This window comes from Sceloporus occidentalis, unplaced genomic scaffold, assembly GCF_023333645.1.
Source record: "Sceloporus occidentalis isolate IW3139 unplaced genomic scaffold, rSceOcc1.0.p SCAF_23, whole genome shotgun sequence".
Taxonomy (NCBI): domain Eukaryota; kingdom Metazoa; phylum Chordata; class Lepidosauria; order Squamata; family Phrynosomatidae; genus Sceloporus; species Sceloporus occidentalis.
In genome coordinates, this window is record NW_028317003.1 from 11,487,862 (window position 1) to 11,615,849 (window position 127,988).

The 127,988-nt window shown below is 39.8% G+C and overlaps 1 protein-coding gene across 8 annotated transcripts; it reads right to left on the reverse strand.

Annotated features, from left to right (window-relative positions):
- Positions 1-3,985: 3,985 nt before the first annotated feature.
- LOC149300801 (beta-chimaerin) lies at positions 3,986-68,544 on the reverse strand. 8 transcript variants are annotated; one of them, XM_089484726.1, is made up of 8 exons: positions 68,407-68,544; positions 32,507-32,584; positions 20,741-20,825; positions 14,607-14,780; positions 11,588-11,665; positions 7,645-7,782; positions 6,381-6,486; positions 3,986-4,157 (listed from the first exon to the last, which is right to left on the reverse strand). In XM_089484726.1, the coding sequence occupies exons 1-8, from the start codon at positions 68,542-68,544 to the stop codon at positions 3,986-3,988; spliced, it is 969 nt and encodes a 322-aa protein (XP_089340852.1). The 8 variants fall into 8 exon arrangements, with proteins under 8 accessions (XP_089340852.1, XP_089340853.1, XP_089340851.1 ...); XM_089484727.1 differs by lacking the exons at positions 32,507-32,584; positions 68,407-68,544 and adding an exon at positions 32,642-32,752; XM_089484725.1 differs by lacking the exon at positions 68,407-68,544 and having other exon boundaries at positions 32,507-32,752.
- Positions 68,545-127,988: the final 59,444 nt, after the last annotated feature.

The following is a 127,988-nucleotide window of genomic DNA, read 5'->3' on the forward strand; positions in this document are numbered from 1 at the left end:
GTTCCAGTGCTCAGCATTAATCACTTAGCTCATCTGGGGATTTTAAGCCACCATGCACCCTAAAACATTGTGGTCACGATCATACCTGGGAACTCTCCGGGTGAAGCACCGCTTCTCCGGGTCAAGACCCGAATCCTCCTGGTCGTGGGAGCGGGGTCTTGACACACCCCACTCCCCGCCCATTTTCCCTTTGAATGTGGGAACGCCCCTGACGTCAGTGGGAACGCCCCCCACAAGGGAAGGCTCTGGGTAGCCGGAGCGAAGAAGTTCCCTGGTATTGTCATGATGCAGAGTTCTTCCTTGGTTACAAGGACTTAGATTATGTGGTTATATTTCCACATATAATCACCTACCTGCTTCTACTGACAAATACGGTATTTTGCAAACTCTTCTCAGCCTTTGAATTATGTTCCACCAAGTAACTCACAAGTTTTATATGGAAACAAATATTTTCAAGTAGTTTATGGGTAGAATTTCTAATTTGCTAATTAAACCACACATGAGTAAAATGAAACACTTTAAATATCATCATATTTATTGTTTCATTCCTGATTGGACATTTTCATAAATTACAAGAATTTCAATTTATTTCACAAAAATGCTATTGAAACACACTGAAAAAAAGAATACGACAAACAATGCGATAACAAAACAGAATGTTTGGCAGCGAAAAAGATTTTGATAAATTCGGAGCAATCAAATTCTGCTATTCAAAAACATGGAGGTGTTTAGTAAAAAATCTACAATAATTTAGCAAGAGCTGCTAGTTTAGGGTCTTGTTCATTTATTAAATATCTGGGCAGGTTCCATATATGTGACTCACTGTGGGAGAGAGATCTTGGGGTGCCTTTATTGTACTCCTCTCAGGTGATTGCTGACTGACTCCTGTTTAATTTGCAGTTAAAGAAACCCCTCAATATTCTGGTAGAATGGCTGAAGTAGCCATGATCTGAATAATTACTTCCGCTAACTTTAACTTACCAGGCCAAGCAGAAGGTTTTTAGTTATGTATTTATTTATTTATTTTTTTACAAAGGATCATAGAGTAAAATAAATAAATGACAATGATGTTCATGGATCCTCTGTGGCTGATAAGGGAAATCATATATGTCTGGTACATTATATACATGTTCTGTGCTTTTTTCGTTATGATGGGGTGATGATCGACAGCAGGATTGGGTTTGCGCTGGGGAATTAAAATAGCACTTGTTGGGTAAATTGTAAAGTTTCATAACACATGTAGGCACCACAGTTACTTTAAATAAACAAGGAAGCTAGATTGAACCATCTGGATAAACTGGGACTCTTAAACAGTTAATAGTTTTGGGACATGGTGTACTGGAAATGCTGTAAAATGTACCCATAATAATCAGTTTGTCTCAATTCCATAACAATATCGGGGAGCATCAGTAAATGTGAGATAAAATCTAAATGCCAATTGGTTGCATACTGTGATTACATCAGCCAATCACAGTTAAATTAAATCGGTTGGCCGACTATTTTATTACAAAGTATAACAATTTGTTTAAAATTACCCACAAAATTCTACAGGCTCAAGGTGAAACATTCAACCATTTGTTAAATCATAAATACTAATTATTAATTCATTATTAAGGAAAAAAATAGCAAAAATCTCTCTACATGAGACAAATTGTGTGCAATAATCTATATTACATGCTATTTAAGTGATTGTGCCATTGCTGTATTGATAGGGTTAAATAATATTATTGTAGGAGCACTACAATATAAATTTTTATAGGCAACCTCATAAAAGGGTCTATACATTGGAAAAGGAGTCGCTTTAAATGGCTTAAACATCGTAGCAGGCGAGTTACAAATTGAAGAGGCCCACTTAACAAATCACAAAACCTCATCCCACTTTACAAGATCTGTAACCAGAACACAACACATTTCCAATTATACTGTTTAACACTCTAACAAAATAAACAAATATAAAAACACTGTATAGAGAAAAGTGCTGATATCATTGCTTAACATCTTCCACGTCGCATGGAATAGATCACCCTTTGCCGTGGCCAGCACAGCAAGATATGCGGCTCCCAATCCACACCACTAATTGGCTGCAGGAAGCCGCTGCCATTGAAATCAACGGATGCGCTTTCTATGCATTCACATGGGAGATCTCACTTGACCACCTGCACGGAAAACATCTAGGATGTGGGCAAATGCATATGGGGGGATTCTGCAGAATCCACACCTGCATTTGCAAGATGGGCACCATGGAAATTTAAAGGGACCTCTCAGCTACTGTATGCTCTAAAATGCATATGATGGCTGGCATGTCCCTTTAAGTCTGTGAGAGCATAATATCCTGAGAGTTGAGTTACACTTTTCTTTTAAATTGTGGTGAATGAGTAATATTACATAAAGATACCAAAAAAAACTCAACAAACAATGCAGCTCTGCTATGCCTGACTTGAGAGAGATCAGTTTAAGAATGATATAATGACAAGCTCTACTAACACAATATGTGCTATTTAAAAACACTGGCGCTGGCAAAACAACTAAGTTCTCATGGATCGAGCAAAGCTACTGGCAGAATGACATCAACGGGCAGATGACGAGACGTGACCGCAAACTGGTGGGTGCGAAAGTGTCTTAAAACCGCACAAAAGCAGTGACATCTTTAAATACCTAGAGTCTGATTCAGTTTACTGCCGTGAAAATATCACTTCTTCCATCTAAAGATAAAACAAAGATCTAATCATAGGACATTGAAATTATCTCCACAACAAAGGTAAAAGGTGGTATTGATATTGAGGAGTAGCGGTAAAATCTGCATAATACTTTTAATGCTGACTATTTACATGCCTGGGGCCCCAAAACATAGCTGTTACTGGAGCCTGGTCAATAAAAAACTGAATATGATTGGTGGGCAGGAAGTAAAAAAACCATGAGTGGAAGATGGGCAAAAAAGAGGTTAAAGGTTAGAAGGTGAAGCCCAGGCCCTGGCTGGCCATCTAACACACCGAGCAAATGGCCGATAGCACCCCATCCTTACTCTTACTGCTACTCCAGCGCTCTGAAAGAGTATAAAAACATGAAGCACAGCTGCACTTATCCAGACAGCACGTATGTTATTTAGTGGATGCTGGCCAGAGCGTGCCAGAGCTGCTTTCATCCACAGTCTGACCCTAATGAAGCAACACCCACTTACCCTTCAAAGTAATCAGAGAAAAAAGTGCCAGATCAGCATTATACGGCACCGGGCCGTAATATAAAATAGATTTACTAAACATTCCGCCTGCTTTTCTCCATCTAATGTCTACCTCGTGACAACCGTTCCTGTAAAGGAGACTGAGTGTGCCATTGTGCTTTTTTCAGCAGTAGTAAAGAGAATTTGAGCTTCTGGAATCTTTCCACAATGACTAAAACAAGTGGCCATTTATTTTAATATGAGGCCATATGAGATCATTAAATAAACTGATGATGACGATGAATGCTCACCGATTACAAAAGGGCTCCAACAAGAAAATCCTATAAAAATATAATCAACAGCAATTTATTATTTTTGAGTCACTGGATTATGCAAATAAGTTAATGTTGGCATTTTTACTTTGCCCTGTAGGGATATGTGCAATAACCCTTCAAACATCACTTCTAAATAGAAACACAATAATATTTCCATACAGTAATATGTACAGGTAAAATATACAAGGACCACATAGCAGGTAACAGTAAAAAATAGCTATGTATGGACAAAATTACTTAATTTACCCTAGATTTGAATATACTATATATATTCAAAAATAAAGTGGGTTTTTTTTCCATATGATAAGATTTGGCTACGTTTTCTTAGTCTTTCTCCCTTTATATGATGAGACAAATTCATATGTCTATAAGACATATGGTGCTTGAAATCTTTTGGCATTTTCAGCGAGTCCACCGAGCAAACACTATTACTCCCTGCTGCTTTAAACTGGCCATCTAAAGCACTGGCTGCAGTTAGCGATCCTTCACTTGTTTAGAATAAAACATCTTCATTTTGTATTAAAATCTGCACAATTAGCTTCTGATATCTCATATCATTTAGAGACGTGAGTGCGTTTTCTTCAGGCGGCCTCATCAGTGTTGGCCCAAACACAATCCCAAGATTTTCGGCACACATGAGATTGTCCTTCTCATTCTGTGTAACCCTAGAAGAAGAAGAAGAAGAAAAAAATGACAATCAACATTATTAATACTAATAACACACGCATGCCTGAGTAAAGCTGAATTGACCAAGTCCATTATGTCAACATGTGTTACAGCCCATTTTTCCTAGGTTAACAATTTTATTTTTAAATAATATGTATTTACTTTAAATATAGTTTGACTCAAATATTAATTGTCCCTACTATTTTTTTTCTACACACAACCTGGCTACTAAAGAACTGATGACATATCATAAATATCTGCTCTGAAGATAACTGAGCTACTGATGTCCGCAGGCGGACCCAGATGGTTAGGTAATGTAAACCCTCTGCGATATATGTTTGTTTTTTCTTTGATGTAACAATCCCAAACATGTTGTTCTCTGATTCCCTAGCAGTTAAAAAAAAACTATTTTCATGTTTGACCTTTACATATGTTCCAGCCAATTGGTGGGACAGCATGAGCCCAATGGTCTTACTTAATGCAGGGCCTTCATTTTCGTTAGTGACATAATGTGACATAAAAACACACAAAAAAAGGCAATTGCTTATCTCCTTCAACCTTTATGAAAAAAAAAATTATAGTTGTGTAACTGTTCCCAATGACTATTTGGTTTGGTTATTTACATAGCACAGAGATGGAGCACAATTTTTGGTGTGTAATATTACAGTTGTCACGACTGCTGTGACCCAGGAGCCTACACCAGAGGAGTTCTTTGCCCATTCAAAGGGAAACCCATGCCACAAGATTGATTCTTTCTAGTCATGTCTGTGAGCGGAGCAACAATCTCAGAAAGTTCTTCATACATTTTCTATCATAGGTCACCCAGGAACTGTTGGATGGGTTTAGGAGCCGGGGTAGAAGCCATTTAGAAATGGATGATAATTTCACTGGGTACATTTCAAAGCCAGATGCAGTAATGATGTATACCTTGGAGGACGATACAGGCATGTTTTCAATGTGTATCTAGATCACCAGAATGTATCAAGATATCGTTTAGATACAAAAAGTGGTCATTTATAAATTCCAGGAACACTGCGCGTGCGTTGCACAGAACAAGGGGCTGAGAGTTCAGAAGGTAGTCTTCCACGCATCATTCTTTCTGATACGGATCAAATCATACACTCCCCTAAGATCCAGTTTGGTAAAAATCTTCACCGTGATGTGATTGAGTCCATTATAATAAATGCACGGACAACTGCCCTAATGGTCAGAGCTCTGAATCAAAGTCAGCAAATCCAGTTTTGGTAATAAACAGCAAAATAGATCACAAATCTTACGTTACGAATTCTGAGACAAGCGAGTAACCCCAAGTTATTTGGTAGACTCTGGCAACTCACAGTACCCATTAGGATAGCTGTGGCTACACTAACAGCAGTACAAGTAGATTTTTCTTATCACATTTTGTATCATACATTGTTTACTTTGTTCTGCATGAAAACTTTTTTGTCAGCAAGTATTATTTAACTCCGGCTTGTTCTTCTTTCATGTTACTTCTGAGGAAGCCTTGTGACGAAACGCGTTAGGTCTACTATATACATGTATCTCTACCGGACAGTCAGAACACACCTTTTTATTGTACATTTCACCTGAATATAAGTTATACGTATTACATTTATATTTTGAACATTTATGTCTCCAGCTTTGGGGTCCAACTGTTTTTAGTGCTAATACCAATATTTGTTTTTTGTGGCATTTTTCTCTCTCGAGCGTAGGGAACTGCTCTGTTTCATGTTTTATAACAGCTACCCTATCTCCACTTTTCTTCTTCTTTTCCATTCCAATTCTCTCACTGGCATGGGTTAGCCAGGACTCTCTAATGTTTCAACAGAAAAAAAACTATATCAGGCATGATTTTAGACATATGTTGTAAGACCCTTTAGATTTCTGGGTTTTCTTGTCCTATGTAATGATTTATTTTGCGTGAATGAGCATAGTGTCCAATGTGCACTTACCACAAAAACCCTTCCCCTTAAGTCAACTACGAGCAAACCCCATTTAAGTGTAGCTGACAGGTTTGATCATTTAGTAAGAAAAATGTTCTATTTGCACATCGCTCTTTGGGAGTGTTATATAATTATTAACTAATTGCGGAGGATCAATAAAACTTTCCAGTACAGAGATATAGATAGCTGTAGATGTTTTGCACACGTAAACACATTTCAAGTGCTGTACTTCTACAGACCTTCATTGAATTCTGACAATGAAGCAGAAAATGAACTTACTTTTTAAGATGAATCATTAGAAATCTGAGTGTCTCGTAATGAGCTGGTGGAAGGAGCATGAGGGCTTCATGTATGGCTTCTAACCTCTCATCTGGATTGGATATTTCTAAAACACATACAAACACATGGTTTATTGACAATTTCCATTAGGACAAATCTCTCCGTACACCGGCAATCTCCTATTGTCAGATACTTCAAATCCATTAGGGTAGACCCTAACACCGCAAGCTGTGTTTATTAACTGCAACTCCCCTGTATGATTTATTGAGGAAATGAACAATGACAGGCCTTGTAATGGAGAATGATGTCGCTGTCAGAAAAATAAAGGGAAGCAATGCACTAGAAGGCCAACAAAGGCCCGCTTGTCTATTTAATCCACTGAAGATGAGCAGGAGGTATAGTTTATCTGTGCACGTTGCCAGATCAAAGGAAGGATGGTTTCTCTCCAAAAAGATCTCGTCAAACTAATCTGATAAAGCAATTGACTAAATCATGGAGCCTAATTTGCAAAGTTTGCGGATAATGACAACACGGAGGCAGATCACCGAGTCTGAAATATATGGCACAATAAAAAGTCTCAGACAGCACAGTACTGCTGCGTGTTCATGTTACTCATTTATTTCCCTGTCCTCAAAGACATAATTACATGACAAGGTCACATGTAGTGCCAAGGAACACATATAAATCGTTATAAACCTAGTTTATGAGAAAACGACATGTCACACAGAGGTCCAAACATCTGCCTACACCACAAATGTGCACAGCGTGCTTTTTTAATGACATGCTGTGATTCTGGGCAACAGGCATGCCAATGGGTACACTCATGAAAGTTTACTACCATCCACTTTATGTGTAATCATTGTGCAGCGCAGACTATCAATTAGCTCTTCTTTACAGTCTTTTTCATATTACACTTGCAAACAGCAACTGTAGTTCAAGAGTTTGGTATACCCCAATGAAGGGGACCTGTGCGTCTTTTCCTTGGACATTTTTGTCCATTTTTTTTCAGAGGCAAGTTTATTAAAGTTTACTACACTCTTCAATAGATGTGTAATGTTTCTAGTTTTGAGAAATATCTTTTTAACAAGAAAAAAAACCGTTGACTAAACCTCCTACAAAATGCGTATTGCTGTATTGATAAAATAATACAATGATTGGGTATTTATGCAGGAATGGGGAGAACTGGATATACAGCTAAACCAAACGTACCTGGCTTGGACAATGAGTGGCGCTAGATGTAATTATAGGGATGCACAACACTTACTTGCTGCCTCTATAAACTTGGAATAGGAATCATAAGTTATAACTGGAATGGGCAAGTCCCGGAAATATAGCTTCAGTGCCCCAGCAATGATGTTTATATCTGGGTATGTAGTACTGGAGATGTCGGCTTTGTCACCATCTACAACAGAAACAAAAGGACAAAAATATTATATAGCTAATACTCATGAGTTACTAGGAATCTTGTCCATGTTAAATGTTCCAAAATATAAAAAATTACTAAAAATTAAACATGGTCAATTTAAGACAACAAAGTGTGATGGTAGAGGCGGCGTTCCCCCACATAAGTTTATGAAACACAAGTGAGACAATACGATTTTTCTGCCGACTACACCATATCGCTAATCCAACCTCAGCAAGGGTAGGTAAAGATCCATAAGGAACCCAGCAAGAGGAAAGCGATCAGGGAAACTATCCTAAAGCTCAACTGAGAAGATTGTAAGCATATTGCCTTCGGGCTTTTGGGTGAGTACTCCTGTTAAATATTTTTATGATATGCCTCCCTGCTCCCTGATTAATTTAAGACTTTATTTATAGCGCCATAGCTGTCCTGACTCTGCATACCCTGGTGAATATTATGAGCTTATTTAATTAGTGTTTTGATGGGACTGAGTTTATTTACTTTTCTCTACAGGGTAAGTACGGAGAAAGGGAATACCTGAGATTCTAGGATTAGCACTCATCACTTCACTCTCATGCTACAAGAACTTGCTAAACCCTAGTTTAGGAATGTGGACGATTAAAAAAAAACACCAAAAAAAACTTTCATCAGCTCTTGGTTGTGCTGTGTCCATTCTGCGATCTTCTTAAGAGAACTGTTTAGCACATTATGTGGTTTAGTAGGGAACACACTTATATCTGATATTGGTGGAAAATCTATGTAGAGGTATAGCAGATGCAGAGGGATGCAAGTTTTTTTTTTTTTTGTGGGGAACTAAAATAAGTCATAATTTCAATGTGGAAAGTTTCTTTCCAGTACCTCCTCTTGTCTCTAGGATATATTCAACCTGTGGACTTACTACAGCCTCTATCTTGCTACATCTTCTCTATGAGTGTATATTCTTCACTCCATGGACTCAAAGTAACATGCACTTTTATGTTTACTAGTTCTTGAAATGTTGGCAGCTAAATAAATACTTGCTTTAGCTCATAGCCACCCTCCTTTCCAACACTCCTACTAATCGGCTGTAGGTCTATGGCACAGTGACAGTGCCTCTGTCTCTTCTGAACTTATTAAAATAGTCTGACACTGGTTAAAGTATGAGATTTTGCTTTCAAACTGCTCTTAAGGAAATGTAAACAGTACGGAGAGTAGTTTTATTAACAATGCGTTTATACACCCTCCGCAAAAATAAAATTATTTTGGTAACAAAAACACCAGCTGCACCTATAAAGCCCTTGAACGGGTCTTTGTTTGATGATTTTAACTTCTTGATGAATTGGTTCTGTCAACAAGGGAAAACCTTCTAGATGTGTACCAGTCTGGAGAATGAACTAATACACACTGCACCTGCTTTAAATGTGGAGAAAAACACTGCTAATTCTTCATCATTGTATTGAGTCTATTGAAGCCAGGGGCCAACTCAAAATTGTATTAATCATATGACGAATGATTAGATTAATAAAAGGATTTCTCTATGTATGTTGCTCTATACAGGCATACCGTAAAAACCCAACTATATGTAAAATAATCCCCCTGCTAGACATGAAATACAGGAGAATTACGTGCTGGAATGCATTGGCTATTGAGATTTCTCTAAAATGGTCACAGTAGGCCATTAGAGCGGTGTCAGTCCCTCCAGACACATATCCAAGTAGTATAAAGGTCCAAAAAGAATCCAACATTGGAGGAAATGCTTATTGTAATTGAGGCTACACTCTACTGTAGAACATGGTTGCACAACTCTAGTCCTGGAGGTCCACAAACAGACCAGGAAATCTGCCTGAAAACAAGTAGTCTAATGAATTTTTCATTGAGACGCCTGTGCTTTTGCCGGAATATGTCAAAATTCTGGCCAGTCTGCAGCCCTCCAGGACTGGCGTTGTGCCGCTCTGTATTCCTCTGTGGCCATACGTGTAATTACATGTTAAATGGAGAACTGCTAAGCATATGGTCTAGATTTTCCTCCTTGTATCATAGCCCACGACTGCTGACACTCCATTAACAATTTCTATTAGCTTGTATAGTTTTTTTTTTTTTACATATTGCTTCGCATGACTAATTAGTTCTGTATATGTTTCCTGCCTGGATATCGTGAAGTTATTGTTAACTTTCACAATACTTATATACTTTGTCATACTTTTCTTTTGTACTGGTATTTTCTTGTTCTGCCATTTATGGTTTTTTTATTATTATTTTTGCATGTCTGTGCTGTTTAGGATATCTGCCAGTTTAAGGGATTTACTTCACAAAAGGGCCAGTCTCCTTGCGAAATTCAAAACCATTTTCCAAACAAGCATCCCCATAAATATTTTAATGCTACAACCAGGATTGATTACATTTTCATCAATGGTAATGAATTTGGCTCCAGCTGAGAAGCCTCTGGTGTTCTTAGTTTAAATAAAAAAAAAGATACAGAGCTCGGCATGTTTTTAATTATCAATTTGGTTCTCGTTAAGAGATGGAATCTTTTGCAAATGTATTTCTTGTTATCAGGGCCAGATTCTGCTTAAGAAAATCTAAGCACTTGCTTAATGTCCACCTCTTTCAGGCTCATTATTTTTACATACCTCCCAACATTTGACATTGCGAATGAATGACAATTTTGTTGTAGGGGAATGTGGGTAGGGCTTTACCGAGACTTTTTATGTAACTTCCTGACCTATTGATAGTTGTAATAAAAAAAGGCATATAAAAGAATGTATTTTATCTCCTTGAAACCTTCATGACGTTCCTAACCATCATGAAAAAAGTGGCCCAAAATTCTATCATGACGACATGACAGAGGTCAACTGATGTAAATCAATGCTCGCTCTATTTTATGGAAGGTTATTTGTTATTCTAGAAACTGATTTAAATATTGTAATCTACTATTTATGTCATAATATATATATATATTTATATAAATAATGTTCATCCAAACACATTATGTTAAAAAAAAAGTTTTAACTGTAAGTAGCAGATACTGATCATATTTCTTAGGAAAACCTCCTCTTTTGTCTTTTATAATAACCCCTGCAAAGAAACTTGGCTACAAAGACTGAATTGTAATATCTGATAGCTACCACTGACAAATTGTCGTTAATGGGTTAACCTTTAGAGCAAATCCTATTTAAAAACCATAGATTCACTGTAAAAGTTGAAGAACAAGAATGTCTACCCTGTCAAATGAAGAAGGCAACTGACACAGCACAAAGAAGCATGCCTTGGCTTTAAATATAGTTACTTTTGTTTGAAAAATGAGCATTAGAAGAATTAACGTGACCAAGTATAGATAATTATAGGTTAATATTTAAAGAAAGAAGGCGAGGCATGTCCTGAAGCAGAAATTGTGGAAAGAATAGAAGTAAGAATAACATACATACATATGGGAATTTTATTTTATAGAACTACAGCACTTTTCAATACATAATTTTTATAATTAAGTGTCCCATGATAAGTGTTCAGTTTAACCCTTTATTAGCACACCCCTGCCTGGGAGGAGATCTAAGCAAAAGGTACCATTTACAAATGATGTCGGACATTATCAAAATATGATATGTGACCTGTGAGACTTAATAAAATAAATAATTTAGAGTTTTTAGACTTGTGTGTCTTCAATGTACTAAAGTGTGCAGTATGTTTCTAATGTATGTTAATATGTTCAGTATTTTACATTCTAGACCTCATGTCTCCTGCATAAAACCTATACAAATAACTACGGTAATACAAATCACTTTTTGTTAGTCAATGTTATTTAGAAAGGATCTTTGCACAGGAAACACACCTCGATCAAAGGCCATTTTTACATCTTCAATATGCTCTGTAAATCCTGAGACTCTGTAGAGACCTTCTGATTTCAGACCTGAAAGACCAAGATGAATGCACTGTCATGGAAACATTTGACATTTTAAAGAACATCAAAGCCCCGCGCAAAAAACAATTTAGATACAGTTTGTAGGTATCTATAATACGGATCAATAATTGAATGAATGAATCTATACAATTCTAAATACTAGGGATTAGTACTGCTATGTATCACAAACATTATACTCTTCTTTCAGGCTGGTCCGTACATACTTGAAGAAGAACAGCCAGGGCTATTTCGTACTGTTAATTGCTTAGTGGGAATTCATACAGTATGTGTATACAATTATTATGTATCATTTCTGTTCATAAATTTCTGACTGTCACACTTTAGCGGTAACCCGTCATATAATCATGGTCATTGCTGGGGGAAAGATCTTCCACTTCCCCATATAGATCTAGTCTTCAACTCTATGTGTTTAGCATAGTTAAAACCTAGAGGTAAGCCACAGCAAGTGAGGATGTTTATGGATTTAGAGTTTGTTAGCAATTCTGAGAGTCCACAACGTTTATTAGTTGAGTCCTCATTGGTGTCATTGGGGACTCGACACAATAGTTTGACTTTGAGGAAACCTGTGGTGCTCGAGTTTTCGATGCATTGGGATCAATCAATATCAATAAAGCTCATCAGGATCTGGAACCTTAATAAGTTTCCCCTCAAAATGACCCCATTAAATAGAAGAATGACTACCCTGAGATCTTTTATCTCAACCTGTAGCTAATTTACCACACATATCAAGCGGAAACCATAAAATAGTGTATCTTTGAAATGAGGATAACAACTTGTTGTTTACTTGGTAGAGCACTGCTAGCCAAAGCACATTTTTACTGCAACCTATTTATTTTGGTAAATAATCTTTGTGCAACTTTTTGTTTTTTTATATGTCCAAGATTATCATTATAGTGAATGAGGTTGTTACAAGTACAGTCCAGTGTATTTTTACTAAAGGTTTTTTAAAATTCTAAACCATGTTTTTACTGAAAAAAGTTCATTTTTGTTCTAGATTTTCACTAGAAAATCACGTGATCTGCATTCATCCTTGCCCATTCACAGCTGAGGCAATATATGAAACCCAAACATAATATAAAAGACAATCATGGTCGGCCGAGCCCACCACTCTAGGGGGCCCAGGCAAACCTGGCGACCGTCCCTGTTAGCTGTTAGTGGGTGACCCCTGCAGTTAGTATCTTCCGATCAGATACTCTGCCACACTCTCTTCCTGCACGCTGTCTGATCCAAGGTGCAAGGTGTTTGGGGACAAAGACACCTAAGGCAAGCTGGGGAAAAAGATAGAACAGAGAATCTGTTTAGGGAAAAGGTTGGCACTGACAAACTGGTGGCAAAGCTGGCACTGTGGGACATGCTGCTTGGTGAAGTCGGGGTAGAGGAGGCTTGGCTTCTAGTTACTCCCTTGAGTCTTACTCCACATGTTTTCTGGAATAATACCTCACAACTTCAGCAAGGCCAATGAAGGCCGAATTGTACATCTGGGGTTGTTGTTTCCATCGTGCAGGGGGAATTTGCCTCGCATTTTTATTCTTGACTGCCCCCTGTCACCTTTCGCCGGCGGGTTTGTCCAGGGGGCTCCGCTGCTGCCGTCCGGCCATCTCGCGTCCCGCTCACTCGGGTGAGGGTGTCCTCGATGGTGCCCGGTGTCGGGTCCTCCAGCGATGCTCGCCGCCGGGGATCGCCCTCTTCACCGTTCTCGGCCGTCCTGGCGTCTGTCTCTCCTGCCGGGGGTCTGCGGCGGGGGTCCTGGAGAGGTTCTTCTGCCGTCCTCTGTGTGCTGGAGGTGCGCACACGTGCAAGCCGTCATGGCGGCCAGGAATCCCATACCCAGCAACTGCGTACGTCACGCTAGGGGGCGGGTCCTCCCGCTTTTTATCTGATTGGTGATTATTGGCCGCAGCTGTTTGGCACCAAATTTAAACCTGCTTTGTTCCTGACTACTCTCTGATTGACTAATCTGGATTGATTTTGGATTGCTTTTTGGACTTTGCCTGTTTGCTGCCTGCCTCGACCTTGGACTGTGACCTGTTTATGGTATTGGAACTTTCCTGCTGTTGTCCCACTATTCCTCCTGCTACTACCCGTCCTGATATCCCACCATTCTGCAAACGGGACCCGTCTCTCGTCGGATTGTTACACCTTTGTGGGCAGACATCAGATTCATATGTAATGGCACAAGAGAGATAAAACTTGAGATGCTCCCAAGCAAGGATATGGTAGGACAGGGTATGAAGTGGCCATCCATTCTTGGTTGAGCATCTCAAGTTTGCTTTGCTCTCTAGGTTATACCTTAGATTACGAGATGTTTATATTATTACCCCATAATAAGTATCTAGTTTAACCCTTCATTAGCCCCTCTGTTTTCTGGTGTGCAGCCTTGCTAGTGTCCTTAGATTACTCCTGAAAACACTATAAGATATGATTTTCAGTTGTGATCTATGCTGGATACAGCTGGAAAATATTTTTTAATACAAATCAAACAAATACTCTTTTTTTTGTTGCTGAAAATTGAATGAAAGCGCTCCAGCTTAGGACACTTTCGTTAGCCCTTCCCATATCTTGTTCACAGATGTTTATGAACTGGGGTGGGTGACAAATACAGCTTTCTCGTCTGATACAGAAAAAAAAAAATACGCACTGGGTGTACATGTTCTTATGACTTAAGTACATAAGCTTGGTAGAGGAGAAATCACTTATCTTTTTTCATTCAAAATAGCCTCAAAACTTAAATAAAATTTAATTTTGCTTTTGTCAGCATTTATGGAATAACTGTTTAATTTGTGTTTAGATCAGGGACTGCCCTAGGATGCAGTAACTAACCATGCTATGGCTGTGAATGCCCAACCAAAATATGTTGTGTATCTAAGCGGTTAATAATACAAACATATGTCAACATATAATTATCACAAGAATTTCTTTTCCTCCATACCTCTTCCTTCAATCTCTCGGATGCACATGTCCACCACCATTGGCCGAGGAATATTGTGTGCCTTCACTAAGGTTGTAAGGTCACAGCTGTACACCTTCTTTATACGCTTGAGGTCTGGTTGGCAGTCACTGGGTACGTATTTAGAGCACTGTTTGTGTACGTTAAGCCCACAATCTGCAAAACAACAAATCAACGCAGTTAATAGACAAAGCACACATGGGCTTCCATACAACTGGCAAACATATAATGTTAAAATATATAAAACACATTAAAACCATAATGGGAATATTCTTTATACTGCTGTTCAGGGAAGAATAATAGAAGCTAAGTATATGGAAGACAGAATGCGCTATTTGGTTCCTTAAATTGGGTACCATAACTAAGAAAGCATGGTATATTATGGTGCCGGTACAAATTACAATACATTTTATGTCATTCACAGCTGAAACAATAATGAATAGTGAATGAGGCTGCTTGTCAGACAAGGTTTGGTACCAGGCAGTGATACACATTGGCACCTTCCCTTTACAGAAACTGTATCAAATCTCACAGTTTTGAGTCTATCCAGCTCATGATAAACTAAGACTTTTAATGTATAGGTAAAATCACTACAAAAATGAACCCTCCCCTATATAAGTAGAGTCTATAGCTCCTATTCTATTTCAATATCTGTTTCATCTCCAATGAACAGGTATATAGTCTAGGTAAAATGATTTCCATGTTTGAAGATATGTCTGATTGTTTAAAAGTGTCGCATTTATACAGATGATGGCGTTTTTTGTTTTTTTATATGGCTGCGCCTTTAGAGTCATTCTAACAGAACCTCCTCTATCCTACCCTATCTGGCTCGACTCTTTTAAGCTTGATTGCACATTAGCTTGCTTGACACTACTTGTTTTACAGAATGACAGGACTTGGGCGAGCAAACATTGATGCCGGGTAAAAACAAATCCGTCCCGTTAAAGGGTTTGGGGTTTGTTAAGCTATTGCTTTTCTTTGATTGGTGAATTTCCAGGCAGGTTCACATGAAATCCCTGCTACAATATATTTAAACCAGAATTCCTTCCGTGACTAAATGTTTTTCTATGCTCCATCTATATGACTACCGTGTATGTTGGACGAGGCTGGCTAGTGAGATTATGAGTGGGGTCTTTTAATAAATAAAACTAATTTCCATATTATTCAGGCCCCTCAGTTTCCTTCATAACAGAACAGACATTTGGAGATACACTATATTTATACATGTGAAATCTGGGTATGTTCTGTAGAAATCCCAAAACAAATGTCTTCTAGAATTAAAATGAAAAACATGGATTTAGTAAGTAGCGATGGTAGGGAAGTTACTCTGCCCCATGTTAAACATCTCGTAATATGCTTTGTGCTAACACCCTATTACTGTGGTCAATTTACCATTTGGGCTTCTATAAATGAAGTCCCATTTTATATGTTTCTGATAACTGTTCAGGCTTAAAATGCCCTTAAAAGGCTTCAGCTCCTCCGATGAACAGTAATACATGACAAACACTTATAGTTTTAATAGACATGTCCACTGAGCCGTGCTCCATTTTTGAACCATATAATGAAAAAATTATTTAGTTTCAAAACATATTCCAGTCTGTCTGTTGATTCAGAAAATAGCCGTAGTGTCTGAGTCATTGAGATATTTCTGTACAATTTCTGTTTAGTTATTGCCAGACTTGAACATAAACTGAAGACAAAGGGCCAAATGTGTGACCCCTTAAGCAGTCTATCCGACATGGAATTTCCCATTGACTTTATTAGGAGGTTTCCAGCAGTGTGAGTGGGTTAGACGGCTGCAGCGGATGCTTGTTTTAATAGACAAGATGACATTACAGCTAGAAACGAGTTATCCGAGCTTTAATATTCAGAGGAGTCAAAAGCCCAGATACCTTCAGTTCTTTTCACTAAACAAAACAAGATCTCATATACAGTAACTCAGAAGTATAAGCCTGGGAGCCATTAAATATTAAAGGGACACTCCAGCCGCTCTATACACATTAAGACATATGATAGCGGAATGTCCCCTTTACATGAAAGGATTCACCAGACCCCCATGCACTTGCGCTATTTTCCTGCCCCTCAAGCTCCTTGGCGCCCACATGTCCAGTTTGCCATAAAAATGCACATTATATTTACCCCTGGTCAGCTCCAGCACGAGCCTGTGTTAGAGTTGCAGGGTGTCTAATAAGACCCCAGTGTACATCTGCATAAAGCAGAAGTGTTTTCCTGCCACTAGATCTGGTATGAAACTCAGAATGCAGAAGAGGTGGTGGGTTGCAGCTCTGAAGTGCCAGCTTCTTCTGAAAGGAAAATAGCAGTAGCTTTATTTATTTTTTCCTTTTTACAGGTAAAGAATGCATGTTTGTTGGTGAGGCTGCATCTCCAGAGCTGCAACACACAAACCCTTTGTAATTTATAATAATAAAACAGAAGATAGATATGGTCATCCTGCTCTCCAGTCACATCCGCTCCCCACCCAGGCTCTACCCAATCTCCCAACTTATTTTATATATCTCTACGTCAAGCTACCCCTATGTGTGACTTACCCTGCCTGTTACTCCCAAGGGAGGGAGAGATCCACGGGCTAATGCTGGCTGGCAAGTTCCCATGCTTGATTCTTACAATGAAGTTACAGCTTAAAAACATACATCTCTAATAAATAACAATCATGCACATCAAACACAACTGCTAATGAAACCAACCATCAGTTTCCTCTGTACATAGTAAGTCTGAGAAATGTATACATTGACTTAGATGTCTGGATACTACTGTCTGGGAGAACAAAAGGCTTGGATAATTTTGAAGTAATGAACAAAGCAGCTCTGCCTGACATACATAATAAAGATGATAAAACTATTCTCTCAGGGCACTTTATACAAATAGAAAGATGAGATAATAATCTGTGTGGTTGTCCCGAGTTTCATTTCACTGCTTTATGAGGGGTTGGTAAAGGCTAACGAAACCACATAGTTTGCTGTTACACAGGTAATGACATCTTTTGAGGCAGTAAACACAAAGGATTTTGATTACATTAACCCAGAACTAAAAAAATGAAGGAAAGAATACGAACTATGAAAGTCAGCGCTGTCACAAAGGCGGCAGCTGGAGGTCACAAGCATTGGTTGGCAGTGTCTACAGTCCACATGAAAACATTTTTCGGGTGCATTGTAGATCCCACGTTGTAAACTCACAATGTGGTGAAGCAGAGCACCACAATAACGCGCCGTATTCTAATGTTTGACTTCACTGCCTCACAAGGTGTAATACGGGTGCCCAAGGCTGTGCCCATTGGCCCCGTTTAGACACCTGAAATGTTGGGGGTATCAGAATGCAACTATTCCTTTTAGCAGTATACTGAAACATAATGCATTTAAAATGCAATTATTTGCCCTTTTTTAACTGAAACGCAACACAAGAACATCTATTTTTATAAACTCCACTTGAATGAATCTTTCCCATTTATAGAATCTTCAAGAGTAAATAAATCCTTTAATATTTTCTTTGATACATTGCCCGTAAACAGTCATACAATCATGGTGAAAGTTAATATCACATCCGCTTTGATGTTGTGCTTGTGTAAAAGCATCATCAATTTAACGTTTAAAACGGGAAAGCTGCCACATTTTTTTTAATAGGTACAAATACGTTTTCCTAAACACATTTCCATGCTTGATTATACTTTTTTGGGCAATATAATTACATTTTAAGGTAATGTTAAAAATTTATTACATTGTAGGTTTCAGACATGTTGTAAATGTGATATCAGGCTAAAAAAATGCCAGCTTTATGGTAATTATAGTTTGGTTACAAAGTAATATTAAAAAAACAGAAATAACAAGATTACTTTGATACAAATCATTTGTCCCAGGCCAGTAAGTAGCAATAAATATGGAATATGTGAATATCTGTATTCAGGGGCGTGCTGGGCTGGGGGGCAATTGCCCCCCAGGCTGCCGGAAATCTAATCTAAACGGCTGCTGGGTGCTGATGCCGCCAGCCGGCGCTACTATAATATTTAAAGTATTAAAGTAGCGCCGGCCGGCGGCACCAGCACCCAGCGGCCGTGTGCGATGGCCGCCTGGTGATGGGAGCAGCGTGAGGGGTGAAAGGTGAGTGCGAGGGGGCGGAGCTTTCACCCCTCACGCTGCTCCCATCACTATGCGGCCATCAGATTGCTGGAAAACTGATCTAAACGGTAGATGCGTGCTGATGCCACTGGCCGGAGCTACTATAATCCTTTTTTTTTTTTAATTTAATATGGAAAGCCGATCTGGCTTTGTTTTGTTTTAACATTTCTCTTCATTTGAAATCAACTTTCCCTCTGTACTTTGTTACATCTCTTTAAGTATTTTAATTTTTCTATCACACCCGCTTTCTCTCTACTCTCGTCCAAGGGTAGACCCATAATTGAAACCAGCACCCAAAACCACAGATCACTCATATAGATATTATTTTTAACGTTCCATTTTTATATTCCATGTATATTCTCCATCACGGATATCCACCATCTGGCACTGCCAGTGAATTTCATGAACATTTTTCTTCATTGTGTTAGCATTACATTGGAATCAGCCGATTAGACCAAGAAGGAAGTATTAACATGCTGCCTGTGATCCACTTTCATGGTTTTGGCAAACTGTTTAGGAGCCTCTGACGCTAACATTGGGAAGGCTATGGTTAGTGGCACCAAGGTGCAGTAAATAAAACACACTCAGATACTTATATGAAAACTCATTCCTCACTATAACACATACACACAAATATTGCCTCCTCTCTCTTGCACCACTTACCCTAGGCACACTTCTAACATTTAAACACCTTAACCTGACCCACCCACGCTACCACCCATACATACATGCTGATACCAAATACTAACACATACACTCATGCTAACTCCATACACTAACATACACACAATCTAGAAGCATTTGCACACTTATGCTAACTCCATACATGAACACATCCACTCACTTGCCAACAGCATATACTGACATGCCAACACCATACACTTACATGCACACTACTATCATACAGTAACACACGCTTACATTAATAACATACACTTACACACACTCTCCAACACCATACACTTACACATACACAAGCACGCTCTCTCCCTCTCCCATCATCACACAGCACACACATAAAAACACATTTAAGTGTGTAAGCATTCTATTTATAATCAGCTAAGCTATTTTGTTGAGAGTGGAAAGCAAAGAAACCAATCTAATTAAATGTAATTAATTATATTGTCTCACAGAATAAGGTAACCGTAGGCTACAAAATAATTATGTGACGAAACCCAATTCACATAAGTGATTTACCAAGGACAGCCTGGAGGCACATTTAAATTGGGAACCAAGTAGGTTCAATGCCCTTAATACACTGTCCTGCTACTTAAAAGCATTCATTTATCCGATGTCTGTAAAGCACCTCAAATTTAAGGCAATCATCAGCATAAATTAACAGTAGTTGAAAGCTGGAATGATAATTTCTATTTAGTGGTCAACGATGTAGCTAAGTATACACATGACTACTGATGCTAAAGTGTGCCCTTTAACTCCTTGTCTTTAGTATTATCAGGTAAATACAACTAAATGTACTTTATAAATGTGATGCTTTTCTGTTATCTGCTACAGAATATACAGACTCACATACACAATATATAAAACCTATAAAAAAAGATAAATTTGTAATAAATTCCGGAATGTTAAGCATTGCTCATTTTATCAGGATATGTCCTTTGAATGAACCAAATTCCCTGTCTGCAAAAACAGATTATCTAGTTATTTTCTCTCATATGCAGAGTTCAAATAAGGGTGATCAACTGACAATAGGTAAACCATCCTGGATACATTATCAACAATGGGAAAAGCACTGGGGTTGTGGGTAAGGATCCCTTTCAGGTCACACATCACTAGGGATTCATGACAGTAAATCATTGTCCTGATGAAGGCATAGATCCCCCTACCCCACCAACTGAACAGGTCAAGGGGTGCAGAGAGACCCCCTGACATTTGTGGAATGGATGTAGCTGCATTTGTATAAAGGTCTCTTTACACCATTATATTATTAAGGGTGTTTGACGAGGGGTTGAGATAAATATACTGTACCTGAGCATCTGACTCCCTGTGCAATAAGACCCCACATGAAGTTTGCACAGTACTCACACCAGTGTGGACCCCTGAATGTGTGAACCTAGAAAATAAAAAGTTCAGACATCAGAACACAGATGGTTTAAAAGAAAGCAAGGAATTGAACAAGAAATTTCACTGGGAAACAAAATCATCATTGGTAGTCTTAGGCAATATTTCCAGGACCGCTGAAAGAAGGGACTGGGTGCTAGGAAAAAGGGGGACAAGGCACGTATGGTATGTAAAAAAAGTGGGGGTGATGCACAAAAGTATTGCAAGTGCATGGTATGCCCTAATATCATGCTTGTGGCATAGTGATATCTATAAATGGCATTAGAAGCCTTTAGCAATATGCAGTTGAGGTTAATTTTGTTTGTTTTGTAAAAATTAAGCAATTATTTACACATGAGACGTAGCACTTTAAATGGTCTTCTCAATAACAGACATATGTGTTGGAATTTATTATTATTATAATTATATTGTTTTTTATATAGCGCCAACAACTTACGCAGCGCTTCTTACAATACATAGATTCTATCCATATGACAAGACTATAACTGACAGACTAAGAAAACCAGATATGTTGACTTTTGAAAATATTGACACAAGATCACTTATCCATTGTTACAACCAATCTTTTCTCTTAGTTTTCATCTCTGAAACATCTCTATGAACCATCCTCATTGGGTGACATTTGTCAATTAATGTCAATATCAGATTCAATATCCAGGTATCCTTTATGTTCTGAAACAGCGAGTGATATCTCTATGTCACGGGTGTTTGACCGTTTGCATTTTTTCTTTGTAAGCAAATATTACTTTACATATATTTTTAATAAAAATTAAAATATTAGTAATTCCAATAATAATAATGTGGGATTCTGCCATCTATGGAATCACAGAATGTCCCTAAGTCCCATACTATCTTCAGTTTGCGCCCAAAAGCACATACCAGGTAAAAACACCCTTCAAAAATAATATAGTATGTTACAAATACCTATAGACATTCCATGGCAACCTAATACTGCCAAGCTAAAAAGCAAATCTCGTAAATAATTTATATTCACTGAAAAAGGAATGTGAATAATTAACGTAGACATTATATTAGATTTTACAATTGTGAGATCGCTTTCACTTTGGCAACAAATATCCAAAGTGCTGCTGTTTCAGTTATTCTGCTGAATTTTGATGAATAATTTTTCAACTAAATGCAGTGTTAGAAAGATGATTCCTAGTAGATATTTGAATGGTATTTGCTGGGTATGCACTGAATTCTGTGCTTATTGGTCAATATTATTCTAGCAGGAATCAGTGGGAATCTGAATGTCTTTTATGCTTTTTAGGTTGTCCGCTCCCCTATTCTGTATATTTTTTGTGCACATTTGCAGGTTCTGACCTTAGGGTTGAGCAGCCCGTCCTGCCACACGGATGCCTCATTAATGGTGCCCAGAGAAGGTTTTTAATTGCTTGAGAGTATCTTTTGTGGTAAAATGCAAAGCAGTCCAACTGATTCAGCTCCTTGGAACCAATATAGCCATGAAAGATTAGATAGGACTTGCCAACCTTGGGGTACTTCTAAGTTGTGCCGGCTAAGCAACAAGTGGCTATAAAGAGTGATAGAATCCCCAATTTTTATGCTTTTATTGGCCGTGTATGCGCTGAATTCTTGTTTATGATTCCTAGTAGTGCTGAATGCCCCAACACCTTCCACATGTAACTAGTTAATGAGGTGAGCTTTATCCCTATTTGTAGCTTTTGCATTGAATGGAACAGGATTTTCAGAAGAGGGGCACTTGTGATGACACAATCCCTGATTTTTAACAGCATGCCAGCGATCTGATCTCACAATTTGATTTCACCCCCACAGCATTTCTCAGCATGGTAGTAGGCAGCCGTAGTAGGCAGCCACATTGGGCAACCGTCTCCATGGGCTGTTTAAAGAAGATCCAGATCAGTCTAAGAACAACTTGTGGATTTCTCATCTCTACTAGAGGAAGCCAGCAGGTTAATCAATTAAAATGTAGTTTCATGCATAGTTAAACCCACAAGATGTCTGGTGGGAGCGGGTAAGATTGCCGCGGGTTGATCAGGAGCTGATTTGCAGCCTTCCTGGAGAAGAGGCCCTTCAGTGCCACTTTCATGGCAAGGTCAAACAAGAGACCAACAGCCATAGGGTTCGAGTAAGCTGGTCTAGAACTGGTGTATGTAAATCATATACCGGTGACCTCTCCACCATCAAACACACCTTAGCAAAAGAAACGATTTTTCTTGCACGGAATGTTCTTATGGTAGAATGGAAATCTATCTCCAAACAAGAATTCATGTAATGTTTGACATTTTCTGTATGTTGCACAGAAATGTACATCAGTTGTGGTCACAAGAAAACTGTTACTGCTTATTTTCCACAGAAAATTAAACAAGTAATGCAAGTCACAAGATGCTGAAGGCTAAAAACTGACACACGGAACACACATTTCTTTCATCCACCACTTTTCACTTATGCCCTTTATTTGGGTTTAGTGGAATTACAGCTCTTCCCAGAAAAATATGTATTCATTATATAATGTTTTCCACATTTTTCCAAAATGTTCAGTTCATATAACTGAATACCAGTTTCATTATCAGGATTAATAAAATATTAATTATATATAATATTCCTCCTGATAAATAGCTAGTATAGTGTAATCTTATATAGTTTGCTACTTGCATATATGGGTAAATTATTGTTTGGCAATATCTGAAACAGCCGAGGATGGATAATTTAGTTTAACTCTTTCCAAGACTGCCATACCCTAGTGGCATGTGCAGCTTCTGGGAAGAGATCAATTTGTCTTATTTCTCATTTTTTGGGGAAGCAGCATCTGTTTTTTTTTATTTTTTTGGACAATTAAAATAAAAACGAATATTTTTTTTTTATGCTTTTGGTTACATTTTTTAAAACTTTTTTTTCATTATTAATATCATCTTTTTTTTTTTTACTTTCTAGACTTTCCAGACTAGTTATTCTTTAGGGGTCTTCATGAAGATGTCATTAAAAAAAATATTTGAGGTTTCTTCTTAGGGAGACGCTGCCTTGTTTAACACTGAACTCCCTGGTAGCTGATCTCACACAGAGAGCTGTGCGTCCCTCCGTCACCGATCAGAGTGTATGAGATCGCCCGACAGGGAGGGCCATCTCATACACACACAAAGCAAACATTCTGGGCTCCTATAAAACAAAGACATCAGAGAAGAAAAGAAGGTGCAGGTCCTAAATAGAAACTCTTGGGTAGTATACAGAGGGAAACATATGTACTTGAAATACACACTAACAAACATAAAAACAACATGCATAAATCTCCTACTGCTCATCAAGGGGGTTAAAATTCAAATAAATATTGTATGTGTGGTCCAAATCTAGAAAGCACCTTAACAGACCTTTGTTATTACATTTATTTACAGTCTTTCTCCTTTCAAGTGCTTTAAGAAGGAAAAACTGTTTTCTCTTGGAATGAGAGAGAGCCAACTTACATTCTGCAGAACTGAAAACTGCATATTTTCCCAGGGTCTCAGTCTTGCTAACGCACATACTTTTACAGACTTCCGACCTCTTTTCCCAGAAGAATTACATGAGTCAAAAGATTTTTGTCGATTCTAATTTACCAAGTTTGGCTCAGTACAATAACATCTATTCAGCGTTTAGACAGATGGGTTGTTTTACTGTAATAGAGGGGATGGTAAATAAGAATCAGTATAAAACATAATGTTAAGAGTATTAAGCTATTTAAACTAATTCTTAATATTTATATGTGTCTCATTAATCCACTAAGAAAAAAATATGTTTCTAAGTCGTTTTAACACTAAATGTTAGTTTTGTTGCTTTACGCTTATCTTAATTAGTATGCCCACATGTCTGAGTTTACGTATAGCAAATACTTGTACTTTTGCCAGACCAAGAGAGGCCCATTTGTTTTTAGTATGTCCTTTTGTTTTTAGAGTTTTCACTTGAAAACATTAAACAGTAAAAATATAAAGGTAAAAAATACATGATTATAATGATTCTAATTTTTAGGGCTGACCTGTCTAAATATAGCCATATGATTTTGTAATAAAGAAACATGCACTCACAGTTCGTCCATGCACTATAAAAGCGATGGGTTAAAGTCCGCCAATAGACCAAAACCTTTCTCTTGAGCAAGCCCATACGGCGAAACGTGTCAGAAGGATCACACGGGACACCCCCCCTTTGATCGAGTTTTTTGGCGGACTTTAACCCATCGCTTTTATATGCACTCGACGAACTGTGAGTGCATTCTGAATAGTAACAACTGTTTTATTGAGGATACTGCACCATGTTCAGTTTTATTTTTTAGATTCTGTATGAAGACTTATTAAAGATATTTTTCAACACAATTTGAAGGGCCTGAAGCATCTTATCCGTTTGTGAGTGCAACCACAACTACACTTATTTTTTCAGTACTTATTCTTTTTTACACTATATATTTATTTTCTTCCCTTACATGTACCTGCGCCCCAACTATTTGCTTATCTGTACATTTGCAACCTGAGGAAGAGTGCCTTTTGGGCTGCTGCGGTCATTAGGGAAGTATATCACATTTTTATTCCTTTTCACTTTATCTTTAAATACACTTGTAAACACGGGAATTAGGCATATTGTATTTTGTCTATTTTGTTATATCTTTGTATTGATCTTTCTTTTGCTCTACAGAGGATAAATGCCACGTCCCAATCTCCATTGTCTGCTTCATTGGGTACTGGCAGTTGTCTGCTTTATTGTGTGGGAAGAGAGATATAACACTATGCTAAAAGGCATCTGTAAAAATTGATCCTGAAAAGGAGAACAGCCACCCCAGACCTGATGTTCCCAGCAAGGCTCTCAGGAGGACCGGCGATGATAGTCAGGGGTTCTACACTACAGACCCCTAGTTCCCATTGCATATTGGTAACAAAACCACACAGGTATCTCCTGTACTCCCATGTTTTTACTCATTGGTTTCAATCTAAGTTGCCCCAAGCTGGAATTTGTGGTCCGGGTAAGTTTTACCTACAAGAATCTTCTGGTTGGCATTTAAAACCACTTATGGAATACCTCAAGATCAAAATAGTCTCAGTGTTCTTTTCTGCACAAAACAGTGCCCATGCCTGCAAAGATACCTGGTTTTTAGAACGTAGAACACGCAAGTGCAGACTCATGGGAAAAAAAAGTAAAAATAACTTTTAAAACCAGTGGCTTTCTATCTCTGCCAATGTATCCAGTTAAAGCATTTATTATGAGGTTATAAATGTAGCCCCACAAAACCCACTGGTTGATGTGAATCAGGAATGCTTAATAACATGTTCAATGATGATACTTAGCACAGAACACTGGCATGTAAAATGTTAACAACATGTAAATATGTAACATATCACATGTGTTATATCAAAAAGGAGTTATAAAGTCCAACTGCTACAAAGTATACACTGAAAATATGTATTGCACATACAATACAAGAGCAGCGGGACACATGCACAAATGTCACTATTAATATTTAAACTAAGAAAACCCATTGCAATACATATTTCATGCGTGCATCTCTGCATTTTGCATGACCATAGTGTACACTTGTATGGATAAAGAAACTGTATCATCCGAGTCACAAAGCATTTGCTGTTCACGACCAAATGACAGCTTGTTTCTACACCCTTGTAAGCTCTTCGAATGTGTTGGAACATCACACTATGTCTGTTCTCTCTGCCTTCAGCTATGAGAAACCCCAAGTGACTCTGGAGTCCTATGCAAGGCGCGGGCAGCTTGAAATGAGGTAAGCTGTATATAGTGGAAATGAGCTGCCTTAGATCGCTACTGTCAAGCAGTCAGCATATTACTCATACGAAAAAACCCCAAAAGACTAGAGTAGTGTACAAATTCCCCTTTATTTATTGCCTCCATAACCTCTGATAAACACTGCAGCAAAGTAGTGGAACAGTCATCTTTACTGCTTAAGTGACACGGTAGCCAAAGAAAGATATTGCATTGGTGTATCAGGTGCAAGTTATCTGTGTTCAGAGACATTAACGGGCATAATGCACACCGCATACAATAAAACCTTGGCAGTGTCACTTACAGAGTATGGATTAATTGTTGCATTAATGCTCCACATCCCTTCCATCTCTGATGATCTGGGTCTCACTATTAATGGCAGAAGATTAAAAACAGAGGAACTTATATTGCTGTCTGAATCATACCTGAAACTATAATCAGTTTAGGTTAAAATTCTGTGAACTATAAATGTTTCTTATTGTTTCTAATACATTTTACACATACTCATGAAAAAGTGCACAGTGATCAAAGATGTCTTTGTGTGCCTAATTATAATATTTACACATTATGCAGGAGTAGCTTGATAACATTTCATGAAAAGAGAAAAAACATACATGACCAGTAATTTTCCACTGAAAAAATTACAGGAAATTAAAGAGTAAGAACATTTTCTGCATGTTCCTAAAAATAAAGTCAAGTATTATTTTGTTTAGTGATCTAGAGGCCTCTCACATTTACCTCTGTATGTATAAACCCCATAAAAATTGGTCCATCCACAATGTAACACAGAACCGAAAATCCCAATTAAAGGAATCTAAACAGTGCCTATAATAATGCTATATGAAGCAACATGGGAACATGAAAAAAAACAAAACTAAAAATACAATTAAACTACATATTATATATATATATTTTATATATATATATATATTATCCATTAAATGGAAGTGTACATGAATTCCTACCATGGTGCTATATAACTGCTCAAGTAACCAAGATCAACTTTCGATGAGCTCTACCTTTAAAGCATTATTTCTAAATGTTATTCCCGTGGCCTTGCAAAAGGCTACATTTTAAACCAAGTACAGTTTTAAATCAAATTTTACATTTAATACCCAAAAGAATAGAAAAGGTTTAGTATACATAAATATAAAAAAAAAGGAATTCTGGTAAAATGCCTGGAAAGCGCTATTATTACAATAATAATGAATTGTGCTGTAGTGCAGACAGGACCATTCCATCCAAAAGAGCTACCGACACCAACTCCAGGGGACGGCATATGCCAACTGCAAAATGACAGAGGTTTGTTCAAGATCTGAATCGGATTTCAAACTGAATTTCATTGGACCCAAAGTTTTTTAAAATTGCGAAAAGTCTCCCAAGTTTCCAAAATATTCAAATTGCTAATGCATGTTGTCATATAATTGTATAGAATATGTATTTTGAGATAATGGTCTATTACTGTTTCTTTTCACAACACTACAGAACACGACGCTGCCGGTTTTTGTGATATACTTTTAAGAGCAACTGGCAATAGCAAACCAGCAAAGTTTTTCTATATTAACCACAAATGCCGATTGTCCACTGGGAACGTTTAATGCCATGGAAATACGGAAACTAGGGCAGCCTTGTTTATTCAGCGATATTATGCTGGAAAAAAGACAGCGGCATTGGCTCTGAACATTATCCTTATTATATGAAAGTGAAAACTACTCGCACTCCAGAGGCTCAGGCTTACAACATGGCTGTAGTTGTAACGTTGGATGTGAAATGTTGTCTTTCACAACCTACTTTTGTTTAACTAATAGCCAGTATTCTTTGAAAAATCTGGGAGCAATGTTAATAGGGTTTATTCTCTTCCCCCTCGTCACCATTATTTTTGAGGGGCCAGCGCTTGCACGTTTCTGCAGCAAGAAGGACTGAAATGGCCCTGCATAATGCATAATGCATAAGTTGAGTGGACTTCTCACTGATGTCACTTTGTAATGCACATTGAAGTCAAAAGCTTCTATTCACTAACGGGGGAGTTGTGGTTTCAACTCCCTCACTTCACTATTCATTACGAACAGGGCCGGCCCAAGGCAAAATGCCGCCTGGGGCGAATTTTAAAATGCCGCCCCCCCTTATCTACCCTTCCTCTCCCTCCGTCCCTGCCGCCCCCCCCTTATCTACCCTTCCTCCCCCCCCCCTTCTTGTACTTGCCTTTCAGCAGTCCTGCGGCAAGTCTCCCTGTTCGGTCTCGGTGCCGGCTTGTAATGCTGAGCGCAGGAAATCTTCTGGCACTCAGCATTACAAGCCAGCACCGAGACCGAACAGGGAGACTCGCCGCAGAGGAGAGAGCGAGGGGCGCCGAGCGGGTACTGACAGCGGCGCCCCTTTCTCTCTCTTTCGCTTTAAAAAAAAAAAAGGGGGCTTGGGGCGGCGAAGTGCCGCCCCTTCAAGAATGCCGCCTGGAGCAGTTGCCCCACTCGGCTCCATTGTCGGGCCGGCCCTGATTACGAAGGCCGCAGGAAGAGTTTGGCTGGCTCTGTATAATGCAGTTAAACCAGGAATTCTTTTAAAACTCTCCATTGAATCAGTTATCCAAGGACAGCGCTTGCTGGATAAACCCATCAGTGTTGGCCCTTTACAATGAATAGCGAAGTGAAGGAAGTTGAAACCCACACTCACTTGTAAACTCTCCGGCCACTTCTTCCTTTAGTGAATAAACCCCAAGGAGTTGGAGCCACAACTCTCCTATTAATTCTCTCTTTAGTTAACAGACGCCTATATCAATAAGGATTGTAATGCAGAATAATTTAACTCTTAGTGTGCCACAAAGGTGCATTGGCAAACATCGGCAAATTTCAGGGAAACAAAAGAAAGAAATCAGGTATTTTTATTTATTTTTTTATACCAAAATCATTTCCATTCAGAGGCTAGTACAACAGATGATGTGAATTCCTGAAACATCACTGTGTGGAAGAAAAGGGAAGAATAAGAGAAAATAATAGGGAACGACATATTGTTTTGCAAATACAGCAATTTTTAGGCCTATACGACATGTCTTGGCAGCTGAATAAAAACCAATGTCCTGCTTTGCCAATAAAATGAGCAAAGGCAAGCTCACATTTTTCCTTTGTCATCTCCTTTAGCTGAATGTTCCAGTTTTATTTTCCCTTTACTACAGCACGGTTTGGGGGTTAGACGTTGCTACACGATGCTATTTGGACTTCCTGTCTGTAATCATTCAATTAAACAATAACTGCAAATCCATTCCTTCAGTGGTTAGTTTGCAAAGCTCCTTTAATAATAATAATAATAATAATGATAATAATAATAAATATTATTATTATTAGGTCTTGAGTAAGCCTCCATCAGTTGTACCTGCTGCCATTGTTGAAGCTCCAATCCTGTTGGTGTAGCGTGACGGGGTGGATGTCTTTAAGTCCGTTGGCACAGATATATCCACCAGTAAGTCTTTAAATTCTATGAGCTGTCTAATGCTAGGCTCCAGGATAAATCAGCTTCACAGACCACTAATTCCACAGTGACACTGTTTACCCTTAGGGTCTCCTTGGAGGTTGTTAAGGGGGGCAGAATGGACAACTGCTATGGGCACCCAAGGAGTTGCCCCTTTTGCCATAAATTAAACATCATCCTGTTTTTTTTTCTTTCCATTAAATCCTTTAAATTTATGGGGAAACTCTTTATTATTCTTCATCACCTAGATGTTTTCACATACCAAATCCATCAGGGCATTACTCAATCCATTACAACCACAAGTAAACTATAATTTGCTCATATTATTTTCACTGCATTCCTTACATCTCAGGAATACTTTTCTCTCTAACAATCAATATATCTAAAAAAAATAAACAATAAATGAGCACCCTGTGAATGAAAATACTTGGCTAGCCATTAAGTATGATGACCCAGACCACATACTAGGAAATATAGAAAGATGGAAGACTGCCAAAAGAGCCAATGCTACTTTATGTGGAGTCTTTTATTCATCCGATTTAGCTTGAACTAAGGTCAGAGGCATTACTCAGAGTGTCATAAGCACAATTTTAAAGTAAGCAGATTTCCGCATGCGAATTGCATCATCTCACGGGGTCCTGGGACCAGTAGTGATTCAATGTGATGATGCCATAAACAAATTATATTCTACTCACGCATCACAGATAAGTGTGACCTGCATTTACCCTGTTACTGAAAAACATCCTCTCTACAGCAGATCACCCCTAATGCCAGACAATGACTAGATTCCGGGAATGCAGGCTTTAGAGTATACAGCTGAATTTGTACCGTGACAGAAAATAGAACATAAGCATAAACCTAAAAAAAGACTTCAAGGTAAAAAGCCAGCAGCAGCAATAAGGCAAATAAGCAACTCTGTTTAAGTGTAAGCTTTATGTTAACCACTGTCTTCCAAGAATACTGAAGATACGAAGCAGATGTGCCTTGTGACTCTGGGCTGAGATTATTACATTATAACGTGAATGAAACCAAGCACCGCAGTTCAATGCCAGGGATCTTTGGTCGGAAATGCAATGAATGCGAGGCTGTATATATTACAGAGCAACATTATTAATCCTTTCTGTTTATATTTATGTATTGTATAAAAGACATGGAACACAAAGCTCGACTGAGTAACCGCTTGCTCCAGCTGTTCCATAATTCCCATGATGCTAAGCTAAGAGCTGGCAGGTTATGTTGGGAGCTGTATTCATTCGATTGCTGAGTGGATGCTGTTTTACGGTCATTCTTTTAACTATTTCAGGTGAAAACACACCGGTCACTTAGGTTTTTACATTGCCAACAATGTGTCAAAAGCTTGTGGTGCACCGACAGACCAAAATGTACTAGTTTAACCCTTTGCTCGAGGGGTGATGCACAATCATGCAGCTTTGGTTGCACCTATATCATAGTCTCTTACTTTCTCTCTTACTAGGCAGAGCCAGCTAGCACAGCTTTAGCCGTTAGTGATTTACAATTCTCATAACCCATAGCCATGGGATTTGCAGATCGTCAACAGCTTCAGAGACGCTGTTTGCCTTCCCAGAGTTTAACGCTGCTTACACCGATCAGACAAGATCTAACTGTATCAATCATCGCAGGAGAGATCCTTCCCAACGAGTGATACGTAGGAGGGCAATGAGGGATATACTTCTATTTAATAAAGTCCAAGGGACTTTTTACATTTTGTACAAGCTGGGGATATTGAAGATCGTTATTCTTTCTCTCTTGCTAAAACAGAAATACTTTAGTGAATCGCACTTTGTTAAGTGTAAATCTTTTCTGAATACTGGCACAGGAGGACATCTTAAAAATGAAAGTGGAATTCTTTTTGAAAAAAAATACATTTTGTATCCTGGTCTCTAGCATCGTACATAAAGACTCCATAAATGTATCCGTTAGTGGAAGGTGATACTTCTATTGGATATATAGAAAAACATAGGCTTTGGGACCTGTGGTCTCTTCTTCAGATGCAAACACGTGAAGTGTATGGAGCAGCTACATTACATGCAGTAACTTTAACAAGTGAAGTTACAAGCTCTTGGTAGCTGTCTACAGGTGTGACACATGGCTGGCTCATTTGGCAACAGAGGGCTATCTCTTTGTCGGCCATTGCCTGCGATCCTTTAGTACAAGATGCATTAGCCACAAAGAAAATTGACCACTGGAACCAAACAAAAGCAAGGAGTAAGTAATGCTTAGTTTTAACTATAAAGAAGATAAAGTGTGTTCTTTTCTGTGGAGACGAGAAAAGATGTTCATATGGTACCCGCTTTGGCTTACAAGACATTCTGTGAAATAGTGAAACTAGAATAGAATATAATTCTTAACCCTTTAATGGAGGGGGGCTGGCAACACTACACATTGCCCCTTTGCACTAAAAAGGAAGACATTAAAGCTTTTGATCGACAAGAGAAATAATATGGATTAAAAGTCGACTCTTACCTTGAAGTTGTGTGCTTTCTCATAGTTGCAGTGGTTGTCATTTTGTGACAGGGCTGCTCTTCTAACCAGTGAAGTGATCTGTGAATAGGCAAAAAGTTTCAGAGGCTGCCATAAAATTGCACTTCTTCCTCCCACCTTTACCCCCAACGCCAGTGCCAGGAGCTCCTGCTGCTTCCTGCCCTTTTTGGATTTGTGGACAGCAGCATAGGTTTTCTCATTTTCCAGCCATAACTCCTCGGACAGCATGGTGTCCGAATCCCAGATCTTTTTGGTTTCCTCCTCTGAGCCTTGTAGGCTTACAGTCACTAGGTTGGTCCAGCTGCTTCTGATGCTAGACAGCAGATTGGAAGCAGCTGCAGCCCATTCTGCGGAGACCTCCGGCATGTGACTTGAATGGGCTGTCTTGTGGGATGGAAGGAGCTTCTGCATTTCAATAACTAACGGCTCTGCTTTGTTTTACTTCTTAACACAGGCGTGTGCCTGCAACAACAGCAGCCCTCACGCTTAAAATGAACCAAACCCCCTCCTCAACAACAGCATCCAACCAGAAGTTTGTTAGTGTGCAGGGTAAAGACACATCTACATATCAGTGCCACTACTAATTTGTAAAGGAAGCATCATTTCTGCTCTGCGAGCAATTTAAACCGATGTGGGAAGCCTGACGCAGAGTCCAAAAGACTGGGGTAGATCCTGCCTGACAATCTAAAAAAAAGATGCCCCGTGAGCCGGCACACCAATAGATTAAACGAGGCTAAATCCTGATGATGGTTTAATCTTGCAATCATAAAATCTCTCCCTTTCCATATACTACGCGAGTGCAAATCCAGTAGCTGTTAGAGGATTAGTGGAGGGCTCTCATTTTTTTAATCTATTGCCCGTTGCATTTACCTTAATAGCTTTCTGGGCTTCTTTATAAATCTTTCACCAAACTGTATTAACTCATTCAGACTATTTTGCATTGTAGAACTGCACAACTGAACAATATAAAAGTAGCTATAGAAATGCTGCCTACTGATGAAGTGTTTCCTTTCACAGGCACATACATCCGCAAGAGAATATTAAGAGAAAATGTGAAGGTTTCTGGCAATACTAACCAGAAGAAGTCATTGGGTGACCATGAAGATTAACAGTGTATGGAAAAAAACAACTATTGGCGCTTTCTAAAAGCAAATGCCAAGTGCTACTGGCATTAAAAATAACTTAGAAAAACATTCTTTAAATTCTAGTTCTTTCTGTATTCCGAGTACTTTTTGTATTTCTTCCTCTGTTATCAAAATGATCTTTTTATGATGAATACATTGGAATTCATATTCCCTGTGTACTAAAAGAAGTATGCATGATTAATAGCAGGGGATTTAACAAAGGCCAAGGACATGTGAGATGCAGCTCTTACTAAACATATTCCCTGAAGCTCCTTTTTTGCGAGGCTGGTATCATTCAGAGTACATGTAATCAGATTAATGAGTATGCAGACATGTTGCTAAAGGGAAGATGTATTGCTTTGCGTCAGCCAGTGCCAGTTGTATGAAATTCTAAGTGACATTTTGGGAACAAGTTGGGCTGTAATTCTGACCAAGAGCTACCAAATGGGGTGCATGTATTGGACATTGCATTCTGTACAACACTGAAAAAAGATTCTGCCTTTTTTGCAGAGTTATGACCCCCAATACCCATTATTTCTGATATGCTTGGTAAATACACAGGTTTTAAAATAGGTCGTTCAACATTCAAAACCATCAGTGCCCTAATATAATCTAGTGTCCCATCCAATGAAGAATGCATGTGAAAGTATTACCCTTTGGGAGAAGCTGCAGATTCAGAGCTATAGTGTACTGCCCCTATGTGGTCTAGTTTTCACACTACTTTTGGCAGCTTGAAGCAGGCAATCAGTGGAAGGCATGTACTCCCAATTGAAATCACTGGGGGTGCTTTTTACATGCAAAGTAGGCGTTGATCAGCTAAACACATCTCTTGCAAACCTAGGAGCTGGGGGACAGGAAAATAGGCAACTGCATAGGGAGATTATATAGGATCCATCCATGTATTTGGAAGGGGAGAAACAATAATTAAATGGCTGGAGTGTGCCTTAAATAAGTGGCCTAGTGAGATAGAGGAGCAATGATACATCTGAGAAAGGAAGGAAAATATAGTAACCATTTCGTTGTTTGCCATTGTGCTGATACAAAAGTATCCAGCAAATATTATAGGGTATAAAATGTTTTCTATTTCCATCTGACTTCATAAACAACAGGAGATATGAACAAAGTTCCCAAGGAACAACAACAGTTACTTGGACATTTAGGGGCAGCGAGAACCGTCAACAGTAAAAGGTGGTATTGCTTGGTCTGGTTTATCGGTGAGGAGGAGAGCAAGCTATCAGGGCAAATCTGGCTTGGCTCAGTTGGAGGCAAAAGAACTGTTCTATAGCCCGGCTCCTCAAAAGTAGATATTGGTCTGCTAACCCATTTTAAGCAGCCAAGCACACCTCCAAATGGTAATCTTGACAAGGGACAACCTTTTAAAACTCGAGGAAAAAAGATTTCCAGCACCAGATTTTAAGATCTTAAGGATGGTTAAGATGGTGATTTCTGATTTATTCCTTCTTCCTTTGATGTACTGATACCAAGTATGTCTCCAGTTTTATCCATCTATATGGATCTATTTTGGATCGTATCAAAGTATCATATAACAAATAAAAGCGATGGTGACTATTTCTGCTGCAGCTCCTTCATAAAGAAGAAATAAGCAAACATAGACAAAGTATTACGTGCCTCTTTCACAATCTTGCATTTTACCATCAATTATACTTAATAAAGCATGTTAATGATGTTTACAGATTTAAAACACCTATGCGACCATACATATAACTTACAGGATCATTGCACAGATCATCTCCACTGAGATAAAAGAGTCTCTTATTTTGAAACTAAGAATCCCCAAAATAATTATTCTGATTGCATAATAAAAATAATCATAATAATAATAATGTTATGCTATAAGATGTGCAGATATCAGTTCCTCTTCAAATATTTGATTTCTCTTATACTCTCTCTCTCTCCATGTTTCCACCCTGGATTCTTCCTCATGCAGGGGCTATTTTTGATGTTTAAAAATGATACGTCTGGAATATTTTAAAACTAAAGGATGGAGTATTTATTTTGCAGCATTAGGTCTGGAACTCTGTATCACTTCCTAGGCTTATCGAGTGGTTAGATGGCAGAAAGATACATTGATTTGCAAAAAAAAATTGGTGGATATATAACTACACTGAGAAATGTATAAATGGCCCCTTCTGTCTAATATCTGCAATGCAGTTGATGACTGTGATTGATTATTCATTACAATGCACCCAGCACCTGTGCCTCTCTTAGAATTAATTAAGGCTGTGTTTTTAAGCTGAAATAAGTGGTTTTGTGAGATATTCAGCAGATGACATGATGACTCTGGCATTCCATGTTTCCCGAGGGAGAGAATTGTACAGCATGCCGCTTCTCATGATGTGTTTTGCAACTAACCACACTTCGCCTCTTAAAATGTAGGCCAACTACAAAAATATGTAATATAACCCTTGTGTATTATTTATGTGAAGTAGTCATTTATTCTGGAATGAAAAAAAGCATTTTCTGGAGTGAAGTCCAGAAAAGTAGGAAAGCACTACAGAAACAGTGTCAAGGTTGTCTGGCTGTCTGTACCTTTCAGCATACATATCCATTATCTTGGCCAGCTCGTGTGTTGATAAGGTTATGATGTAATAATACGGTTCCGAGCAGCACACTTCCTGGTGGAGAGAGGTAAGAGAGACTTATGGCAGCCAAGGCTATCAGCTGGCTTTATTGCTTTGTCGCTGTATCTAGGTGCTGTAGTTACCCTCTACTGCTACATACTTAATTCTAATGAAGCTAATCTCTTCAAATGATAGGCGTAATTAGGAACGCAACAGCAGCAAAATATTCAGTTCCTGTTTCAGGAACATGAGTTTTCTGTCCATTTATAGATATACCTTTCAACAGTATGTAGCAGTCTAAATTGAGGTGGGAATCCGATTGGGAGTGAATTGATTGATTCATTGTCCGCCATAATTATATCACCTTGTGACTATTACATACTGCTATGTAGGGCCCTTTAATGGGACATTTTGGGATCTCTGACAACCCCACTTTAGAAGGAGGCATATCAAAGTGCTCTGTGATCACTTCAATATATATGCAGCAGAGAGGCGGTCTCTACCCTGGACTTTGCCAGCCTAGGCCTGGGTCTAGTTGGCCTAGGGCAGTATACTCCACAGATTGCCTTTTCTTTTCAGAAAAGGGTACAGTTACAAGCTCCCGAGAAGGTATCAGATATTTGCTTGTTTTCCCTTCACATATCTTATAATTTTACATGTACATTTGCCAGGGCAAGCAGTGGGTCCAAACCTTCTTGATAGTTTACAGGCCCCCTCATTGGTTCTCGTGGTCTTCTACATGGGACTAGCCTCTCATGGCCTGCTACCCATGTCTAGGTCTTTGTTGAGGCCCAGATGGCCCCTCTCCAGGTGCTGGGGCATAACATCCCCTTCAATGGAGTGGGGTGGTGGCCACTTCAGGGGGATTGGGGCCTTGTTATCCCTTTCCACCGGGGATTGGGTCCTGGTGGCTCCTTTACAAGCTTTAGAGTCTGGTAGCCCCATGGTGGGGAGCACGAGCAGGGATCTGGGAAGAGTTTGTTGTAAGGTTTGTGTGGCGCCCTAGATTTCTGATGGCAGCCCTGGCTACAAGTTTTTTATCTTTGTTTTCATACTTATTTTAAACTTCCCATACAATACGTAGTCTAAATATAAAGAATGTTACGTGGCTTTGCCTGCTACAGTTGTACATTTTACCGAATGTGTGGACTACAAAGAACACACGAAAATGACACCAGAAAAGATGTGTTCCCTCACATGTTGAGTCAAGGCATGTGGAATTCCTATATAACTACACATTATTTCTAAAAAAAATACAAAAAAACCAAAAAACTCAAAACCCTATTTGTAAATACATAGAGACCAAGGTAACATTCCTCACAGATCTAGATAGGATGCTAGATAGGAATCTATGCAGTTTTGCCTGCTTAACATGACATGCCCCATTTGACTTTTGGCTTTGCTAGCATTTGCTCTATCTCTGAAGTGTTTCCATGCATCAATAACCTACTTTGTGACTTCGTTGAAACAGTATTTGTTTATTATATCATCAATAATTATGAAATTGGTATGCAACTCTAATTTTGTGTGCAGCTTTTTTGGGGTCCATGGGTGTGTTATAATATTCATAATAATAATAAAAACAATGATCACATACTTTGATAGTAGATCATCAAGTACTACGTTTGAGAGTACCCTGGACATTTTACATGGTAACCAGTGTGATAGAGGTTAGGAAATTCCAGTTCCAATTGTGTGTTGACTATCGTTACGAAAATTATCAAATCATTGAGTGACTTTCTGTTAGCGGTGGTATGGTCCAAAAAGTGGAAGATCAGGTTCCTCTAGTAGAAAGGAGCTGAGTGGTGGCTCAGCCCACTACTGCATATGTTCTGTCCACTCCACACTCCACTCACTTTGCAGAAGTGAGCCATGTCAAGTCTATGTGGCTCTAAAAAAGACAAGTTCCATTTACACCAGAGTTTTGATCTAAGTCAAAGTGATATTTGTAGTTCACCCCAAGTTTCTGGATATATTTCTCTTTGTAAGGTCAGGCCAAAGTAATCCTCTGTCTCATAGATGGCAACTTAGGTCATAACTTTGTGTAGCTATTTTAGAATTACAGCATGATGGAAGCTGCACTCCTTAGTCTGAAGCTAAAATAATTATAGAAGGAAGCGGCATTAATACCTCTTAATGCTCTGATCAAATGCGAGAAAGCTGTATCGTCTATTAACAGTTTCCAAACATCAGAGACTGCCCTAAAGAGAGAAGAGTGCTCCTCAGCTTTCGATGTATAAATGACTTAACTCAATCCCATTTTCTGAATCTAGGTCAACCATTCTGCTAGAAAGAAGCTTTCTCTGCTCCAGCTGATCTCGACTAATTTAGTGTAGTGTGTTCAGAATAGCTAAAAGGAATATTCATTATCAAAAGGAATTAACCAAAATCAGAGATCTGATGTCCCGGGGAAATTGGTCTTTCTGCTGAAGATTTAATTGTAGTCTTCAAACAGCATCCTGGTCTAAAGCCGTTAGTTGTGGAATATTATAAATATTAGGAAAAGACTATTATGTTCTATATAATCATGGTAAGTCAATTGGTTAAAAAATGGAAACAGTTTTACTTTGAACATAAAAAGGGTGTAAAATAGTTTTATTTATTAAAAAGTGAGTTCATGGTTAGCTTTGATGAGATAAAAAAAAATCACAACATTAACTGTATATTATGAAGTGCCAACCTTTCCTCAATGCAAAAAAGGTTAGACTTCCGAAACATAACGTATAGTTCATCTATTACTTCACTGTAAATTTTGCTATTTAATAATTCTCATGTCTATATGGCTACAAATTAATACCATTTCTTTGTATCTCTTGAATAATTATTGTTTTCCATCTCTGCCCTCAAATAAAATACAAAGGCAGTATTAAATGCATATTTTATGATGTTTCTCTACTTTGACAGTGGATAACTAAAGTTTCATAATCGCGCAAAAAATCTAATGTTTAGAGAGCCCATGTGCTCCAAGGTCTACAGTCAGGGGCGTAACTAGACGCCTCAGGGCCCGGGTGCGAGAATCTGTTAATAATAAATAATAATAAAAACTCACATGTTTAATAAAAGTAGGTAACACACAATTGGACAAAATTAGCTATATGACTTGGCATGATAGGAGTGTGATTGCTAACAGCAATCACATTCCTATCATACCCAGGCAACCAGTAAATGCTGGTACCTAGGCATGATGGGACTGTGCTCGCTGTGATTGCTGTTAGCAATCACACTCCTATCATGCCAAGTCAGCCAGTACATGCTGGTACAGGGTGGCTGTAAGTGATGTGCAGACCCCATACTGCTGGCAGCATCACTACACAAGGGGGGCAGCTAGCTAGGTTTCAGCATGTACTGGCTGACTTGGCATGATAGGAGTGTGATTGCTAACAGTAGTCACAGTCCCATCATGCCTAGGTTCCAGCACTTACACATCCATCCAGTAAATGCTGGAACCTCGGCATGATGGGACTGTGATTGCTGTTAGCAATCACACTCCTATCATGCCAAGTCAGCCAATACACGCTGGTACGGGGTGGCTGTAAGTGATGTGCAGACCCCATACTGCTGGCAGCATCAATACACAAGGGGGGCAGCTAGCCAGGTTTCAGCATGTACTGGCTGACTTGGCATGATAGGAGTGTGATTGCTAACAGTAGTCACAGTCCCATCATGCCTAGGTTCCAGCACTTACACATCCATCCAGTAAATCCTGGAACCTAGGCATTATGGGACTGTGATTTCTGTTAGCAATCACACTCCTATCATGCCAAGTCAGCCAGTACATGCTGGTACAGGGTGGCTGTAAGTGCAGACCCCATACTGCTGGCAGCATCACTACACAAGGGGGGCAGCTGGCCAGGTTTCAGCATGTACTGGCTGACTTGGCATGATAGGAGTGTGATTGCTAACAGCAATCACAGTCCCATCATGCCTAGGTTCCACCACTTACACATCCATGATATCACACACACACACACACACACACACTCATTTATTCATATAATCATTCATTCACAGATTCATTCCCTCAATCACACACACTCATTCAAACACCCTCATTCAAACACCCTCCCCACCCCCTTACCTGCACTGCAGCTCCTCGATGCCGCTCACAAACTTCAGCAGGGGGCGCGGCCTCCCTCTGCTAAAGCACAGAGGAAGTAGGATGTCACGTGAACTCCGCTTCCTCTGTGCAGTCCAGAAGACCCTCCCACAAGTAAGTAGCAGGGCTTGAGGTGCGGCTCGCGTAAGATCGGCCCCTTGGCTTGGGCCCCCCTGCCGCCGGGGCCCGGTCGCAGTCGCGACCCCTGGGACCCCGGTAGTTCCGCCACTGTCTACAGTGGATATAAAAAGTCTATACACCCCTGTTAAAATGCAAGGTTCTTGTGATGTTAAAGAATGAGACAAAGATAAATCATGTAAGAACTTTTTCCACTTTTAATGTGACCTAAAACATGAACAATTCAATTGCAAAACAAGCTGAAATCTTTGAGGGGGGTTAAAAAAAACCTCACAATAACCTGGTTGCATAAGTGTGCATACCCATCATCATCATCAAGTGGAGAAAATATGGCACAAACCGAGACATTACCAAGTACTGGACGTCCCTCCAAAATTGATGAAAAGACAAGAAGGAAACTGGTCATGAAGGCTTACAAGAGGCCTACTGCAACATTAAAAGAACTGCAGGAATTTCTGGCAAGTACTGGCTGTGTGCTACATGTGACAACAATCTCCCGTATTCTTCATAAGAATGGGCTATGGGGTAGGGTGGCAAGACGGAAGCCATTTCTTACAAAGAAAAACATCGAAGCCCAGCTGAAGTTTGCAAAAACAAACATCAAGTCCCCCAAAAGCACGTGGGAAAATGTGTTATGGGCTGATGAAACCAAGGTTGAACTTTTTGGCCATAATTCCAAAAGGTATGTTTGGCACAAAAACAACGCTGCACATCACCCAAAGAACACCATACCCATAATGAAGCATGGTGGTGGCAGCATCATGCTTTGGGGCTGTTTTTCTTCAGCTGGAACCGGGGCCTTAGTCAGGATGGAAGGAATTATGAACAGTTTCAAATACCAGGCAATTTTGGCACAAAACCTTCAGGCGTCCGTTAGGAAGCAGGAGATGTCCACGCAATCTGACAGATATATGGAATGCTTTTGCAAAGAAGAGTGGGCAAATACTGCCACGTCAAGATGTGCCATGCTAATAGACTCCTACCCCAAAAGACTGATCGCTATAATAAAAATCAAAAGGTGCTTCAACAAAGTATTAGTTTAAGGGTGTGCACACTTATGCAACCAGGTTATTGTGAACCCCCCCCCCCCTCAAAGATGATTTATCTTTGTCTCATTCTTTAAAATCACAAGAACCTGAGTGTGTAGACTTGTTATATCCACTATAAGTAAGGTGCTAAAACATCTAAAAATTAGATGTGTGCTAAAGGCGAATGAGTGGCGTCCTGTGTATCACACCAGTTAGTATAAAAAGCTATCTGTGTTTTGAAACACCTATTGTTAACTGAACTTGCAGGTTATTACAATAAATATATATGCTTACGTCATGGGAGAAATGCTTTGGATTTTATGCATGTCAGACAGGGGGTAAATGGCCATTAATCCACAGCTAGGAGCTACGCTCCCTCCTCTTTATGTACTTTGGAATACCATGGAAAGACCAGCAAAACAAGGATATTGGCTGCATTTACACCATAACTGTATCCTTCCTATGCTCCTCTTATAGACTTTCTGTACAGCTCCTATTAGTGAATCTGTGTTGGACTAATCTAAATGTCATAGATCGAACCTTTGCCAAATGACCATTTGCTGTGCTTGCCCCTGGGCTGAAAGTTGCCGGTCCTCCCATTGACTACAGATCAGATATCATGAAGTTTGGGAAATTAAGCTGATGTAAATCTTAACTCCTATCACACACAGCCATGGGAAGCAGCTCGGTTGTCAGTGGGAATTTTTTTGCTATGCTGTGCAGATGAGCTGCAGATGAGTGCTGGTTACCTCCGTAGCTGGGAACTACGCAGGGTAGGCTACCAGGAGATCTCCCTCACCTGGGTGACCATCTTCATACAGGGGCAGTGCTAGTCCTGGAAGCCATTAGTTGGGTAGAATGCCTTGCGTTGGATCCATCTCTAGCCCTATCCACGTCCATGCTCTAACTTCACCACTGAAGGTGTACCTCGTTGAATGCCTAAAAGGTTGGGGGCCATTTCAGTACCGTATTTTTTTTTTATATATATATACAAACATTTGGATTGTGGAAATTAACAAGTCAATTTAAACACTCACAGCAAAAGGAAGTTACATGAAACCAAAACAGTAGCAAAGGTTCCTCCAGGCAATACAGAGAAATGACTCTAAAAGCCTGATTATCTTCTTTCCGAGATTTACGGTTAGTTATGCTTCCAATGTATAGGTGTGGTCAATAAACACAATCAGCACAACAGATAGAATTGTTTTTTTTACCATTTCCGCAGAAGTTAATATCGCTCACGCAACAATCTTGTTAAAAGAGACCGTGGGTCATAAGAACCAGATGACCCACCTAGTATTCCATTTTATGTATGATCTATATTGATGTTATGCACTGTAATATAAGCATTTTTACAAAATGATGTACTAAACATAGAAAAATAATTTTGACCCATTTACAAACGTTTAACAAAGTCCTACTACTTCACTCCCCCCTGCCGTCTACATGGCCAACAAGCCCTGTCTGGGTAGCCTACCCTGTAAAGTGCTCATGCATGGCAATCAACCCTAGTTAACAACACTAAACAAATACCAGCTTTAAATTAAGACACTTATCAAATTAATAATTCAACAATTAATTGGACATTGTTTTAATAACTAGAGTGTATGTAATACGGTAATATGTTTTGTCAGAAAAATACATCTATTGGTGTACGAAGACACAATTATAAGCTTTCCCTATCCATTCAAGAACAATAAATTCCATTGTCGCCACCTCAAGGATGAGTTTAGGTTGCTGTGGCATCTCGGATAAGCACACTGTTTATTGAATAAATCCTTCTGTTCTCTATTACAACAGTGGCCCATGTAATAAACGGAAACTAATTGAATCCTGCTCCCACCACGTCCCCTGTTTGTATGGATATTCTGGACCATCCTCTGCATGACTCTATTAAGCTTCTCTCCCCTGCATTCCATGACTTACTCTTAATTAACAGTTATTGGTTTAAACCATGGGAGGGAATTATTATAGCCTACTGAGACCCAAACTATGTATACAAGGCTGCTAGTGTGAGAAAGAGAGCTATGTATGCATGTTTATGGTGCAATCGGCTTTGTTTAAATAAACAGTTTCCGTAATTTCATGTAAATGTTTCAGCGTGATGACAGGGTGCTGACCGTAATGAAGAATCACCGACAACAGAAAAAAAAATGAATTTGGAAGGGGTGAGATGGTAAGTCTAATAAACTGTAAATGGGGAGAGCGTGCGTTTAGCGCTTCAGCTTTGCGTACAAAACAAGCAGCTGGAGGCCATGTCGCCTTTTGTCATATAAAATGAACTATGAAGACCATGTCAAGAACAATAATGTCTGAGACACTCAGAACACCCTTACATTGTCAAACAGGCTAGCACTTGGCTACCTATCCCAACGCTTGATGCCCATTGTTAACCATATCATCATACAAACAGTAATGGCTTTCCTGAGACAGCCCTGACAAAATTTTTGATGTTGTCATTGGGGTATGTTCTGAATGCTGCTGCCCTTCTAACATGGGTCTAATCCCAATTCTGCCTACATACTGTATGTTTACCGGTAACATCAATACCTGGGAACTTTCTATATGAACTGACTCTGAAAATATTAACCCTTTAATAGTCCAATACGTAGCTTTGATGTAGCAAACAAAAACCCTTGAGAGTTCCTATGTATGGTAACATCACCCACAGCATTGAGAACCAGAATACTAGTAAACAAGTACATGTGATGTGTCCTGTGCTGTTTTAAGTCAGTCCTGTTCAATCGGCAAAGCTGTCCATATGGTGGAGCTTATCTCAATTTAGTATATGTGACCCTTATAGTCTATAATCTCCTTTACTGCCATATGTAGGTATAACCGCATGCAACTATTCTCTTGCAAGGAAAACTCGGCTGATTTTAACACTTTCTAAAGCAGCATTGGTCTTATCCCTATATTATTGCTGTTATGTACTAAATTATAGTTTTACCGTTTAAGTGCAGGCGAAATGAGCCATGTGTTGCTCAGCCCTCTTGCACTCAAAGGGTGAAGGTCTGCGAGACAAAACATACGAAAATTGTTTCTTAAATTATACAATAGGGCCTTGCTCAGGGTAGACTTTACAAGGGAGCAGGTGAGTATCTATACCCTGGTCTGGTAAACTCTTATTTGACTTTTGGGGGGATTTGCATCCCAAGTGTCCCATTTAAAGTGAGATTTATTTCAAGCACCATCCTGCTGAATAACCCTACTCCCCTCCTTTTTAAGGCAGTGGAGACCATGGGCCAGTTGGGAAGATCACACGATCTGTAAAATTGTAAAGATCACAAGACCTGTAAAATTACATTGTAGTTCTCATATTGCCATGTTGCAATGTTTTGAAGCCGAGCGCCGTGATATGAAGCCATATTCATTACATTGCACAGTGACCGGATAAGTAGGGTAAATTGATGGTTCTGCTGCCGGCCCTGCCTCTAACAGGGCTGGATACTTCACATGCCCTTCTGCTTCAGTATCTTTTGGTTAAATATGTTTGGAATAAGGACTGGATAGTAAGCATTGAGCATTTGGACAATTTTTTGTCAGCTCTACCTTGGTTAAACTGTCAAGCAGCAAGTATACTTTCTAACCAAAAGTATTTGGACACCCTCCTACTATTGAGCTTAGGTGTTTCAACTGATTTGATACAATCAAGCACACAGGCAGCCATCTCCATAGACAAACATTGGCCGTAGAATAGGTCATACTAAAGAGCTCAGTGCCTTTAAACGTGGTGCTGTCATCAGATGTCCACCTGATGTCAGTGGATTGCTGTGCTGCGGAACCACATCAAATATCATTTATCCCCGATCTTTTTATCACTCTCAGGCCACCAACATTTGTTTTATGTGTAATTATCGCAAGTATAGCCATCTGGGGCTAGGAGTCATGACTTTTCCCCATGCCTTTATCACACACTATGCTCTGGGGACCAGCTATAACCAAAAACAAATGGAAGGGATTCATGCTATTGCATCAAACTTGTTAACCTCTGTGAGACACGGGTCTAAACTGTACACCAATCCGATAAGAACGCAAGAACAATGCATGATCTTTTATTCCAATGGCTTCTGTTTCACTCTATTAACTGAATAGTTATTCTGAATGCACTACAAAACTCGTTGACCTCTCATATCATTGAATACCTACAAATTTTCTCTTGCACGCAAAACAAGGTCAGAGTTTCTAGAAAAGTTAACCATTTAAGTGTAGTTGTACTTTACTTCACCTTATAAAAAGGCTAGGTAACAGTCATGAAAGAGGATCTGTGTGTTATCCCGCACAATTACTTGTGATCAAAGCACCAGGCAGAAAGCATGGTGACAAAATTGAAATAACAAAATATGCAACTCTCCTGAGCTTAGCAATAAAGCTCACCCGATGAAATACATTGTTGTGAGTGCATTAAATAACTGTTATTATATATGCAAGTTTTGTATATATATCAAAAAGAACATGTGGATGAGGCTGCAGTTACTAATAATTAACACTTTAAACTACAATAACTCATGGTCTTGCATATTCTTATCATTGTATATGGAATTTAAAATGGTATTGGAATAGTTTAGGATGGTGGTCACATATCAGACAAAAAATATAACCCAACTTTGACCAACTTCATATTAAGGTCTATGTATTCAGAATGCAATGTCATAAAAGTCTCTGTTGGTGTAATGGTCAGGTGTCCCAATACTTTTGTCCATATAGTGTAGTTAAAATGGATTGTCTAAAGCGGATAGACTTGGATGCATATTTCACAGAGGTTGCTAGAAATAAAGAAATCAGTGTGTGTGAGCATAGATGTGTATGTGTAAGTTTGTGAGTAAAGATGTGTGTGTGTGTGAGCATAGATGTGTATGTGTAAGCGTTTGTGAATGAGCATAGGTGTGTGAGTGGTGTGAGATGGAGTGTGTGTTAGCATCAGTGGAGTTAGAATGAGTGTGTACGAGTGTACAAGTGTATACGTGAGTATGAGTAGGTGTGTTAGCATGTGTAAGTGTGCTTACATGCACTGATCAGGCATAACATTATGACCACTGACAGATGAAGTTAATAACACTGATACCTGCCAGAGGGTGGCATATATTAGGCAGCAAGTAAACATTTTGTCCTTGATGTGTTAGAACTAGAAAGAATGGACAAGAGTAAAGAACTGAGCGACTTTGACAAGGCCCAAATTGTGATGGCTAGACTACTGGGTCTGAGCATCTCCAAAACTGCAGCTCTTGTGGGGTGTTCCTGGCTGCAGTGGCCAGTATCAAAAGTAATCCAAGAAAGAAAAAGCGGTTAACTGGTGACAAAGTCATGGGCGGCCAGGGCTCATTGATGCACGTGAGGAGGGGGGGTTGAAGGCTGGCCTGTGTGGTCAAATCCAACAGAACAGCTACTGAAGCTCAAATTGTTGAAAATGTTAATGCTGGTTCTGATAGAAAGGTGTTAGAAGACACAGTGCATCGCAGTTTGTTTCATATTGGGCTGCGTACCTGCAGACCAGTCAGGGTACCCTTTCTGAACCCTGTCCACTGCTGAAACTGCCTGCAATGGGCATGTGAGCCTAAGAACTGGACCACAGAGCAATGGAAGAAGGTGGCCTGGTCTGATGAATCACGTTTTCTTTTACATCAAGTGGATGGCCGGATGCACCAGGATGCATCCATGGAGGCCCAACTTGCAACTTACAGGACTTAGGTGCCAGATACCACAGCACACCTTCAGAGGTCTAGTGGAGTCTATGCCTCAACAGGTCAGGGCTGTTTGGTCATAATGATCGGTGTACGTGTGCCAGAGTGTATGTTGGAGGGGAGGTAAGGGGCACAGGAAGCTGGTTGGGGGCAAAGATTGCACCGCTAAGCTGTTTGGGGGAACTGACAAGCTGGAGCAAAGACTGCACAGGCAATCTGTTTGGGGACACTGTAGGATATGTTGCTGGGTGAGGTTGGGGGGCCCTGGACAATTTTCGCACCGGGGCCTGTGATTTCTAGTTGCGCCCCTGACTAGGTTGTTTGATGTTAAAATACTTTTAAAACATACATCCCCAAAATATTTTCATTATATTTATTTTGGCAATACTCACAAGTCTTTTATTACCACTTTCTTTTAAGCACATGTTTGGAATCAACCCAGTGTTTTTTTTTAGAAGGCTCATAAGCAACAATCTGTTTGTTTTAAATTTATTAAAGGTTTTAATTTAGTAAGATTAGCTATAAATCCTAGGGGATTAAGAACGCTGGAATATGAAATATGTTTTCTATTATATTCTCCCAATATGGGTTAATGTAAAAGCATTCTAGCCATATGGTGGTCACAGCGTATCTGTGATTTTGAAATCCTAAAGATCAATCAAGTTCCGCAGATCTTTTTGTAGATAATTTGGGGTCAAATACCATCCTGTGAGTATTTTAATACTTATATGAAAGTAGAGATTGATGAATTATTAATATTCTCCCCCAATGTTCCTGTTAGCAAACAATGTAGTTCTGAATAGGGGATCAACCCGGAGGGTATACCTGGGCCCTATACCTGATTCTTGGCATGAAAGAGCCTGCAACTAAAAAGAGTCAGGTCAGTCAAATTAACCCTTAATTTCCCAAAAGCATGGATATCTGAAAAACAACAATATAAATTAGCATAAATAATATTTCCTCAATGATATAAACATTGCGTATAAGCAGTAGGTAAAAGTGTCATGTTTATAACACTTAACTTGCAATCCTGATTATTTTATGGGCATTCCTTATTTTTAGGTCTAGGAAGTTTTACTTCATTGAGCGCGTGGTAGAATAGCCTTTAGCAGAAGTGGTAGAGGTTAATACAGTACATAGGATAGACATAATAATCCTTAAATGATCCTTAAAATAATGGTTCTTAAAATAAATGTCATAGGACTGCTAGGTAATGCAATGTTTTGTAAGATGTCCTAATTCTATTTTCGAGTGGCTGCAAAACATTTTATCACAATGCTTCAGGCTTCAATTATATGTTTAGCTCTGGACAAAAAGGCAGTGATAATACCATAACAAATGTAAGCTTATTGTATGTTGCCAGTGGAAACAAGCCCAGGGTTGAGTCGACTTAACTCAATGTCATACCAATAAGGTTTAAAGGGGGTGAAGCTATGATAGGTCCTCTGAGGTATTTGAGGCCTTGCCTGCTCTGCAACCCAGATGCCCGGTGTTTCTGCTTTCTGCCAGTGCGCAATACCACCATATCTGGAAACTCTCCAGTTCAACATCCGAATCCGCCAGGTCGCAGGAGTGTGATGCTGACACGCCCCCCTCCCCGCCCATTTCCCAATTAAATGGGGGGTGTCCTGTGACATCAGCAGGAAGGCCCACAATGTCAGCGGACTGCCCACCAACATTACTGACGTCATCAGGTAGTCTTGGCCGCATCCTGCAAGAGTAGGCTATGCGCAGCCCGGCCCAAAAAGTTCCCAGGTATAAATACCACTTAGACTCAGGCACTGTGTTCCTATTTCACTAATGTTATTCAGACACTACCACTATTACACTGATCCCTAGATCCTTTGACCATGTACACCACACACGCAACTGTGATGATTGCAAAAACACAAAAAGGAAGAACAATAGTGAGCAATTTGTCTGGCACTAGGATTCTCAGGACATGAAGCCAACCCGTGCACCACTAATTCCATAAACGGAATACATGGAGTAATAATGTCCTTGATTTTACAAATGGCAGATCATGTGGGCATATGCCAGGTGGTGCTTGGACTGTGTGCAGACTGAAATGAGACCATAGACATTGCAGGTGTTCAAGAGAGATAAAGTGCTGAGCACAGAGATGAGTAATAGGATTAGTATTAATCAGCAGCCTCCCAGCCTATCAATACCGTGACTTACAGGATAGCATAAATAGATGCTTTTAGTTTATGATAATCCCACTAAACCTTTATTTGAAGACTGCAAGCTATGAGCTACCACTTACTGTACCTTGAAGAAAATGTAATTACAACCATATAAAATAACAGGCTATAAGTCCCTGAAGAACAACTAAACTTTACTTGATGCCATCATATTAAAGCGGTAAAAAAGGTCTTCAAGAGCTCATAAAATTCCAAGAATCTGTTAAGAAATTTCACAGATAATAAGTGCAGTGCAATTTAAATTTTTATTCTAAATGGCTTTTATTTGGTTTTCTAAATGAATATAGTTTTAAAGGTACATCAAAAGATCTGAAGGTATACTGGGAAAAGCATTTATATTACCAGAAGCAGAAGAAATGTTCTCCCCAGCATCTATCACCGTATGTAAGGTTTATACAAGTGTGTGGGTGGGGGTGTGGGGGGGGTAGCCAATCCATGCTACAAGTTACATTGAAGTCCATGCAAAATGGACTCCAATATGTATAGCATACAAAACATGAATGTACTAGACAGTGTCTTTAATAATAACTGGTCAAACAAATATGCAGCTGTAACAAAAACAGCATATTTTACAAATCAAATAGGAAACTGTGATTTATTTTTCTTCTTTCTTGGCAAACAATATTGACATGTTTCAACTTAGAATGGCATGGCAGTACAACAGACACAAGTCCCCTGCAATGTACTGCCCATCGACAGCATGCAATTACTGTAATTTGTTTAAAATGGTTCCATATGCTTTTGATGGCTCAGATGGGGCTATGATTATGGTAAAAGTTGCCAGTTTTTAACATGCTTTCATTCTTTCAGTTTAAATACGTCAACACAAAAATGTCGTACGCCATGGTTCCCAAGAAAAATGAAGCCATCTCTGCTAGATTACAAATGCCACAAATACCATCAAATCATCATATGTTTTAAAGGAACAGTCATCCAAAAAAAAAAAAAAGAATAAGAATATGAAGCTACTCTGTGCATTCTGTGTCCTGCAGCTTCCCTGAAGGAAACCATTGAACTAAATATGTAAATAAACAACCATACAAGTAATAGATGTCTTCAATAAAAGATGATAAAGGCTGTGATGATAGCATTTTTCCTTTAAATACGCCCCGGTGTGCTCCTGGCTGTAGGTGACTAAAGCCTTTCTTCTTTATTGTATGGGATAAGGCTTCCGTCCACAGCCTGCTAACTGTGTTGAATTCTATAGGGGTTATGCATTAAGGTAACACAACCGCATGGTGGACATAATACCGAGTGTCGCAACTATGGCAGAATATCGTAGAAAATGAATTAGCAGCTTCTATAGATATTTCTGTTGCTTCTGTTAGGTCTACATTTTGGCATAACTGATGTACAGAGTGTTTTGGCTATTGCTACATACAACTATAAACCACCCCCTATGAAAGCCACTTGGCCAGTGTTCGTCCATGATCCCCCATTCCCCATGTCGTCGGCCTCCATGTCTGCAGTCTATGGTGCAGACATGGAGACATAATTAAAAGAATAGGTGTAATAGATGTTAGAGGAGAGCAAGATGAGAGAGAAATTAAGAAGACTAACATATTATTCAAAGACCAGAAGCAATTGGTTGATGCTAATAACCACCCACTTTAACGAGTTATAGAACCAAGTATATGATGCCAATAGTTACTTCCTGCATCACATAGCATTCCTTAGTCAAGAGAATGAATGGTCTCTTATAACACTACAAAGAATGTGAGTGATGAACGACTCTGGTCTTCCTTCCACATGTGCGTCAAAGAGAAATGTTTTTATTATTTCAAGTCTGTTTGAAATTAGTAAAGCCCCAGCAGCGACGGGGTGTGTGTGTGGGGGGGGGGGGGTTGTGATGCAGATAAAACATGACATTTATAAATAAAGATATCATGTTTGCCATAAAACCTTTCTTGAATAATTCCTTCTTTTGTACGACTGTAGCCCCAGGAATAAAAAACAAAGGAAGGAAAGCTCACAGTTCTGGGCGCCAACTCTGGCCGACCCTGGCTAGGCTTCCAAGAATTCATACTATCCTTTTACCCAAAAGCTCCTTAAAGGGGCTGTTCCACAAAAAGCTACCAACTTAAATATTACCAACTGCATTGGTGTGGTAGATGAAAGTAAAGTGATTTTAATGCAAAAAAAAGAAAAAAAATGCACTTTTTGGAGACTTCCCAAGTTTGTCAGTGACCGTCATCATGTGTTGCACATCTATAAACTGCCGGTCAGTTGTCTCTTTGTGTTTCTGTATTGTGTTATTGGAATGTATTAATTAGGAGCTAGCAGAAGAGTTGACCATTTCAACTCCCCTACTTCACTATGAATTATAGAGGGCCATGCCCAGTGGCTTTCTGCTGGAAGAAAGGCGATGCTGGACCTGCATAATGCATAACTACATTCTTGAGAGGGCCAGCGCAGCTCTTGCCTTTGTCCTATCTCGCACTTGTTTATTTTGCCCTCTTCGTAAGTGTCTCTGTTTAACCCCTTAATGACAATTGCCGGTTCTGGCACGGCAGGAAAAACAAGTCGATTATGACAAATGACGTGCCAGAACCAGCACGCCTTTAAACGGGTGCAGAAAGCGATCTACGTTCGCTTTCTGCACCCAAACGGCGTTGCTGTAATGCCTCGACCTCGAGGCATTCAGCAACGCCATGATCGGCACCAGGGGCCATATCTGGCCCCTCCCCGGGGCGTCAACAACCGCCATACATTGTATGGCGGCGGACGCCCGTTTTAAAAGCATTTAGGAGGCCACACATCTAATTTCCAATTAGAAAAATGCACACGTACCAAATGTGGCCTTTTAGGTCCCCCCAAAAATAACAAACCCATGCATGTGGGGTATCACTGCGCTCAGGAGATGTTGCTGAACACATATTGGGGTGTCATGTGACAGCGGCATAAACCAGGAGCTGTAAATTCATACATAAAGTAGGTGTGTGGGGGAAAAATACACACAAAAAAATACTACTGCAAACTTTGAAAAAATTCTGGTGGTAAAATGTGTGCATGCAAAGAGTTAAAATACCAGCATTTAAAATACCCTGGGGTGTCTAGTTTTCAAAAATATATGGCTTTATTGGCCACACTGAAATGGCCCGGCTCAAAGATGTACCAAATAGGGCATGGGCAGTGGATCCCCAAATGCCAAAGTTCAACATTGAAAAATGCGCATGTCCCAAATCTGGCCCTTTTGCCCCCAAACAGCCAGGCAAAATCATTCATGTGAGGTATCGCTGTACTCAGGAGATGTTGCTGAACACATATTGGGGTGTTTTGTGATAGTGACATATACCAGAACCTTTTAATTCATACCTGAATTAAAATGTGTGTGGAAAAACAAATGCAAAAAAAATACTACCACAAAGTTTGACAAAGGCTGGTGGTAGATATGGTGCATGGAAAGAGTTAAAATACTAGCATTTGAAATACCCTGGGGTGTCTAGTTTTCAAAAATATATGACTTGATGGGGTAAATTGCATTGGCCGGCTTCAAAGATACCCGAAATGGCACATGAGGGGAAGAATTACCAGATTTGGAAAAAATGGCTTTGAAATAGCAAAACGCTACCTGTACTTTTTGCCCCATAATGTGTAGAAAAAAGCAAAAAAACATAAAAACATTGGGTATTTCTAAACTCAGGACAAATAGTAGAATCTATTTAGCAGGTTTTTTCATTACCTTTTATAGATGAGTAAAAGATTTTTCAACTAAAAGTTAGAAACAGTCATTTTTTTCTAAATTTTTCACCATATTTTATACTTTTTTTAATAGTAAATAATATGATACAATCAAAACAATGTCATCTAAAGAAAGCCCTTCTTGTCCTGAAAAAAACAATATATAATGTGTGTGGGTTCAGTAAACGGGAAAGAAGAAAATTACAGCTAAACACGAGCAGCGCAGAAATGTTAAAACGGCCATTGTCACGAAGGGTACAAAAAGTAAAATCAGCCTTTGTCACGAAGGGGTTAATACTTGTCACTGCTCTTGAGACAGAGTGAATGCGTGTTGTCTTTCTGATCACTTTCCAGCACCATGCCAAAGTGTTCCAAATGCCATGTTTCCATTGCTGCTTATCATATAAAGAGCAGCTACATGAAACTTCACCTTTAAAATAAATACCGTACACAGAGGTCATCAATCAATGTTATTTTTTCAACATTCATTGTATTGCTAACTAAAAACTAGCAGGGTATACAAAGTCAAAAACATCTAAATTGTAAATTAATTCCTAAAGCATAATGCATTACAAAGAGATATGGAGATACATATTCTTATTTTTTTCTCGATTTTTTTCCAAAAAAAAAAAAAGCTGCATGAAGAAGAGGAAAGCTCCATCCTGGTGTCATTAAGATAAAGTGCTTAACAACAGACTAAGACCTAACATTCACGCATGGACATACAAATCAATCAGCTCACTCAGTTAATGCAGACAAAAGCCCAACAAAGGCTTATACAGTCTTGCAAGGTCAGGATCAGCATAAAACACAATGCGTTTTAATCTGCACCTGCTTTTTAGTTTTAGATACAAAATCAGAAACATGCTAAATAAGGAAAATTTTAAAAAAGGTATACTGTATTAAAAAACCGTATAAGCGGCATTTGGTTATGAGATTTAAGCAAAATGTAGAAAAGATAGATGGCGTGTGTGCATTTAAACAGTTATTGATCTATAACTCCATTTCTGGTTGTTTGGGTAATATGTGATCATTTGAAAAAAAAAATATTTTCCAGGACATTAAAATAATATATTTATAATATGCTTTCTCTCAAGCCCAAAGGAAATAATTCCCGGCATGACATTTTACAAAAAAATGGTTTTATCTCATGCTTAGCAAAGTACTGATTATTTAAGGTCATGCAAATAGAAATAAGCAGTGCAAACAAAGGAAAAGAAACTCCCGTTTGTTTAAAGAATTCCTTCTTCTCCTTCAGAAATTCACTTGAAAGACCAAACCACTTTTTATATAAGCGTATATATATATATATATATTCATCAGCACAGAAATATAGTACCCATTTAAATCATCAATTACGCCACTTTACACCGCAGTTATACTTTATAAGATCATTGTGTTAGCATTTCACACCTTGACAGGTTTTTTGATGTTTAAATTCCTTTATGTTCTATCTACAAATGTGCCTTTGTTAATATTTACTTTGAACACAAGGACCTCTGGTGGCAAAAGTAAAAATATCCACTTGGGTGTTTTAACTAAAAAACATTCCTTGCAGTATTTAAAGCAGGGGCGTCCAGCCTGCGGCCCTCCAGTTGCTGCAGGACTACATCTCCCATAATGCTCTTTCAGCTAAGGGGCTGGCTGAGGAGGATGGGAGATGTAGTCCTGCACCAGCTGGAGGGCCGCAGGTTAGTCGCCCCTGATTTAAAGGAACACAATCAGACTTTTGTTACTATGTCTATAAAAACTCATAGCTGCTTTAATATAGCGCTTCTAAGCAGAGAATCCCTGTTCATACTTTATTATAATAAAAATAAATATTAAAACACAATGTTTCTGTAATGTTTAAGATTATGTTAGGTGGGGCAAACATATTTGTCTAGGGTATGAACCTTTTCCATGGAAGAAAGCAATGCACTCTACCAAGCTTCTACCAATAGATGTTATATTACATTCTACACACAACCTATCTACCCATCCATGTGAAATTTCTTATTGGAATGTATGATTCTAACAATCTCAATATCCACCCAAAAATATTTCTCCACGACCTACTAAAAGTTCATCTCACCATGATCTCCACTAAACGGGGCTTAAAATCCAACCAGCATTATCGGATCCAAGGTCACCCATACAAGCCTTTAAATGATATTGATGCAATCACATCAACATTGTTGGGTCTTGCAAAGAAATAAGAGCCAATAAGCTACTAAACGTATCTTTCTACACCTCACCTGCTACAAGAAGCAGCTTTTACCATGTACATACTAGACCATTCTCTGATCCAATATGCCATGGACAGGGACCATTTCTTAACCTAGTGATGCTCCTACCTCCATGACCATGTACATAATGTATGTTCCACATTCTGTGTTTGGCTGACTGCACCCTGTACCCACCTCTTTCACAATAAGCCATATGCACAATTGTGAAGTTGTTTTTTCTGTTACATAGACATTGGCAAATAGTGTGCTTAAGATAAAGAACATTTCTAAACTGATATATATGTAAAACGAGGTTAATATCACATGACTTCATTGGGTCATATAACCAGGAAGCCAGGAACACAATACGTTCATTATAAATGGTTATATTTTAAATTGTGATTACTGGATCAATTACCAATAGAATGGTTGACCTAAGCGAGTCTTCATTCAATGTAAAAACATTATTTTTTAATGTTAAGAAAAGAAAAATAAACACTTCCAGTGCAATCAATGGTTGTGCCATTTATATATACAAAAACCTGGGCTGAACTGCTGATTGTTCAAAGAACTGTAGCAAATCAGTTAACTATTTGACCCAGAAACTTAATTTAGAAAGAAGTGCATCAAAAAGTCCACAGTAAAAAAGCAAATCAATAAGCTTCAAATAACATGTACTTTTTCTACAGTGAAAAACCTACTGACCTTAAACATCGAGTCATATTATTAATTGATTTAGTATAGTTGAATGGGAATTTTTAACTACAAAAGTTATTTCTGGTGAAAAGTTTGAAATGCGGCCTTTACATCATAGCAGCCAACATTATGGGCCAACATTACATTGGTTGCTATGGTAACTACATACAGTTAAAACAATTCGCCCCCGTTTTTATATGCAAAAACTGACACTTAACCATAACCGTGGTTCAGCATAAGGTTGCATACTATGAGAGATTTTGGTAAAATAGTGAATATAAACCTTCTAACAATTCTCTGAGTAACCCAAGCAGGAATTAGGGAGCGTGCTTTATGTTTTACTTTAATATTTAATCCAGCCCCTTCCCCTAACATATTTCTTGTATCTCTGTATGGTGTTTTAATCAGAAGAATTATTTGGCAGACCTTTGCTGTCCCACTGAGGAAAGTCTGAATAGTCCTTATGGCCTCTCCTTAAGAGTAGAAATTCTAGACCTGGACCCGTTGTTCACTGTGTGTATTCTTCTTCTAATATACTGTCTATAACACCTGTGGAATGTATATTAAGGGGAACGAAAGAAGTACAGCGTTGCCATTGTGTTGCTTTTAAGGAATGTGTGGCCACGGATCATTTATTGTTATGCAACAGAAAGCACAAAAGGCCAGATACCTTTGCCTTAAATACCAAAATAAATTACTTTACAAGGCTGCTTGGGTGTTTCACCAAGCATACTTCTAATTAAGGATCCCCTATGTGCCTGTTTGAAAAATGTCATATTAGTATCAGGACATTAGGTTTTACATAAAAAAATCCAATTCTGCAATAAGCAGATACTAAAATAAAGTTCCTTCATCATCTACCAATTGTTTGTTCACCATTTGTTCCTGGACACATGTACCTTTCTTATGTTGGTGACCAGTATACGTAAAGCGTTGCTCCTATAGCATGTAGATTGTGTAGCTGAGTAACTGATTCCCTTCCCTTTCACTACGGAGATCCAAAAAGACAAAAACATATGCCTGGGTTTTCCTGCTTTGGCAGATCCATAGCATTTTGCTGATGGGCATACATCACATATTTCTTCTATTTTTACCACTTTTAATCTCTGTACCCCTGCTCAAAGACAAATTAATGAATGAACAAATAAGAAGAAATATCAGGAACATATAAGTATAAATCAACATAAAACTACATGATAGGATGTGAATCTTCTAAGCAATGATTCATTCCATTTGATTTGGGAAATAAATAGCATTAAGTGATCATTATTTTGCGTTAGGACATAGGACTGAAATCTTAAAGGCTTACTTTAAGGAAAATGGAAAGAGTGACTTCAACAAGCAACATGTCCCACAGTGCCAGTTTGCCCCCCAAACAGCTTGTGAGTGCCACCTTAGCAACAATACAGTGCATAAGTGCCCTCTTAGCCCCATAACAGCTTGTTTGTGCCATATTTGCCCCAAACAGCTTGCCTCTGCCATATTTGCCCCCTAAATGCTTGCCTGTGCCATCTTGGTCCCCAAACAGCTTTTCAGTGTCATCTTTGTCCCCAACTGCTTATCACTGCCCTCAAACAGCTTGTCTGTGCCATATTTGCCACAAAAGAGCTTGTCAGTGTCCACAAGCAGCTTGTTTGTGCACTCTTTCACACCAAACAGCCTTTCTGTGCCATCTTTGCCTTTAACAGTTTTTCAGTGCCACAACCAGCCTGCGACCATGAATGTTAGATCTCTGCTTACACTTATATGAATATATATATCTTCCAATACAGCATAAAGATATATAAGGAACATGTCTTCAATGTATACATGTCTTCATGTTTGCTACTTGTGTGCACCTACAGGCAGACTATGCTAAATTTAATAACTTTAAACCTTCTCTGGGTCTTGAATGACTGTGTACCAGAAACACATTTAAATGGTGCTAATAGTGGGCAAAAAGTGATAAACACCTAAAGATGTTAAGGGCATGAGAAAAAACTTGCAGATTTGTAGAAATTAGATTAGAAGTTGTAGAAATTAGATTTTATATTAAGTACATGGTTTTTTACATACTTACACTGTATGACCAAAAGTATGTGGACACCTGACCACCATACCTATATGAGCTTGTTGGCCATTCCAATCCAAGTCCATAGACATTCATACTGAGTGGACTCCCTCTCCCCATCGTGTCTATAGTAGCCTTCATTCATCTGGGAAGGATTTCCACAAGATTTTAGAGTGTTTCTGTGGGGATTTGTGCCCAGGCACTGATGTTGGACTAGAAAGTCTGACTTGAAATCAGCATTCCATTTCATCCCAAAGGTGTTTAATGGGCTTAAGGTCAGGGCTCTGTGCAGGCCATTCAAGTTTCTCCACACAAAAGTATTTATGGACCTTGCTTTGTGCACAGAGGCACAGTGATGCTGGAACGGGACAGGGCCTTCCTTAAACAGGTGCCATGAAGCACCAGAGCACTCTGTCAATGCGCGTGGTCTACTGCTTCGTGGCTGAACTGTTGTTACTCCGAGATGCTTCCACTTACAGTGCACTGGGGCAGATCTAGCAGGGCAGAGATGTCATAAACTGACTAGTGGCAAAGGTGGCATCATATGACATTTAAAGTCACTGAGCTCTTCAGTACAACCCATTCAACTGCCAATGTTTGTCTATGGAGATGATTGTCTATGTGCTTGCTTTTACCTACAAGTTAGCAGTGGGTGTGGTTGAAAGACCTAAACTCAATAATTAGGATTATTTTTTATGGTGTGTATGGGTACGCTTCTTTCTGCTTCCTACAGTACAGAATATTTGCTGCTTTTTGCCCACCATCTGCATTCAGAAGATGTGACATACTGCCATTCAGCAGATTTTTTTTCTTTTTACTAGGTGGGGCCTAAAGATTTGCTCTTGATATCTGTATACTGCAGTGCGTCATTGTCTGTATATTTTATCTTGGAATAAACTTAATCAAGTTGTCAAGAAGACAATAAAGTACACCTGGCTATGTGCAATTCCACCCTGTGCTAAGTTCAAAGATACGTGCAAAATAGCAGGCATGTGTAAACAAGAGTAACATATATTTTATCCCAATTAGCACATTCCTTCTTCGGATATTTAAAGCGCATTTGTAATGCTTGCTGGCTATAATTTTTGTCATTTTTCCATACTGGAAAAAGCGTTGGTTATGCTGAAGTTCTGCGCCTCGTCATGATGTACCTTGATCTGTAAAACGTGTCTTCGAACAGTCAATTACGTTTTCTTAAATGCATCTACATACGATGCAATAGAGCTACTTACAGTATAGGGCATGTGGAAACAAGGTCATAAATACTTCAATGAAAAATAATTCTTTATATTATTGTACATATAAGGGAAAGAAGGTAAGGGAGTGAGAGAGAGGGTATGTATGTAAAAATTAGTGTGTATGAGTAAGTTTGTATGTGTTAGCATGAGTGTGCACGTGTGTTAGAGGAAGTATGTATGTGTAAGTGTGTGTTAGTATGAGTGCACATGTGTTTGTGTGTGTGTTAGTATAAGTTTGTGTGTAGTATGTATGTCTGTTACTGTGTGTCAATATGCGTGCAAGTGCATATGTTAATTACTGTGGGAGCAAGGGACCACTCATCTGGGAAAGCTTCCACAAGATTTTGGAGTGTTCATGTGGGACATTTAGCTCATTCATCCAGTAGAGCATTTGTGAGGTCAGACACTGATGTTGAACAATATGGCCTGGCTTGCAATATCCCTTCCAGTTCATCCCAAAAGTGTTCGATGGGGTTGTGGTCAGGGCTCTGTGCGGGCCATAAAAATGGCCTTCCCCAAACTGTTCCCAGAAAGTTGGAAGCACAGCATTGCCCAAAAAGTCTATATATGCTGAAGGGGACATTCCAATACATTTTAGACACCACATGCACCGAATGCCCCCCCTTAATCTCTGTACCTATCCAAAATCATTTTCTCTCATTCTAGATATAGAAGCTTAACTGCACATCTGTAAGGTGTACAAAATTATACCTGCATGTACATATAATAGCCACTAGAGGTCAGTCGTGATTTCTTTAGAATGTTTGGAAGTGATTGCTCATAATGTAACGAAAAGGGCTGATAATGGTGAGATCCTAACAGGAGGTCTATACAACTGTTCCCATTGATATTAGCATAAAGTTGGTTACTAACAGATATATATTATTACTATTATTAGAAATGCACTGACAAGCAGAATTTAGTATAGTGAACAGCAAAAGTTCAGTATTTGAGGTAAATGTCAAATCCCTTCATTTGCCATTTATTGAGTATGCAAAGTGTGGTCCTGGCACCATGGGCGTAGGAACCGGGGGGGACGGGGGGGATAGATCCCCCCCAGTAACTCATGCGGGGGGGACTGATAATTAAGAAATCCCCCCCAGGGCCAGGGCAACCGATCTTACGCGGTCCGCACCTCGAGCCCTGCTACTTACCTGTGGGAGGGTCTTCTGTACTGCACAGAGGAACCGGAACCCAGCAGAGTTCACGTGACATTACATCACATCCTCTGTGCAGTACCAGAGAACGCAGAGGGAGGCCGCGCCCTCTGCTGAAGACTGTGAGCGGCATCGAGGAGCTGCAGTGCAGGTAAGGGGGTGGGGAGGGTGTTTGAATGAGTATGCGTGATTGAGGGAATGAATCTGTGAATTAATGAGTGTGTGTGTGTGATAGAATGGATGTGTAAGTGCTGGAACCTAGGCATGATTGGACTGTGATTGATGTTAGCAATCACACTCCTATCATGCCATGTCAGCCAGTACATGCTGAAACATAGCTAGCTGCCCCCCTTGTAACATAGTAACATAGTTCATAAGGTTGAAAAAAGACCAAAGTCCATCAAGTTCAACCTATATACATATTGTGTCCCTACTGTGTTGATCCAGAGGAAGGCAAAAAACCCTTATGAAGCAGATGCCAATTGCCCCATACCAGGGGGAAAATTCCTTCCCGACTCCAAATATGGCAATCAGAATAAATCCCTGGATCAACGTTCTGTCCCTATTAATCTAATATCCATAACTTGTAATATTATTGCTTTCAAGAAACACGTCCAGGCTCCTTTTGAACTCTTTTATTGAGTTTACCATCACCACTTCCTCTGGCAGAGAGTTCCATAATCTCACCGCTCTTACTGTAAAGAACCCCCGTCTGTGCTGGTGTAGAAACCTTCTTTCCTCCAGCCGTAGAGGATGTCCCCTTGTTATAGATACAGTCCTGGGTATAAATAGGTCCTGGGAGTGATCTCTGTACTGTCCCCTTATATATTTATACATAGTTATTAAGTCCCCCCTAAGCCGTCTTTTTTCCAAACTAAATAACCCCAATTCTGATAATCTTTCTGGGTACTGTAGTCCTCCCATTCCCCTTATTACTCTGGTTGCCCGTCTTTGAACCCTCTCCAGCTCCACTATATCTTTCTTGTACACTGGTGCCCAGTACTGTACACAGTATTCCATGTGTGGTCTGACTAGTGACTTGTACAGGGGTAGAATTATTTCCTTGTCGTGGGCATCTATGCCCCTTTTGATGCACCCCATGATTTTATTTGCCTTAGCAGCAGCTGCCTGACACTGGTCGCTACAGGTAAATTTACTGTTAACTAAAACTCCTAAGTCCTTTTCCATGTCAGTCGTCCCCAGTGTTTTCCCATTTAATACATATTCCCAGCCTGGATTTTTCTTCCCCATGTGCATAACCTTACATTTATCTGTGTTGAACCTCATCTGCCACATCCCAGCCCAAGCCTCCAACCTATGCAGATCCATTTGTAATCGTGCGCTGTCCTCTATTGTGTTAACCACGTTACAGAGCTTAGTATCGTCTGCAAAGATTGATACTTTACTATACAATCCCTCTACAACAGGGGTGGGCAATTAATTTTCCCATGGGGCCACATGAGAAATTGGAATGGTTTTAGAGGGCCAGACCTCTACAAACTACAAACTCCGAAGCCTTGTCCATTTTGTTAACTTATGTGCTGTTTAATAAAGTTATTCAAGCCTACGTCATTGGTAGAGGTGCTTGAATAAGTAAGGCCTGAATAACTATTAGCACAGCACAGAAGTGAACAAAATGAACAAGGCTTCGGAGTGCATACCGTATTTTTCGCTCTATAAGACGCACCTGCTGATAAGACGCACCTAGATTTTAGAGGAGAAAAAAAAGGAAAAAATATTTTGAGCTAAAAAATGGGCTAAAATATTTATTACAATAACTGAATAAGCTATGAACACAGTAAGACACACGCAGTAAGACACACACAGACACAGTAAGACACACACAGACACAGTGAGACACACACAGACACAGTAAGACACACACAGACACAGTAAGACACACACAGACACAGTAAGACACACACAGACACAGTGAGACACACACAGACACAGTAAGATACACACAGACACAGTGAGACACACACAGACACAGTAAGACACACACAGACACAGTAAGACACAGTGAGACACACACAGACACAGTAAGACACACACAGACACAGTAAGACACACACAGACACAGTAAGACACAGTGAGACACACACAGACACAGTAAGACACACACAGACACAGTAAGACACACACAGACACAGTAAGACACACACAGACACAGTGAGACACACACAGACACAGTAAGACACACACAGACACAGTAAGACACACACAGACACAGTGAGACACACACAGACACAGTAAGATACACACACACACAGTAAGACACACACACACAAACACAGTAAGACACACACACACAGTAAGACCTCCCTCCCTAACCCCCCTTCTCAGTATCTCCCCTCTAACTCCCTAACCCCCCCTTCTCAGTATCTCCCCTCTAACTCCCTAACCCCCCCTTCTCAGGATCTCCCCCCCCGCCCCGGTCACTTACCTTAAACTCCTGTGTTGGAAGCGTGAGGCGTTTGTCTCGGGTGCCGGCGCTTCACTGCTGATCGCCGGCGTCTGACGTCATATGCCGGCGCCCAGCGTAAAGCGCCGGCACCCGAGACAAACGCTTCCAACACAGGAGTTTAAGGTAAGTGACCGGGGCGGGGGGGGGCACAGGACTCATTGGTGAGTCACCAGGACACTCTTTGCGGGCCGGTCCGAGCTATTCAGCGGGCCGGATGTGGCCCGCGGGCCGTGCTTTGCCCAGGTCTGCTCTACAAGGTCATTAATAAATATATTAAAAAGAATAGGACCCAAAACTGACCCCTGTGGTACCCCACTAGCAACAGTCACCCACTCAGAGTATGTACCATTAATAACCACCCTCTGTTTCCTATCACTGAGCCAGTTACTTACCCACATACACACATTCTCCCCCAGCCCAAGCATTCTCATTTTATGTACGAGCCTTTTATGTGGCACCGTATCAAATGCTTTGGAAAAATCAAGATATACGACATCCAGCGATTCACCCCGATCCAGTCTTGAGCTCACCTCCTCATAAAAGCTGATCAGGTTAGTTTGACAGGACCGATCCCTTGTAAACCCATGCTGATATGGAGTCATACACTTATTTTCATTGAGATACTCCAAAATAGCATCTCTTAGGAAACCCTCAAACAGTTTACACACAACAGAAGTTAAACTAACAGGCCTATAATTTCCCGGGTCACTTTTTGTCCCCTTTTTGAATATTGGCACAACATTTGCTATGCGCCAGTCCTGGGGAACAGACCCTGTCACTATAGAGTCCTTGAATATTAGAAATAGGGGTCTGTCTATTACATTACTTAACTCCCTTAGAACGCGGGGGTGAATGCCATCTGGACCTGGTGATTTGTCTATTTTGATTTTTTTTAGGCGGCACTGCACTTCTTCCTGGGTTAGACAGGCGACATGTACTGGGGCATTTATCTCATCCTGCTGTATATTACCTGGCATTTCATTTTCCTCTGTGAATACAGCAGAGAAGAATATATTTAATAGATTAGCTTTTTCCTGATCCCCGTCTATAACTTCTCCCTCATTACTTTTTAAGGGGCCAACGCTTTCATTGTTAACCTTTTTACCATTTATATAGTTAAAGAACATTTTGGGGTTTGTTTTACTCTCTTTGGCAATGAGTCTTTCTGTCTCCAATTTTGCTGCTTTTATCTGATTTTTACATATTTTATTTTTTTCCCGATAGCTTTTTAGTGCTTCCTCACTGCCTTCCTGTTTTAGTAGCTTAAATGCCTTTTTTTGCCATTTATTGCCCCCTTTACATTTTTATTTATCCACATTGGTTTTCTCTTGTTCCTGACTCTTTTATTCCCATACGGTATGTACCTTTCACAGTGAGAATTTAAGATATTCTTAAAAATCTCCCATTGAGCGTCTGTACTCTTGTTTTTGAGGACATTTTCCCAATTTACAGTGTTAAGGGCTTCTCTTAGTTGATCAAACTTTGCCCTCCTAAAGTGCATAGTTCTTGTGGCTCCTCTAAGAGTTCCCTTATTGAAGGACAAGTTATAATGTATCATATTGTGATCACTATTTCCTAGATGTCCCCTGACCTGCACATTAGTTACTCTGTCAGGTCTGTTGGTTAATATTAAGTCCAGTAGGGCGCCCCCTCTGGTCGGGTCCTGTACCATTTGGGACAGATAATTATCCTTACTTATAGTCAGAAACCGGTTTCCTTTATGAGATTCACAGGTCTCGGTTTCCCAGTTTATGTCGGGATAGTTAAAGTCCCCCATAATAACCACCTCATTGTGATTAGCTGCCTTGTTTATTTGCTTTAATAATTGATCTTCTGCTGCTTCCATTATATTTGGTGGCTTATAGCAAACCCCGATCAGTATTTTATTATTTTTCTTTCCATATATTTCTACCCATAATGACTCCACATTATCATTTCCCTCACATATATTCTCCCGCAGTGTGGCCTTTAGGCTGGACTTTACATAAAGGCAAACTCCTCCCCCTTTTCGTTTTTTCCGATCCTTCCTGAATAGACTATAACCCTGTATGTTAACCGCCCAGTCATAGCTATCATCCAACCATGTCTCTGTTATACCCACTATGTCATAATTTTCTTCAGACATTATTAACTCCAGTTCGTCAGTTTTATTGGTCAGACTTCTGGCATTAGTAAGCATACAATTTAGAGGTGTATGGTTTTTTTCCCTATGAAGCCTATCCCTATTGACTATTCTAACCCCTCCCTCTGCTCCACCCCCAGGTACATTTATAAGCCCCAGCTCTCTATCTACACTATCTTCCCCTTCTATATTGTAGTTTCCCTCCCCCCCTTTCCCTAGTTTAAACACTCCTCCACCCTTCTGACCATCTTCTCCCCAAGCACAGCTGCACCCTCCCCATTGAGGTGCAGCCCGTCCCTACCGTAGAGCCTGTATCCGACAGAGAAGTCGGCCCAGTTCTCCATGAACCCAAACCCCTCCTTCCTACACCAGCTTCTGAGCCACTTGTTTAGCTCCCTAATCTCCCGCTGCCTCTCTGGTGTGGCACGTGGTACAGGTAATATTTCAGAAAATACTACCTTGGAGGTCCTTGCCTTAAGCTTGCTACCTAAGTCCCTGAAATCATTTTTAAGGACACTCCGCCTCCCTCTCACTTTGTCATTGGTGCCAATGTGCACCATGACTGCTGGGTCTTCTCCAGCCCCTCCCAGTAATCTGTCAACCCGATCCGCGATGTGCCGAACTCGAGCGCCAGGCAGACAACACACTGTTCGGCGATCCCGGTCTTTGTGACAGATCGCCCTGTCTGTCCCCCTAATAATTGAGTCCCCCACTACCAGCACCTGTCTGGCCTGCCCTGCGCTCCTCCTTCCCTCCTATTGATGCTGCCAGCAGTATGGGGTCTGCACATCACTTACAGCCACCCTTTACCAGCATGTACTGGCTGACTTGGCATGATAGGAGTGTGATTGCTAACAGCAATCACAGTCCCATAATGCCTAGGTTACAGCATTTACTGGTTGGATGTGTAAGTGCTGGAACCTAGGCAAGATGGGACTGTGATTGCTGTTAGCAATCACACTCCTATCATGCCAAGTCAGCCAGTACATGCTGAAACATAGCTAGCTGCACCCCTTGTGTATTGATACTGCCAGCAGTATGGGGTCTGCACATCACTTACAGCCACCCTGTACCAGAATGTACTGGCTTGGCTGTCTGGGTATGATAGGAGTGTGATTGCTGGCTGACTTGGCATGATAGGAGTGTGATTGCTAACAGCAATCACAGTCCCATCATGCCTAGGTTACAGCATTTACTGGTTGGATGTGTAAGTGCTGGAACCTAGGCAAGATGGGACTGTGATTGCTGTTAGCAATCACACTCCTATCATGCCAAGTCAGCCAGTACATGCTGAAACATAGCTAGCTGCACCCCTTGTGTATTGATACTGCCAGCAGTATGGGGTCTGCACATCACTTACAGCCACCCTATACCAGCATGTACTGGCTTGGCTGCCTGGGTATGATAGGAGTGTGATTGCTGTTAGCAATCACACTCCTATCATGCCAAGTCATATTGCTATTTTTTTTTGTCCAATTGTGGTGTGTTACCTACTTTTATTAAAAATGTGAGTTTTTATTATTATTTTTAAAGGTTGGGGGTCATTTTCGGTTTTGGCTAAGTGAACCGTGAATGTTTTGGTCCAGAATTTTCATTTTGGTGCATCCCTAGAATAAATAGAACTATTTCATTTTTAATTATCCTGAGTCCTGAATTTGTAGTCACAAAACTTTCTAGGCCCAGAAATCAGTGAGAGGAAAAGTAAAGGTTTTGTGTCATTTACTTTATTTTAATCTGCATATTTTATTAAAGGCCATATTTTCTCACAGTGAAAAATGAGTGTGGCCCGCGCACGTATACAATTCTGATAAAGTGGCCCACTGCAGAAAAACCTTGGACACCCCTGGGGTAGACAGTGAGAAGGGGGGGGGGGTAGGGAGAGGGTAGCTAGTGAGAAGGGGGGGTAGGGAGAGGGTAGCTAGTGAGAAGGGGGGGTAGGGAGAGGGTAGCTAGTGTGAAGGGGGTGGTAGGGAGAGGGTAGCTAGTGAGAAGGGGGCGATAGGGAGAGGGTAGCTAGTGAGAAGGGAGGGTAGGGAGAGGGTAGCTAGTGAGAAGGGAGGGTAGGCAGATAGTAAGAAAGTGTGAGAGGGGGTAGATAGTGTGTGAGAAAGTGGGGATCTGATGGGGGAAAATGCTGTCCCTCCCAGATTTTTAGGGGTTCCTACGCCCATGCCTGGCACTCAAATGGGTAATATTAAGGAATTAATCTTCATTTACCACATTTGGTTGCCTTTAACATGAAACTATTTTATGGCCATAAAGTATGAAATGCACTGGACTTGGCAGCCAATTGGTTAATAGACACTCTAAGATGTTCTTCACTTTCTATCACTTGTAACTGCTTCAGTCTTTAGTCACTTTGTGCTTGGCTGTGTGTTGCCTACTGAATTGCACTGTTGCTTAGTGAGTAAGGATGCGTCTGTATTAGCTCTTTGTCTTCTTTGGGTCGTCTAGGACGGGGACCCGGTAGTATCACTATTCCATGTGTGCACGCAAAAGTCCCAATCTACTTTATAAATTACAAGCAAGTCACATTCCATCAGGACAGAACACCGCAGGCAATGCCATCATATTTTCACATCCACAGCCTCTGCTCTCATTAGAGCTTCACTGACACACTTACATTAACCTCCCCAAAGGGGGAAAAAAAACTCTGGCATGACTGAGGTGTTCTCTAATTTGTTTGTCAATGAAGGTCAGAAATGTAAAAACTCCATGGACTGCGTTCTTTCCATACATCTAAACTGATCATGAAGTATTTCTAAACTGCAAATAGCAACACAGTGAACTGCAGCAGAGAAATATCTATGGATAAAATTATCCGACATTGGATCACAAATGTCGTTTGTCCAGTTAGGTCGCATGTGACTGTATCTGGAATTCTATCGCTGCATAAAGAGAACCATTTGTGTTATTATTTAATCAAGCTGATGTTCTGTTTTTATGTTAATCCAATTTGTTTTTAGCTCTGTCATCCAACAAACTGCATAATAATTGAATTGCCCTTCATTGCCCATGATCCCTCGGAAAAGACTTTATTTGAACCCCACTGTCAGCCCGAGCAAGAAGTTATAACTTCTGAACCCCTCCAGCCATTTTTTGAAAACATACATTTATCATTAGAATAATTGTTAGAATAACAATATAAAAATATATTACTAAAGAAGTATGTCCGCCATAAATTGGCCATTGGGTATTCACAGGTGAAGCTCCCCAGTTGATAACACTTTGATTCCCGGCTGGCTACTACATGTGGCTTAAGCAATGTTCCACCTAATGCTTTATGACACAACAAAAGATGGGAGCTCCTGAAGGATGGAGGTGTTGCCAGCCTGTGTCTCAGCCCTGGCATGGGTCTCCTCTTTTAAATTCTTAATGCTTCAAGGATGAAATAGCAAATGCACTGTTTACCTTTTCCACGGATGGGTTTCCTTCATGTGACAGGTGTAATCTCTTTGATTCATTTTTCGTCCTGCTTAGTCTCCTTGTGACTTTTCCTTTCAGTTTTGATGAGTACCCAGTTTGTTCATAAATGGGGTTGGTTGTCATTTTTGCAATATACTCAGCAGCTTTTGTCTCTATGTACAAAGTTATAAGGCCATCTGTTACCAAATCATGGATGGATTCAAACCGTTTTTCTCCCACGAAGTGCTTGCCATCATAGAAAAGTCTGTAGTTTAATGTCTGATGACCAAACCTGGACAACAGGTAATATTACATAAATGAGGAAAATGAGATTGCAAAGACACAGAATTGTTAGATACCTAATAGGTGATTAAAAAGCTCATAGTAAATAAACATTATGTTGAAAGGCAGTGGTGTTACATACATTTGTTCGATCTTGTGAAATAACTCACCTGTTTTCTAGGTGGCATGGAATTGTATACAAAGTAAAATAGAAAACATCCTTGCCATAGAGAGGATACACATGAGGACCAAATGTTTGAGTCCGCAAGTTTAGCATCTTATTATCATACCTGGGAACTTCTTGAGGGACGCGGCCAGGACTGCCCTCTGACGTCAGCGGGCAGTCCCATGCTGTTGATGGGAGTTCCCCCTAGCGTCAGTGGGAGGTTCCCCTGACCTTGGGGGCGCTCCTGCTGACAGCAGCGGGAAACACCCCCATTTAAAGGAAAAATGGGCGGGGAGAACCGGAAAAGCGGTGCTTCACCCAGCAATCTCCGGGTTTCATCCGGAGAGTTCCCAGGTATGCTTATTATAAAGTAATACAGTGCTGTGAAAAAGGATTTGCTCCGTCTCGATGTCTTCTATTTTTGCACATTTCTCAAAGTTAAATGTTTCAGATCACCAAACTAATTTTAATATTAGACAAACATAACCCGAGGAAACACAAAATGCAGTTTGATGATCAAGATGATTTCATGTATAGTGGGAAAGAAGCTATCCATCCCTACCTGGAGGTAGAAGGCATGGAGTCTGTGCCTCTCTATAGTTTCCCTTTTTTACCAGCTGTGGTAAAAACGTAAAAGTACATGGGCCAAATGACTCTTTTCAACAAGTGAATGCTTCTATGTGTTTATGAAATCCACTATTATTGAACCCATTTAGAGGAAAACAAAAGATTAAAAGCCAGGGTATGCTTATGAATTGCAGGACTTTTACATGCACTGCAGAAGGAAACCACAAATAAGATATTTTCTATTACCTTTAACCACAGGGTGACTTAAACAATTGTAGCATTCTCTTTCCATGTGACAGCATTTTTCAATACATAGGAAATTAAAGTAATGCAGAAGGGTCACTGCAGACATTTGAAGGATCTATGCCCACTGCCCAGGATTAAGTGACAGAAAGGCAAACAAGCTTGGGGACCATATAATGCAATTCTGTATATTATTATTATTAATGAAATATGCAAATGTCAACCCAGGATAAAGATTATCAGGCTTGACATTTTAGCACATGTGACATATCAAAACAACCAAAGTCTCAGCAAGGCAACACAGACTCTGGTACGTACGCTTAATGCTAGAGATTACATGTAGGTGGCTTGGTTTGGTCTCAGGGATAATCTATAACAAGCACATCAAACTGAACATTGGTTTCCAACTAGAGCAAATATATGAACCCTTCTCATGCTGAATTGGAGGCACTAAGCATTATTTTATAAAGCACTGCTTAACATTTGACACCGGAATGGTTAAAAAAAAAGCAGTCAGCCTTAGTGCTGATATGTATTTTCAGTTTTTTAGCACCTCAAAGGAACTACGCTCAGGGAATACAGACTTGAGCAGGCTTTGTTAATACTCAAGTGATTCTCATTTACAATGTGGCACCACTTTGTTTCGGCTTGCTCCAGATTCTAAAACATCTTGCGTTATAAACACTGTAGTCATAAATGATTCATGGCCATCCATGCAGCGTACATCCTCTGTGTACAATGGTTTAAAAGAATCTGTTGGCGATGTGCATGTTGTGCGTGTTGGAGAACACCACATCATACTGAGGATCAGCCTCACTGTGGGTCCTAAAGTCTGTCTGTGATTGTTGGGAGTTGTAGTTCACAACAGAAGATACCTAGCTATCCTGCAAATATATGAAATTGGTGTAATTAAGACAGTGGTGCCACAAGACTCTACAGTTAGAGGCAAACAAATGATGAATAAACATGACAAAAATAGGAGGAAGCAAATAGTTAATGGAAATGAGAAGCATGTTTTTCTGTTTCTCCTGAGCAGACAATTATAGGAACTCTAACAGAATCAATATGGGAATCAGCTAGAAAACCCAGCTCCAAATAACTACTGAGCTTGCGATGGATTATTTCAAACGCACTTTGTACTTTCCTACCTAAGGGCCAGAGTGTAGCATCCGGATTGCCTTTGACTTTCTCGAATAAGGTATGCTCCTTCCACTCCACCCAGAAGCTCGTCTGCCTGCTCCCGGGAAAGGATGCCATGAAACCTGATAGACAGAAGAAACTATCTTATATGTTGTGCTTTTAGAAGGATAACATGGGTGCTTTTGTGAGTTCTTTGCCATATCCGTGTTTGTCATGTGCCATAATATTCCAGCGCAGGATCACAAACAGCAGAAGTTAGGTACATATGACCAAGGAAGACTAGGAAATATTTAATTGGGAGTTACAGTTTACTGCATACACAACATTTTTTTTTAATTTTTATAATAAATTACAGATTTATGTCAGAGAGCCACGAAGATTAACCAGGGTTTGAGACTACTGTTTATGCTGCTGGATTATCTAAAATGGAGTATAAGAGCGAGATATGTAACAATAAGATATCAAAAAGTTTGAGAATAACTCACCTGAATACCAATGGCTGCTTGACAGCCTGCTCGATAGTATATAACCATGAGGAATAACCCAAGTTTAAACTCACTTATGTCATTACATAATCTTTATCGATTTATCACTTTGATCCTGCCCACGCAGGTAGTCCTGAACTTAAATGCAAGGAAAATCCCCTTCGCACAAGGGAACCAACCACCCCAGACATACATTTGGACCTTCAGTGGGGTGCAGTAGGTACCTGAGCAGGGGTGCACCATAGGGAAGGCTTTTAAGTGGCTCTCAAACTTTTTGGTGTGTAATTTCACCAATTCTTGGAGTCCACCCCAAGTGGAAAGAGGAGTCTAGACCTCCTTGCTCATTTGTGCCTAATGGGTACCTACCCAGAAGGGAGAGAGAGAGAGAAAGCTCAGTCATCTGGCCTTAAGATTGAGTTGACAATATGGAGCCAGAGGGATAACATGGATCCCTCTGTATAAGAGGCTGTTTAATACATGGGTGGCTATGGGGGACACTTTTTTAAACTTGTGAGATAAGATGAGAACGCCATCAGAACCTAGGACCCTTTATTTTGCATCTTTTTAAAATTGTTGCACTTCACTTAAATTGCCCTAGCCTATGGGTGGTGGTGGAGGGGAATTCTTACAATTACCTGTTGTAGGTTGGAGCCTGTAACACACAGAATCACACTTTTCGCAAACCACCTTTTAAGTTGTTTTTGTGCATGAAGGAGTTTTTTTTGCTGATTTTGCCTTGGTTCTGAACTGCCTGTGATGACATTATCAGACTGGAATATCAATGGAGACGTTTCTCTGAAATGGCCATGTGAGCTAAAACTTGAGATGCTCCTTAACAAGAATATAATGTAGGACAAACTATTAAGCAGCTATATGTTCTCAGGGAGGTGTTTTCAAACTTTTTGGTACATTAAAAATAAGCCCCATCTTTTGTTATCCCTGGTTGGCTAGCACAGCTTCTACCAACACTTTCTGTCATTATTGCCAATGTCAGTCTATAGGGATGGATCACAGGAAATCATTATCATCATAAAATATCGTTTATAAAGAAGAACAAATTTACAACTTTTCTAAAAAGCTGGTGACTTTTGCAGTTTTGGTTCCATTAAGTAATACATGAAGTATCCAGGAAGCAGGGTGTGTAAAACCAAAAAGGAACAAAGTGGTGGATGTTTTGCACGTACAATAACTTAAGAACAAATGTTATTCAGCTATTTTTCATAATTAGTGAATGGTGCATATAAATGAAAGGCTTCCTGTGTTGTTAACTTCCTGTTTTTACCTCTGCAATGGGACTTAATATAACAAAACAAATCCACTTTCTTTCTTTCCTCCTTTTCATTCTTTCGCTGTATTTTATTTTATATTTTTTCTTAATTCTCACACTTCTTCCCATTGATTTTTCCTTTCTCTTGCTATTTATTGTTTCATATGCAAAATGTTTCATTCAATGGGCCTTACTGACTAAAGAAGAGATGGCAGAAGAGCTTGCGGGAGAGTTTACTATTCATTATTAATGACCAACACTAGCAAGTTTCTCCAGTAAGAGGGCATGACCTGGTCCTGTATTATATATATAATGTAATGTGTACTTTGAAGAAACCTTATTGATTTAACCATACATAACACAAAGGCCAGCCAAGCTCTTCCTGCAGCAGAAGCACACTGAGGTTTGATCTTCATAATGTATTGTGAAATCAGAAAAACTAAAACCACAACGTTCACGCAAAGTCATGTCAACTCATCCTTTGGTGAATAAACCTCAGTGTCTCTTTCGCTTTGTATCTTTTCCTCTGAAGTTTTTTCTTTTCTCTGTCTCATTCACTCTTTCTTGTCTCTCCTAGTATGCCACGCTTATCATGTAGACAATGCATTCCACAACCACTGTCCTGAGATGTTGTCACAACAAAATTACTGTTTATTAAAATTCCTGATGAATGAATTATTATCCATATGACAATGTCACCTAGGTGTGTAGTTTTGCTGCTGTTGAATACAGAATGTTTACTTTTCTAGATTTTATTTTGAATGTTTCCTTTTTTTCGCTATTATATTAACGGTAACACATGCTCTATATTTATATGGATAAATTCATTAGAAAAGCCATTGCTTCTTAGCCACTGTGTTGCTGTGATAGCTTTATAATTCTCACATTCCTCTACTGCACTAAACAGAATGAATGAGATTACTTATGTAGCTTTATTCATCCAATGTGATGGATACACCAGATTATAATAACCAAAAAAGGCTGCTGAAACCTACATGCATTACAAATTCGGCATAATTACAAGAGAATGTGTATGAGCAATAATGTATGGATAAATCACTTAAACTTATTTAAAAACAAATTAACAAGTAAAATAAGGCATTAGCAATGTCAAACTCACACGCTGCTTTTCAAAAAGGAACAGGTGCTCAGAGCAGCCCTTCAACAAGCATGATTAATGGTCCAACGCTACACTGTTAAGGAAGAAAACTGCTTGGAGCTGCAGTAAGCTCGCAAACCAGACCAGAGAGAATACATCACAGGTATTCGTTAAGAATAGAGATGAGTATTTTTACTTACTCCCTTCCATAATGCTTTGGTCTGTTCTGCACCTGTGTTAAATAAAAAATATGCATTAATACCATCACATTTGACACAATAAACGTTAAGGAAGATGAAAATTAAACCGCATTACATTAGCTTTCAAATAAACTCCTGATTCATACACAGAAGCCATGCAATCCTTGAAATTTATTTGTCATATATTAATAGCAAATATAGTCATATCCAAGATATAAGATGTCACAATTTTTTGGATACAACTGTTTTTTTTTTCCAGAACTGACCTCCAAATGTTCTAATTTGCCAATTTCCTTTCTTTCATTCAAGAGAATGGATATTCTACTTATTGTCAAACGTGTTCAAAAGAAACGCCCTTTACCTTCCTTTTGCCAACGCAAATTAGCAAAAGGCAAAGAAGGCTCACTCTTTCAACTTGCAGAAGCCTTTAGCATTTCTTTTGTCCTGGGATCTCTTGGGATACCTTCAGTTGTCTTTCTTGATATAGTAGTCTACAGGTACTATGGCTTTCATAAAATCTCTGTTAGAGGAAAAGGTTTCTTTTCCATTGTAATGTATATTGAAGCCAAACAGCGCCATCTCTAATTTTCAGCCCAAACCTAATCAATTCCTCACCCAATGGAGTTCCATCTCTGCTAAGTATTGGCAACGTGATGTAGAAGATGCCATTTTTTCCCAGGGATGCATGTTATCAACAATATTAGAAATAGCAGAGGCAATACAACAATAGGGCGATTTCCCTTTTTCCACAGGGCATTAAATATTACAATGACCCCGGGATCCGACATCTCACAGCGACACTGAAATATCCTACTGTGCCACGTAGCGGTTTCAACCTCTGACAATTCTATCCACACTTAATGATGTCATATTTAAGAAACAAACACACTTGGTTTCAGATTAAGATAGATAGTGAAATCGGCTAAAGCCAAACTTTCTGACATTGGATATTTATTTCATATTGGCTACCAGGTGCAGTATGCCTTACTCTGTTTAAATGTGGACATCAAAATAAAATTAAGTTTGTGAATGTGTTATAATGGCTGTGACCTTTATCACATAAATCATATACTCAAAGAGGGAAATTTGGTATACTTGAGTTGTAAGATTACATATATATATATATATATATATATATGTATATATATTCCTACAAAATGTGCATGAAAATTGTGAGAATACCCTTTTTTCTATATATAACAGGGTTTTTCAGAAATACCTGAAATGCTTAAGAATTCTTCAGATAATTACAGCATATAAATCACATCTTTGGATGTTCATGTATACGCATGTTTATGTATTTCGTTAAGAAACCACATTTGATTTCCCCTAACCTCCGGTTTAGATACAGAGCCAGATCAATGTTAACCCTTACCTGAGATTATGGACTGCTTACGAATTATCTCATTTGTTTTCTTCTGGAAAAAGTGTTACATTTTCTTGTGTTACTCTATTGTGAATACCCATAAAACTCCGAGCTGAAGCTATATAACTAACTTTATTAAAGGGGCAGTTGTGCAAATTGTGTTGGCTTTACAAGAAGCCACATTTAGGATTGAACATGAAGGTCTCCCAATGTGTTGTCTCAAGGTAGACAAGGTAACATACAAGATGTGGCTCTGCAACATAGAATCCATATATATATATCCAGAGAATGAAACGTGACACAATTGATCGAATTAAAAATAGTCTAAAGCCAAAAACATTCAAAATGAGTTGATGTGCTTTGAATTGTAAGAAAATGAGGTTTAAAATGAGATCTGATGAAATTCTAAGCAATTTTCATGTCAGATTTCAATTTGCTATGAAAAAGGAAAGTTTGAGAATCACCGCTGCAGAAGACAATATAAAAGGAATATCAAGATGATTCTCAAATTGTTCATTTTTCAGAACACTGATATGGCCACAAACCAGAAAACGAGCGCGGCCGCTGATTCTGATAATTATCTCTATCTACTAATGGGTGCTACTGCTTTGCTACAGTGTTTAAAGGAACAAACCAGGATGGAGGTGATTAAACCTGCATTAAATGGGCATTCGCAGTTGCACAATCCTAAAACTAGTGATGCCTTCTAGCATAAAGGTCATGCAATTCCCTGTGGCCTTCAGTGATTATTGTGCCCTGGCCTCACTTAAACATTGACTTTGGATGTAGGAGGCAGCCGAAAAAAACCCTCTATCTACAGTTCATGTCATACTGGGTGAGGAAAGAAACAGAAACAGGATTTGAATCCAATTTTAGAGTATCTATGGAATGTTTACTACATATAATAGATGCAATGGAGAGAAATATAATAGTTGCTGCAGAATATCTATATAAAATAGTTTAGAAACATAAAATCGCAAGCTTATATGGCCGGGATCCAATTTGTTAGATGTATCTAGCCAGGAAAGATACTTTAAAGACTCTTACTGCAATAGGCCTAATAAACACATGTGCACTGCTATATATATATATATATATATAAAATGTTTAGATATGTGACATTACACCTTTTGGTAGGGTCACAAAGAAAAGTTAAGACGAGAGGTCATGCTGAGACATGGGAACTTAGTTTGTGTGGCAAAGTGTGATGTGTGTGGTATGTGTCATTTTGTTTAGACTATTGCAAAGAAATTTTTTAAAGAAATAATGTAAAGAAAAACAAATATTGCAGAACGTGAATAATTGTGGTCAGAACTAGTAGGGGGAAAAGGTTGCTTCCCACCCAAAAACAACAAAAGACTGCCCAGAGGGTCAGAAATCAACAGCTATACCAACAGCATCCAGGGAAACCTGTCAGGAAAGCCCATAGGAAGAGGAAAATGGGAACAGTTGATGTTCAGAAGATGCTATTTATGACCCTCAAGAGGCACTTGGCTTGTCTTTTTACAAGTTTCATTATTATCCCCATTACAATGAAGAAACTTAGAATAAAGTAACATAATCCGTAATTCCATAATCTTATTACTGGAGCATGGCACAAAATGGAGCTATCATATTAACAATTTGAAAATAAAGGAGATTACTTTATTTCAGATTGTGAATTTCGCCAAAGCTTCAAAAACCTTTACACTGAATAAAATGTTTCCTTAGAATCGGAGCCTTTGATGTATAATCCTCAAGATATTTCATAACTGTGGAATGCAAATTTTGCCCCTTAGGATACACGGCGGATACTCATCAAAGTCTACTGAATGGTAGGCAGCTGTTCCCAACTTGTTATTAGTCTCTACGAAAGTGTGTGATTTCTTAACCCTATCATGAACTTATTAGATGGATTTGAACCCGCATTATTGGCACACACATGTGGATCACACTGCCGCCAGCTATTAGTATAGCTATAACCAATTGTGTTAAGTCATGTATATGCAATAGTGAAATGCAGCATTTTATGCTGGTGATGCCTACAAATAAAGCTAATAACAATGACCTCAATGTTACCATGAAGAACTGGAGATATAAAAAGACTACGAGTATAAACCATCGACAACAATAATAACAGTAGTAATAATAACGTTGTTTTATTTATTTATTTTTTACTAAAGAGCTGTAGATAATACAGCTAGCAAAATAAACTACACATTTAAAAATAATTCATATTTACAAGTCAAGTTTCCAAAGCATTTTTGGATTTCTAGGAGAAAACACGCAGATAAGGACAGAATACATGCCACTTTTTGACTAATTACCCGCTGTTTCATGGCCACCATCATTTCCATAAGGCTACTACTTTGCTCGTAGTTTTGAGCTCTGTACAGGGTTGGAACTGCGTAGTTCTGAGAGTTCCACCTACATACAGCTCCTTGCCAGCATATCAAATCATATTAGTGGAGCAGAGGTACAGCATGTAGTTAAATCACTTACAGTGCGCAGAAAAGCGTGAGGAGCCCATCGTCGTACAGAGAAGATCACAGATGCTTTTTCCTGTGTCGTCTTTTTTCTATACCTAACCTAGTTGATGCATTTCAGATTAATGGGCAATTATTTTCTTGGCTTTAGGGACCACACATGCATTTAGGTTTTAAAGGGAAAGCACTACTGCTAAATCTGCTAAAGTCCGTTTTGTGCCCAGACAGAACTGAGCCAAGGTCTAGATTGATGTTCTTTGAGAAGAAAGTCGTGTATTTCTGGCTGACTTCTTGTTTTCTTAATTCCCCTTTGGTATTCCCAGGTATATGGAAGAGGAAAGGTGTATATATACTCAATAATAGCGATTTAAGTGTTTGCTTTATGGTTAATCTGGGGTTTCTGCTCGCACAGATAATAACTTGGTATAAACCTTATATGTTTTATTGAAAATATTCAATATAATGTATGTTAAAAATATCAGTATGTAATACTATGAAGGTTAAACAAAGAAACGACAAACCTCTTGCGGGCAAATAATTCTTCTGGGACGTGGAGCTTCCTGTTGCAGCTGATACACTGTGAAACATGAAAATAGCATTGGATTAATATCTGTAAATAATTAACTTAAAGGTTTTTTTTCATTTGGTCAGTATGATCCAATGATTACTATATGTGTAAATTCCTACTTCAACGCAGAGGTGATTATGCAGCTAAAGCGGATACTTAGAGCCCAAGGTTATCTAACGGGCTTGTTGGATGTTTCAGGACAAAGACCAATATAGGTGTATATATTATATTGTTGTATTGTAGTGTAAATGACTGTAACATTCTTTGTTTGAAAAATAAAACAAAACATTGAACCGGGTTTTATAATATGTGTTTAAAAAATGCATCTCATGTGTTGGGCATGGGCTGCCTTTTGCCCCACTAGTTGAATAATACAAACATACATTCATATACTTTGGAACAGGGTTTGCTACCCAAAGCTCTCCCTCACCTGGAGGGGCGGCTTTGTAAGAGGGTGAAGCTAGCTATGAGTGGGGGCGGGGCTACCCCAGACAGGCTAATGTGGGAGGAGAATAGGAGGGAAAGTGGGCAGGAAGTGGGTATGGCCAAATACTGCTCCGCTGCCCAGAGAAAGAGGAAAGAGACTGGTGCATTTTTCCATATTATCATATATTTATGATCATTTATACTTTATACCAAATTCATTGTTGAGAAAGGAATCTTTCTGTGCGACCATCAGAGGTTAGAGTAGGTATAGCTGTATAGCGTATAGATACAGTAGCTCTTGCAAGCATTGTGGTATGATGCTGGGGTAGAATGATTCTGTGATGTAACCAGTGGGTGGAGCTGTGCCGGCTGTGTGGCTTCCCATCATGCTTGGCCTTTAATCCACCCACACAGAGCATAATTTCAGACTGTCCCCAAAATATTGGGACAGTTCGCAACTAAGTTAATGGTTGTAGCACTATTTTCAATGCAGGAAGTACTATTCATCAGGCTTCCTAACAACCTGCCCCTTACGAAAAAATTACTGCAGTTTTTCTGAAGTAAATCTGCAGTTTTTTGGACATGAAAAAACTGCAATACTGCACTTTTACTGCTGTATTACTGCACATTTACTGCAGTTGTACTGCATTTGTACTTCACTGTACTGCCGTTTTACTGCAGTTATTTTTGTACGGAAGTACAAATGCAATAAAGCTGCAGTACATTGAAGTACAACTGTAGGTTTGCAATATAAAAAAAAAGTGCAGTAAATGTGCAGTACAGTGAAGTACAAATGCAGTAAAACTGCAGTAAATGTGCAGTAATACTGCAGTAAAAGTGCAGTATTGCAGTTTTTTCATGTCCAAAAAACTGCATTATTACTTCAGAAAAACTGCAGTAATTTTTTGTAAGGGCAATGATATCGGTACCTGTTAGAGTAGACCCCTTGAAACAATGCTGCAATTTTTAAACACTTTTTCAGATGTGAGCTCCATATGTAACCATAACCCCAGTGTGGGGGCAGCTCAACCATTTTGATTTGCTCAGAGGGTATGTTAAATCCGTTTGAACAATCTTTAATAAAATGGTAATAAAACACAATATCAAATGGGAAGGGCATTTAACAATGTATATTATGGCCAATATTGTATATACTGTATATATATATATATATATACACACACACACAAGATTTGACTGACATGCTTCAACTGAGGCCACACCTACTGAGGCCCAAACCTCAGTTAAAGCCACACCCCCTGTGCCTAGATAACAATTATAAGAAGGCGGGGCATAATGCAGGCGAAATTAAAATGAGCTATTAAAGTGGTTGTTTCCTTTTTTTCTGCAGATACTTATCTGAAGTTTTATGCACAACTTTCAGGACCCACAATGGAAAAAAGTTTTTCGAAAACCCGTACTAAATATTATGCCTTCATTATTTTCAGGAATTTTTCTGTTTTAAGATCCCAGACACTTCACTAAACTAAAAATGTGACAAATTCTTATGTGGCAAACTGTTGTCCACAAATATCTTCGCTATTAAATTACTGTCAAGCGAGTTTACTTTGAATATGTTCACTGGTGGGCAGGGCAGTTTAGTCAAGTGTTCACGCATTAGATCTAATACTGTAGAGACATGAGTCTGAACCACAAATGAAATTAGTTGGAAGAATGAGATGTTATTCCAATTAGAACAAATGCTAGAAGTAACAGTGTATGTCACGCAGCAATTGAGAGCGATACAAAAATATACCCGTGTGTGAATGTATGTATGTGTTCGCATGAACATATGTGTCAGTGCTTGTATTAATGCATGCCAGGTAACTATAAACCTGTGGATTTGACATCTGCGATGGGGAAATTATAATTCTAAAAATGATTCGAAAGATTGTTAAGGGATACTATTCAGGAATATATTTTGACCAACAACATCGTTACTGGGAGTCACTACGGTTTTATGAAGACTAACGTAATTGCGTTCTCTGAAGATCATGGCGTTTCAGTGGATGTGATTAATTTAGCTTTTGCAGAAGTGTTTTTGAAACAGTTCCACATAAAACATTGCTGTCACATTATGCTTAGGCACTACTACTTGCATCTAGAATAAAAGTCTGACTTAACCCCTTAAGGACGATGGCTGTTTTTATATTATCAATCACAATATCCTCCCCTTTCATTTAACCACACTAATAAATATACTAGGGTATTTTAAAGGATAAAACTACACATAGCCAGAGGAAATTAAAAAAAAAAAAAAAACCAACATTAAGGTATTTGTCCTGATTTTGGAAACACCTCATATGCCTGGTATTTTAATCTATTTGTTAGTTATGAGGCTAAATATGAAAGATGTGCATCACTGTTTCCAAGCCCCTTTTTTTATGTGATATCCTGGAAGTTGGACCCCAATAGCGGCTAGAAAACCCAGAAGTTCTAAACAAAAGTGTATTATTTTTTAAGTTGACAACAGGAAGTATTTTACTAGGGGCATTTTAACACTTTATTAAACCATTTTAATTACAGGTTTTGTATTAAAATTTAGATTTTTCCATAACAAACAATTTGCAGTATTTCAGTAGATTTCTTTCCCAGAGCATGTGCAAGTACAGAAACAACTCTTGATTTGTATTCAGCATGTTTCTCAGACGTTAAAGGGCTAAAATTGGATCATGTGCATTTCAGTTGGAATTTTGACAAATCACTTTCCAGAGCCCATGTCTCATTTGAGGCACAGTAAATATTTAACCCCATAAGACGATATGTTCCCTAAAAACACAGCCCTTGAAAATTTCAGAGACACCTCACTCACCTTTCTAGACGGCTCATTGCAACCACACATCTAACTGGAACACAGACATTTAGGTTTTTTGCTCTACCTTTTCACATGCCAGGCGCCTATATGCAATATGAAATGATTGTCTTGTACTCCACTGAATGTAATATCTGCCAGCTGAGACATTGATTGCACAGAAAATAAGCATGGCGCAAACCCATATATTATAATCCGCGACACGTGCCGATTGAGTGGCACTTGATTATCATGATCTTTTCTGAAAACCAGGCCATTTCTGACTTGTTCTAAACTGTGTATTACCTTACTTAATCCTTTGGATTGCGCAAACTTTTTGTACATGAAAGTGCTGTATATTGCTCAAATGAACATTTTTTTTGATGGCTGGAGTGTCATGTAAAGTTTGGGATGATTGGCATGTAAAGCTCGGCATGATTGGCATGTAACGCTCGGGATGATTGGCAGGTTCTCACTTCCCTAACCATATGTACTCAGGTGAGGATGTGAGTGCCCTGTGTCCTTTCCTCTTGTTCGCAGCCACTGGATGAGGGGTGCCCTGTGACCTCATAATTTCTTGTGCTTACATTATTTTCCCTATTACCTGGGCTGTTTATAAACAGAATAAAACATGGAATTTGAACGGCTTAAAAGCACCAACATTAAATTACTCCAAGATTCTACCTCAATAAGATGCTCTTTTTAGCTGATTTGAACACTGTTTGAGGGAGCTTAGCGTTAGCAAGGCTAATATTTGAATTAAAATATTATGTGTAAATTAGAAATATTGATTTGTCCAAGTCTTACTGGGGATTTGGTTTAAGCTTCTTTCATATTCACAGTCTAGACATGGAACAGACGGGAAAGTAAAAACTGACAGTACTCACAGTATGATTTCCATACGGGCGGCTGATACTCTTCTGCATCTGGAAAAAAAATGGAAATTGATCTGTTAGTGAACAATGCTGGGAAATGATCAGGTTTAAGGCTGTCCGCAGAGGTTTACTTCTGGCTAAAGACATTGCTAGAAGCAGACGTCTGCATTACACTGGACACTCACTAATCACAATGTTTTGCGATTTTTGTGCAATTCGCTTGATATGTTTTTCAAAATACATACTTTTATCTGACCATTGCTGTAATGACTGCAAATGCTATGAAATGTTTGGTTACACCGTTCATTTATCATGACATTTAGGGTACATCGTAATCAAAAGCTTCCTCCAACAATTTTATAGGCAGACTGCTGATCCAGGTTGTCAATCTAACAATGATTTAAATACAATCAGTCAATTTTGGAAGAACCTGTACATATAGATCCAACCGTCTAATACATATAGGATTTGCCTATATAGAAGGAACTAATCATGGTCCATTACATTATTGTGTCAGCAGCCTACAGTCCAGTATATAGAATTAAATATACACAAAAATGTACATGCTTACTAACAGTAACGGTTTTATGATAATGTGACGTGAGTAGTAACATTTCTGTGGAGTTCCCCTTTAAAATAGACTGCCTCTATTTGTAATTCTGGTATTAACCACAAATCCCAAATGCAATTTAACCATAAAAATGGATGTCATGCTTTCCGATTGCACAAGGGCAGGCGATTGGCTGACTCTGCTCTGTTACAGCTGGATATGGCAAAGATAAGATAGATGTGCTTTTGTGGGCACTTCAGGCCGTGCAGAAGCCTGGAGATTACATCCATATGTCACCGCATTTCTTGTATTATATTTCGTTTTTACACAAAGAGGAAAACAGGACACAATAATAACAGTTGCTTATAATGGGTTTTGCTTGGCAGTGACAGACGGATTTAAAGAATGAAAATCCTGAAATCGTAAATTCTCACTGTAGTTTCAGACATGTGGATGAATACACAGGGTCACTTGGGTCGACAAACATTGCTGTAGGAGGAGTAGCAGCCATTTTAATTAAGAGTTTTCTGTATTATTACTTTAATATTGTTCAGAAGGTCACACAGAAGTAAGTAAAGCAGAGCTCCATATTTTATGTTATGGAGCCAACCAGATGAAAGCACAAAAGAAGAATTAAAAAAAGAAGTATAATATATATGCACACATACAATTACGGAATATATCTTATATACATAAATATTACATAAAGACACAAACCAGGAGCTCCTAAGTTAAAGAACTGAGTTTCACAGTTCATAATTTTTGGATACCTGCTTGAAAAGTGGCATCGCAATGAAAAATTAATTAACATACTTGTATTCAGGCAAGAGAACACAGAAACCATGCCTGCCTCGAGTACTGGAATTGTGCCGCCATGCCTTAGACTGTACTTAGTCTTGTGTGATAGAGAGAGTGTGTGTATATTAGAGTGTGTGTGTGTATATTAGAGAGAGTGTGTGTATATTAGAGAGAGCGTGTGGGTTAGTGACAGAGGGAAACAAACTTAACTGCCTGGACCAGAAAGTACCAGCAGTCCCTTCCACATTAGACACTGATAGTGGTTATCATGATCTCATTCCTACAGATTCGTTTCCAACTCATGTGGGATTTCCACATAGCTTGTATTTTACGGGTCAGCAGTATAAAACGATAGAAGGAAATTTATTTTCAACGATAACACTATGTATCACAGGGGCACATTTCAATCCCAAATATAGAGCCTATTTTACAAATATAATACCACAATCTTCAAACTAAGTTCAGGATAGTTCCTTCGTGATTATAAACATAATTTGCAAATCAAAGCTTTAAATAATCACATTGCCAGTAATCTTTCTGGCATGCATGACCTTCTCTACAAACGCGAAACAATTGATGTTTAGAGCTTGGTAATTTTATTTCCTTCAATCTCCAAATCCAATTACATTCTGTCTGTCTTGTCACTTTCTTGAGTAAAACTGAAGCCCTGTTTCAAAATTCTGATTACTTGCAATTTTCCTCACCTGCCAAGTCAATATCCCTGTACGTTGACCAAAGCATTAAGTTATTCTTAGGAAGAATCCTAAAATCAATTACAGACATACTGTATGGATGGGAGGATCAGGACAAATATTGAAGTTTGGATATAAAACTTTCGTTTCTGAAGCCATGAGATGATAAAACAGCATTCCACATAACTTTTAAACAATATGTATAAAGATTCTTGGATCGGCTTTATACTGTACATAGGGATGAAGCCTATCAAGAAGGTGTCAAGTTCTGCTACTACAGACAAATCATGTTCATAACTTTATGAATCAAGCTGTATTGAACAAAATATGCTATTGTTTTATTTTCTGAGATTAACCCACAGAGCCACTTAATAGTGCTTAATGGTGCTTTCCTGCTCATGGGCATCTCAAACTTTAGCTGTATTGCATCTCTCTAGAGTTAAAACCTTCATCAACATATTCCCGTAAGGGCAATATAGCACTTGAGGTGGGTTCCAAGAGATCCCTGAAGGGGCGAAATGCCATACAAAGTTTGAGATTAACTAACTGAGGATGGATAGCCTTTAATAACACACAGCCAAAGAAGCATAATTAGATCAACATACATCATAATGGTCGGTGTAGATTTTTTTTATTTCTTTCTATTGTTCTTTTCTGCTCATGTCAAGTGTGCAAAATTGGGAAAGAGAATTCACAAGGATCTCCTTCGTATAAAAAGCCCCAAAGGAGAAAGCAGGTTCAAATTGAGAAAATTGTATAGTTTTAAAGAAGACAGCTTCTTGTTCTGTGTTTCTGCTGACCTGAACTAGTTATACCCCAGCAGGACAGGCTTATTTCGTACTCTGTCCTTGTTGCAGAAAATCATTAGATCACCACATTAAGGGAACTGAGCAAATAAACCCAGTTTGACTTATGATAAAAACATTTGCCTCCTTATTAACAGATGACAGAACGCATCTGCATGTCTCCAAGAATTTTCATGGATATTATGCCACAATAATAGCATTTACAGTAGACCAGGGCAGATCACAAACTGGTGAAGTTGCCATACTATGACCATCCTGCGTTTAAAGTCACTGAGGTCTTCAGTATGACACATTCTCCTGCCAATAATTAGGGTGTCCACATACGTCTGATTATATAGTGGGCCCCACAACACCATCATGAGTGGAATTCTAACTTCATTCCCCAGTTTAAGATACCTAGATTTGCTGTCCTGAAGTTGTAATTAGGTTACTATATACTTTATTTGTGAGGGTTCATACATTTTTCTTAAAATAATTTATGCCTTGTTTACTTGCCCAGTGGATGTTTCATATTCTCTAAACTGTTGAAATACCAACAGAACTCTGATTTGTCTTGATCTTTCTTGTCAAACCCTCACCTTGTAACCTTATGAATAACACATACAGACCTTATGCAAATAAGTTATTCTGCTGGAAGCATATTGTCATACATATTTAAAGAGGATAACTCCAAAATGAGGTGTTTGACCAAGAATATCTTCCTAGGAAACTGTCTTGTTTATTACTTGCCCATTCCGGAGGAAGATATTCTTCCTCCGGAGGAAGAATATCTTCCTCCGGAATGGGCAAGTAATAAACAAGACAGTTTCCTAGAATGTATATAAGTCTTTGCTCACGATAGCCTAGATAAAGAGTAGAGGAGAAGTTCACCTTTGAAAGAGAGCCTAAAAAAGGTAATACAATACAAAGCAAGTTTGGGATGAATGTTCCAAAGATAGACAGCCACATAACAGCCTGTCCTACGGTGCATTCATGCTCCAGAAAACCTCAAGTTTTAGCTCACTTATACCGTTACAGAGGAAAAATTACCATCAGCATATCAATCTGATCATTCCACAAGTGCAGTCCAGAACTGAAACGCAAGATAAATTTTTTCTGTATGAAGAAACAAACAACCTCAGACTTATCTGCCTCAGTATGCCTCATGCCTAGGGTCTGGTTGGTATCCCTCTATGCTCCCGAGTGAGGATGAACCGTAAGGACAGGCTATTAATCTTGTTTTGTATGGTATTTTGCCTTTTAGGATACTAGATATACCCCACTGACAAGGCTCCTGCAGGTAGAGATGTATGTCTGGGGTTCTTGGTTCCCTTGTGCTCAGGAAATTTGTCTTGCGTTTCAGTTCTGGACTGCACTTGTGGCATGATCAGACTTGTATGTTGATGGAGCTTTTTCCATTGTATTGGCACAAGAGTGGTGATGCAGCGTAGGAAAGGCTATTAAATAGCTGTTCTCAGTGAGCTCATTGCAAACTTATTTTGTATAATTTTGTCAAATAATTGGTCATTTTGGAATCAACGCCACTGGGTGCAGGTTGGAATATTTTTTAGTTGCCCTTTTTTAAAAAAAAAATTCTTGTAATGTTTTTCTGAATTTTGGAAGACCACATTCCTTGGGCTAATTATTAGGACTGTTGGCTATCACTTGGCAATGGCTTCTAAAAGGTACGTTGCAAAAAGGTTTTATAAAGGATCAATTAGCCTTTTAAACCTAAACTTAGATTAGTGAATACAACGTATAATTGGAACACAGGAGTAGGGCTGAAACAACTAATCGATGAAATCGATAATAATTGATAATGAAAATCGTTGTCACCGATTTTCATTATCGATTAATCGAATCGATTTTTATCGATTATAAAAATTATAATCCGACCTCAGAGATCGGATTATAACACTAGAATCCAGATCCCCTGCAACGCTGCAGGGGACCTGGATTCCCCTCACTGTCGGCCGGTCTCTCACTTCCGTCTCTCTCCCCCTCCCATACACCCCTCTGACTCCTCCCCCTCCCATACATCGCTCTGCCTCTCTACCCGGCTCCATTACTGACTTCATAGAAGCCTCAGCGTAAGTGAAGGTGAGTAACGGAGGCTGTCTGTGCGCATCGTACAGACCCCCACCGGCTGACAGAGGATCATCCTCTCTGTCAGCCGGTGGGGGTCTGCATCGCACAGACAGCTTCCGTTACTCACCTTCACTTACGCTGAGGCTTCTATGAAGCTGCAGAGAAAGTTCCTGTCAGTAACGGAGCCGGGTAGAGAGGCAGAGCGGTGTATGGGAGGGGGGAGGAGTCAGAGGGGTGTATGGGAGCCACCCTCCCACACACCACTCTGGCTCCTCCCCCTCCCATACGGCACTCTGCCTCTCTACCCGGCTCCCTGGTGTCTTGTGAACCTCCGTGGCTGACAGGAGGCAGAGTGGAGTATGGGAGGGGGGAGGAGGCAGAGTGGAGTATGGGAGGGGGGAGGAGCCAGAGTGATGTATGGGAGGGGGAGGAGCCAGAGTAATGTATGGGAGGGGAGGAGCCAGAGTGGAGTATGGGAGGGGCAAAGTGGTATATGGGAGGGGGAGGAGGCAGAGTGGTGTATGGGAGAGGGGAGGAGGCAGAGTGGAGTATGGGAGGTGGGAGGAGGCAGAGTGGAGTATGGGAGGGGGAGGAGCCAAAGTGATGTATGGGAGGGGGAGGAGGCAGAGTGGTGTATGGGAGAGCAGGAGCCAGAGTGGTGTATGGGAGGGGGGAGGAGCCAGAGTGGTGTATGGGAGAGCAGGAGCCAGAGTGGTGTATGGGAGGGGGGAGGAGCCAGAGTGGTGTATGGGAGGGGGAGGAGCCAGAGTGGTGTATGGGAGGGTGAGGAGCCAGAGTGGTGTATGGGTGAATTATAGTGGTGTATGGGGGGTATTATGAATTTCAGGGCATATAGGGGGTATAAGGCATATCGATATTAGGCATATCAGGGGGGTATAAAACATATCTGGGGGTAAAAGGTATATCAGGGGGCTCAGTTGCATATCACTGGCATATAAGAGGTATAAGGCATATATGGGGGCACAGTGGCAAGCTGGGGGTCAGATGTGCATAACCGGGGGCAGTTTGGTAAATAAAAAAAATGTAAACAAGGCTTTTTTCTCATAGTTTTTATTAAATATGAAAAATAGTTAACATATGAATTAATATTTACTAATAACTTTGTATTAAAACCTAGTTTGAGAAACACTGTGTTTGGGTTCTTGTAGCTTTTATTATTATGTCAGTAAAATAAGAAGGTGAATAGAGAGAGGCCATTGTGATAAAGAGATGAAAGTGTAAATTGTACGTTTTTTATTACATTATTTGAAATTGAAGAAATTTTTTTTTTATCCGATTAATCGAAAAAATAATCAGCCAACTAATCGATTATTAAAATAATTGTTAGTTGCAGCCCTACACAGGAGCCATGGTTGCTGATATAGGGCCCCTGTACATCTAAAAAGATATTCCATTGAAAATCTGCTGTTTCCAGCTACAATAGTTATTTACAACATCAACAATCTGAACTATTTGATTTTATTTTAATGGACAAAATTTGCTATTCTTTAAAAAACAACTTACTCATGAACGGTAGCGCATATATTTTACCTTTTTTACTAGCATTCTTTTGCCAACAACTTACAAGGTTGCACGCACCTGCACATGTATCTTATTAGTGAGTATTTAAGTTGGTTTATGCTAGCATTTGTTAGCAAGACTGAAGTTAACTGAGTATTCAACTTCTAAATCCACTTTCCTTTATCTTTCTTTTCCTAATATCCCTTCCTTCTCCCATATGCATGTTCCTTTTACCATATTCATTTGCCTTGCTTATTCATCTCAGTTCATCTCACGCTCCATCTTTCTTTCCCACTCCCCTCTGTTGCTCCCTTAAATCAATTTATGCCCCATCATGCACTCCCCCATAACTGGGAGTTTTTGGTTAAGGTTACTTTCTCCTGCCTATGTATCACTCCCTTCCACCGGTTCTCCTCCCTTTTCTGTCCAAAGCCCACCTACAAAGTATTGGCTTCCACCATATTTCTCACTACCACATGATGATCACCAAGGACAAGAGGGAAAGTTAAGAACTGTTAACATATGCATCACATTCCAGACAAAAAACACTTCTATTGTTAGAATTTCAGCAATCTAGACACAATTTTAGCAATGGATCATCCCCAAGAAACTCCTTGTCTCAAAATGTTTCAGCAAAAACACAACTAAAGGAACATTAACAAAAAAAGTTGCAATAGACAAAAGACACTATTGCATCACAGCTACTAGATTCCAATAACAGCTGGCATTTAAGCAGGGCCGGCCCGACAATGGAGCCGAGTGGGGCAACCGCTCCAGGCGGCACTTTTGAAGGGGCGGCACTTTGCCGCCCCAAGCCCTTTTTTTTTTTTTTAAAGCGAAAGAGAGAGAAAGGGGCGCCGAGTGGTTTTCGCTTACCAAGCTGTCAGTACCCGGTCGGCGCCCCTCTCTCCTCTGCGGCAAGGACGGAGGGAGAGGAAGGGTAGATAGGGGTGGGGCAGCAGGGACGGAGGGAGATGAAGGGTAGATAAGGGGGGGCGGCATTTTAAAATTCGCCCCAGGCGGCATTTTGCCTTGGGCCGGCCCTGCATATAAGTCTCGGCTTTGTTCACTGTGCTGGTTTTGCTGACCTGTTCCGATACTATGGGATAATACACATTATTGTTGCAGCTAAGGAGTGTGTGCTTGCAATGTATTTAGCACTGGATGGTAGATATTATCAAATAGACGTTATTCAATTATCAGTTTAAAGCAAAATTTATCTTATTTGGTACCAAGCAAATAATTATCCCAAGGAATTGTTGTTTGTGTCCATTTATCATAGAAAAAAATGTATGAATGCATTCCATTTTCCCAAATACGCTGAAAACAATCTTTTTTTTTAACTTAGACTCACCATTGTATGCATGATATTTTATTCATTTCGCTTGAGAGCAAAACATACGCAATGTGGAATACAAGAAAAGATGTTATTTTGAGAAACTAACATATTTACATATATTCAGTAGTTAAACAATACATGTACAATACCATATATTTATCATATATTTGTTTATATATAAAACGCTGGGGAATAAAGACCATCTATGAATCATCAAACTAGCCTGGAAGTAGAATAATTAGGGGCTGTGGTATCTGCTCTGTCCATGGTACTGAATGTTATATTCTAAAAAAAAAAAGATCATTGAGGTCCTATTTGGGCTCAAGGTGTTAAAATCCCTTGAATTAGAAACAAAACATGTACAACATCCTACACTTTATCAGCAACCACCACCCATGTCCTCTAACCACAAGAAGTAGTTCAATTAGCAGGAAATAGCAATATAGTTTTGCAAGTAACAGACACACATCTTGAGTACAAAACGTTCTTCATGAACATATAGAAGACTGTAATAATAAGTTAAATTTCGCTAACAACCCTACTTTCTTTTTCCTAAAAGCAGCCAGGTCCTTTACAACCAAGGACTGGCTTTGAAAAGCAAATGTTTTAAGACCGATTATGGAATCATTTTCATTTCCCAATATTGTAGATTAAAGATATGAGACATGTCTATGGTGTGAGCTTGTTGATTAACTCCTCCATGGAGAATATGTTTGGTATGGTCTGGACTCTCCTTATTGGCCTGATATAGGAATGTTTGTAACCATGTAATAGTTCTAATTCGTGTGTAAGCTACTTTCATAATCAATCTAAAATTATTTATGGCTAAAACGGCAATTATACTAATACTTTGGTTCGTAAAACCTTATACTTTTGTTAGATAGTGACAATGTTATATCACCAAATGCAAAAGACTGCAGTAAATCTGTTGCACACGTATACGGGGCTTCCCTTATAAATCAATCAATACCCTAAGCTGCCTTATCTGTTTAAATTAATAATATTTAAGCAGATAAGGTTCCTGCTTAGGGAATCCATGTTCTGGTGTAAAAGGTTAGCTCATGCCAAAAACTTTACACGGATATGAGGAGATGCCCCAGAGGCAAAATTGGCAATTAGGTTTAACCAATGCATTATCTTTGAGGATGGAGAGGCCGCCAGGCAAGAATAAAATGTCTTTTGCTGATTGGAAAAACTGAAACTAATTTACATGTCCTTCATTAAGTAAAATATAAATGAAGAGACCCATTTTTCATTTTGTTTGGAGCACTGGGTACTCTGGAACACTATCATTTAGAAGTGACTGTCTCTATAAACAATTACACAAATGTAGCTAATCTTCTAATGGGCTCTTATAGATTAATAAAACAAATAAATAATGCATTTTCTAAAGTCCAGAAATAATAAAAACAAAATCACCCAGCGACAGAACGTTTCTCTGCAGTGCATCAAATTAAATCTTAATACATAAAACAGCAAATCCAAAATCTTCTGCGGTAACTCTTTAGAATCTCCAGAAAACCTCAAATAGCTACAGTTATTAGGACTAACTGGACAAAGAATGGGTAGAATCTAACAGGAGTTATCACAATTTATTTATTAAAACTTCCTACTGGCTGTGATGTATGTTTTACACAGTGTAATTGTTTTGGAGATATCTAAGTTCTTCAACGTATGGAAGCTGAGATGGGAGCCTGTGGCTAGGTCAACATTGTCCAATTGATTTCCTGGCCTGAAGTTCTCTTGCTTCTCCTCGCCCAACATTACAGAGGCTGCTGGAACCAATCAACAACAATCAGCATCTTAACCATACCCCCCTCTCCAACATTTCAGGTGTCCAAATATACATATTACTTGTAATAATAAGCCAACAGAATCACAGGTTAATTGTTTAAAATGTTGGACCTGGGAAAAGATTTGTTTGTTAAATTCTTCCTTGGAAAGTTTTCACAATTTTATTTGTGTCATTACAGGAAAAAACTCCATTAACACATCAATCTTGTTCTGCCCATTTGTATATTTAGTGTGTCAACTATTTGTAAGCTCCAAATGTGTTCTTTTCTCCTGTATAGCTGAAATGTTTATTATTTGAAAATAAATCGGCTTCCACACTTGAAACAGACTGAAATACTGGTTTACATTTACCAAGGTCAAACACAAATTCAGTTGATACAGTGGGTTGTGCTGACTTGCAGCAACAGACTCTTTTTGACTGACCTTTAACAAATATTTTCCATAATAATAACAGTTCTGTCAGTTTCCCCAGCTTCATTCCAGGCTTGAAATATATTTTAACATAACATAATATATACTATATATATATATATATATATATATATATATATATACATATACACACACACACACACTGATCAGCCATAACATTATATATTATGTAGGTCCCTCTTTTGCTGCCAAAACAGCCCTGCCCCGTGGAGGCATAGACTCCACTAGACCTCTGAAGGTGTGCTGTTGTTAGCAGCAAATCCTTTAAGTCCTGTAAGTTGAGGGATGGGGCCTCCATTGATGCATCCAGGCGCCATGTGTTCTCCAGGTAAGCGATGCAGCCAGCCATACACATGATGTAAAAGAAACCGTGATTCATTAGACCACGCCACCTTCTTCCATTGCTCCGTGGTCCAGTTCTTGTGCTCAGGTGCCCATTGTAGGCACTTTCAACAGTGGACAGGGGTCAACATGGGCACCCTGACTGGTCTGGGCCCCATACGCAACAAACTGTGATGCACTGTGTGTTCTGACACCTTTCTATCAGAACCAGCATTAACTTTTTCAGCAATTTGAGCTACAATAGCTCGTCTGTTGGATTTGACCACATGGGTCAGCCTTAGCCCCCAAGTGCATCAATGAGCCTTGGCCATCCATGACCCGCTTTTTAGATGTTTCAGACCTCTAGCTACATACACACAGACTAACACACTCACTCACTTTAACACACTTATGTTTTTGTAGGTTATATATTAAAATTGATACAAAGTTTGAAAAATATCTTACCACCATAGCAACCAACTCCTTTTTTTTAGGATCATTTTGTTAGCTGCATTGGTGATAAAACCACTTTTCGTGCAGACATAAGTGGGATATTAGCATAATTTCATTTTATACATTATTTATTCAGCATTTTGTATCAATATACCATCTGATGGAATGATACTGCTCAAACAGAAATGCTTTAGTGGTGGGATTACTCTCAGCAGGACTTTAGTTGAAGGTTGTTAGATCTTTCATCTGTCCCACCTTTTTTTCTTAAGCCAACTTTAGGTTTTGGGGAATAAATCCTTTATTAATTCTTTATCTGTCCACTGACCTATGTGATAGTACCAACTTCAGAAATAGTTTTAATAATAACGTAAAAATAAAACGTTAACTCATTATGATATTGTAATTACTATTCTGTACAACTCAAAAAGCCAAGGGACTTGTTCATGTCCTCGTGGCTTAACCTATTGTTTGGGAAGCCAAGTGCAATTACTTTTTTTTTTTTAAACACTTTTTATTGGACGATGCTTTACATTTGGTTTTACTTTTTGATATTTTTTTTCGCAGTTTAGAGATGCATTGAACCCAGGTATCTCGCTTAAAATAAAATAAACTCCTTATCGCATCATGATGACATCACATGTTTGTGAGGGTGTCACATATTATTTTACTATTTTTAACCTCTTTCCCTCTTCAGTTTTTTAATACCTTTAGTCCTGGAGCGGTTTTGCCATTTTTACCATATATGGCTTTAATTGAGATTCTTCTTTTCTGTGTTTACTGTGCCCACACAAATTACACATCCTCTTTTAAGACCAAATAGGGCTTTCATTTGAAACCATAGAAACATGCAACAAATAATAATTGTTAGTGCTAGCATATTAAAAAAAAACCTTTCTGTGCAATTTTCTTAGAATTTCTTCTACACGTTAGGTGCCCCTGTTGAACAATGACCAAATTTATGTTTGGCAATATACTCTGATTACAGACATACCCACATACAGTACATATTTTTTATGTTCTAGAGGGTCACATCCATCCCTTACATAGTGCCCTATAGGGTAGTATTTTTAATAGTTATGGCTTAATAAGTTTGGGGGTAGTGAGCAGGGATGGGGGCTATACTTTTTACATGTAGAGCTAGGGCAATGGGATGTAAGGTTTTTTAATTATTTTTTATTTTAAATATTGTATTTAACCGGTCTCTCTGCTCATCCGATGATCACCATCTGTCTCCTGCTCTGATTTCTTGCAAGATTTTTCAAGGGCTGCCCCTATCCTCTCCCTTCCCTGGCCTATCTGTCCCCCTGCCTTTGGTCTTTTAAGGATGGCTACGAACACCCTTCCTCCCATCTTTCTCTGCTCACCTTTCCTAGTCCCTCTCTTGCCTTCATACAACGTTTATACTAGTGTGGCTTCTGTCATTCACCTTCATTCCATCTAGATTGTAAGCTTGTTTGACCAGGGCCCTCCTTACCCTGCTCAATGTTATACCCTGTTATATACTACTTGTTGTTCCCTGTTTACCCATTGTACAGCACTGAAGAATATGAAGGCACTATATAAAATAAGTAATAATGAGGATCTCCCCTACCAGCCTTATTGGTAAACTAGGAAGGTCAATCAGCCCGAGTGGACTCAAAGGTCTCTGCCACCCTAAGCCTCCCTTGCGTAGATGAGAACACACCACTATATGTACCAGTACCTTATGATGTGCGGTCATCCCTGTTATTACATCTGCAGTGAACTGTGATCGCCATGATTTTTACCTTGCTCCTCAGATCTTGGAAATCATAGTCTAAAGATGCTGTGATGCCAATGATAGCCTGTTTTTCTGAAAGTGATCTGAGGCAGCTAAAGGCAATGCATATGGGTTGCTGTATTGTGAGATGGCCTTGTAAACATTTAAATTGTTTACAGAATATTTTTTACCAAACTTGTATCTAAAATGATAACTTCCCTCAAAGAATCTTAAGGGGACCTTCTTTTTTTTTTTTTTTTTTTTAACCTATGCTTAAATACCTAGAATAGCACCGATAATAGAGAAATGGAAAAAGGAAGTCATTGAATAAAACAATTTCTCACTTGTCTCATTCCACTAACAACTTGTGTTTCCTGTTTAGCTACTCTCACTCTCAACTCATACAGTTACACTTCTCTTTGAACCTTCTTAACCCTTTTTGGTGCATTTTAAGTGAACCATCACATTCACAGGTTTTGGCATTATTAGATGTATTTATCAGAACTGTAGCTTATACAATTAATTTGTGATGACTGTAATTGTGGAGATACTGAGTTTTTAACATAGGGGACTATATTACTTCAGGGAAGCTGTTGTTAACAAAAGGGAGCACAACTAGCATCATCTAAAATATTTCCTGACCTTCTCTTTAGACAAGAATCATCCATGTAACAATAGGCCAGAGATAATTTCATGGGGAAATATAATCACGCAGATACTGAATGCATTGGCTATATCTTCCAAGTTGTTGATGATGTTGGTGACCAGTAAATGCAGAGTGCTGCCCATTGTTTTAACTCCAGAACGGAAGGAGTTACATAGTTATATATCCCACATAGTGCAGGGCAGCACTTTATATGGCACGCTCAGCAATATGTGAAATGTTTACATGTCCTGCAAAACATGGCCAATGTGGTCAACCTAATTGCAGCGAAGAACTAGTCATTGAGTGGTAGCAGTAGTGTTATGGCTGTGACTGTCACTCAGAGGATGTCTCTGCACAGGTATAACGTGTCGCGGGAACATTCATATTACATCCCACTGTGCACCACTGTACCCCAAGCTTTAAAATGTCCTCCTGATAGACTATAATCTCTAGCAATGTACAAGTACATACCCTGCAGACTGAATTGGATCCCATTTTAGTTTGGCCCAAGAGCCCTTTCTATTTTTTTTTATTTACTAGTCTGAGGAGTGAAGTAAGGAATTGGCTAATATACATTTAACTTTCTGGTTCATTAACTAGTTTACATTGAGGAAGGGAAACAGTTAATGGGACACACACAGCCTATTCACATATCTGCCCTTTTCCCCCTTTCTCACTAGGGATATATGAATCTCCTAGATGTGAACACTCTTAGCCTGCCCTACCTGAATAACGATCTCCCCACGCTAGTGTAATGAGAAGATAAGCTAGTAGCTGGATGCGCTAAATGTCCATGTCAATGGGGGTCTCTGTGACCTCCTGAAAATCTGGAGCAAGTACCTATAAGGGCTGGCTGAATTAGAAAGAGATGAGAAAATTCTGGGTGCACAATTCTAACTCGGAAACATGTTTGGGACTGGGGTTCGTGGGTATGGTGACCCATAAATAACACATAGAGAGGGTTCTAAGGGACCTGTCAATTTGCATGCAAAACACAAATAACACAATTCCCGAGCAAAGGCTGGATTGTACCTAGAAGCCAAAAAAGTGTAATTTTCTAATAAGGTTAAAATTAAAAATAGCTGTGTGTTGTCATTCCAAATAGTGCCTGGAGATAATGTGGTTTATTCACTGTGCCGTTTAAAATATGAATTGTTCCAGAAGAAATTGAATGGTCTGCACACAGCCCTGACACCAACCCCACTGAACACCTTTGGGATGAACTGGAAGGGAGATTGTGAGGAGTGAGGTGTGATCATAGAGAAAGGATCTTTTAGCGTGAGTGTATATAAGTAACTGCGTGAGTGTATATGTATAAGTCTGTGTGTGTTTGTGTGCTCCTGTGAGTATGTCTAATTTTGTGAAAGTAGGTTTGTGTGAGTGTGTTACAGTGAGTGTGTGTTAGTGTGAGAAAGAGTTTGTGCTAGTGTGTAACTGAGAGGGGTGCCCCCCAGGCCAGAAGGTGCCGGTTCATCACTGCTCACAGTCCTCCACACTCCCTATCACACATCACCCCTTTACCCTACCCAGAGCATTTCCATACCGTACTATTACTACAGACATTATGTAACTCCACTGTGCTCCCAGCTCCGTGAGTGTGCCTGTCCAAGTAGGACTAGCCTTGTTTCAGGAATTCCCTCGCCAATTTGCCAATGAGACCAACAATGTTGATGAATGTAAAATAATGCACAATATAGCATTGGAAGTACTGTTCTGTCAGCAAAAACAGAAAAGAGGAATATGGGAGGATTTTGTCTGAGGACTTAAAGGTAAGCAGGAAATGCAACAAAGCATCTGAAAGAGCAAGCAGGGTGCTGGGTTACACAGCAAGAGGCATTAGTAGCTGAAGGCAGTGGTTCTTCCCCTTTACAGATCTCTGGTTAGACCATTAGGTGTAATGTAAGGAAGTTTTACTTCATGAAGAGGGTGGTAGATACGTGAAACAGCCTTTCAACAAAAGTTGTAGAGACATAAAGTTATCATGAATCTAGCACAAGACTCATTAACCCCTTCACGATGCATTGTCATTAATGGGTTTAAGGACAACTCGCTGCCTTTAAGGGGTTAAGATCTTTACATCAGGAAAAATGGTCAGGCTATTTGTGCCAAATGGTTCTTATCTTCCATCAAAGTCTATGTTTTAAGTAAAACATTTTTTAAACCAATAGCCCAGCAGCTTAATAACAACTGCAAGGAATTTCAATTACAGAACATATTAGTTATTCATCCTATAAGTAAAAGAAAGTGGGTCAACAGCCCACTAAAACCGTTCTGCAAATCAGATGAACCAGCAGGAAACCACAGGAAAGATGAACACATTGAATCATTGTATTATTTATTACTCAAATTATAACAGAGTTTAAAATTACATTTTAATTGCAGTGGTTTGGAAGTTTATGTTACTGGGGCGGTGGTAGTTAAGTGAAACAGTCTTTTAGCAGAGGTGGTAGAGGTTAACACAGCGAGAGAGAACTTTATACTGCATTAGACATAAGGCTATCTGGTATATATGACAAAACCAAATAAGGGGAAAAAACGGGCTGAGTAGATGAGATGAATGTTTCTTATCTGCCATCAAATTCTGTTTTTATTTTAAAACTTGAGGAGTTTATCTGATATCTAATTATTAGCACGAGGTATTACATGATGATTTTCCTGGACGGTTTGATATATATATCTAAAAACAAAAGATGCCTCTGGGGCTTTGTAGCTAAACCCCCAATTCCCTTAAAACAGTGCAATGTCTAAGCACATCTACCAGCTTCTCTAACAGTATGGGAAAGGCAGCGCCAGCCCTCCAGCAACAACAAACTTCTCACATTGATGATATTCTCTTTAATAACTTTCCACTTCTCTTTAATAACTTTCCACAGCACAGACGAAAAGTGCATTGAATGCCGCTTAATCAAAACACACTGTGCTACAAAAATCACATTGTTTAAATCCGTATAGGAAATCAGTTTATGGATAGGAGTTGAATGCCTTGCGAAATGCCATTATGATTTCTATTTTAATTTCTTTGTTGTTATATTCTACTTTTCTAGGCATCAATATGCTTATGTTTGATTTTCACTATCCTATCTTCAATCATGTTTCTCACTATCTACAAATCCTTTTGCATTAAGGGATTTGGTCTAATTAATTCTGGTTGCTTCCCCGTTGCCTTTTACATGTTTGAATCCGGTACAACAAAAATAACATTCCCTGTCTGTTTGCCGGGAATACAATCTTATAGTGTTTGTTAAAAAAAACGCTCAGGACAATGTGTTGGAACTCTGACAGCCAGGGAAGGTCTGCACGATGGACGCAGACAACCCCTGCTGCTAACCGCACCTCATCCCTGCTGCAGCGGAAGTTGTGTACGCGAATCGCGTAGAGCTCTACACGCTGCCCGGACTACGCACCGGGGACTCAGAAGCTCCAGGTCCGGTAAGTTTGGAGGAGGCAGGGGGAGGGAGTGTTAAATGGGGGGGCATAAGGCATTTCTGTAGGCAGAGTGCTCTATGAAATGCCTTTTAACCCCCTTAATGCCACTCTGCCTCCAGAAATGCCTTATACCTCCCTATATGCCACTCTGCCCCATAATATGTCTTTTACCCCCCTAAATGCCAGAGTGGCATATAGGGGTATAAGGCAATTCTGGAGGCAGAGTGGCACATAGGGGGTCAAAAGGCATATCATGGGGCACAGTGGCATATAGAGGGTTAAAAGGCATATCATGGAGCCCAGTGGCATATAGGGGGTATAAAGCATTTCTGGGGCAGAGTGGCAATCCTGGGGGCAGATGTGCATAACTGGGGGGGCAGGTTGAAAAAAAAGGAAATAAAAACAAAATATTTTTCTCAATCATAGCTTTTATTTAAAAAAAATAGTTTACATGAATTAACATTTACTGGTAAAACTTTTTTCCTATGGTGTCGTCTTATATTTAGGCTTTTTCTTTTTTTCCTAAATTAATATTCAGATTTGGGGGTCGTCTTATAATCGAGCAAATACGGTAATTACCTTATTGAAATCCATATCAGCCTTTCCATAAACCATTAAGCCTGTCCCAGACTGATATTGCATCTGCTGAAACTTAAAAGTAACAAATATCACCTCTTAATTATGCAATTGTATCTGGCAGGGTACTAGGAGGACAGCTTGGTTCACCTACTTTAGACATCATTGGAAGCAGGCTAGACAACTTTGTAAGTCTTGCAGGGCTTTTTGTATCTATGATACTGAACAGTCTTTTATGCTGATATAAATGTATCCTTCTTCTATTTCCACTGGCTGTACAATGATGTATTGTTGCCTGATTCTACTGTTTTTGTTTTAAAGAAACAAATAAAAATTGAACAGTATAAATATATGCTATGTGGACTTTGTTTTTCTAGAAAACCCGTGACTTTTGATTTTTCTTTCAGCAGGATTAAAATTGTGCACATCAAGCCCTGTCTACTTCTGCTGTGCTCCTGACCCTGTGCCAGGTGAAATCTTTCTAGCAGGATGATCAGAGACTGGCCTCAGGAGCAGTCAGCCTTTTACAAAAACTACTTAATGACTAATATAATATCAAACCAAAAGAATATACAGTAGAGATCTCTGAATTAGCAGTGAAGACAACCTTGGCAGATACACAGAAGCATCTTTATTTCTGAAAGACTGGGCGCTAATATAGCTGGAAAAAGGTCTTCTGAATTCTCAAGGGTAGTGATCCATGCTAAGCAATGCCTTGAGGCTGATGAACAATATTTAGCCAGATCACTTATTAATTATTAATCATGTCTCCAGATTTAGGAATCAAAGTTGAAAAGAAAATGCCCTAATCACAACCAGTTATCATATTCTAAAAAATCCATAAAAAGGGGGTAAAGCAAAAGTCAGTGATACTGTCAGTTCAGACATTGTATCAAGTGGCAAACTAGGCTTGATGGCACAACTGACTGACCTCCGTATAAAGTGCAAGGGAAGCAGGACCAGGTGCACCTTCCATCCTCCTTCAGGAATATGGGGTCAATCTCTGTGTTTTGCTGTGCTGGAAGGGGTCCCAGGCAGGGGATTCTGGGAAGGTGCGCTGGATAGTATAAAAGGGGGCTCCTACTCTTTCTCATGTGGAACTCGTTTCAGCATGGTAGAGCTTGGGCAGCTGTGCATGAGGCCGTGGAACATCAAAGGAGTGTGTGGCTGAGGGATATGTTTGGGGACTTGTCAGGGAGTGAGGGTCAGGATCCTGGGTCTTCCACTTCTATACATATGATCAGCTGCTTTTGAGACTTCAATGGGAGTGCTACTGAGCATGTGCAAGATGTTTATGTATGAATGTTTTCTGAGTTCAGTAAAGGCAGCCAGGGAGGAGGAAAATGAGACTCCCATAACTATATAATTCATGTCCCAAATTGCATGCAGTAAAATGCAGGGAGTGCACAGAAAGTGGACCCCAACATACATCAAAAAATGAAAATTTTGAGGACTAAGTGATAAAAATCTTCAAGTAGGTGGGGAACCGCATTTTACCTATACAATGTTTTATCAAGATTGCTTGCAATTCTATGTGTAACAAAACATTTGCTTGTTCAAAGGTTTTCTCTGGAGCTGGGTAGAGTATTCATGTGTACTTATCAGGTGCGGGAGGCAGAGGATTTTTATCTATCCATCAGTCGCTGTCCCAAAAGTATACTTGCTTTCTAAAACAGGTAGGTATTAAAAACGATAGGCATAATCTGGGAACATATGTGGTAGTATCCAAAGAAATTAAAAACTCAGAAGAAACCAGCCTTAAGCCATAGATTACATCACAGCTTTTCAATAAGTAAGCAATAATTTATTTGAACATGTGTGAGCACTGACTATTTTTTCCATCTGTTGAGATGCAAGAGAATGAATCATGCAAAGATAATATATAAAAAATGTAGTTTTGATTTTTCTATTTCTCCTTTTTAATGTAGGAGGCAAGTGTGTTGGAACCAATGATTAATGGAGACAAAAAATATTTTAAAGCAACAGAGACATCAATTTTGGGGTTTTTTTTACACGATTGCTCCTTATTATAGAAAAACTCACATTACTCTAGAATCCCTGTTCTCTGAAGAATGCTTATGAAGCAACCAGCAGACTTGCTTGCAATCCCTTTTTGTGTGTTCAGCTAGCTTAGCAGTCTCGTAACGCGAACCTCTAGGGCAAAACACTCTGGGAACATGTCAAAGCCCATTCCTAATGCTTGTGCCCTGCCGACTGACACCATGCAGCCGACAGAGGAGTGAAAGAGGAACGTCTATCACAGATTTCAATCAAACAGTAAAACAATTAATAAACACAATTCAACAGTCAAGGATTACCACCAAGCAGGTATTTTACAGGATGTGTAGCACAATGTGGGGCATATAATAATTCAGTACTAGCAATTGTTAAAGAATGGCTATCAACAACCATATGACCTAACAAAACATAGCATAGCCTAATTGGCAACCAGAAAATGCATAATCATCTGCCTAAAAAAAATAAAGCAAGGCTACAGTAAACATGCGGTTTCTGTTTAATTGAATAAAAGCAGCACGTTCACAGCAAGAGATGTGCATAAAATTACATTATAAATAGTTCTCATAACTATATCTAGTGGGAGGTAGAACAAGGCACATCTGGCTGTTCTAGAATGGACCAGCTGCTCATAATACAACAGGGCTAGAAAACTGGAAAAGATAAATTCAAGGCATATTATTCTTCTTTTAAACTATGACGTTTCCCACATTTAAAAAAAAAACAAACAATAAAACAACCAACCTTATTCAATATTGTTTTCAGGTTTTTTTAAGAGGCTTCATAAATATACCAAAGCTAGAGGGAGAGCCTTGCAATAGGAATGCTATCAAATATGGAAGTAATATAGATAGAGCGGTGTTTACCTATCATGCCCTATCGTACCTCCCTAGGCCTGATCCAGGACAGTGCTGAGCCACCCACAAGCTGTCCTTACCTCTGTGACTTGCACAGCACTTCTTTAATATATGACTTGGACCAACCTCCACAGTGTTAATGGGCCAGTTGGGAAGATTAGAAATCTCCCATATAACCAGCCCATAGAGCACACTGAAGGGCATGATCACCCAACAGGCTTTTCCAACGGGAAAACACCACCCCCTTGACCTGCTGCCCTAGTGAGCCTGGGCATGAGCTGGATATAAATCCTCAAAGTACCTATGATGAAATAGATAAGCAGCTTCCAGAATACCGATATGGAGCATACTGGTCTCTATGATTGGAAGGAAGCATAGACATATTAAATACTCATACTTCTAGCTAATGAGTCAACTCTTGGAGGCCGATGAAAGAGATAAATCCGCTCTACATAACAGCTGTTTGAAAAATGATATAATGGATCTTAACCATGTAATAACCATGAATAAAACAACCAGTACTGATGGCAGTGGGATGAGACTTGGGCACTGAGTGGCCTCTAACCTGAAGACTCAAAGCCAAACCTAAATAATTCCTAGGTATGTACAACTTTTTGACCCCAGATCAAAAGGATTGATGCAAGACAATCCTTTTAAAGGTAACAAAATAGTTAAAGTTATGGTTAACTGGAAAGGCATGGATGTTTTCTTCCAATCCTTTAGCTGCCTGTCTCATTGTTATTGTCAAACCCAATAACATCTCTATATAAGGTCTCTGTTGAAACAAATGCAATGGATAAACATTACTCCCTTCTCAACAACTGGAACTACAATACCATTTTAGAGAGATAATAATACTAATCTCCAGAAGCTGCCAGAAGTCATGACAATTGAGACACAGGAGAGGACATAAGCCTCATTGTCAGGGCTGTTCTGTCAAGTTCAACACTGTTGTCAGGTATGGATTATGCTATATTTACCGAGAAGGCAGAGGATACAAACATCAGCCTATGTGGTAAGGAAAAATCGTTAAGAAATCCACAGCAGTATATGTAAAAGATACAGTCATCTGAGCCAAAGCAATATTGTAACTATGTAATTTGAGACGAGATTGCACTGATAAAGAAATCTGTTTGGTTTTTGAGTGTATAACTACATGTAGGTTGTCAGACCTCTCAGTACTGAAAACATGTGTCATCCCTTCTGGCAGAAGCGGTCTATTTTTACAGATTGCCTGCCTGTGCACATTTGTAAGGAACTTGTCCTGCACAAAAGTATCAATAAATGAAAAGGTTATGATTTAACACCACAGGCATAGTTCTGAAGTGTTGTATCTACCTTATACATGTTTCTATTTTAACCTTTAACCCTTTGCAGCATTACATTAAATGTCAGATTAAGTAGGTCAACTTTAATGATTTAGATTAAAAATGTGACAAGTAAAATAATTAGATGCTCCACTCAGTCTTAGACTCTCGTCGAACAGGGAGACCAAGCGTGACCGGACTGGCAGATAAATCATAGATGTGTGGCTGTCTTCTGGATATAAGTAGCCGCATCAAAGCCATGATAATGCACCTCATCACATCTGCTTCTGAACAGATCCTTGGAGGCAGAAGGGGCACAGCGGCATTGCAGCTCCCTACCTTGTACATGGTGTTTGGGGCAGATGTTCCTACTGCCTCATGTAAACATCTGAACAATATTAAATACACAATTAAATCTACGCAATACCCACGCTGTAAAAAAAATTAGAAGGAAAAGCTAAATTCTTGAATTTTAGTTAGTGTTATTTCTTTTGGAATTTTGGGGACTTTTCGGGAAACTGAAATCTGGTGTATAATGTAGAAGAAATAGCATATTAATTAGATTACTGTCATGTTGCTATCTTGCCTACTCCTAACAAAACCTGCCAGGACCAAAGAGGGACAAGGACATCACCCAAATGCTGTGAAAGTTAAATTTGTGTTTATATGCATGTCTATAAAAAACACTCAATAGCTTAATTCCTGTAAAACGTAGCAGGAGCTCAAAAGTGAAATAATTTCAGTACATTAAATATATACTAAACTGTTTGCTTTATGTTTGTCTAGTCTTAATATTTATAAGTTGTTGTGGCATCTGGTGTTCATGCACACAGGGCTAGCTGTGATATATATATATATATATATATATATATATATATATATATATACACACACAGTGATCAGCCATAGCATTATGACTACCTGCATAATATTGCGTAGGTCCCCCTTTTGCCGCCAAATCAGCCCTGACCCGTCGAGGCATGAACTCCACTAGACCTCTGAAGGTGTGCTGTGGTACCTGGCACCAAGACGTTAGCAGCAGATCCTTTAAGTCCATTAAGTTGCCAGGTGGGGCCTCCATGGATCAGACTTGTTTGTGAAGCACATCCCACAGATGCTCAACTCAGATGAGATCTGGGGGATTTTGAAGTGAAGTTAACAACTTAAACTTGTTGTGTTCCTCAAACCATTCCTGAACTATATTTGCTTTATGGCACGGCACATTATCCTACTGAGAGGGGCCAATGACATCAGTGTGTGAAAGTAACATCAACATGAAAGCCAAGGTTTCCCAGGAGAACATTGCCCAAAGCATCACGCTGTCTCTGTCGGTTTTCCTTCTTCGCATAGTGCATTCTGGTGCCATGTGTTCTCCAGGTAAGCGAAGCGCACGCACCAGGCCATCCACGTGATGCAAAAGAAAATGTGATTCATCAGACCAGGCCACATTCTTCCATTGCTCCGTGGTCCAGTTCTTATGCTGACGTGCCCATTCTAGGAGCTTTTCCAGTAGGCAGGGGTCAGCATGGGCACCCTGACTGGTCTGCGGCTACCCAAGTCCCATACACAACAAACTGCGATGCACTGTGTGTTCTGACACCTTTCTATCAGTACCAGCAATAACTTTTTTAGCAACTTGAGCTACAGTAGGTTTGACCACACGGGCCAGCCTTCGCCCCCCCAGGTACATCAATTAGCCTTGTCTGTCTGTGACCCTGTTGCCGGTTCACCTTTTTTCCTTCCTAGGACCACTACTGATAGGTCCTGACCACTTCCCACAAGAGCTGTGGTTTTGGAGATGTTCTGACCCACAATTTGGCCCTCAAAGTCGCTCAGATTCTTACACTTGCCTATTTTTCCTGCTTCTAACGCATCAACTTTGAGGACGAAATGTTCACTTGCTGCCTAATATATCCCACCCGCTGACAGGTGCCACGATAACAAGATTATCAGTGTTATTCACTTCCCCTGGCAGTGGTCATAATGCTATGGCTGATCAGTGTCTATATATGTATATATATATATATATATATATATATATATATATATATATTACAGCGCAGTCGTGTACCTTTTTTTATGAAGCTCAGTGAAGCATATAGTTCACTCATGCCCTTCTTTCGGTAAAACGAGTAGCATTTGCTGAGAAATGCCGCTTGCTTTATTTTCCCAGCAGCTGCTTCCTGGCTTGTGCAGATATTTGCTCATTTTGCGCAGTTATTAGGAGGGCATATTCCCCTGCGCCTAGTGCCTTCTTCTCTATCAGCCAGGTTTAAGATTGAACCATTCTGTAACCCATCTATGCAAGAATTTCTTTCTGTCTCAATTACTCATTTATTTTTTTAACTTGGTTTACTGTAAAACAAACTCATGAGTAATAGCCTAATTTTACACATTACATTTATTAATAAATACACAATAACATGACCTGTATATCACTTTCACTTCAACTTTAGAGCACATTGTAGCAGACACTTTACAGAAAGTGTATATAAAAATAAAAAAAGAAGTTTTTTTATTTTACATAAATACCAGGGCATTTTGACTAATGACGTGTGTTTTGCTGGCCTTCATTTATTCTTGAGCATTTCACAAAGCCAAACATCTAGCTATCCAGAGATACAATAAGTCATCAATCACTAATTACAGTCTGCGTTCTTACTTCAATTAATATCAACCAGAACACTTTTACCTCCATACAGTGATTTTTTGCTATGGTGATTTTATACAGTTTTTATGCATAAATTACAAAAATATGCATTTGAGGATATATGAACCTCCTGCCCAAAAAACTTCAAGCTCAATGTAGTAAACTAATTAAATTAAATTAAGTAAACAATGCTTTGGGTCGTACAACCACCTACCTCGTTTAACATTTATATAGCATCGGATCTATGAACTTAAAACCAGGGATAAGCTCATTTATCGAATACAAGCAAGGAATATCACTTAAGGGTTTAGTTATACTTGTAAAAAAAACCAGCACCATTAATAGTAAGTTATCATAGCTAACAATACATTTATATACTATACTTACTTTTCACCTTTTTAATACCCCATGTGTATAGTATATAAATGTATTGTTAGTTATGATAACTTACTATTAATGGTGCTGGTTTTTTTTACAAGTATACCTAAATCCTTAAGTGATATTCCTTGCTTGTATTCGATAAATGAGCTTATCCCTGCTTTTAAAAGACACTGCTCTTTTTCTGTAATTTGCTGTGCAAATTGGTTTAATTTCCGATTTAAGAGACCCCCATAGGAAATCTATGGGGTCTCTTAAATCGGAAATTAAACCAATCTGGTCTGTTAAACTGCCCATTTCTGACATCACAGAAGTGTGCTCGGTTCCAGCAAAGTTCCTTCAAGCAGGACAGGGCAGGACTACGCCACACTAGTACGTCAATTTACCTTGCAATGCTGGAGAAAAAAAATAAAATGACATTTCTGTTTATTATCCTTCTCTCTACATGATGCAACACTTATCTAGTGATATTTTGTGAGGACAGCACCTTTAATATATAAATTGTTCTTGATCTGGCTTTTCCTCCAAGCAATGAATTCTAATAAATGCCACTATCTGAAATCTCTTGTAGTCATAGCTACAAATGGCAGTTTCTGATGATTGAGGTGAGTACCAATATCTTGAAGTATTCTAACAGTTCATTTGTAGAGATGACAGATTCAGTGAGGCTTCAACCTAACGAAAAGCAAAAAAGACGGCTTTTATTAACTCCTTGACTGTACTGCTGTAGACTGCCGAAACCTTTCTATTTCAATCTAACGACAAGAAAAATGAAGTGACCCCAAGCAATCTGTATGGAAACGTAGTCTCGTAATGATCAGTGATTTCTTAAAGATTATATAGAAAGGTATATCAACGAAAGGAGATCAGAAACACGCAGGAGGTCATTACCAAAAGACACATGGTCACCAGAAGGAAATGATCTTCACATCCTTAATGTGTCACATTAGTTTATTTTATATGTAAGCCTGGACTGCAATTCAAGAAGATCTTTATATGGAGCAATGAAGATCAATGGATTCCACACTACTTTTGTCTCATTCCATTACAACTTGATAGAAAAAAAGCCACTAAGGGATATCATGGTGGATCAGTGATCTGGGGTCTTCTTCTACTTTACCTTGACTCTTTGTATTGAGTAGCGATGACGATGACATTTGGGAGCAGTTACTCTCTACTGCCCTAGTTCAGGAACCCCGCACCTGACGCAAGGATGGGGTGGGAGTTATACTACAATGTGGATACCTATAAATAAATCATAGAGAGCAAGGCCTCAACTGAGAAGCTCCAAATCTCCAAAATACAACAAGGAACAGCCTCCCAGCAGTGGTAGAGGCAAAAACAGTGAGGATGGATGGAACCTGACACAAAGCTATCCTGAATCTAAGATGATAATTAAGGTCTTTATATCATGAAAAAGGAACAGACTAGATAGGTCGAATGGTTCTTATGTGCCTTCAAAGTCTATGTTTCCAGAAATATTGCAAATGGCTTAAAATCAAAAATTTAGCCTACAAAAAGTTTTAGAAACCTTGGCCAGGATTTTAATGTGGGGACTGTCCGCCAACATTTTCCACCGGTGGTCATTCCCTAGATTTATTTATTGTCCTCCTTTTCAATGCCATAATTCAGTCATTTCTGCCTGGTTTCTGCCTGGTTTGTTCTTTGTATCCCTCTCCTCTATGTCTACGGAACGTATATTGCCAGAGGGAATGCATTTCATGAGATTTATAATCAAAATAGAGCTTTCATGTGACTGTAACATGCATTGTAATTTGTGAAAGGGAATTGTCATTAATACACCTTCCAGTTTTTCTGTGGCATACAAGGTTTGACATAAATTAATGAACATTCACCAGTTCAGTAACATGTAACAGCAACCCTGATCAGCGGTTTCAACACTACACGGAATAAGCTAAAGGGGATAACTTGCTTCGGGAAGGTGAAGGTAAGAATAAATCTTGAGTGATGAGTTGACGCAGTCCCCGAAAGGCATCTTCACCTTGCATATGAACATAATAGGAAGTGATGGTGTCTGAAAGTTTTCAGTTAAAGGAGAGAACAATCCTTAAAGGAACAGCCACCACCATTTTATTATTATTAAAGAGCTGGGCAAATTTATATGGCTCCTAATAAAACATTTTAACAAGCCAGCTTGATTGTTTTTTTTGGTGGGGGCAACAAGGGGATAATTCCATAGTAGTCAATGTAAGATAGCAAAAAAGTTGGAAGCCAGCAGTAACATTTTTAAAGGCATCTGTTTCCCAAGATACTTCAAGCCTTATTAGTAGACTTGGGCGCCCGCAGGAAATTCGTATTAGTCTTTCGGGGGGGGAAAAGTGTTATTATTCGACAAAATAGAAGAAATAAACACGGAGAAGTAGTTGAATTAAAATGGCAAGATTCTCCTCTTGGTGTAGTTAAACAAACAAAGATTTTCTTATTGGGCACATTTGTTTTTCGTATCTTTCCTCCAATGTTGCATTTGTTCGTAATTCAAACGAACGAACGAAACTGTAACGTCTGGCACGAAAACGCATTTGTACGAAAACTAAGCTTCTATCCTTCCCGGATCCTCTAACGCAGCTCAGTTATAAACTCTATATGGAATGTTTATTTATTAACCCCTTAATGACAAAGCCCGTACATGTACGGGCTCAAAATGCACTGTTTTCAATGGGGTTAGGGACGGCTGATTGTCCTTAAGGGGTTAAGGTCAATCATAGTAATTATTTATTGTGTAATATCATATTTAGTATTTATTATCTAATACACCATATTGTATACCCAGTATAACTGGCCATCTATAATAAAAAAGTTGCCAGGGTTTATTGAGCAACTTTTGAGCATTGACTACTCAACTAAGTAGGTTTAGTGAATAAGCTTAAAATTTTCTTTATGTGTAATCATAATCAATGTGAATCAGTTTATTAACCATTTCATGGGGGCAAGGTGTTGCCCACATGTCTGGTATACAAAGTTGATTTAAAAGGTTTAAATATTGATTAGTCAGTGCTCTTCTATTATTGTGTGGAGATGTAGCATTGAATACCATATTGCAAATGGCGGCAATAAATGTAATAGAGAAACCGGAGAGCTCCAGTAGTGATTAAAGCTGCTTAATGCACCTCCCGGCTGAGCAGTAACCCCTCAATAGTAAATGCTGAATTACACCAGAATTAAGAAGCCCTGGAACATTTCTATCCTTTTAAAATATCAACCCATTCTTAATGCATTAGAAATCTAATCCGGAAAACATTCTTCCAGGAAGATCTCGGAGCCCACATAGAGGTTAGCTGCATATATCATATGCATCATAGCACATATATATATACATATACATATATATATATATCGTATCATATAACATAGAACACCGTGAATGGTCCGCTTCACAGATGTTTGTTGAAGAAAAATAACATTAATATGATCTTAATATTCCTAGAACAGATCTGTATATGTGTGCAGACATTTATTGTCTCAGCCTCCTGGCGCACAGAGGATTTACGGCACTAACCACTACAGTGCATCACAACCCTTTATGTTTAGCACTGTCTTCAATAGATGGAAACAAGGAAACCTATATTTTGACTCATTAACAGGAAGAACTTTTATCAGCCTCAAACGTGTTACTTTCGTGGCAGCTTCACGAAGCGAGTCAGATCTCAAGATCTTCCCACACACACGCATGAAGAAGGAGCAAACGGCTTTTAATTGTGCGTACTTCAACGGCAAATCTCATCTTATTGTTTAGGTGAAGAGATCGCAGAGAAACACGTCATGCGAATTGCCAGAATAACAGATTACCGTCTGTGTCATCTGAACCCTGACATCATTCAAAGATGCAAATACTTGCATATGCAAACTACAGTATGTATAGACCAGGGGTAGCCAACGGGTAATTCTCCTTCAACTGTGAAACTAGAACGTTCTCTGTGTACAGAACAACTCCCGAAAAAGAAAGTAGTGTGCCTAAGGTTATGGGAGTTGCTGTGCCAGAATACCTGCCGACCCTGAGCCTAAACAAATAAACCGCAACCATCTTGCATTTCCCAGGAAAGTTTACCAAGCACATTTTTCTTTACATTTATAAATGTGACTAGCTGAATCTGCAAGTCTCCTCCTGCTTTAGCGAATAGACTCCTTGGAATGATTCACCAAAATCATTCTTTATGACTAATGCAAGCATCTTGGGGTGTTCAGTTTGTTCAGCGTACTGTACATTCTAGTGGTACGGCTGCACAAGATATAAATCGGATCTTATTCTGCTATATAGAATGAGCCTCCGCTGCCATATGTTAGGAAAGCTGGATATGATTCGTTTTATTAATTTGTTTGTATGAATGTCTAATGTGTGCCCTGGTTAAAAATAAAAAAAAACCAGGCAGTTCTGCCCAGGAGCACCAGAACTGATCTGTTCTCAAATTGCCGAGATCTATTTTCATTCGTGGGCAGCGGGAATGTTCATGACTCAACGCCTTATTTCAATGTAACACATGTAACCTTCCCAATGTGCTGTGGGTGTTGATCACTAAAAAAGATTACCCCAGATCTGCAGTTAATCTCCCATAACAGAGACAAACATATTAAAAATGTACAAATATAGCCTAGAACAAAGTTGAATCTCAGGTTGTTCTCCAGGTTGCAGCCTCTCTGAGTTCTACAGACAGCTAGCAGGACACTCCTGATTTGGGACCCGTTCTTCACCACGCTGGGTCCCATTACTCCAGGATACTGGGGAATTGTGAGAAGTCAAGTCATATACCCCATATTATATTGTATATTATGTAATGCTAATAAAAACCATGTTTCACCATGAAAGATTTCACAATATATTTACAAGATGCATGTTTTTGGAATACAAAAGATTTTTATGAATTTCATATCCGATTTAAAACACAAATAAAAGACTATGTGGGACATGCATCAGACCTTTTTTTTTTTTTCACTATGAAGAAAATGGTTCACTAAACCTTTCAAAAATTAGAAGTCAAAATTAGTGGTGGACTTCACCGACTCTTGGAAAAGACAACGGCAGTGGTTTCTAAATTATACGGCTTTACTAAATGGATTGTAAAAATAAATTGCTTGTGTAGAAGCACTTTATGATATTATTAATTCATATGCTAATCATTTTGTTATAGAAAGTAAAGGTCTGTCCTGCAGTAAACACCTCATTCTGTCAACACAGCCATTCAGTGTACTGTTGTTCCCATCTTGCTGTGTTGTGGCGCAATGTGATTATGATGTCATAGGTGTTCTTTGCACTATGGGGTCAGCTCTTGTGCTCATGCAAAGGCAGTGCTGCTAGCTGAAAACGTGTGACGCAGGGAGTAAGGCTGTGGGTATACGTGCAAATTTCATAAAGTTGATGCCTCTTGGCTGAAAAATAATAGATTTCACGTTTTTGAGACAATCTAGTACATAATATGCGTGAAGAAGAGACCTGGGTAGTTTCATAAGCATGGCACAATTCAATACCTACACACACACATATATATATACACTGTGATATTTTGTCACTATAAGTTTTGAAGATATTTGGATAGAAAGTATAGTATTAAGAGTATTTTGACTCAGATAAATGAGTATTTTAAGTTTTAAATGATACCATTTACCTTATTCTTTCTCTTCACCCCCCCCCCGGGTACAGAAGCTAAAAGAACCAATCAGATCCCCCCCAACTTAACAAAAGGGGAGGAATAATGTAACAGAGTTGAATAGCGATTCAAATCCTGAGACCAAGAAGCAGGTATCTGTGATCATGATATACAAAAAAAATTAGTTTCTAATAAACTCAAATAATAAACTCATTTTAATCCAGAACAACATCATATATGATGGTGCAGTGAACCTTTAGATGTAGAATCAGCTGTCAGGTACTTCTTACTGCATTATCATTAATGTTGTTTAAAAGTTCTTCATTGATGTTTGTGATCCTCTGTTAAGGAGAAGTTATCTGCAGCTGGTACCTGGGCTGAGGCTGGTAAATCATACCGTGAAAACCAAAGGGGGTTTATTCTATAACTGCGACACGGGGTTAGAAGAGGACAGCAATTAAAAGAAACCCAATGGCCAGCAGAGCCCATGAGATAAGATGAAGTTTAGACTGAGGATGAGCCCCGCCGAGGGCTATAGACATGTTCCATTTACTAAGTAGGAGGCCATTCACTTACTGTATTGCAAACGGGTTCCCACAGATGTTCGCAGCTGCTACAGGGTTAAAGCAAGCCAACCAGTGTTGATGTCAATAATAAGCACATTATAATTCTATTAGGATGCAATTTACCCAAAAGTTGTTATATTTACAAATAAATAAAAATAATCGCAACATTACAAACCAGAGCAAAATGATGCTAAATATTATATGTGGTTTTATTGAACTCGGCATTTGGAAGCCTAACCAGACTTGGGTTAATAAAACATTAAAGGTGCTGTTCCATCCATACAGAACATTTTTGTGTAGGTTTGGGGCATCCAACAGTAAATAGGTAGTTATCAAAGTATTAAGTCGATAAAGTTAGTGGATCAACACCTGTAATGCCAAATTTAACCAGTTTAGGCCACTCTAAAGTGTGTTTTATCTGTAGATTATTGGTGCAGTAAAGTATTTGCACAGCTTCCACTGATAGCGCTGATGCCTTGCGACAACAGACTTCCATTTCCAATGGAGATCCAATGTAGCAGCACACAGAATACACGCGCATGCACACTCATTCAATAACGGGAGCCAGGCATGTGAACGCACAGCTTCCAGCACATTTACTGAATAACTGCACAGGCGGGACTGTGTCACAAACACAACAATATCAACCCACTCAACTGGCAAGGGAAGGGTTACACCTAAAGCAAATATACGAGTGCACGTGGTACATAAGGAGTTAAACCTGACAAATGCAATGCCCTAGAGTTAAAGGAACGATTTGTGGCAAAAAAAGAGTTAAACTTAACTGCGTATCCCTATTTGAAATAGAAGAGTCATGCAAGTGTGTGTGTGTGTGTTCACACTTACACCTTCACAGGTCTTCTCCCCAGCCCCTCACACTATATATACTATATAAATGTACAGTATATATATATATATATATATATATATATATATATCAAAATAGGTTTGCATTGAGAATTGGCACTCTCTGATAAAAAAAAAAAAAAAGAAAAAGTTAAATTATTCATACCAAATATTGTGGTCAGTGGCTCGGCTACCCCTAGCAGTCTTTTCCTATGTGTGTCCGTATAGGTGTATATATGTGTAGGTGTATATATGCGTATATATATATATATGGATATATATATATATATATATATATCATAAATCCGTCCGTACACAGCCTCTACCTATCCAATAGTAATTGCAGGAATAGTCCAGCTGCTTCGCGCACCAACTCCCATCACCTGCGCAGAAGGCGGCTGGCTCGGGCTGGTCTCCGCGGGCGTATAACAGTAAAGTGACTCACCGGAGGAGCCGGACAGGCTGGAGTTGCTGGAAGCTGCCATCCTGTTACTGGACGGTCCGGGTGTCGCCTCTAGTCCATGTCACATATGTGCCGAGCAGCCCCGGCTCCTACTTCCTGCTCGCGGATGACGCGCACGCTGCTGGCGGTTACTGTGAGTGCAGGTGTGCGTTCTCAGGCAGCCTGGCAGACATCCCCGGTGCTCGCCCCCCCGCCCCCCGCCGCCGCTTCTCCCGGATGAGCAGCCCGGCGGAGGAGAGCCTCCTCCCTCAGCATGTGCGCCCGGAGATCGCAGTGACAGCTCCTCGCCGCGTGTGTTTGCTGGGGATGGCAGGCTGGCTGCTGAGAGGAGGAACCTGCCCTCCCTGCCATGCCTGCTTTCTTTCTTCCTGCTCTGCGGGGTGAAAAGTAACTTGTGGCCACATTCCAAAATGTGCCGTCTGCAAACATTACACAACCGGCGATCGGGTTACCGCAAAGGACCCGCATCTCCTGCGTGATGTGATTTCTTTTACTACATACACAGCCAATGAAACATTTCCAGGGACACTCTGGGTAAGGTTTCAGGGATCATGTAATTACAGTCATTAAGTCCAGGGAAGGACCATTGCATGTAGATGCGGATTTACAGTGTTAAAACATTGTTTACTAATGAAGTATCTCTCCCACCCTGTCTTTAAACCGGCCCAGAGTAGCAGTCTGGCACACCGGGCAAACGCTTGCCACAGAGCCACACACTGCCCCGCTGCAGCTTCTGCCCTACCAGCTGTACATGGTCAGCCATATGTGAGCATAAACTCATACCAGGCAGCCAGGGCCACCTCACCATCGCTTGTCTTTTTTTTGCCCATGACCTGGGCAAGAACACTAATAATGCCCCTGGTGTGGTGTGTGGGCACATGAGGTCGCCCACGCAAATAAAATATATGGGGCTGGTGTCCAAATATTTCCAGGTTGCTTTTCATTCCCTGATCGGCCCTGGCAAAGGAGATAAAATGATAACAGGAAGATGCCAATATTGCCACCATTGGGCACATCGTATCTCAGAAGATACTGCCTAAAAAGGACCTCGCTTCTTACGGATGCAGAGGTCACGAGAATATCATTGTCAGCGTGTGTGTCCCAGTGATTATGTGAAAAATTACCTTAACTATCATAATCACAATAATTAGATGAAACTTGATTTAAGTCAGAGCTGTGACTTTGGGGCTTTGGGCAAAGTCAGAGGTTGTGCCCCACGCTTCACATCTGGGAGCAGAAAGAGGCGCAGGGCAGTGCTAAGGGCACCCTTCACCTTGTTTCAGCTTTAGCCCCACAGAAGTTCGAACCCTGGATTCACTGCTGCAGAATTTATCAAGCACAACCTGGAGAGCTCACTATTCACAACGATGCCTGCAGATCTAGCCCGAGAAGCCTCGTTGATGCAAGTTTCGAGCTGAACTTAAATTGTAGACTTAAGTACCGTAGGTCCGAGCTGCCAAATGTATCAGTAAGTATTGTTACATCGCATCTACTGTATTTGGCCCGACAGAAAACTCTGCAATTCAGGTCTCTAGTGGTCAATTAATGCCGCAGGAACCCCTTGCCTTATACTACTTGCCGAGACAGAGGACAGTGGGCTACAAAATGATAACTTTTCTTTCAGACAGGAGACAGAAGGCATAAGTGATGCAAATATTGCCCATTTCCTCTGATCTTCATGTTCAGAAGCTCATTTCCAGACCACGATGAGCTGGCAAACTTCCATCCCTGTAGGTACCGGCATTGAACTCATTCAGTACTGCTAAATTGTGCAGCTGGACTCACATGTAATTGCCTTAATAAGACTTGCATCAAATGACTGGTAATAAGAAGAACCTTGCAATATAAGTAATTATACTTCTCAATGATGACATTTCCAAAGCAAACATATAGAAGTTTTGGGTTAATATGATAGGGATACTGCCAATCCTTACCATACTTACCTGGGTGGCCCTTTAAAGATCTCTTCTGCGGCAGTCGGCAGCGATAGAGGTGATGGTTCTGTCTACATGTGCATGCATCTTTGGCTGTTAAAGGGACAGTAACCAATTCATGTTACAGGCTGGACTTCATTTAAACGATACACCATGGCGAGCGTAAACATGGGAGAAAAAAGAATAAAAACAATAGTGTAATATGTAAATACTAGATGATAATATAATGTGGTGTCTGATCAATTCATGTTACAGGCTGGACTTCATTTAAACAACTGACACCTTTTTTGTTAATGCTGCACCTTGGTGCTCTGGGTCTGACCCTTCTCCTCCTCCTGAACCAGCACTTGTATCCCAGTACCTATAACTATAGTAACTATTCAAATATTTGTATGATTAGATACCTAGACTTTGAAACTCAGATTGTGTTAATGCATCGATAAACAAGTAAAAAACATGGGCTAGTATTTTGACTAAACGTGCCTGATCTAGTTTGGGTTGATAATCCAGTCTCGTTTTTGACTGTGATTTTCATCTATGACATCTGACCTGGCTTGGCCGCTTTCCCTTGTATACTTGTTGTTCTAGTCTGGTTGCTCCTGCGGTCCTTGCTTTCCAAGGCCCTGCTGTCTTGGTCTAATCTGCACAGAGTTTTCACCATCCAAACAACTAACATTGTTTCTGAGTTACTGTGAGTTGCTTCTACTCACCACTGGGCTATTCAAGATGTTGTCTACCTACCAATGGTTCTGAACCCTCTGAGTTCTGCCAAGTTTTCCCAGGACATAAATAATGTTTGCATATTTCTACAAGTAAAGTAACCATGGAACAGCTTCCCTGTGCTGGTCTCCTGGAAAACATGGCTGATAGTAGCCCTGAACAATGTATTCTGTTGCTGTAGCCAACTATCAGAGATGATGCTATTACATGAGCAGATTAAGCAGCTACTTGGAACCACCATAGGTCTAAGAGGCCATCTCAGATGATGTAGCAGGGGTGAGACACAACTTTCTGATAAAGTTATACCAATATAATGGGTCTTTGTATTTAACCCCGTCATTCCCCTATAGACGTACCGGGACGTCCAAAAAACGCCCACAAAGAAACCCCTATGGACGTCCCGGTACGTCCAGCACTTCGAGCAGCGTCAGGGACACATCCCTGCCGCTGCACGGGAGACCAGGCTGTCGTTTGACAGCCTGGACTCCCCCCCTGGCAGCAGAAGCCGGCATTGCCGGCTTTCTGCTGCCCGATCTCCCGTAACAGCTTCTGGCATGAAAGCCGGTAAGCTGTTACAGTTGAAAGTGCCCTGCGGGGATATCCTGCCCTCCGATGAGGCACAGAGACGCTGCGATCTCTATGCAGGTCTGTGAGGACCTGCATAGAGATCACAGTGTGATCGGTGCAGGGGGATCGCGGGGAGGGGAGTGAGAAACCATCTCTCTCACTCCCCCTCCCGTCCTGAAACGGAAAAGCTGAAAAAAAAAAAAAAGTTAATTCATTTAAAAAATAATATTAAATAAATCATTAAAATAATAATATAAATAATACAAACCAAAATTATAATGTGAGCTGTGATGTCATCACTGGCATGTTCAGGAGGTCCCTAGGAGGACCTCTAACCATTTCTGTGTAAAAATAATATATAAAAAATAAAAAATAAACCTCACTTCCCATTGCCCTAGCATAACATCTAGCCAGTATAACCCTTCTGCCCCCGTTCACAACCCCCAAACCCGTTATACAAAATTGTACAAAATTGTACACCTTATAGTATGCTCCCTGGTGCTGGGAAAGTCTGGAAAATCTATATAAATTAGGTATTTCTGAAATCAGGACACCTGAGTTAATAAACTTGGAGGGGATTTTCCATCATTTTACCTAATTTTGTGAGGATTCAGAGGGAAAATGTAAAAAAAAATTAGTTTATTTTTCTAATCTTCGCTAGTTTTTACTAAATTTCTCATTCAAAATTTTCAGCTAATCATCCAACTATGGTATCAAACGAAAGCTCTATCTCTCCTTGAAAAAACAATATATAGTTTATATGGGTACACTATTCACAGGAAAAGAGAATCATCGCTAAACCCACATACCCCAAAAATGGCAAAATTGCTCTGGGCTTTGAGGTACCAAAAACCCCTGGGATTGAAGGGGTTAAGGCATATTTGTGGTATGAATTCTGTTTCTCTATGTACAATCATTGTTTCAGCATTGGCATTATAGATGGGACCCCCTCTTTAATTAGAGAGATGTCAAAAGACATACCTTACAATTCTTTTCAAATCCCTCTTGCAAGATGGATTTAATCCTGCACACATATACTAATAAACTGCCGGGATGCTATAGGAATATGAAACAGTACTCAAGAGTTGCTGCTGTTTACAAGATAACAATCTTTCAACAAAATAAATATCAGTGGTTCTGCACAAATGTGATGCTCTAAACATGTTACACCATATTTATAAAAAAGAAAATTATTCAAAAATAGTATGAAATACGGTCCGGGTTTCGCCGGATGAAGTACTGCTTCTCTGAGTCACAGAGACGGGAGTTGCGTGTAGACACGCCCACTCACCGCCTTATTCCCCTCCCATGCCCAAATACATTTAAACTACCTGGGGCTAGCCCCGCCCTTATACCTTGAGATGCAGGGAAGTGTCCTGGGTTTGACCTAGGTGACTCCAGGTCAAACTCAGAAAGTTCCCAGATACACAGCCTTCAATCTCAGGGTGTAACATGCAGATAGCCATGCCACCTTTGGCATCTCTAATCTGACTTTACCTCCTCCTAACTCTTAGTCTAGACTATGCCACGTCTATTAATAAGTGAAGGAAGATAGTTTTCCTGTTTGGACAGGTTGCAGGTTGTCTGCATACAAACCGACTCAGCTGACATTCAATGTCTCTAGCAGCAGGGGCTGATATTACCATCACTGCTGGAGTCTTCTAGGTTGTTATTTGAACTCTGTATGATGACATATTACATATATCGAATATCCAGTTTCAATACATAGTGTTCCTGCAACACTTGAGCATTCCTTTTGTTATGAGTACCATTACTCATGATGGATAATGTAACCCCAGGGTCTTGATCTTCCTTACCGGCAGATCAGGGAATTTGTGTCTTTGACATCGATTTAAATGACATCAAATGTATTTCATATATTGTGATGGTGGAAAAAGAAGTGTCTATAATGTTCCATTTCCCTCTGGAGTCTTGAAATGCATGCAGTTGCCATGGGAGCATCACAGAAAGGTCAGAGATTTAAATTGCTATCAGTTCTTGACCCAAATGAGTGAAGCGATTTCCAGCTGAACAGCCGAGGAAGCTATTAACAATACAGTATTTATTGAGTTCTGCAACTATTCATAGAGTTGCTTTATCCTGTCCCCATTTGTCCTAATCATTAGTTGCATTCTGTGTGTGCGCTTTTTCATCTAAAGAGAACTTCATTAGTGGTTTCCACAATGAGAAAAATCTGGGATTCAGTTACAGCAAATAGAGGCACAAACTGTGATCTCAATAAGGTTGACCACGGTAATTAAAAGCGAAGAATGGAAACTTCATTTTCTAGAATTTCAATGTTTTTTTTTCTTTCCCAGGAATGAGTAGAGACATAATTAAAAGTAAAATATTCCTTCTGATGGAGAATGCGCATTATGGTTAGAGGAGGCTGTCTACAAAATGATTTTAGATGCCCTTTGAGGCACTGCTTTTGTCTCACCAAGATAATAGCGGGGAAGAAAAAGGCTGTAGAATGGAGATAAGAACATCTGGAATCCAAGCCAAATGTTAACTCCAACAATATTTTGGTGTTTTCTTTGCTGCACCAAACTATTTCTTAGCATGGCATATATATACTAAGCAGGGACAGACTTTTTATTAAAATGACTAAGTTTATGCATTTTGTAGGGTGCATGGTAGCCTTGTCCAATCCCACACATGCTCACCCATTATTTACCAAGCCCTGCTTACTTCCTTTTTTGCTTATGCCCATCCAATGTTCTATCTACAATGCCTTTTTATTCTACTAGCACATGAGGGTGGAAGCAATTATCCCTAGGAGTGCCTGGAATGTAAATCTACTAGCCCTGTCTCTACAAACCCAGAATTTATGCGCACATTTTGGCTCAATGTTTGTTGGAAGCACTGTAAGAGGTTGTCTCTTATATTTCCATATTTTAATCTTATCTAGGTCTTAGCAGCAGAAGCAGAATACGGTACTAATTGTAAATGGAACTTACTGAGGTCAAAAAGATACCAAGTGACCTCAGGAATGGCCAAGGTGACTCTTAAACGCCTTAGTAAATAACCAAACTGGAGAGTATCATCTCAAGTCAATTTGCCCTTAATTGATCCCAAGATATTTGAAAACATGGTATTTTTTTATTTATAAAAATTGAATGTTTGCAAGCAAAAAGAGGATAAGTAAGAAGGAGAAGAACCGGTATTTTTCTTCAGATTTTGCAAGTTGTTGGAAGTCCAAGTAGCGTTTTGCTAATTGAAAACCATTTTTTTCCACTCTGCCCCATGTACTATTTGGGACATCTGTGAAGTCGGCCAATGCAATTTATCCCCATCAAACCATACATTTTGGAAAACTAGACACCCCAAGGTATTTAAAATGCTGGTATTTTAACCCTTTCCATTCACTAATTCCACTACCACCCTTTGAAAAATATTTTCACACAAATTGTACTTTAGGTATGGAGTCACAGCTCCTGGTATATGTCACTGTCAAATAACACCCCAATATGTTCAGCAACATCTCCCATGTACAGTGATACCCCCCATGCATGGGTTTGCCGGGTTGTTTGGGACGTAAAACTCCACATTTGTGAAGTGTGTTTTTTTTTCATTTTGGTTAGTCTGTGCCAATGCCCTATTTGAGACATCTTTGAACCCAGCCACTCCAATTTACTCCACCAAACCATTCTTTTTTTTGTTTTTAAAGTAGACACCTCTTGGGTATTGCTAATATTTTAACTCTTTCCATGTCAGGATTTTTGGGAAGATACAGCACAAATTTTAGCACTTGCTCATAAAAATACCCTTTTTAATTTAATTTGAAAAAAATATTTTTTGACTTTTTTTTACATTTTGTTATAACTGGATGGTTCCCCTGGTGGTGACATCACTGCATACTTATTTTTAAATGTAACCACATTTTTATAATTTTTTATTTTTGGTATTTTTATTTTTTCCATTTTGTTTAAAAAAATGTTTAATTTTTTTTAATTCTATGACGGAGAAGCACCGGCAGCGGCGGTTGTCTACTCGCAGCGCCGCAGCCGGTGAACATCTGCGCGATACGCGTAGACAACCTCTGCTACCGGAACTTCCGCCGGGGCTTCTATGGTGGAGCACCGGAAGAATCCAGGTCCTCTGCAGCGCTGCGGGGGATCTGAATCCTAACCCTGCTGCTTACCAGCGGGGCTAAATGAAAAATGAAAAATAAAACACCTGCCCGGAACTGCATGTCCCGGGCGTTGGGCGGTACGAATTTTGCATCCCTGCGCTAAACCCTGAATATAGGTCGCACCCCCACTTATATAGGCCTATATTCAGGCCAATACGGTATTACTGTATTTGCTCAATTATTGTTTGTAATGGTTACCAGCGGTAACGTGATCGTGCATTACCTTCTGGGAGATGTCACTGCTGACGTCAACAGGAATGTCATCGGAGGACAGGATATCCCCAGCAAGGTCTGCCTAGACCCATCTGGGATGTCCGACTGCTCCCACTTCTGGCCAGTCACACACATTGCAATCCCCAATGCAAGCCTGTGGAGACTTGCTTGGTAATCAGTGTGATCACTGCAGGGGCATCTCAGGGAAGAGCATGAGAAATATTTTTTTTTTCCTCTTCCCACAAATGGAAAATGTAAAAAAAAATCACTAAAAGTAATAAAGTAAATAAGTAAAAATATAAACAATAAAGTGTGCTAAGTGATGTTACTGAGGCATCACTAACATTAGAACATGCTCAAGGGTTCCCTAGAGGGATCTCTATCCATATTGCACCAGTACCAGTGCAAATAAAGCATAGCAAAAATAATTAAGAAAAACTTACATCCTATTACCCTAGTTCTACGTGTAAAAATATTACCCCAGTCCTGTTCACAACCCCCAAACCTGTTAAGCCATAACTAATAAAACTACTACCCTATAGGGTACTATGTAAGGGATGACGCTCTAGAACAGTGGTTCTCAACCTTCCTAATGCCACGACCCTTTAGTACAGTTCCTCATGTTGTGGTGACCCCCCAACCATAACATTATGTAATTATATATTGTGAAATATGTGTTTTCTGACGGTCAAAGGGGTCGTGACCCACAGGTTGAGAACCGCTGCTCTAGAACATAAAAAAACATATGTATGTGGGTATGTCTGTAATCGGGGGATGTTGCCGAAACATAATTTCTGTGATTAAAAAAAAACTTTTTTTTTTTTTTACACACTAGCATTAACAATTATTATTTTTTTGCATGTTTCTATGTTTTCAAATGAAAGTCCTATTTTTCATTAAAAAAAATAGTGCTGGTAAGGTACTAAAAACCCCTGGGACTGAAGGAGTTAAAAGAAAGCTCTATCTGTCGTTGGAAAAAACAATATATTATTTGTGTGGGTGATGAAAAATAAAGACGGGGGGGGAATGAAAGTCTCAGGTTTACCCTCAGAAAAGAAATGGTTAAAATATAAACGTAAAATATGCTGATATACATTATATATATATATATACACACACACATTTCCAGCCTCTAGTGCCCAATGCTGAGGGTAGTAGTAGAAACCTGGAGACTGGGCAGTCGCGGGTGATTTTGAAACACTTGTTATTTATTGATAAGAGGCCCCCTCCCTCCCCACTGATTAATGGCAGTGATCAGCTTTGCTGCTGCCGCCTATCTGCCCTCCATCCCGGATTACACCCCGTTTCGTGTGTCGCCTGCCCTCACGTGTACCCAGTCACAAGACCCGGCCTGCTTTAGGGAAGTACCGAGTACGAGCTGCCCGCCACCCGCAGCGGCTTCCGCCCTCATCGTCTCAGTGAAAGCCGGCGGCCGACTGGTAAGTGGTGTGTGAGTTCGGGTCACCCCACGGGGCTGTGCGTGGTGTTTACCCGCGGTGTGTATTGTGTGCCACGCAGCTTACTGAACGGGGGCTGTCAGAAGCCTTCCGTGCATAGACCGCTTCCCGCACAGTCTGCATACACAAACAGCGGCGCTATACCCGGCGCTGTATACGGCTCCTGTAATGTGTGGACACCGTATTAGTTCACACTGTACAGACCCCGCGTGCTGTGTGAATACTACGGGAAGTTCCGTAACGTGAAGGCCGTTTGCGCTATTTTACACCTCGGTTACATTTTACACGGACTGCCACAATATCGGCTAAACGGGGGGGGGTATAATGGGTTAAAGGCGGCCTATGTATTACCTCTATAGGTAAGATCTATATGTTTAAATATCGTTTCCCCTTTTAAAAAGGGAAGCCTTGAAGAGCAGTCTTACCGAAACCATGCTTTTTAAACTCAAATTTGAGAAGCCTGCAAAATCTGTTTCCCCTAAAACACTATTTTATGACCCATGAGTTATAAATACATCTCTTGGTGTGTTTCGGAATGTTTTGGAATGGCTCTGACCGAATAACTCTCTGACTGCAGTAACGTCAGCGTCAGTACCCCTGTACAGTGTTACTGAGTGTGGGGGGGATAAAATGATCAGATTCACGTAATGTGTCTTATTTAAAAAATAATGTTTAAAATGCGTACATCTCTAAAGTGCAAATAACAGGGATGCATTTTGTAATGTTACTAACGGTTAATTACCGTAAAAACTCAGGTTTACTTAATAAACTTTACATAATAAACACCCATAACTCCCAGCTTCACACGTATCTTCGCACACTCGCGTATACAGGCGCTCCCACTCCCCTATAATGACACTCGCGTATACAGGTGCTCCCACTCCCCTATAGTGACACTCGCATATACAGGTGCTCCAACTCCCCTATAGTGACACTCGCATATACAGGTGCTCCCACTCCCCTATAGTGACACTCGCATATACAGGCGCTCCCTCTCCCCTATAGTGACACTCGCATATACAGGCTCTCTCCCCCCTATAGTGACACTCGCATATACAGGCTCTCTCCCCCCTATAGTGACACTCGCATATACAGGTGCTCCCACTCCCCTATAGTGACACTCGCATATACAGGCGCTCCCACTCCCCTATAGTGACACTCGCATATACAGGCGCTCCCTCTCCCTTATAGTGGCACTCGCATATACAGGCGCTCCCACTCCCCTATAGTGACACTCGCATATACAGGCTCTCTCTCCCCTATAGTGACACTCGCATATACAGGCGCTCCCTCTCCCTTATAGTGGCACTCGCATATACAGGCGCTCCCACTCCCCTATAGTGACACTCGCATATACAGGCGCTCCCACTCCCCTATAGTGACACTCGCATATACAGGCGCTCCCTCTATCCTATAGTGACACTCGCATATACAGGCGCTCCCTCTATCCTATAGTGACACTCGCATATACAGGCGCTCCCACTCCCCTATAGTGACACTCGCATACACAGGTACTCACACTCGCCTATAGTGACACTTGCACGGGTACATTGGTGCATGCACAAACTCACTCCATGCATCACATTTGTCAACATTAAGGCTCTCCTACCCAGTAGCGTACCTAGCGGGGGGGGGGGCGATCCGCACCGGGTGCCGCTCATCAGGGGGGTGCCAACTTGCCAGCACCCCTCCAGAGACGGACAGTAATGTCCGCCGCTGGAGGAGCAGGCTCGCAAGGGAGCGGTATCTGAGGTTTTTAATAGACCCCTGGCTCCCTTGAGTGATTTTAAGCCGGTTCAAGGATCTCCCGGTGCTTCCTGCTGTATTGCCGGGGCAGCGGGTTGACGTCTACGCGATCCGCGTAGACAACGTCCGCTGCAGCCGGAAGGAGGTGTGGCTAGCAGCGGGGGTTGTCTGCGTCCGTCGCGGATACCTTCCCCGACTGTCAGAAATCAGAGTTCCCCGCACAGGTGCCGGAACTCTGATCTCTGACAGCCGGGAAAGGTATCCGCGACGGACGCAGACAACCCCCCGCTGCCAACTCCACCTCCTTCCGGCTGCAGCGGAAGGAGACGTCAACCCGCTGCCCCGGCAATACAGCAGGAATTTGGAAGCACCGGTAAGTGTGTGTGCGTGTGTGTGTTAAATGGGGGACATAGGGCATTTCTGGAATGCCTTATACCCCTATATGCCACTCTGGCACTTAGGGGGTTAAAAGGCATATTATGGGGCAGAGTGGCATATAGGGAGTTATAAGGCATTTCAGGAAGCAGAGTGGCGTTAAGGGGGCATTTAATAGAGCACTCTGCCTCCTGAAATGCCTTATAGAGTGCTCTATACAATGCCTTTTAACTCCCTTAATGCCACTGCCTCCTGGAATGCCTTATACCTCCCTATATGCCACTCTGCCCCATAATATGCATTTTAACCCCCTAAATGCCAGAATGGGATATAGGGGTATAAGGCATTTCTGGAGGCAGAGTGGCACATAGGGGGTCAAAAGGCATACCATGGGGCACAGTGGCATATAGAGGGTTAAAAGGCATATCATGGGCCACAGTGCCATATTGGTGTGGCAAGCCTGGGGGCAGATGTGCGTAACTGGGGGACAGGTTGGAAAATACAAGGAAATAAAAACAAAAAAAATATTTTTCTCAATCATAGCTTTTATTTAAAAAAATAGTTTACATGAATTAACATTTACTGGTAAAACTTTTTTCCTTTAGGGTCGTCTTATATTCAGGCTTTTTCTTTTTTTCCTAAGTTAATATTCAGATTTTGGGGGGTCGTCTTATAATCAGGGTCGTCTTATAATCGAGCAAATACGGTATATATATATATCAGGGCTCGACAAATCCCAGGTCGCCATGGCGACTCAGAATTTTGTCCTGGCGCCTAGGAGTTTGTCAGCCTCTTACATCCACAAAAAAATGCCCCCGCGTCACCAACACAGAGTGATCCTGTAGGCTGAAACCTGCAATAGCGTTTTCAGCTGCCACAGGCAGCTTCAGGAAAGGGGGCTCAGTGTTGACAAGCGTGGGGACCTGACACAACATCCCCCTGCTGCCTGATCGCTCCATGAGAGTGACAGGGCAGCGTTAACCCCTTCAATGCCGCAGCATTTTAGGGGTTAATTCCAGTTTTCTGCGGGGCTCTGCTGCTGGTGGTCTGCCTGGAAGCCCAGGCAGGCCAGCAACAGCAAAATGAGCCCCCCACAAGCCCTTTTGATGATTCCTATAGGCATGGAAGCCTACAGCAGTCATCAGAGACTCCCCCCTGCAATGGCTGGTCTATAGACCAGCAATTGCTTCCCAGAGGCAGCTTCAGGGACGGGGGGGGAGGGTTCATTGGTCTCCACATGCGTGTGGAGACCAGCCCCAACACCCCCCTGCTGCCTGATCGCTCCATGAGAGCGACAGTGCAGCGTTAACCCCTTCAATTCCACAATTGTGTATAACACATTCGTGGCATTGCAGGGGTTAACACTTGTGGGGACTAAATATCAGTCAATGCTGTGCTCCAATGGAACAAAATTTTTTTTTAAAAAAAATAAATATATATATATATAATATATAATATATATATTATTAAAAAAAAATAAAAAAACCCAACAAAAAACAGCACTGACCTGAAAGTCCAGGGTGCTTCCAGGTCAAATGCTGTGAGTTTAGTAAGTGGGCTGATGATGATCAGATCACTTCTAACCAACTGTTAGTTTAAAAAAAAATCCTGGCTCCTAACTTTTTTATCTGGCGCCTAGATTCACAACAAATTTGTCAAGCCCTGATATATATATATATATATATATTTGTTATTTAATTGTTTTGTCCTATTTTGGTGTGTTACTTACTTTAAATAAAACTGTTAGATTTTTTTTTTATGGTGTGGGGGGGCCATATTCGGTTTCGGCCAGGTAAATGCTGCATTTTCAGTTTCAGTCCAGAATTCGTTTCGGTGCATCCCTAAGCCAGACAATGAAGTGGTAGGCCTACACCACATCAATGTTTGGCTTAGTATATAGTGATAGGAGTTATGATGCACTATTGTCAATGTCTGGCTTAATGTATAGTGATAGGGATTATGCTGTACCACCGTCAATGTGTGCCTCAGTATATAGTGATAGGTGTTATGCTATACAACCGTCAATGTCTGCCTCAGTATATAGTGATAGGTACCACCGTCAATTTCTGCCTCAGTATATAGTGATAAGTGTTATGCTGTACCACCGTCAATGTCTGCCTCAGTATATCATGATAACAGTAATGCTGTACCACCTTCAGTGTCTGCGCCGGTATATAACGGTAGAAGCTATGCAGTTTTAAAGTGTCTGTGGGGGGGTGCCACATATAGGATCCGCCGCAGGTGCCAAATACTCTAGGTATGCCCCTGCTCCTACCATCTTTCCTACCTCTGGAGGCTCATCTCTTGTGGTCCAGCAGCTGGTGACAGGCCTGGTCTCCTGTTCCCTCGTGGTCCTCACACGCTGAGTGAGCGGGAAATTACATCATGTGCCGGCGCTCAGACTCGGTCAGTATGCTGGGACTGAGTGATAGAAAGTATCAAGGATTCCTGTGGCTGTGATTGAGTTATAATATAAAAACAATATTTCTGGTCTTCTTGTTTTATTCCGAGATTGTCGTCATCCTCGTATAAGCCAGTGGCAACACTCGTGTGTCAACTGCTTAGGTGTGGTATTTGCCTTGTTCATTATATTTTGGGCAACACCTTATTAATGCTTCTTAAAACTAGAATGTTTCTTTATTTTAGTATTTTCCACATG

Bases quoted from the DNA above. Each gene is read 5' to 3' on its own strand.
- LOC149300801 (XM_089484725.1), bottom strand. From the start codon at position 32,752: ATGCTGTCCGAGGAGTTATGGCTGGAAAATGAGAAAACCTATGCTGCT. The intron at 14,781-20,740 runs GTACAGTATATT...GTTGTTTTGCAG, and splicing joins ACAGGGAGTCAGATGCTCAG to ATTGTGGGCTTAACGTACAC. The intron at 11,666-14,606 runs GTATGGAGGAAA...TTGGTCTTTCAG, and splicing joins CCGAGAGATTGAAGGAAGAG to GTCTGAAATCAGAAGGTCTC.